Genomic DNA, 144179 nt, shown 5'->3' with positions numbered 1-144179 from the left:
TAAATTTGGATTCCAAAATGCATTTGATAAGGTGCTATATAAAAGGTTACCATGCAGGAGCTCATGGTTTTGAGGTTAATGTATTATCATGGATAGAGGATTGGCTAACAGGAAACAGAGTTGGGATAAATGGGTCATTTTCAGGTCAGCAAACTGTTAACTAGTGGAATGCCATAGGGATCAGCGCTGGTGCCTCCGACTACTTACAATCTCTATTAATGACTAATATGAAGGGAAGTATTATAACCAAATTTGCTGACAATACAAAGTTAGGTAGGAAGGCAAACACAAAAATCTCTCTATCTCTTTGCAGACTAAATGAGTTGGCAAAAAATTGGTAGTTGGAATATAATATGGGAAAATGTGAGGTTGTCCTCTTTGGTGGGAAGAATAGAAAAGCAGAATATCATTTAAATAGAGAATGACTACAGAGTGCTACCACACAGAGGGATCTGAGTGTACTCATACATGAAACACAAAAAGTTATCATGCAGGTACAGCAAGTAATTAGGAAGGCAAATGGAATGTTGGCCTTTATTGCAAGGGGGATGAAGTATAAAAGTAGGGAAATCTTGTTACAATGTACAAGGCATTGGTGAGACCACATCTGGAGTACTGCGTACTGTTCTGGTCTCCTTATTTAAGAAGGGATATACTTCCATTAAAATCAGTTCAGAGAAGATTCACCAGATTGATTCCTGTGATGAAGGTTGAGCCTATATTCATAGGAGTTTAGAAGAATGAAAGGTGATCTTATTGAAACAGAACCAGAAGTACAGGGGGCAGTTTCAAAATAAAGGGTCTCCCTTTTAAGATGGAGGTGAGGAGGAATTTCTTCTCTCTGAGGCTGGGACAGTGAATATATTCGAGGTTGAGTTAGACAGTTTTTTGACCGATGGTGGGGGGGGGGGGTGTCAAGGGTCATGGGCAGTGGCCAAGAAAGTGGAGTTAAGGCCACAGTCAGATCAGCCATGATCCTATCGAATGGTGAAGCAGACTGAGGGACCAAATTGCTTACTCCTGCTTCTATTTCTTATGTTCTTCTGCTCTTAAGCACAGCCTCCCGACAGGGTATCTAGGACCTCTGTGAACAGGGCAAGCAACTATTTATCCTTAACCAGATTGAAGAATCAATCATTAATGAGAAACACAGGTAAAATAGTGAATTCAAAATCAGATCAGACACAAAAAACAAAAGAGGGGGAAAGGAAGAGTGGATTGGGAGAGAGAAATAAGGCAGCAAAGAAAAAATAATATATATTTTTTTAAATCTCCAACTATAATTAAAAGCTTACAACACGAGACTCCACACTTATGGAAGTTAATTTTCAGTGCCGAACAGGTTGTTTGGCAGTAATTAAGACTCACCACGTCATTAAAATAGTACTTGGACAGGGATAGACAATCCACAACTCTTTCTGGGCGATTTTAGCTTGAAACCAGTACAGGAACTTCACACCATTCAATAAATTTGAATAGAGAATGAACATGAGATGCACCATTTTTGGGAAGCTTATGGTACAACTTCACATCTTGGATAGCATCTAAAAGTATATAGGTGCTTATCAGAAATATGTACATAATGCAGTTAATTATTTTCACAGTAAAATCCAGACCCTTCACTCAAATACATTTGCTAATGTGAAATTGGATGTGGTAGATGGTATCCAGCATGCTAAATTGATTGAAATGCATTATTAGAAGCAGAACAAAAACATATTTCTCTTTCCATTTTCTTGCCTAAAGGGTCAAGACATCCATCTGTCATTCCATGCAACAGAGGAGGTATTGGTTGAAGCGTGAGTCAAGAGTTCAGGTTTAGATTGCTGAACAGCTCCTGAATCAATAAATCAATATAATACACCTTGATTTCAAGACAGCTACAATAATCTCAACATTTGAAACTTGAAGATTTGAGTGTTTTACAGGAACAACAGGAATGAAGAAAGTAAAAATGCTAACCAAAAAAAGACAAATTATATACATTATATTTTAGGTATTCAGGCAAATTAGTGGAGCTATTATTATAAGCATATGATTTCTAATTCTAGCTGACTATAGGAACCTGTGCAAGGTCTTTGGAATCAGCAACATACCGAGCTAATGAAAATTCTATGTTACCACCAGTGAGAAGTGAGGGGAAAAAATGAAGAGAGTATAATAAATGAGGATGATCAATGCTTTAAATGAAGCAGACTGAGGGACCAAGTAAAATATATTTATTGTGAAAAATAGAGTTATGAGAGCTGTTTTTAAAAATGGTTAACAGATACAATGGCAAAAGCCCTTTACCTGGAAACACTGGCAGAATATCTGTTTTCATTGAATGGGGAAGTGTCAGTATGGAGAATGCAGACCCAGACATAAGGAGGTAAAGAGATGAGGTAGATCAGAGAGCAATGATTAGGTGATGCCAAGCTTAGGCTTTAAAAACTTAAGGAGGGAAAGATTGAGAGAAACCAGAACAGAAATTCCAGCCTGATACAATTTTAAAGGGAGTGCAAATCTGGGGGTTGTTCGTGCTCACATATTCAAAAGGTGTCAGGACAGGTCAATGAAGCAGCTAGTAACGTATATATAAGTGTATATAAGGTCCCATAAAGGACTATAAATGATTTTAGCTTTATTTGAATATAAACAAACAGATAAATTTACTGATAATAAGGGTAGTAGCAGCAGCAGTTATGGAGACAGCAGAAATGTAAGCCTTCAGCAGGGTTTGATACTGATTTAGAATGGTACCATTGCGTATTTTGTGAAAAATTATGTATTGTAACTGGGAAAGAAGCATAAATAGCCCCAGAGAAGGAAACTGTGGCAATCTTAAGAAAATAGCTAGAGTGTGCAGAGGACCAAACTAGACATGATTCGATTGTTCTTGGAAAATACTGTATTCTTTCCCAATTATGATTCACTATTTTCTCAATCTTCTGCTTTTGATCTATTTTTTAACCAAATATTATACACACTTGATATAAGGTCACTGACTTAAATAAATATTAATGAAGTTCGAATGGTTATTAGAGTACACTCAGTATAACTCAAAATTAATATTTTTTTCACCAGTCTACATAATGTCAAAGCATCTGAAGGCAAAATAAATGTCTACTGCAATGCACAAAACCGAGATGTTTGATGCTCACACTCACTGGAATTACTGGTTTTAGTCATGTTGCCATTGGAGGCATCAAGTACATGTCAGACATTTCTCCGACGAGTGGAGAGAGGAGAGATAGGATGTAAAGTCTCCTCTACATTATTCTTGCACAATTTCCAGAAGTCAGAAAGAGCAACTGGCTCCTGAAGAACAAGGTAGAACGGAGGTTACCCCTGGACAAGCCTGATCCCAGAATGGAACCCAGCTTAATAGATCCTAACTTTTAATTTGTTTGTTTAGATATGTGGAGAGTGGCTACTAAACAGAGTTACTGGAGTCAGCTAATAAACTTTTAACAAAAGAATAAACATTTATTAAACAAGAAAAATGAACTATATCACAATACTCCTTCACTCACACCTATACCTTTATAGATATATACAATTTGTAAGGATAACACAAGTTACAAAAGCTGTCTCATACCCTAATGTTCGCAGTAAGTACATTGTCCATGTAAACCAATAGGCACCATGTGAAACCACACTCTGAAACCAAGAGACAGATGTCTCCTCAACCAGATGCTATGGATCTCTCCTCAACTCCCCCCAGACGCATGTCACACTGTAAGCCAACCAGTCTCACTGCACTCCATCTTTCACACAAGGGTTTCCAATCTCCAATCTCCAAGACCTCACCTTGGAATCTTCTCTCAAACCAACACTTTCTCAGATGCCTTCCACAAGGGTTCACCTCCAGGGTTTTGAACTCTCTTTCCCATGTTCCTCTTCCCTGGGTCACCACATACATTCAAGCTGTCTTCCATGCACTCTCTCTCACCAACTCAGTCATCAATAGTACCACTGCTTCACCTGCCCATAGCACAGTCACAGTCCTTCAGCTGTCTCTTGGGACCTTCTTGCCTCTTGCAAGCTGTTCTCACTTTAAATCTGTTTTCTGCAGCTTTTGTTTCTTTAAATCTGAAGTTTGGAGCCTTTCTCTCTGCCCCATACTCTTAATTTCACTTAACAGGAGCTTTTCCAGGTTCCTGTCCTTCCATTGACTAGAAAGTCTGCTTGACACTTTCCCCTGAATTTTGAGGTCTTTTCTTTAGTGAAGGCTAGCTACCTGTCCCCTTTGCTCCAGTCTCTTTCTGGCAGCTACTTTCAACCAACTTTAGCTTAGAGCTGGCTATCTGCCCCTTCTAGGTGGCACCTGTTTGGCAGCTATCTTCCAACCCAGCTGAACGCCAACAGCTTCCAAAACAAACTGCTGTTTGTAGCTTTTGTGTGTGTGTCTGTGGGAGGGACCTGCTTCTCTGGACCCCAGTGGCTAGGCAACAGCCCAATTCTTTTACTCTTATTTGTTTAACCTAGCTGCAACAGTCGTAAAAAAGAAATGTAGGCACCTTTTTAAAATGAAATTAAAACTCAATTTGACCTTTCTTAATGCACAGATACAGAAATACAAATAGAACTTAAGCTTTAAAGCTAAAACTCATTCCCAACACCCACATTTACTAATATAACTTTACTAATATAACTTACTTAAACTATCTCTATTTCCTAACAGGGTTTCTTATGAGGAAAAATTGTTGTATGCCCTCATCGGAAGGTGCTTATCCTCAATCCAATTTTCATTACTCAAACACAAAACATTAGATTTTTCTCTCATTTTTGAAATTTTCTATTAACTGGCATAATCAGATCCTTCATATTTGGATTTTCTGCCTGGATTGGTTTTCATTTCCCAGTACTTTGCTTGATTTTCCTTCCTGACTGTCTGCCATTACCCCCATCTGTCTCTTGCATCTAAGTGCAATAGGAATTTTTTTTTGTAGTTAATGAAATGCTGAGAAAAACACTGTACAGATCAACTTCTTCAATTGCCATTTTTCACATCTAGTTTGAGACCGAGGAGGATTAAAGTATAGGAGTTCACAACACGGGTGGCAGGAATCAATTGAAAAAATGGTTTTGGCAGCTGGAATTAAATAGAAAATAAACAAAGTAATTTAAGAAGAAATATTCTACTGCTCAGGGTCACAATATAATAGAGGCAAGGAAATCTGACCTATAAATGGCATTTCCTTTAATGTCCTAGGCTCTCCTCTCCCAGCCACTAGATCCTCAGAATATTCTCCACCACCTAACCCCACCCCCAACAGCGTAACCTGCAGCTTGCAGCTTTCTCCTGGCACCAGTAGGTGGCCACCAAACCACTGGATCTTTTTCCTTTGTCACTAGCCAATCACTCTTTCCAGCTGAAACAGGTGAGCCGTTGATCAGCAACATTCAAATAGTAAACTTCTGGTTGCAGATAGCATTCCCACCCAACAGTTTAAAATCGGCCCTATTAATTCTTGCATTCAAGTGGAACTCAAAATGCCCATCAAATTTATCTACCCCTACACCCGCCCAAGCAAGATCAAGAATGAAACTACTTGTGTGATTAGTATCAAATATTAACCGTTAACCCCCAATAACTTCATTAAAATGGCAAAGGAACAGAGACATTGGCTGTTAATGTCACAAAACATTACTTCAATCTGCATAACTGCATTATTTTTTGCCTGAATTGCTACAAAAATGGTACAGGCTTTCTATCAGTTCTTAATACAATTTAACAGCTGAGAAGGTAGACAATTGCCTTGTTCCCTTGCAACTGTTGATGCAGCAGTTAAGTCTGATCATAAGAATGTTTACAATTTCAAAATAAATTTTAAAGAAGTATTCATCTTTATGATAATTTTGTGTACTGTATATGGGAATAGGCTATTATCAGTTAATGAAAAGGTACCTCCGTTTAAAGCGCTTTCTTGTTTTTAACACCATTTGTAAATAATGGAACTTATCCGAACAGTGCTGCCTTCATTTTCATTTTAGCACAGTTACTGCACAAGCGCCAAGAACCATATAGTAACTGCACATGCGCAGTCTGTTGTTTTTTTTTTAAACACAACACAGCTTCACTCACTGCTTCTTCCAGTCCCTTGTCAATTCCCTCTCCCTATCCCCTCACTCCCTCCTGCTTCCCAATCCTGATCCTCTCACTCCCTCCTGCTCGCCCTTCCCTCTCCCTCCAGCTTGTCACCTCTCTCCCTACCACACGCCACTCCCCTCTCCTGACCGTTTCACTCCCTCTTGTTCATCGCCATTGAGCAAGGATTCAAGAGAAGGGCAGCGGGAGGATCAGAAGAGGGATGTGGCAAGCAGGAGTGAGGGGGTCAGGTGAGTGAAACAGCGAGCGGGAAGCAGAGGGGTGGGGAAGCAACAAGCAGAGTGGTGAGCGGGAGGGAGCAAGAGGGACAGGAAGCGGCAAGCATGAGAAAGTGAGAGGGGTGGGAAATGGTGATCAGGTTGGCAAGTGAGAGGGGCGAGAAGCAGCAAGCGGGGTTGAAGGAGAAGAGGAAAGTGGGTGGTGGGAAGCAGCAAGAGGGAGGGGAGTAGGAGGAATAGGAAACAGGTTTGAGTAGTAGGCTGAAAGGATTTTTAGGCCAGTTAGGTTCAAGACAGCAACATAAACCACCCTTATTCACATGGCTTCTTATGGATATGGATTTTCATTTAGCTGTAATGTGCAGAAAATAGTCTTGTTATGACACAGCAGATGGTAGTGCAAAGCTGTTCAAACCCCAGAGGGAAACTTGAAACAACTGTCACAACCAATTTTCAATTTGTATAAATTTCGAGATGCGGGCCTTGAATTGAGTAGTAAAGACCACCAAGTCTAATAGGCTTTTATAAAAGTAGATTAAACATTTATTAATAAGAGAAATGATTTTAAATACATACATAGATCTACCCATTACTACTATGATAACTTCTAAATCCCCTAATCAATCTAACTCCTAGTTACACTTTCGATAAAGCAACTGTAAGACACAGATTTTAAAAGACCCTGGCAAAGAAACATGATACCCTGAACAAGTGGCTTTCCAAGTGAGTTTTCTTAACTTCAGTTCTTTAAAGACAGCAGCTTGAGGCATAGAGGCTGAAGGCTTTTTCACATACTTGTAAGATCTTAAAAATGCTTTCCCTTACAAAACAGTCTCCTCTTCTTTATACATACCTTCCTCTTTGAATGCAAATACCCATTGTTTCACTATGACTTTGATCACAAAAACCCTCTCATAGCACCAAGCTTTACCAGTAATCTTTGGGAAAAATAAACACACAGTTTCTAAACTTCACCTGGCTAGTGACACATTTCACTCCTCCTTTGAAAACAATCTAATCTGGTTTATTTCAAAATGCCAAATGTTCCCTTGACACCTATGTTTCTAAACTTCCCCATGTTATCCAATTAACATTTCAACCCGAACCTCCCTACTTAGATCAAAGCACTCAGGCTAGCTGCCTCTAATTAAATTAAATCTCACACACACACACCCACCCCACTATTACTCTATTTTACAATAAATTCCAGTAACATTATGAGAATTATTATATTTTCTTGACAGTCTTGTGTTTTAAAGTGCTTTTTTAAAAATATCTGTTCCTGGGATATGGATGTTGCTGACAAGGCCAGCATTTTCTGCCCACCGCTAACTGCCCGAGGTGGTGATGGCGAGTTGCCTTCTTGAACCACTGCAGTCCACCTGATGTAGGTACACCCACGGTGCTGTTAAAGGAGGAGTTCCGGGATTTTGACCTGACAGTGAAGGAACAGTGATAAAGTCCAAGTTAGTCTGGTGTATGGCTTGGAGGAGTGGCGTTCCCATGTGTCTGCCTTGTCTTTCTAGGTGGTAGAGGTCACAGGTTTGGAAGGTGCTGTCAATGATGCCTTGGTGAATTGCTGCAGCGCATCTTGTAGATGGTACACATTCTGCCACTGTGTGCCAGTAATGCAGGGAGCGAAAGGTTAAGGTGCTGGATGGGGGTGTCAATCAAGCAGGATGCTTCGTCCTAGATGATGTTGAGCTTCTTTGTCAGAGCTGCCCTCACCCAGGCAGTGGAGAATATCCCATCACACTCTTGACTCGTGCTTTGTAGATGTTGGACAGGCCTTAGGGAATCAGGACGCAAGCACTCGTCACAGAATTCCCAGTCTCTGACCTGCTCTTGTGGTCACAATATTTGTATGGCTGGTCCAATTCAGTTTCTAGTCAATGGTAAACCCCAGGATGTCAATGGTAGGGGATTCAGCAATCATATTGCCATTGAATATCATGGGGAGACAGTTTCTCTCATGTTGGAAATGGTCATTGCCATTATCAACCCAAGGCTGAATTTGTCCAGGTCTTGCTGCATGCAGGCACATCAAGTTTCAAAATCTGAGGTGTTGCGAATGGTATTGGACTGCTTAGGCTGTCCCTTGGGGTTGTGGATGGTCTTGCTTCCACATTAAAAAAAAAGAGTTCTCAGGTGACTGAACAGTCCAATACACAACCTACAATCTCTGTCACAGGTGGGGCAGACAGTGGTAGGGGGAACAGGTGGGGGGGGTGCCTGGGTTGTCACGTGCTTCTTTCGCTGTTGGCGCTTGGCTTCAACTAGCCCTTGATGATGAGACTCAAGGTGTTCAACTCCTTCCCGGATGCTTTCCCTCCACTTCACGTGGTCTTGGGCCAGGGATTCCCAAATGTCAGTGAGGGTGTTGCACTTTTTCAAGGGGGCTTTGAGGGGGTCCTTGAAGCATTTCTCTCTCTTGCCTTGCCAAAGCTCAGAGTACAGTGCTTGTTTTGGGAGTCTCATGACAGGCATGCGGATAATGTAGCCCGTCCAGCGGAGCTGATCGAGTGTGGTCAATACTTCGATGCTGGGGATGTTGGCCTGAGCGAGAACATTGAAGTTGAAGTTGGTGCACCTGTCCTGCCAGTGGATTTGCAGGATCTTGCGGAGGCAGCGCTGGTAGTACTTCTCCAGAATTTTGAGGTGCCTGCTGTACATGGTCCACAGGTCTGAGCCATATAGGAGGATGGGTATCACTACTACTCTGTGGTGAGCTTGGTGCCAGGTTGGAGGACCTGGTCTTCAAACATTCTCTTCCTCAGGTGGCCGAAGTTTGCGCTGGCACGCTGAAAGTGGTGTTGAACCTCTTCGTCGATGTCTGCCCTTGTTGACAGTCGGCTTCCAAGGTATGGAAATCGCTCCATCAACATCAATGTAGCTCCAAAGCAGCGACGGCAATGGATATAATGCCGCAGGAAAATCGACACTGAGGCACTCAAGGATCCTGATAAGAGAGCCCTATTCAGTCAATGCCTCACTACGAACCTGGCAACTCCAGGTGACTCAGAGACGCAGTGTCTATAGCGCCTGGTTGGCCCTCAAGGCCTCGATCATCAGCATCTGCGAAGAGACATTTGGTCACTCGACCAGGAAACAGCAAGACTGGTTTGAATGAGAACGACCAGGAGATCGAGGAGCTGATAAGCCACAAGTGCATGGCATTTCTGAACCTGAAATAGCAACCCAACTTGAGAGCAAATAAGCAGCTCTACAGATGGCAGAAGGCTGCTGCCCAGCAAAAAACCCGCAACCAAAAGAACAGATGGTAAGTGAGAAAGCATAGGAGATTCAACAGTTAGCTAACAACCATGATGTGCGGGGTTTCTTTAGCACAGTAAAGACCATCTACGGCCCAAGCATAAAAGGCCCCACTCCACTGCTGGCCATGAACAGAGGAGTGCTCTTCAAGGGCAGAGAGGCAATCAGCACCCGCTGGAAGGAGCACTTCAAAGATCTTCTTAACAGAGACCATCTTAAACGTGAGAGTCCTTGATTCCATCCCACAGCATTCTACCCGCCACCATCTCAGCACAACCCCAGCCCGGTACCAAACACTGTGCAATTATCAGCGAGCATCCCACTTCTGGCCTTATGTTGGACAGATGATCATTGATGAAGCAGCTCAAGATGGTTGGGCCTAGGTCGCTACCCAGAGAAACTCCTGCAATGATGTCCAGGGGTTGGGATAATTCACATATCCAACAACCATAACCATCTTCCTTTGTGCTAGGTATGAGTCTAACCAGTGGAGATTCCCCAGTTCCCACTTGTCAAGGAATTATCATATTTTCCTAACTTATTGTGGAATACTTTAAAACAGGCTTATGCCGGGACCTGAGTGGCTAATTTAATTAAAGATGATTAGACTGCAAGGTTAAATTATCAAAGAAGTTAGGTGTAAGACTGGCATTTGAAATGGAGATGAGTATACTAGGGTGAGGTCTCAGCAGAGACAGGGTGATTGAAATTAGCATTTTTTAGATAAGTGGAGAAGTGTTTGATTTTCATAGAAACATGGAAAATGTTTACAACTGGCAAGGTAAATAAGGCAAGGTCATTACATTAATTTTTCGCAAAAGTGCTGGCCATATTGATAACATGAAAGATTTTTATATTCTGGGAAAAGTAACTTCTAAAGGCAAGTTGAAACAATGGGATTTACAGATCAAAAAGGGAGAAATATATTTAAAGAAGGATGGAAGGCTGGGTGAGGTGTAGCCGTTTGAGATCTTGAAAGGTTACCCCAGATTTGTTGGATAGCTTTTTAAATTTGGAATCTATTTGGACTGTTGCCTTAAAAGGGAATGTGTAGTTGGGTGTCTGGTAAAATGGGAATTTTGGTAACTGTTATAACTGTGTGACTGCAATCTTGTATGTGCTTAAGCTTTTTCTTCTTTTGTTAATAAATGTTTTAATTTAATATTTAAAATCTCTAAAGGTGGTACTCATTACTTCTGATTTCAGTGCACAAGCCTTCTCGTAATAAATACAAACTACAAAATCAATGTGAAAGTGTGGCCAAGTTTCCCTTGTGGATTTGCATAGCCTGGCAAATACCACCTGCTATATTATAACACACTGACTTCAGCTAGGGCTCCTTAATAACACTCTGTCAAATGCTGCCTTGATGTCAAAGGTGATCATTCTTACCTCAACTCTGGAATTCAGCTCTTTTGTCCATTTTAAGACCAGGGCTATATGGCCATGGGGAATCAAAACTGAGCATTGAGCAGGTTCCTGTTGTGCAAGTGCCCTTGATGGTACTGTCAATGACACATTTCATTAGGTTGCTGATGACTGAAAGTGGTAATTAGCCAGATTGGATTTGTCCTGCTTTCTGTGCATTGGACATAGCTGGGCACTTTTCCACATTGTCAGGTAGATGCCAGCATTGTAGCCATAGAATAGCTTGGCTAAGGGCATGGCTAGCTCCGAGGTGCATATTACAGCGGGGGTGTTGTTCAGACCAATATCTTTTGCTGTATCCAGTGCGCTTTCAGCTGTTTCTTGATATCATGTGGACTGAAGCAAATTGTCTGAACAGTAGCATCTATGACAGTTGGGACCTCAAGAAGAGGCAGAGATGGATCTTGGCACGTCCAGCTGAAGAGTATTGCAAATGCTTCAGCCTGGTCTTTTGCACTGACAATATTAATAAATATATCTATCAACAGCAATAGAAAAATGTACATTTATTACACACTTGGAAGCATTATCTAAACATTTGCACTGGCCCCCAACTTTCACATCCTCAGTTCACTCAGTATTGGGTTGCTGAGCCAGAACTACCACCCACAGACTAATTCTGATGCTGACCCAGTGGTCATGAAGTCCACTCATAACATCTTTGAGGAAAGTGTAGGCTGAGAATAAAGGAGGATATTTTATAAGTATTGGATGTACAAGTGGAGTAACTCAATGGAGATATGATGGAGATAGAAAAACTGAGAAATAGGATTGTGTTGTTACATGAAGCACAGCAAGAAGAAATCAGATAATTTTGGGAATCACTGGGTTTCCAATGCCTTTGCAAAGTCTGTGGCTGGAAATCGAGTAGGGCCGGTTAGCTCAGTTGGCTAGAACGTGGTGCTTTACAATACCAACGCGGGTTCAATCCCTGTATCAGAGGAGGTAGTTCTGGGGCTTACCCTTCAACTTGCCCCAAGATATCATGGTATCATTGAGTCATGATTAACAACCCTCGGACAATGAGGATGCGACATGAAGGGAGAGAGTAAATAGGGATAGACCATGCAAAGATGAGGGATGGGGTGAAAGCAGATGGATAGTTAAGAAATTCTTCTGACCAGAGCAAAAGCAGGAACCACTGTTTCTAACATAAAAAGAGGTCAGGGTGGTGTCTGAGTAGGATTAGAGCTAAAAGTGTTCCGCGTATAGAATATGTTTGGCTCTGACCCATGCAAGTTCTCATAGTGACACTTTTCTTCAGAGGGACTTTTTTTCAATATGATTTGTTCCTGGGATATGAGGGTCACTGGCAAAGCCAACATTTATTGCACATCCCTAATTGCCCTTGAGAAGGTGGTGGTGAGCTGCCTACAACTGAGTGGCTCAGTAAGCCACTTCAGGGAGCGGTTAAAAGTCAACCACATTGCTGTGGGTCTGGAGTCACATGTAGGCCAGATTAGGTAAGGATGGCAGATTTCCTCCCCTGAAGGACAGTAGCAAACCAGATAGGTTTTTGCTACAATCCAGTAATTTCTTAATCATTATTAATGAGACTAGCATTTTATTCCAGATTTCTTAATTGTGTATAAAACACTGGTTCGGCCTCAACTGGAATATTACGCCCAGTTCCGGGTGCCCCAATTTAGGAAGGATGTGAAGGCATTAGAGTGCAGAAAAGATTCAAAAGAATGGTTCCAGGGATGAGGAACTTCAGTTACTTTGATAGATTGGAAAAGTTGGAACTGTTCTCCTTGGAGAAGGAAAGGTCTTGTGGAGATTTGATAAAGATATTCAGAATCATGAGGGGTCTGAACAGAGTAGACACGGAGAAACTCTTCCCATTGGTGAAAGGATCAAGAACCAAAACACACCAATTAAGGTGGTTGGCAAAAGAAGCAATGGCGATGTGAGGAAAGCTTTTTTACACAGGAAGTGGTGAGGATATGTAATGCACTGCCTGAGAGTGTGGTGGAAGTATATTCAATCGTGGCTTTAAAAAAAGTGCATCATTATCCGAAGAGGAAACATTTGCAGGGCTATAGAGGATAAGGCAAGGGGGTGGAATGAGGTGAATTGCTCTTGCAGGGAGATGGCACAGGCCCAATAAGTCAAATGGTCTCCTTCTCTGCTGTAACTGTTCTATGATTCTATGATTTGCAAATCACCTAACCTCAAGTGAACACAATTTCAATTAACACGAGTGATGTCCTGGTGACCAAGGGCATTTAAATTACAAACTTTAAATGCAGGGAAAAATAAAGAAATTGGAGTGGTGGCAAAGGGGAACTATTAAATGGAAGAAAGCACTTCATTATAGCCATCACTGAGGAATGCTCTAAATGACAGTCATCCTGATTGCTATGTGCTCCTCTGCCTCAAGCAGCTGGAGATAGTTTCTCGGGAACCTCCATGTATTGGGTTTTTTTAGACAGCAAACTTGTAAACAGTATTGCAATTATGTGGCATAAATACTTCGGAGTGTTCTGTAGGCCCTTCGTCATGGAAGGGAGTCTGGCACCCATTATCTGGTCTGCATTACATGTGGCTCTAAGTCATGCTATGTGGTTGATGTTACTACCCTGTAAAATGGCCCATGAATCCTGTCAGTTGCCAGGGAAACAAAAGGTGGACAATAAATAGAGCCCTACCCACATCCCAAGAACAAATATCTAAAAGCTTTAAGATAAAAGCAAAAACTGTGGATGCTGGAAATCCAAAACAAAAACAAAAATACCTGGAAAAACTCAGCAGGTCTGGCAGCATCTGTGGAGAGGAACACAGTTAATGTTTTGAGTCTGAATGACCCTTCAACAGAACTAAGGAAAAATAGAAAAGAGGTAAAATATAAGCTGGTTTAAGGGGGGGTGGGACAGGTAGAGCTGGATAGAGGGCCAGTGATAGGTGGAGATAAACCAAAAGATGTCATAGACAAAAGGACAAAGAGGTGTTGAAGGTGGTGATATTATCTAAGGAATGTGATAATAGGTGACATTAGGGGTAGAAAGCAGGACGAGCAAGGTTCAGATAGCCCTAGTGGGGATGGGGTGGGGGGAAGTGATCGAAGAAAGCTAAAAGGTAGAGATAAAACAATGGATGGAAATACATTTAAAAATAATAGAAATAGATGGGAAAAGAAAAATCAATATAAGTTATTGGAAAAAAGCAGGATCGGAAAGGGGGTGGGGATGGAGGAGAGAGCTCATGATCTAAAATTGTTGAACTCAATATTCAGTCTGGAAGGCTGTAAAGTGCCTAGTTGGAAGTTGAGGTGTTGTTCCTCCAGTTTGCATTGAGCTTCACTGGAACAATGCAGCAGGCCAAGGACAGACATGTGGGCATGAGAGCAGGGTGGAGTGTTGAAATGGCAAGTGACAGGGAGGTCTGGGTCATGCTTGCGACAGACTGAAGGTGTTCCGCAAAGCGGTCACCCAGTCTGCGTTTGGTCTCTCCAATGTAGAGAGAGACCGCATTGGGAGCAGCGAATGCAATAGACTAAATTGAGGGAAGTGCAAGTGAAATGCTGCTTCACTTGAAAGGAGTGTTTAGGCCCTTGGACAGTGAGGAGAGGGGAAGTAAAGGGGCAAGTGTTGCACCTTCTGCGGTTGCATGGGCAGGTGCCGTGGGAGGGGGTTGAGGTGTAGGGGGTGATGGAGGAGTGGACCAAGGTGTCCTGGAGGGAATGTTCCCTGCGGAAAGCCGCCAGGGAGGTGAAGGGAAGATGTGTTTGGTGGTGGCATCATGCTGGAGTTGGCAGAAATGGCGGAGGATGATCCTTTGAATGCGGAGGCTGGTGGGGTGATAATTGAGGACAAGGGAGACCCTATCATGGTTCTGGGAGGGAGAGGAAGGTGTGAGGGTGGATGCGCGGGAGATGGGCCGGACACGGTTGAGGGCCCTGTCAACCACCGTGGGTGGAAAACCTTGATGAAGGAAGAAGGAAGACATGTCAGAGGAACTGTTTTTGAAAGTGGCATCATCAGAACAGATGCGACGGAGGCAAAGGAACTGGGAGAATGGGATGGAGTCTTTACAGGAAGTGGGGTGTGAAGAGCTGTAGTCGAGGTAGCTGTGGGAGTCGGTAGGCTTGTAATGAATATTGGTAGACAGCCTATCACCAGAAATTGAGACAGAGAGGTCAAGGAAGGGAAGGGAAGTGTCAGGAATGGACCATGTGAAAATGATGGAGGGGTGGAAATTGGAAGCAAAATTAATAAATTTTTCCAGGTCCAGACGAGAGCATGAAGCAACACCGAAGCAATCATCGATGTACCAGATAAAGTTGTGGGAGGGGGCCAGAGTAGGACTGGAACAAGGAATGTTCCACATACCCCATAAAGCGACAGGCATAACTGGGGCCCATGCGGTACCCATAGCCACACCTTTTATTTGGAGGAAGTGAGAGGAGTTTAAGGAGAAATTGTTTAGTGAGAGAACAAGTTCAGCCAGACACAAGAGATCACTGGTGGATGGGGATTGTTCAGGCCTCTGTTCGAGCAAGAAGTGGAGAGCCATCAGACCATCCCGGTGGGGGATGGAGGTGTAGAGGGATTGGACGTCCATGGCGAAGAGGAGGCGAGTGGGGCCAGGGAACTGGAAATTGTTAATATGACGTAGGATGTCAGAGGAATCATGGATGTAGGTGGGAAGGGACTGGACAATGGGAGAGAATGGAGTCAAGATAGCAAGAAATGAGTTCCGTGGGGCAGGAACAGGCTGACACGCTCGGTCTGCCAGTACAGTCCTGTTTGTGGATTTTGGGTAGGAGGTAGAAGCGGGCTGTCCGAGGTAGAAGCGGGCCGTCCGAGGTTGGGAGACTATCAGGTTGGAAGCTGTGGAAGGAAGATCTCCAGAGGAGATGAGGTCAGTAACATCCCTGGACCCTTCACCCCTGCCTGTCCCTCTGTCCCATCCCATCTTCCAATCCCAGCCCTGGCCATGTATTCACCATATCCCCTGACATTCCCCTCTCCAATGCTGAACGTTCAGTACTGAGCAAAGGACTTAGTTTTATACCCTTGCGCCCTCATCTCAATGAATTTCGGGCTCGGCATGATGCTGAACTCTTCTTTCGCCGCCTTCAGCTCCGTGCTCACTTCTTTGGGCAGGAGTCCTCTCCCCGTTCAACGGATCCTTTTACCCGCCTTCAATATTCTCCCTCCACCTGGACCCCTCCCTCTGGATTCTTACCTTCTCTTGATCTTTTCATTGAGAACTGTCAGTGTGACATTGGTTGTCTCAATTTCTCTGCTCCTCTCACCCACTCTAACATGTCTCTCTCTGAACTTGCTGCACTCCGTTCTCTCAGGTCCAACCCATTGTCATCAAACCCGCTGACAAGGGTGGTGCTGTTGTTGTCTGGTGCACTGACCTATACCTCGCCAAGGCTGAGCGTCAACTCACAGACACTTCCTCCTACCTCTCCCTGGACCATGACCCCACCACTGAACATCAAGCCATTGTTTCCAGCACTGTTACTGACCTCATCTCCTCTGGAGATCTTCCTTCCACAGCTTCCAAACTGATAGTCTCCCAACCTCGGACGGCCCGCTTCTACCTCCTACCCAAAATCCACAAACAGGACTGTCCTGGCAGACCGATCGTGTCAGCCTGCTCCTGCCCCACGGAACTCTTTTCTTGCTATCTTGACTCCTTTCTCCCTCCCCTTGTCCAGTCCCTTCCCACCTACATCCGTGATTCCTCTGACACCCCACGTCATATTAACAATTTCCAGTTCCCTGGCCCCAAACACCTCGTCTTCACCATGGACGTCCAATCCCTCTACACCTCCATCCCCCACTGGGATGGTCTGATGGCTCTCCGCTTCTTGCTCGAACAGAGGCCCAAACAATCCCCATCCACCAGTACTCTCCTGCGTCTGGCTGAACTTGTTCTCTCACCAAAACAATTTCTCCTTAAACTCCTCTCACTTCCTCCAAATAAAAGGTGCGGCTATGGGTACCGCATGGGCCCCAGTTATGCCTTTCTCTTTATGGGGTATGTGGAATATTCCTTGTTCCAGTCCTACTCTGGCCCCCTCCCACAACTCTTTCTCCGGTACATCGATGATTGCTTCGGTGTTGCTTCATGCTCTCGTCTGGACCTGGAAAAATTTATTAATTTTGCTTCTAATTTCCACCCCTCCATCATTTTCACATGGTCCATCTCTGACAATTCCCTTCCCTTCCTTGACCTCTCTGTCTCAATCTCTGGTGATAGACTGTCCACCAATATTCATTACAAGCCTACCGACTCCCACAGCTACCTCGATGCAGCTCCTCACACCCCACTTCCTGTAAAGACTCCATCCCATTCTCTCAGTTCCTTTGCCTCCGTCGCATCTGTTCTGATGATGCCATTTTCAAAAACAGTTCCGCTGACATGTCTTCCTTCTTCCTTAACCGAGGTTTTCCACCCACGGTATTTGACAGGGTCCTCAACCGCGTCCGGCCCATCTCCCGTGCATCCATCTTCACACCTTCCTCTCCCTCCCAGTATCATGATTGGATCCCCCTTGTCCTCACTTATCACCCACCAGCCTCCGCATTCAAAGGATCCATCATCCGCCATTTCTGCCAACTCCAGCATGATGCCACCACCAAACACATCTTCCCTTCACCCCCCTGGTGGCTTTCCGCAGGGATCATTCCCTCCAGGACACCCTGGTCCACTCCTCCATCACCCCCTACACCTCAACCCCCTCCCACGGCACCTTCCCATGCAACCACAGAAAGTGAAACACCTGCCCCTTTACTTCCCTTCTCCTCACTGTCCAAGGGCCTAAACACACCTTTCAAGTGAAGCAGCATTTCACTTGCACTTCCCTCAATTTAGTCTATTGCATTCGCTGCTCCCAGCGTGGTTTCCTCTACATTGGAGAGACCAAATGCAGACTGGGTGACCGCTTTGCGGAACACCTTCAGTCTGTCCGCAAGCATGACCCAGACCACCCTGTCACTCGCCATTTCAACACTCCACCCTACTCTCATTCCCATCCTTGGCCTGCTGCATTGTTCCAGTGAAGCTCAACGCAAACTGGAGGAACAGCACCTCATTTTCTGACTAGGCACTTTACAGCCTTCCAGACTGAATATTGAGTTCAACAATTTTAGATCATGAGCTCTCTCCTCCATCCCCACCCCCTTTCCAATCCCGCTTTTTTCCAATAATTTATATCGATTTTTCTTTTCCCACCTATTTCCATTATTTTTAAATGTATTTCCATCCATTGTTTTATCTCTAACTTTTAGCTTTCTTCGATCACTTCCCCCCACCCCATCCCCACTAGGGCTATCTGAACCTTGCTCGTCCTGCTTTCTACCCTTAATGTCACCTATTATCACATTCCTTAAATAATATCACCACCTTCAACACCTCTTTGTCCTTTTATCTATGACATCTTTTAGTAATCTCCACCTATCACTGGCCCTCTATCCAGCTCTACCTGTCCCACCCTCCCCTACCAGCCCTCCCCGAAACCAGCTTATATTTCACCTCGTTTCCATTTTTCCTTAGTTCTGTTGAAGAGTCATACAGACTCAAAACGTTAACTGTGTTCCTCTCCATAGATGCTGCCAGACCTGCTGAGTTTTTCCAGGTATTTTTGTTTTTGTTTTTAAACTAAAACCTTTGTTTAACTCTTGCTTATCTGAAAAATATATGAATTAACAGGAAACTGAAAGTGTTTGAATAGGGTAGCACTGGCTGTAACTGCTAACTGAAATGGCCAACATCAAATTAATCACAAAGCAATAAACCGCAGATACTGAATATTTGAAGCAAATTCAGAAAACGCTGGAAACACTCAGCAGATCATGTCAGCATCAGCTCAGAAAAGATTAATGTTTCAGGTTTGGTCCCTTTTCTGTTTTTGAGAAGTGTCCAGAACTGAAACACTAACTTATCAATTCTCTCTAGAGATGAAAGTCAAATTAATAATGCAAATATTTTGCTGAGATATTCTGGCACATCAGAAGGTAAAGAGGTTTTCAGAGAACTTAATGATTAAAGGTGAGGCAACGTGCTCTCTGGTTCTCGAGTCAAGATTTATTGCTAGTTAAATTCATTTTTAAAATTCTGATCTTTGTTTCAAATCCCTCTATTGCCTCGCCCCTTCCTATTCCTGTAATCTTCTCCAGCACCAGAACCCTTTTGAGATATCTGCATTCATCTAATTCTGGCCTCTTGAGTATTCCAGATTTTAATTGCTCCACCACTGACAACCACACCTTCAGTTGTCTAGGCCCTAAGCTCCAGAATTCCCTCACTACACCATTCCATGTCTTTATCTCCATCTGACTTAATATTCCTTATGTGGCTCGTTGTCATATTTTGTTTTATAAAGCTCCTGTGAAGGCCTTGGGATGTTTTACTATGTTAAAGGTACTATATAAATGTAGGTTTGCTTGTTAAAGCAATTTTTTGCAAGAATTTTGAAGCAGATGCAAAGACTCCAAAAATTTACATGTTTATAATACTGCGGCAATATTTCAGTCAGGACAGATAAAATTATATCACTGCCTTTAATAGAGGTGTTACACAACATTAGTTTCTCAGGTGTGAAAACAATTTACTCAGTGAATGGATCATACAGTCTTCATTCTATATAAATGTGTTCATGCAGAAAATTATGGCTCAAAACAAAAATATTATGTATGTATAACAAATAAAATCTGCAGAAAGTGTAGAAGGGGCTGGCAATTGAGCAATAGCACTAATGGTGACCCAAAACTTTTATTACACATCTAGAAATATCAGAGTGTCAAACATTTAACTTGTCTGTGAAAATATAACTGATAGTATGTGCAAAATATTAATTACAGAGCCTTATGTGGAGAGGATTGAGTGTGATGTTTTTTATGTGTATTATACTTTTTTGACTGGTGTAAAACCAATGTCAAGGACTTTGATTATAATGCTAACAGATGAATATTAAAAGTTTCTGTTGCTGAGATAGCATTTACTTTTGCAGTCATATGATGGATAGATATTGGAAGTATGCCCATTTTCTAATCGAACTCCAATGTGCGATGAAAGGATGCCCTTATTTAAGAATGGATATCCTTCTATATTTTTATCCACTTATTTTTATTTATTTTCATTTTTCTTCATTTATTCATCATTTTATCCCCACCTTTTATCCTATTTTTGATTTTTTCCCCCCCATCACCATCCCCTCCCCCACCCCACCCCGACAAGGGTCGTCTGTCACTTGTTCATGCTGTTCTTTTCAGAGTGTGTCAGAATATCTCAGCAAAATATTTGCATTATTAATTTGACTTCCATCTCTAGAGAGAATTGATAAGTTAGGAGAATTGATAACAGGAGGCTGCTCAGTAAGATAACAGCCCATGGTGTTAGAGGCAAGGTACTAGCATGGATAGAAGATTGGCTGTCTGGCAGGAGGCAGAGAATGGGGATAAGGGGGTGCTTCTCAGGATGGTGGCCGGTGACTAGTGGAGTTTTGCAGGGGTCAGTGTTGGGACCACAACTTTTCACTTCATACATTAATGATCTAGATGAAGGAACTGAGGGCATCCTGGCTAAGTTTGCAGATGATGCAAAGATAGGTGGAGGGACCTATATCAATTTTGGGCCCTATATCTCAGGAAGGATGTTCCGGCCCTGGAGAGGGTCCAGAGGAGGTTCATGAGAACGATCCCAGCAATGAAAGGCTTAACATATGAGGAACGTTTGAGGACTATAATCGATGGAGTTTAGAAGGATGAGGGGGGATCTGATTGAAACTTACAGAATATGAAAGGCCTGGATGGAGTGGACGTGGGGAAGATGTTTCTATTAGTAGGAGAGACTAGGACCGGAGGGCACAGCCTCAGAGTAAAGGGAAGACCTTTTAGAACAGAGATATGGGGAAACTTCTTTAGTCAGAGAGTGGCGAATCTATGGAATTCATCGCCACAGAAGGCTGTGGAAGCCAGGTCTTTGAGTGTATTTAAGACCGAGATAGATAGTTTTTTGATTGGTATGGGGATCAAAGGTTACAGGGAGAAGGCGGAAGAATGGGGTTGAGAAACATATCAGCCATGATTGAATAGCGGAGCAGACTCGATGGGCTGAATGGCCTAATTTCTACTCCTATGTCTTATGGTTCGTGTTTCAGTTCTGGACACTTTTCAAAAACAGAAAAACGACCAAACCTGAAACATTAAACTTTTCTGATCTGATGCTGACATAATCTGCTGAGTGTTTCCAGGATTTTCTGTATTTGCTTCAAATATTCAGTATCTGCAGTTTTTTGCTCTGTGATTAATTTGATGTTGGCCATTTCAATTAGCAGTTACAGCTAATTCTACCCTATTCAAACACTTTCAGTTTCCTGTTAATTCATATATTTTTCAGATAAACAAGTGTTAAACAAAATTTTAGTTAAAAACAAAAACAAAAATACCTGGAAAAACTCAGCAGGCCTGACAGCGTCTGCGGAAAGAAACACAGTTAACACTTACCCTTGTCCTGCTATTATCACATTCTGCTTTCTTGCCTTAATGCCACCATCAGCACATCCTTTAGCCCTTACCACTACCATTAACACCCCCTTTGTCCTTTTGTTCACGACATCTTTGTCAATCTCTCCTTTTCCTGGCCTTCTATCCAACTTCACCTGCTCCACCCTCCTTAAACGGTATAAATTTCATCACATTTTTACTTCTCTTTAGCTCTGAAGAAGAGTCATCTGGACTTGAAATGTTAACTCTGTCTTTCTCTCCACAGGTGCTATTAGACCTGCTGAGATTTTCCAGCATTTTCTGTTTATGTTTCAGATTTCCAGCATCCGCAGTATTTTGCTTTTGTCCTTCTATATGAAGTTTCAATTAAATTTAATGAAGAAACTTAAGTCACTGAAATAGCAAGCATAAGAATAGAGAGAGAGAGATATATATTATGAGTAAACATAATTTGGTACTCAAAGGAATTTCAATAAGTTAACTCATTAAAAAATGTTGCTTAATAATATAATTGGTTTACTAGGGGGTTATGACGCATTAAGACTAGAAATTAATGTTAGTAATAATAGTAGATGAACGCTATCCACAGTTCTAACAGGTATTACCTGTTCAGTTAAATTAAAGGACAGGGAATGTTGAGCATTTGTCCACTATTATCGCTAACTGCAATTTCTAAGCTAATGATGAAACAAGTCCAGATGACAAGGTCTCATGCATATTTATTCACTCTAAATTTTGTAATGTATCAAGGATACTTGATTTGTCCAACCTTTGATTTTTTCACAAGTGAACATGTCCAAACTTTTATGCAAATACATTTATGGGTGAAAATTCTGCCCATTAGTAATTTTATCCAAAGAGTCAGCACAAATACAACATTTATTCTAGATGTTTTAGCAAGAAACCTGAGAAGAGTGACCAGTTTAAGTTCAAACTTTAAAAGGATTATGCAAAAACACTGAGTAAAGATTTGAAGATGATATTTAGGATAATGGAAAGTATGAACAAGATTGAAGTAAGCAACATATATAACTTGTAAAATGTGCAAAGGAATTAAAAATGTCCAAAATTCACAAACGCTAGCAAGATCAGAGATTAGGAAAAATAATTGCCTCATATAGCAGTCACATGTAATAGAATCCCAGAGAAGTAATCAATTCAGGCTTAAAAGATATTTTCAAATGAAGTTGTATCTATAGCCTTCATGCTCTTTGTTGAAAAAAGATATTGAAACAAACAAGGGGCGGAAGCTGGTCAGGCGCATTGTTAAAATCATCCAAAGAACACCAACAGCTGATGTCTCACACTGATTCCAATTTTAACCAGCTCTTCTGAGCAAGTGTGAGGCACACTTACCAGCAACCAGGATTGAGGGTTTTTTTTTTTAGAAATCCTTTTCCCTAGCTGCAAAGTCTACAATTAGGAGTGATAACTTCACAATTAGGGATAAGACATTTAGGATTAATATATCAGGAGAAATTTCATCACTCAGAATTCTGAACCTTTGGAACGCTATATTCCAGGGGGCCGTGGAAGCTCATGAATAGATTCAAGACTGAGATCGAAGGGTTTCTGAGATCTGGGGATAGAGTGGTAAAGTGGAATTGATATAAAAGTTCAGCCATGAGCATGCTGTATGGCACAGCAGGTGTGTGGAGCCATATAACCTACTCCTATTTTTTATATTTTTATGTTCAAATGGTCCTTTTAAATATGTGGATTGGGCTCCAATTATGTTATTGAGGCTTGACGGCTATATTAATCAGAGACCTGTATGCAGGAGCACTGTGGCTTTCCTACCAAGCCAACATAGTGGAAGGAGGAGGAGTCACGGCTAGCGGAGGTCCAAAAAGGTAAAACTTTTTACTTTTCCTTATGGGGATAGAAGGAACACCTGCCTGAACTAAGTTGCAATCAGGCTGCAGAATTACCAATGGACTTTTCATACATTGTCCAAAAAAGCTGGGATCTGCAGGTAGCATGGGAGGGGCATCTATGATGGAGTAATTACATATTGACTGCGGATAAAGCAAGATAAATGCGAATGAAAATAGTGTTAAGTTCCTAAAATAGAAATCCTGTTTTGTATTCAACCTAACTCTTTTATTGAAACTATCAATGAGAAATTTCACCCTTTGATCTCTCTTTTTCTCCCACTTTGCTTTAAAATCTATTCTCTATTTGTCATCCCACAAGAAGTTGTGACAGCCAGCGGAACATACATGACCAATATATTAACTCTCCACTACTGGATAATGTGACTCAAATAAGCAAGTAGTGAGTCACCAAAGACAGAAGAACTGTGCATCACCTCTACATGATTGCTACGTTACTAGATTTCAGTGTCAAAGGAATGTTACATATACATATAATAAAAGATTCCCTAGAACAATTGTAGCAAATCAAAAAGCATAAACTATTATGGATGCTGGAATACAAAGGTAGCTTAACCAACAGCAGTATTTTAAAAATAAAAAGCATTTCCATTCTTCAAGGGGAGCAACGGCTGCAATTTTACTGGGTACTAACTTTGTTAGAAAATTTTCAGACCGTGAAAGCAACTGACACACCATTTCAGTACTGCAGCTTCTTTGCTCGTTGTTGAGTCTATTCATGTACTCCAACATAAAGCCATAAAAATATTTTCTAAAATTATCATACCAATCATGAATTGCATTTATTTATCATGCAATTCTATTCAAATATAAAGCAGCATAATTAAAGAATATGTGTACATTGACAACAAAAATGGATGCAAGGTATTTCACAGCAAAAACAAAACAGCCAGGTTGTTAGTGTGAGATTTTATCCACTCACCTACAGAGAATAATCATCCAGATTAAAGGTTGTCCAACAGTATAGGAGGAATGTATTCCGAGGAGTGAATGAATAATTTCATTGATGGATGTACAATATGCCAGCATCCGCAGGTCAGAAAATTCATTCCAAGGTGGAGGCAAAAAGAACAAGGTTCAAATCAGACATGATTCCACAGAAATTGCAAAGGATTTTGAGAAAGTGAAAAAAAAACTTTTATTTTCACCCACAATGATGAAAAAAATGTTTCTTTTCTCCAAAAGAGTAGACTTTATAACAAAGAGTTATGAATCTTGGTCAGTATAGGAGGCATAGCATACAATTCAAGCAGCAAGTTGTTTGTCCAACAATAATGATTATTCCCCAGGGATTTACTATCTCAATGACTGAACAAGAATCTCTTCTTGAAATTAATAATGTATGCTGAATGACAATAATTTGTTTTATTCATTGGGCAACAGATAATGATAGATACATGGTCACAGATTTTCCATATAAGTACAAGTCTGCATTTATTACTGACTCATATCTTACTGCACTGACTTTGGAGACAGCAGTGTTGTAGTTCTGGTATTCATTATTTCAATTTCAAAAGAAGGACAGCATAACAATGTTTAGCCAGTCAGTAAATATATATGCATTTTGTTAACCCAATGTTTGAGTTTCAACCACAGAATTGGACTATTATTTATTTTGCAGCAGTATATATTAATACCAACTATAACTTGATTGTCAATTTCAAATCAATATTTTATTTCCACACCAAGTCACTCTGAATTAAATCCAGTTTAAAATTGGGACTATCGGAATACAAGTAATTCAACAAAATAGACATCATAATAAAACATTTCTAAGCTGAACTGTATCAATAGACATAGATGGATAAAATCTATAGATTTACTTATTCTGCAGGTGCATTCAACAACCTTGTAACATGCTGACAATAACATTTTTGGTTAAACATTTTTCTGTCACATTCTCAAGTATAAATGAGTGTAAACAGACCAGACCAACAGCTGCTGTAGATTTTGTGCACCCAAAAGGCAAATTATAAGATGTTACATTAGTAAGAGCTGGCTTGAATAAACTGTTAACAAAATGTAGCATAATCAGAGTTTAGGTGCTTTTGCACCCACTAAAGTTTTACTTGCGCAATTTAATTCCATAATTATATAATAACCTTGTATGCATTACAGATCTGTTATTGCTCATTAATCTGTATATAGGTCTATTAAAAATCCTTTGGTATGTTCATTCATCATTAAAAATTATCAATTGCAACATATTGGACTGGATTTTGCTGTGATGAAATGATGGTGAAACAGTCAGCGTTTGCCATCATTACTCCACTAAACTGACAGTAACTTCTGGAGTTTGGACATATGCAGCATAACATGGAAATCCAGAAGTTACTGTCAGTGAAGCTACATTCCTCCATAGCATGCGTGGTAGATATTTCCACAGACTGCATGCTCCCTTACAATCATGATTTAACAAAAATCTCTTGCTGTTAACAACCCTAGAACAAGTTACATTTTGTTGATTGAGGTATATGCAACTGGGTTTTTAAACAGCATCCTAACTTCATGACTATTGTAAAACACCCTTACTGGCCTGGAAAAGCTGATTTTACATTTGTGGAATGTCAAATTGCTCCACAATTTATTAAAATTCTGCAATTTTTAAAAACATTTTTAAAAATCCTTTTTTAGAAATCGGTTTATCTTTATTTTAGCTTCTATCAGAATACAGTCATACATTTTTTTGCTCCCTGAAAAAAATCCAACACATTTATTTTAAATGTTTTAACTTCCTGGTTTGCTGTGTATGAATATTTCAGTTTGATCGGTTGCCCCCCTACTTGCTGACATGACCACTATGCCGCTGACTGCAAAATCCTAATCATTAAGCCACTGCATTCAAATAACCTTGTGAAATATTCGGATGCCTGGGTTTAATCAAAGCTTTATATCATAAGATAGCATGCACCATATATTGTACTTCAAAGAATGACAAGAAAACATCACATTGGATGATCAGCAATTTGTGAAATTTTGAGCCAGAATCTTTCATATATTTTTTGCAATGATAGCAAGCTGTTCAGATTGGCGACAACCCTCAAATGCTGTTTTATTATGTTTTTGTAACAATTGCAGTAGTTTTGTGCCAGAATCAAGTGATATTTCGAATCCATAATTTAAAGGGCCAGACCAAGTTACTATAGAAAATAAAAGTAAATAAACTATCTTAAGGACCACAAACCAAGAACACATTTTGGACAAATGAGCTAACAGCATATTTGCAGCACAACTCCAAAAATTCCAACAAAAAGTGGTTCCATTCCCAGATAGTAATGAATATTTAAATCTCTAGCACCTTGGATTTCAGTCCAGTTTAAGCAAGGAACCCAAATTTATGCTCCACCAATCACACGAGCCAAATACCAGTCAGATGAACAACTTTCTTCTGGCCTCCAGAGTTATTAAGATAACTTCTTTTTCATTTTTACAACCATAGAATTGTTTAGAACCACGTAAAATAGATTAGAATTAAAATGTTGACACTACTTAATAGAAAGCATTAACTACTTACTAGTTAATACTAGTAACTAATTTATTAACAATAATTTATATAAAATAGAACAATATTTGTAGTGTTGATAGCCATGGGGTGATGTTAGATTATCATATACTTAAAGGGGAACAATCTGTAGGTTGAACAGACTAAGTGCTATCTCCCACATTGTTTTTGTTTAAAAACAAAGGTTCTTTATTCTTCTTCCCTTGTGACTTTGCAAATTGTAATCATGTGCTGGCAGCTATGTCTGGTTTCACAGCCAGATTACCAACTCTGAAATATTTAAACAGCAATTATTCAAACCACAGCAACTCTATGAACATTAAGATAACTGAATTAACATTATGAAATATATTTTCACTTGTTTTATATCATGTTCCTGAACTGCAAACACAAGTCACAATTACAGCAGTTTAATTCAACTACAGAGCTGACTGCACAACATCAAATACTTTATTTTCATTGATTGCAAGTTATCAATAAAATCATTAGATTACTCCAACATTGCTGTGCCACATTTCAATGACAGGAAAATGCTATGATTAAGCTACAGAAAAAAATGGTTCATACACACAAGAGCTAATTCCTGCATTAGTTACACCTTCTTGTTTACTGATTTTCTTTCTGGCTTAAATATAAAGAAGAACCCACTAAATTTTTAGACCTTGAAATCTATCTCTATTTTCTTTATCCATTCTATAGTTTATATTAGCTTTGTGTCCGCTACATCAAGCAAAATAATCCTACATGCTATTCGCATCTTAGAATTGACAACTCTCAATTTAATTCATGAAATGTGCAGAGTCTGATGAGAAATGACTGACAATAAAATACATGTCATAATAAATTCAAACAGAATTGAATTTTAACTTGTCTTGATAGGGAAATTAGTTGTTTACTGGGTGAGATATCTTTATCTAAAGAAGCGATTCAAAATCATCAGCAGCTAAAAGCTATCCCCAAGGCATTCACTGCCTTATGCACATGAACAGTAGTTACTTGAAAAATTCACATACCCTGCTGGGCATAATCGGCTGAGAAATGCCACATCTCTGCAATTCGTGGCAGATAGTTAGTGCTGGATAATCCTCTAAAGAGTGCTCTGAATGCCAGTCACTCAACTATTTTAAAATTAATTTCACAGCAGGGTAATATGTGTATTTTAAATATCATAATAATAACCAAACTAACTTTACCCAACAAACCATCCAATATTACAAAAATCAACTAATGACCTGCGTGCCCATCTGGCCTATAGTGCTCCAACTCAGGGCTGCCTAACTAGCTGCAGCCTGGCAGATGGAAGGCTGCTGAGCTTCAATGGAGAATTGCAGATGATTTTGGATATATATATATGGAAGGCACCTTTGAGCAGCTCCGGTCCCAGAAGACCCAGCCTGGACTCCACGACCTCAGCAAGAGTGGCATCAGTCTGAGCTGGCTGGTTAACAGGTAAGAGCAACTGACAGGCTGGCAGTGATGCTAGCGTGAATGCTACACCATCAAAATCAGTGTTACACACTGACTGATGTCACGATCTGCCTAATCTGCATACTTCTGGTGCACACTTCTAACACCCATGCTAACATTCTCAAACAAGATGGCATTCATTGCAAACCATACCAGAAGCGTTTGCGTGCAGCACAGAAGATATTTTGGCACCAAAACAATACAATGAATGTCAAAACTATGGCCACTAGACAGCCCAATTTTTCAACCAATAAATCTAAAAGGATGAAAGACTTGGATTTATTTAGTGCTTTTCACAACCTCGAGATGCCCAAAATGCTTTTGAAGTGCAGTCACTGTTGTAATACAGAAAAGGCTGTAGGTAATTTGCACAGAGCAAGCCCTCACTATCAAGTAATATGTTAATGACAATATCACTTTTTTAAAAGAAGTGATATTGATTGCAAGATAAGTATTTTCCAGGTCACCAAGGAGAACTGCCCTGCTCTTTCTTGTGTTCTGTGACCTTTTATATCTACCTGAGGTAGGAGATGGGGCACTCAGTTAACATCTCATCTGAAAGACAGCACCTCCAACATTAAAGCACTCCCTCAGTACTGCACTAGAGTGCCAGCCTGGATTTGTGTGCTCTGCAATGGTATTTGAATGAGCAATCTTCTGACTCAGAGGCGAGAGTGCTGCCAGCTGACACAAATGAAACTGGTTTAAATTAACCTACTTCAAATTAAGTATACAGAATGGCTAATTACTGGATATTTACAATTTGCTTATTCCTTCTATCTTCCACTGCTTTCAAACTATTTCCAATAATTTAACTGTGTTAATTGTCAGCAATACTGTCTGCACATATAACAGAGTAGGCTATAAGCCTTCTAAAACCTCGAAGTTCAGATGTCAAGATAGAAATCTGAACTGCAGTTTCAGGCAAACCTCATGCACACAGTTGGAAATAATGCTATTTTATAAAAAAGATTAATCCCAATTGGACCAAACTCTGGACTTTTCAATTCTTCCACTAACACAGACTCACAAAACATTCCCACTGCATTCTAATACCAAACAACAGATTCCACTGAACTGCTCGTTAAAAACGGTGAAATACATAAGTATGCTTTTGTTCTCACAACTGTGAAATGTAAAGGCAGCATTTCACATTTTCTGGAAAACTTTTTTAAAAATTCTTTCACAGGACATGGGCGTCACTGACTACGCCAGCACTTTTATTGCTCATCCCTAATTGCCCTCAAGAAGATGGTGGTGAGCTGCCTTCTTGAACCACTGCAGTTCATGTAGTGTACGTACACCCACAGTGATGTTAGGGAGGGAGGTACAGAATTTTGACCCAGTGACAATGAAAGAACAGCGATATAATTCCAAGTCAAGCTGGTGTGTGATTTGGAGGGGAACTTGCAGGTGGTGGTGTTCCCATACATTTGCTGCCCTAGTCCTTCTAGATGGTAGAGGTCGCAGGTTTGGAAGACGCTGTCGAAGGAGCCTCGGTGAGTTGCTGCAGAGCATCTTGTATATGGTGTACACTCCTGCCACTCTGCAGTGGTGGAGGGAGTGGATATTGAAGGTGGTGGATGAGGTGCCAATCAAGCGAGCTGCTTTGGCCTGGATGGTGTCAAGCTTCTTGAGTGTTGTTGGAGCTGCACTCATCTAGGCAAGTGGAAAGTATTCCATCACACTCCTGATTTGCATCTCGTAGATGGTGGACAGGCTTTGGGAGTTGGAAGGTGAGTTACCCTGTAAAATTCCCAGCCTCAGGTCTGTTCTTGTAACCACAGTTTTTAAATGGCCAGTCCAGTTCAGTTTCTGGTCAATGGTAACCCCCAGGATGTTGATAGAGAGCAATTCAAAGATGGTAATGCCATTGAATGTCAAGGGGAAATAGCTGGATTCTCTCATGTTGGAGATGGTCATTGCCTGGCACTTGTGTGACATGAACGTTACTTGCCACTTATCAGCCCAAGCCTGAATATTGTCCAGGTCTTGCTGCATATGGGCACGGACTGCTTCAGTATCTGAGGAGTCACGAATGGTGAACGTTGTGCAATCATCAGCGAACATTCTCACTTCTGACCTTATGACGTAGGGAAGGTCATTGATGAAGCAGCTGGATATGGTTGGGATAGGACACTACCGTGAGGAATTTCTGCAGTGATGTCCTGGAACTGAGATGATTGAACTCCAAAATCCACAATCATCTTCCTTTGTGCTAGGTATGAGTACAGCCAGTGCAGCGTTTTCCCCTGATTCCCATTGACTTCAGTTTAGCCAGGGCTCTTTGATGTCATACTCGTTCAAATGTTGCCTTGATGTCAGGGGCCGTCACTTTCACCTCATCTCGGATTCAGCACTTTTGTCCATGTTTGGAAGGTCAGGAGGTGAGTGGTCCTGGTGGAATCAAAACTGAGCATCAGCGAGCAGGTTATTGCAGAGTAAAGGCCACTTGATAGCATTGTTGATGATCACTTTGCTGATGATCAAGAATAGGCTGATGGGGTGGTAACTGGCTGGTTGGATTTATCCTGCTTTCTGCAGACAGGACATACCTGCACAATTATTCACATTGCCGAGTAGATGCCAGTGTTGTAGCTGTACTGGAACTGCTTGGCTAAGGGCACAATTAGTTCTGGAGCACGTCTTCAGTATTATTGCCGGAATGTTGTCAGGGCCCAAAGCCCTCAGCCGTTTCTTGATATCGCATTGTAAGGGGAGACTGACGAATGGGGATCATGGGATACTTGGCGTAAAACCTAGGTTGCTAAAACTTGAGAGAAGCTTGACTGTGAGACAGAATCATATAAAAGACTTAATCAAGAGGAGATGGGATCAGGGGAGGAAGAGACAAAGAGACATATGACAATCTGATTAAGGAAAGATGAGATCAGGGGAATAAGCTGGAAAGATCTAATTAATGACAAAGCAGCTGGTCAAATGAATTTTTTGTAACTGTATAAACTGACTGCTCAAACATTGTACTGTAGTAGAGTGGGGCTTCTCCTTGTATGCTCATAATAAAGATCACTCGCTTGAACAAGACATCCAACTCGCAAGGCACTTTTGGGTACTGGGGCAAGCCCTCACCCTTTCAGCATGGACTGAATCTAACTGGCTGAGGACTGGCATCTGTGATATTGGGGATCTCAGAGGGAGGCAGAGATGCATCATCCACTCTTGCACTTCTGGATGAAGGTTGCTGCAAATGCTTCAGCTTTGTCTTTTGCACGGATGTGCTGGGCTCCCCCATCATTGAGGATGGGGATATTTGTGGAGCCTCCTCCTCCAGTTAGTTGCTTAATTGTCCACCACCATTCACAACTGGGTGTGGCAGGACAGCAGAACTTAGATCTGATGCGTTGGTTGTGGGATGGCTTAGCTCTATCTATTGCATGCTGCTTTCTGTGTTTGGCATGCAAGCAGTCCCGTGTTCTATCTTCACCATGTTGACACCTCATTTTTAGGTATGCCTGGTGCTGTTTCTGGCATGCCCTCCTCACTAAAAAAATGGTCCCAACCTTTTGTGTATTGAAGCACAACGTTTAAGCTTCAGTTTATTGGGCCTTCAACTGGCTCAAGACCTACCTTCTACAATCAAGAAATAACAGACAACATATGGAGATCAAAGAAAAGGCAAAAGATGCCTTAAAAAGATGAACTTTTGGTTAGGATTTATCTGCAAGGTTAAGTTAAAAATGCACCCCCTTTAAAAGAATAGCATCTATGGTAAACAAATTGCAGTAACTCGAACAGGAATCTAATGAAAATCTGAAGCAATGAATGCTTAAATCGTTCGCTGTTCTCAACTACAAAGCTACGACTTAAACCCCCTTCCCCCATCCCCTCCACCCTCATCTCCAACAATAAGTGCGAGAAGATTATGGCCACTTTTGCCACTAAAATCGAGACCATCCAATCAGCTGCCTCTGCTGCATTCTTCCCTTCCACTAACACATCAGGACAAACTTCCTCTAATGCTCCCACAAATTTGCATCTTTCTCAAGTTCCTCTCCTATCTCCCCTCTGAGCTAATCTTGTCAATGAGATATACCTCCTGCTCCCTTGACTCTATTCCCACTAAACCTCATCAACTCAACTTCCGTCCTGGTTCCAATGTCAGCCGATAATGGTTCAGGCTTTTCAGGCGTTGTCCCTTTCTCTTTTAAATCGGCTGTCGTCACCGATCTCCTCAAAAAAAAACAACCCTCGACTCTCTGACCTTGCAAAGTTTTGTCCTATTTCCAACTTCCCTTTCCAAAGTCACACCCCAAATCCATCCCATCTTTCCTGGAATTCCATATTTGAATCCCTCTAATCAGTTTTCTACTCTGCCACAGTACCGAAACAACTCTTACAAAAGTCACAAATGACATCTTATGTGATTGTGACAAACGTAAACCTTCCCTCCTCGCCCTTCGCAACCTGTCCACAGCATTTGACACAGTTGACCACAACATTCTCCTCCAATGCCTCTCCACTGTTGTCTGGCTGTGTAGGACTGCAGTCACCTGGTTCCATTTATACCTAATCATATCCAAAGTATCACTTGTTCCTGCACCACTATCTTTGATGTCCCGCAAAGATCTATCCTTGGCTCTCCTATTTGTCATCTACATGCTGCCCCTTGGCAACATCATCCGAAAACACAGCATTAGTTTTCACATGTACGCTGAAGGAGCAGTCCGCTCCGCCTCACCACAACCTCTCTCAACTCCTCCACTGTGATAAAGTACCAGACTGCTTATCTGACAGCCAGTACTGGTTCAGCAGAAATTTCCTCCAATCAAATATTGAGAAGATGGAAGCCACCATTTTCGGTCCCCACTCCAAACTCTGTTCCTTACCTATTAGCTCCATTCCTCTCCCTGGCAACAGTCTGAGATGACATCAGTACGTTCACAACATTGACATCACATTTAAATCAGAAATGAACTTCCGGCCACATATTCCTGAAATTGCTAAGACTCCTATTTCCACCTCCTAACACCAACCCACTTCGCCTGTTTCAACTCATCTACTGCTGAAACTCTCATTCATACCCTAGTGACTTCCAGACTCCAATATTCCAATGCATTCCTGGTGGTTGTTGTAAGGTATTTGGCAAAGTTAGTTAGGTCTTATTAAGGTATTCATAGTGTTAGGTAGTTCAACAGTAGTTATTTATTAACTACTCGAAACAATATACATAGGTACAGTAAAGGTCCAAGCTGGAGCGGCTCCATGCTTGCTTCTACACACGGCTCTGTCGAACACCACCCTGACCTGACACCTAGATGCAGGTCATGTGCTCTTTAATCACCGTGTAGGCGGTACTGCACTCAGTCCCATGTTAATCCTTTTATGTGCCAGACCATTCTGCTAGTGGTCTCCCATATTCCACCCTCCATAAACTTGATGTCATCCAAAACGCTACTGCCTGTGTCTTAACCCAAACACAGTCCCATTTACTGATCACTGTGCTTGCTGATCTTCTCTGGCTTCCATTCAAGCAATGTCTTGACCAATCCCACAAGCCTCTGAGATATCTGTGCTTCTCTAATTCTGGTCTCTTGAGCATCTTGGATTTTAAATTGCACCATTATTGATGCTGGGTGTCTTCAGTTGTTTAGGCCTAAGCTCTGGAATTCCCTCCTTACATCTCCCCACTTTTCTACCTCACTTTCCACCTTTATGACATTCCTTGAAGCCTACCTCTCATGACCAAAATCTTGGTCAAGGACCTAATATCGCACTAATGGCTCAATGTCATATTTTGCTTTATAATGATCCTGTGACATGCCTTGGGATATTTGATTACATTAAAGACACTACAAATATCCCTGAACTATCTCTGACTTTCTCTTTTGCTCCTCCTGCCCCTCCTCCCTATTTCAACAGCATTAAACCCATCACATCCCTACCTCTCGTCAGTTCCAAAAAGGAGTCACATTAGACTCAAAATGTTAGCTCCATTTCTCTCTCCATATATGCTGGCAGGTCTGCTGAGTTTTTCCAGCATTTTGTTTTTATTTCAGGTCTCCAGCATCCACAATATTTTGCATTTTATATTACTATACAAATATATGTTGTAAAGTTGTTGTTTTTTGTTCCTCCAGACACAGTGATAATGTTGAGATAACAGTAAGTACTGGTTGATCAAATAATGTTCCTGCGTATAATGATACTAAATACAGAATAACGTGGTCAATGTGAGAAGGAAAAAAATCATAATTCATTTGTGAAATAACTGTATGAAAAGTCATCTGATAGGTCTAACGAACATTTTACTGGAAGACTATTGATTAAAATCTACAGTTCAACACTAGACAAAGACAAAGCATAAGTAATTGCCCCTTCCACTAGCGTGATTTATATTTTTGCATTTTAGTTCCAATCTTACTGATGTTTATTGCTTCAAATGAATTGTTTTTTGCAGCACTAAATTTCCTGTGCTCCCTTCTATGTTAGAAGACTTGAATAACACCCTCAAGGTGTTGGAGTATCTCATTCAGTTACAATGAAAACATCACAACCTTGTTAAGCAAATTCTGGCAGTTTGCCTGCATTTATTTGTGCATAATTCTGATCTTTGTTTCTGTTACAATAAAAACTACAAAGCAGGGGCAATAAATTCAGCCCTTTAATCAACAGCTGCCTTAATTAAATTATGCTGTACAAAGTAGAGTCCTGTCTATGCTCATCTAAAAATGACAGGTTGCCTCATGGCCTATCAAAAGCATTCCTTTATCAGAAATCCTTCAGTTACTTTTAAAGCTATCCTTTCTCCTACAGTTTACCAAGTATACAGACATAATCCATAGAATTTAAAAAATGGAACCAAGCCTTGTGGGATTTGTTCCTGAAACCTCTAAATAAGGTTGAATAGTTCTGTTGAAGGGTCATGAGGACTCGAAACGTCAACTTTGCTCTTCTCCACCAATGCTGCCAGACCTGCTGAGTTTTTCCAGGTATTTCTGTTTTTGTTTTGAATATAACTTTCCCCAGGTTATATGATGGTAAGAGGCAAATGGCTAATTTTAGCTTTAGTTTTCTGCCCTACCATTTTTGCAGCAAAATTACTTTTTTTAACATTTCCATCCTTTAAGTAGAGAAACAAAAATCACAGACCACTAACCCTAATTATGGGCTTTAGCTTTAGTTCCATTACTATGTGGGCTGATTCCAATTAGCTGTGGTCGGCTTAACCTTCAATCAAAAAGTATTGCTATGGTAGAAAAAACAGAGCAATGGCAAAAACAGATTCTGAATAAAAGAGATGACCCCAACCGCCTCAGGCATCTGGTTTGTCATCCACCTTTCCATTTTTTTGAATATTCTACCCTTGGGTTTACTGAAAGTTCAATCAGTTCCACATGACACTTGCCTATCTTGATGTGCACCACAGTGATACATCAGTCCAAACAATGGTATGTACAACCTAATTATCTGTAATATGTTAAAACAATGTCATTTTGACTGGTATCTAGAAAAAGCATGATACTGTGATCCCCTTGAGATCAAACAGAGCTTGAAGCCAGTCCACCATCTACAAGGCACAAGTCAGGAGTGTGATGGAATACTCCCCACTTGCCTGGATGAGTGCAGCTCCCACAGCACTCAAGAAACTTGACACTATACCGGGCAAGGCAGCCCACTTAATTGGCACCACATCCACAAACATACACTCCCTCCACCACCAACGCACAGTAGCAGCAGTTTGTACCATCTACAAGATGCACTGCAGGAATTCACCAAGGCTTCTTCAACAGCACCTTCCAAACCCACGACCACTACCAACTAGAAGGACAAGAGCAGCAGATAGACGGGAACACCCGCCTGGAAATTCCCCTCCAAGTCACTCACCATCCTGACTTGGAAATATATCCCCGTTCCTTCACTGTCGCTGGGTCAAACTCTTGGACCTCCCTTCCTAACAGCACTATGGGTGTACCTACACCACATGGACCACCACCTTCTCAAGGGCAAACAGGGATGGGCAATAAATGCTGGATACAGAATAGTTTCACACAAGATATGCAGTGTAACTGGCAATTTTCTCCAATCCTCCATTGTGAATGTTACACAGAGATTGGCTTACAGCATTGGGTCTTAGTATAAACATGGCACAAGATGTGAGCTGTCCTGCTTTAAGACAATCACTGCAAGACAGGCCAGCTGAAAATAGTGCATTATCTGGAATACGTGTAAGGGTCTTTAAGGTCACAAGATTGTTGTAACTGTTGGGCATAGTTCAGTAGGTCTTAAGATATTTGTAGTCTTGGGTAGTTAACACTATTTATTAACTATTAGAAACTCTACACATAGGTGTAGTAAAGGTCCAAGCTAGGAACTGACTTCATGCTGCTTCTACATACAGTTCTGTCCAACACTACAAGGACCCCTAGCTGTGGGTCATGTTTCTCTTGCATCACTGTGTGGGTAGTATTGTACTCATTCCCATGTTAACCCTTTATGTGCCAAATCCTTATACTACACACCCCCACCCCCTGACTCTTAATCCAATATATTTCCAAGTTGTCCCAGTTTACGCCATGTATTTACATTGTTATTACTACCTCACCTCCCCCCTCAAATCTCTGAGTTCATAGCTTCAGGCGGTCTGGAGGCCTTATAATCCTTTCATTTCTTGTTCTCACCACTGTCGGAGGAGCTCTGTCGCACAGTTAAGCTTTGTTGAAATAGAGGTTGTTCTGGTATCTGGGTGTCTTTTCATCCTCTTTTTTTGTTCTTTAGCACCGAATCACTCATTATCGATTCCCCAATTCTAATGATAGATGGTGGTTGGTTTATCCCGCTCTTTACGGGGCAGATGAACTCTGGGCTTGTCCCTACAGTGTTTTTTCCCTCTTCTTCCTTCGTGCGGCTGTCCCTTACACATGCTAGGATGGAAGATGTCTCTTCCTGTTGTAAGGGTGTCACCTTTGCGTTTGGCTGTGTGATGTGCTGCCATCAATGGGTGGCTGCTTCTCGGTTCCAGCAGCATCATCTGTGGCACTGTCATGCTGACTGGTGATTGCAGCATCTGCTCTGTGGTCTCAGGCTTTATCTCTCCAACTGGCACTGAAGCCAGAGGTTGACACTCTTCTCATTGCTGATTCCTCTCGAGGTGTCATGGTAACCATCTGAGTGGTTGGCTGGTCTGACCAATGAGGGGCTTCTGGCACCTGTAACAAAAGTGGACAGCCCTGCTCTGCAAAGAAAGAAGACAATTCAGAGCCGAAGTCCCAGTCAAGAGAATCTTGCTTATTGGAGCTCTCAGGAATGCACAGTTCTGTATAATTTAATGACATCTTCGGCCATTGAGGAGATTCAGGGTTCCACAGGCATCTCTGGTCAAGAGAGAAAAAGGTTTGTTACAGATGACGTACATCAGCTTGAAGATTTGCTTGTCACCGTACATTAATGGTTCCAAGATCATGCCTATGATAGGAAGTTGGATTCCTCCATGAAGTGGTGCATCTGTTATTTATAGCCAGGGGTGTCCCAGCCACTGTTCTTTATCCTAAATGACCATAACACTGGCTCCCATGTCCAACATAAATTTTGAGAGATGGCCACTAACCAAAATGTCCGCATCCCAGAACGAAAATCCAGGATCTTTGACCCCACTCAAGAAGCATGGTTGTGTGCTCTCAGTGTGCTGTCTCAATCGTGTGAATCCTCTTGGGATCATCTGTGCGTTTTAATGTTTTGGCTTTGGATAGCTTCCCAAAATATTCTATTTAGTTACACTGAAAGCTTTGGGCTGGAATCGCCAGACATTGATCACGCCTGTGGGGGTGCTTTGCTCTATAGCGCTGGCATGGTTGCTCTACTGGTCAGTTAGGATATTGCTTCCCTTGGCCTGGAGTGTCCCTGTTTCACTGACTAGATGGTGGTATTTATTTTGTACCACGGTTTGCATTCTCCCCTTAATATGGATCTGTGTTGCAAACAGATATCAGATTGCCTGACAATCTGGATAGCTTTCTCAAGGGTTAGATTAGCTTAAAAGGATGTCTGAGTGTGCGTCACCCGCCACTATTACAATTATTCTGTCCCTGATTAGCAGAAAGTACAAGTCACTGTAATCACCGTAATGATTTGTGGATTCCTTGTCTAGCTATTATATCATTGGCTATCAGGCCTACTGAATAAAGCAGCACGTTAACTTGTTCAACTTCTGTCTCTATATCCAGACCTGAGCAATCATGTATCTAAGGAGTCTCTTTCTTCAAAGTCCTCAATTTTATGATTGATCTGGGCCTTGGATAAATCCAAATTGATCTGAAAGAGTGGATTTCTGATCCATGGTTAATATTTTTAAATTGCAGGTCCAGCTTTAAAAGGTTTCTCAAAATTCAAGATGACACTGCCATACACTTTTACACAAAAGGTTTTCCCACACTTGCTGGTTTTGGCAGGAAATGGCATTTGTAATCTCAGCATTTAAGTTTTTTTAACAATGCCTGCCTGGATTGATTGGTTAGACCTTGCCCACTTTAATGTAATGTTCTTGGGTCTTGGAAGCATCTAATCCCAGCTTTTGCAGGGTTTTTTATGCTGTCTACTCAGTAGCGATTATTTTTAATTAATTTGTTTTCTTTGTTCAGAGCAAGCTTGGCCGCCACGTGACTCAGGAATCCGGTTTCTCCTCTTGCGATTTAAACAGCGATTTCTGACTACTACTTTTTCAAGGATTGAGTTGTTCAGGAATTTAAAATGTCTATCTCACCCCTAAGTCTGCTGACTCTGCACACTCTGGACGTTGAAGCTGGGCTTCCACAGGATTCAATGGAGTCTTCTGTTGCAGTGAGGTATTTCCTTTCTGCCTTCAGCTTCCAAGCATTTCTTTTGTAGCTTTTCTCTGGCGATTTCCTGCTGTACACTCACTTTGCACCTAATGCATTTAGGGAAGGCAAACAAAACAAGAGAATACTGAGGAAATGAGAGGATATTGAGAGGGGCTGAGGAAATGAGTGTCCATGTGCACAGGTCCCTGAAGGTGGTAGGACAGGTGGGTAAGATGGTAAAGATGGTACAGAATGCTTTCCTTTATTGGACAAGGTATTGAATACAAAAGCAGAGATGTAATGCTGGAACTTTATAAAACTCTGCTTAGGCCACAGCTGGAATTTTGTGTACAGTTCTGGTCACCACATTACAGGAAGGACATAATTGCTCTGGAGAGAATTCAGAGGAGATTTATAAGAATGTTGCCAAGGCTTGAAAATTGCAGCTATGAGGAAAGATTGGATAGGCTAAGGTTGTTTTTCTTAGAACAGAGCAGGCTGAGGGGTGACCTAATTGAGGTGCATAAAATTATGAGGGTAGACAGGGAAGATCTGTTTCCCTTAGCTGAGGGGTCAGTTACCAGGGGCATAGATTTAAGGTGTTTAGTAGAAGAATGGAGAAGACATGAAGAGAAACCTTTTCTCCCAGAGGGTGGTGGGCATCTGGAATTCATTGCCTGAATTGGTGGTTAAGGCTGAAATGCTGAACTCATTTAAAAAAGGTACTTGGATCTGCACACAAAATGCTGTAACTTACAAAGCTACGAACCAGGTGCTGAAAAGTGGGATTAAAATGGGCGGCTAGTTTCTTTTTTTTTCTCTTTTTGGCCGGCACAGACATGATGGGCTGAATGGCCTTTTTCTGCACTGTAATTTTTCATGGTTCATGAGCTTTTCTTCAAGTCAGAATGCTTCTTAGATTTTTTCTTCAGTTTTCCAGAATTTTAAATTTTCTTCTGCAGTCTCTGCAAAGTTTTGAATTGCTCCATTCACTACCACCATGTTGTAAAGTATTGGGCATAGTTCAGTAGGTCATAAGATATTTGTAGTCTTAGGTAGTTCAACAGTAAGTATTTATTAACTATGAGAAAATATATACATAGGTATATTAAAAGGTCCAAGCTAGGAGCTGTCTTTATGCTTGCTTCTACACAGAGCTCTGTCTAAAACTACACCGACTCCTAGGTGCAGGTCATGTATTCTCTTACATCACTGTGTGGACAGGACTGTACTCAGTCCCATGTTAACCCTTTATAGCCAGACTCTTATGCCACAAGAATGAGGGTATCTGTGGTGTCATATTAGGCTTCAATGTCAGAATTTAAATGCATAGTTACTGAGCAACAATGCAACGGCTACAAATATTTGAATATTACAATCAGTAGCTCTATATGCTGCCTTCAATTTGGATTAAAATCACCAAATCCAGTGAATCCAGCTTGTCTCGGTGAGTTTTTGATTTTAATTTAAGCTTATTCAAGAATAACACCTCCTTTGTGATCAAGGTTAATAGCTGGTTCACTTATAATAATAACATACATCTACTTTATACCACTTAGATAATAGATGTTCACACCAACCGATGAAGGTAAAATTCCATGAGAGGTAAAATTATAAATTGGAGTTACAGTAATGTGAGATTCAAGCACACAAACTGAAAGAAGATTATAAAACAGGGATTCTTTATTCCAATGGCATCCGATCTTTATACACATTAATGGAAAAGCTTAGTTCAGAGAAATGAACTATTTATCATGGACATTAATGGCCAAAGCACCAGGTCCATCAACATACCATTGAGAGGTTAACTCCAGATCTCTCAACAGCCAGGTAACAGAGCTCAGTTGGTGGAGCTTTGGCTAATTTCCTGTGACCATATGGCCCAGATTACTTGTCTTCCAGACATGAGGATCTTCCTTGCCTTGTGGCCTCTCAAACTCAGGGGTGCTGTCCAGGCAGTCCGCAAAAATCTCCAGCAACTAATCGCCCAAACCATTGCTGCTTCCAATCTCTCTAGCCACTGTCAGAGACTTAAGTCTTCCCTATTTGTGGCTTTGGCTCCACCACGCTGCAACTCACCAATCTCAAACATCTGCACCAGCTCCTTGTTATTGCCCTTAACTTCTATTTCTTCACTAGCTTCCTGGTTTCTGCTCCTTATTCAGCCTGCACTCCGGGCTCAGGCTCTATCCCCAGCCTGCCAAAGACTTTGTCTCTTGTCAAGAGGGAGTCCCCAAGGCCGACTGATTCCCTGGCCCGGTGTCCTCCTAGGCTGATGACCTCCGCTGGTGGGGACCTATTACCCCGTAGGGAATGACCCACAGTGGATGAGGCCCAGCATCCGGCCCCACTCCAAAGTCAGGACACCGAGCTTCTGCTCATCTCCCTCGCTATTACCATACGTTATGGTTTTGAAGTATAATAGAGACTGATCAAACATTGGATTAATTAACTTGGAAGCCTGATCAAACATTAGATTAATTACCATTGCAGGTAACAAAGGAGGTGTTATTCTTAAATAAATATTTAATTACAGTGGACAAACTCATGTCTGGGTGAGTGCAGCTCCAACAACACTCAAGAAGATCAACACTAATCAGAAAAAAAACAACCCACTCTTGAACAGCACAATGTGGCAGCGGTCAATGTCAAGTCGAAGATGCAACTTACCAAGGCATCTTCAACAGCACCTCCCAAATCTGCAATCTCTATTACCTAAAAGAACAAGGGCAGCAAGTGCATGGGATCACTACCACCTCCAAGTTACCCTCAAAGTCACATACCACACACAACTGGAAGCATATTGCCATTTTTCAGCATCATTCGCTCAAAATCCTGGAACTCCCTATCTAACAGCAGTTTGGAAGCACATGTGCACTGGTTACGATCTGGTTAGAGACCGTTAACATTCAAAGAGAAATCCGAACACCTCTTTTTAACCAATAGAACTACTCCACAAGATTTCAGTTTTTTTTTAATATAAACAAAGGACAAACTTTATTGAATAAAGAACAAACTCAACAAACAAATACGATTAAGTTAACACGCTAGCTTATAACCACATACACTAGGCCCTTAGGTTTACTTCCCCCAAGAATTCTCTTATACATTACAATATCTTAAATTTATTAATTTGTACAGGGAACAACCTGGCGAATACTTTAATTCTCCTCAGCTGCGGCTATTCTCAGAGGTAAAATTTTCATTTACCATCTCTTGACTCTGGATGCCCCAGTCCCTTGTCTGATTACTTTTCCAACACTTCCAAGCTAATCTGCTAGCTGCTTTCTTTGACAAGACTCTGTGAAGACTACTGCAGAATCTTGCACTAGCTTAAAACTTGGCAATCTTCCTGCTTCTATTCCCTCACAAATTTCAAACTAAGATTAAGCCTTTCCCACATTCCACATAGTGAATGTTGTTGTTTTTTGCTCTGCTTACAGCATAGGCCTAGCTAACTATCATTTACTTCGGCTATCTCTTCGTGAGCTGCAAGCCACACCAGGTCCAAACTGCATCTAATTCTTTCAGCAAACATCTACATAAATTGAAACCAGTGAACCTCCCTAAAATCCACCCATTTCCATGACAATGTAGCATCCTCTGGGACATCCTTGAATAGACCTTTAGATTAAGTATCCCTCGTTTAAAATTTCTTCTTTGATCTGATGAAAGAAATGGGTTATACAACCTTTCATGGTTTACTGAATACTTTAAATTAATTTAGCTTTAACTTGCAAGACAAAAACATCTTTCTGGACTGCCCTTACTGAAATAATTGCAGGGATCATGTCCCCTCCAAAGGGTCCACAGATAGGTCAAGCATTGTTTAAGTTGCCCCACCTGTTGTTTTAAGATCTTACCTTTCTAGATGTTAACCTCTTAGGTCAACATGGCCCCAATCTTTTAAGTGTAATCGGCTCCAAGCTTGTTTTAATTGCATATACCCCATTTTCAACAGTTAAAATTTTAATTCCTAAAACTAAAAATTATATACTAAAACACATGAACCATGAACATACACAACACAACAGAGGTTCAAGAAGGCAGATCACCACCACCTTCTCAAGGACGTTGAGATGAGCAATAAATGCCCACAGCCGATGAATACATGAAGAAAAAAAATCTGCAGCAGTACTGCTCTATACTGATAATACAGGAACAAAGCTGCAGGGCCATTATAATACTTCAACAGCCTTGACCAAAATATGCTAAGATAAGCTCAATTTTACTTTAGTCTTCGATAATTTTGCAGCTGTAGTAGAAGCAAAATAAAAATATTTATTGTGGAAATAGTCACTCTAGCCAGTTTTAAAAGTCTGCAATCACTAATAAAACTGAAATTACCCTTTGGTAAAGTAATATTACAAAGGGTAGTTTATATTTCTGACAAATCAAGTCTCAATCCAATACTTTATCAATCTGACATTAAGGGCAGAATTTTCCAGTTGTCATGTGGAGGCAGGCCCTGCACATCTGCGTGTAAAATGATGCGCGGTGATGTCGGGCAAGCGTCCCGATGTCACCACGCGCCATTGTGATATTTGGCTGGTTGGGTGGGCACACGCCATTAATTAACGAGCCACTTAAGGCCCTTAAGTGTTCAATCGACACCGATTTTTCGGCACCCGTGCAATCTTCGTGTTGGCGCCCATGCAATCTTCGGGTCAGCGCAACGGTCAGGCAGGTAGGTCACATTTGTATTAACCTCATCCACGGGCGGGTTAAGAGGGCTCACTGGGGTCGTGAATGTGCAGAGTCAAGTGTTTATTTTCGAAAGTTTTACAAACTTGCCTGTGTGATCTGCAGTACTTCAGAACACATATCAGCTGCTTTTTCTAGGCCCTTAACCTTCAGGTCAGCACTCTGCTGTAAGGAATCTTTTCTGGGCCTGCAGGTTTCAGGAAGCCTTCCCTTAGCCTGGGAATGGGAGCTGAACTGTCCATTGGAGACAGCTCCTCTGAGGAGGAAGGGAAGGCTAGAAGGGGGAGGAGGCCAGGATTGCACATTCACCCTCCAGGGGAGCCACCTTTGGGAGGACAAGCACAGGCACAAAGGGTGCAGGGTCAACAGGAAGTCCAAGGTGGAAGGGGCTGCAGAAGGCACCACTATCCTGCTGCCAGGATATACAGGCGGCAAAACAGTTACCACAATAAGTCTGAGGTGCAGTGCCAAACGAGGCTCCATCTCTCAAGGGAGACAGTCAACTATATCTGTCAGATGATTGGGCCTGAGATCTCCTCTGTGTGGGTGGACACCCCCTGCCTGTGGCTCTGAAGGTCACAGCTGCCCTCAACTTCTATGCCTCTGGTTCCTTCCAGGGCTCAGTGGATGATCTTTGTGGTGTCTCCCAATCAGCTGTCCACACTTGTGTCAAGCAGGTTACAGACACTCTGTTCAGGTGTGCATTGACCTTCACCCGCTACCGTTGGGATCAGGCAAGCCAGACACAGCGAGCCAGAGGCTTCGTGGCGATTGCTGGCTTCCCCCACGTCCAGGGTGCTATAGACTGTACACATGTGGCCATCAAGGTGCCAGCAGGTGAGCCCGGTGCCTTCGTCAACAGGAAGAGCTTCCACTCCATGAACGTGCAGATAGTGTGAGATCATAGGATGCAGATTTTACAAGTCTGTGCAAGGTATCCAGGCAGCTCCCACAACGCCTACATCCCCAGACATTCCCAGGTGCCGGGGCTCTTCAGTGCTCCAGCCCAGCTGGATGGATGGCTGCTGGGTGACAAGGGCTATCCCCTCAGAAGGTGGCTCATGACGCCTCTCTGCCATCCAAGAACAGAAGTTGAGCAGCGGTACAATAGGAGCCACGCCTCCACAAAGGCTGTGGCAGAGAGAAGCATCGGTCTTCTCAAGATGCACTTCCAATGCCTGGACCACTCAGGGGGCTCACCCCCAGTACCCCCCAGATCATGTCTTGGTGATGGTGGTTGCATGCTGCACTCTCCACAACCGTGCACTGGAAAGGGGGGATGCAGTGGGCAATGAAGACGTCGACACAGTGGCTGCGGCTGCACATGATGAGTCCAGCAGTGAGTCAGAGGATAAGCATGCACAGGGAAATGCTGAGGGGGTAGACACAGACCCCGGCATACTCCAGGGAGGCAGGGACACCCGGGAGGCTTTAATCCAATGAACCTTTAGCAAGCATATCACAGATGGTCCACCAGGACAAGCATGGGCTGTCGGCTTGACATTCGACACCTAAGTGAAAAATCTGCCAGGTTAGCAACAGTAACTAAGGGCATTGTTAATAAAGCTGAATGTCCAAAAAAAGCACTCATTACAGTTTTGGAAACCGTACACATGCAGAAGAAAAGAGGCAGCCTCAGCCATGGTGACACATCTGAATTTAATGTGTGAAACAAAGCAGATTACAAAAAAAAGACAAGAGTGTTACAAATCAAATAAAATCACAAAAGGCCTCATCTCGGGCCAACAGAAAACCATCAGTGAAAAACCCTTGGTGTGTCTAAGGTGCTTTATGCTTTTGTTTCCGGGCACTATGTCTTGGTGCTGCCCCATCGCTCGGAGTGACACCTGAGACAGCCTGCTGACTCTGCTGTCCTGTTGGCCTTGACCTTGGCAGTCATCCTCTGGCCCCTGGAGCCTGTACTGGCCCCGCCTGGGAGGGAGCTGCCAGCTCCACAGCTGGAATCTCCCCAGTCGTCGCATTCTCACCGGATGATTAGGTCACTGGGAGAGGGATGAAGTAGCTGCCGCCCTTATCCGGAGCGCCCTGAGAGGAACTCACAGAGGCAACAGGCAGCTGCTGCGCCAACATGAGGTTGCTTCAGACCTCCCTGCTTGCTGTGGATGGATGGGCAATGAACTGGGAAACTTGATGCCCACACCATCTCCCACACTGGCACTGGCCATCTGAGGTCAAAGCTGATGTGAGGGCTTGCTGGTCAGAACACATCCCCAGGAAGCCCTGATGGGTCTTCCTGGAGTAGGCTCTCCAGAAGAGTCGCCACTCTCTCCATGGGACACATGGTGCTCAGAAATGTGGCTCATTGCTTCGGTGAGCATCCATGTAGACTCCTCCACCATGGAACCCAAGCCAAGCACAGCTTCAAGTATCTCCCCCAGATGCTCTCGCACAACCGGCCGCATTTCCTGCACCTGCTGCGTTGCGGACGACTCCAGAGGCACATCATCAGGCACTGACTGAGCATGTGCCTGGTCCCCTGCAGTGCTCCGACTGCTGGTGCCATGGGCAGTCTCTGTCAGCTCCTCTAGCGACTGTGAAGTGCCCTCACCACTGTGCTCCGGGACACTAGCCGTTGTTCGAGTTCCCACCGAGGTGCAAGAATCTGCGCTGGTGCCTGCCTCGCAGAAATGGTGTGACACTGGTGAGACTTCAGGCCCCTCAGGTGTGAGAGGGGGCCTCTGCTGCTCCGCCTCCCGGCCCTGCTCCAATGATGCTGAAAGGAAAAACAAAGACAGTGGATCGCTTAGCATGGAGACAATGACAAGTCCATCCTTGTCCCCCGGATCACTATGCGCTCATCCTTCCGTAACCAGTGGTCAAGCCATGTTGCAAAATTAAATCATTTAACATTCAGCAGTGCTATGGCTGTCGGGAGAACAATGCTGACCTCACTGTTGGGCATAAATACCTGGCCGTGGCACCCCAGCCTCACGGGCACCATTGGACCTGGGTGCATGGCGCATCCGCAGATCCAGGGCCTCCTGCTTGAAACGGCTTAGAATGGCTAACTGCGCCTGGCCGCCGTCAGTCCTCATACGCTCTGCCGTGTTATGAGCATTCTTCTCCTGAAAATGAAAGAAGTTCATTGATTTGTGCAAATTGCACATGGACTCTGTTCGTAAACAGCCCACCCCAACCAGAGGGGGACATATCAGAGCTCTAGTGCCTCCTAACCCTGCCACTGCCGAGCACTCACACAAAGATGCTGGGCCTGCTCTGGGGGGTGGGGGGTGGGGGGGGGGGGGGGGGGGGGCGGGGGGGGGCTCCTTCTCCCAACCCCCAACCTGGGGGACCAGCACCTCCCACTGTGCTGCCACCTCCTCAAGGGGGGCAGCAAGGCAATTATCTGAAAAATACGGGGCACATTGCACTCCACCCCCAATGTCTTACCCTCCAGCCTGGCCTGTCTCCTCCGCCCTACCCTCCAGCCTGGCCTGTCCCGCTGGCCTACCCTTCGGACTGGCCTGCTCACCAGAAGCCCTCTGCTGTGGCCTTGCATTTTCCAGTGTGAGCAGCCTAGCAAAGGCTGCCAGGCCTTCACCTAAACAGGCTGCCAAGTCACCATTGGACCCGGCGGTCTGTCCACGCCCACCACCCATCCACTCCCGCTATCCTTGGGAATCGGGAAATACGCTGGGCGGGCCTTAATTGGCTCGCCTGCGTAAAATGGTAGCGTGGACTGATCACAGGTGGTGATCAGGACCGTGCCCATTTCTGCTCCTCCCACCCCCAGCCAAAGCCACACAGTGTTAAAGAATGGTAACCACAATTTGAAGTTTTACATATCTGTTCTTCTGATATTATTAATGGCCTGGACTTGGGTATAGATGGCATAATTTCAAAATTTGCAGATAATACGAAACTCAAATGTAGTAAACAGGGAGAAGGATAGAAACAGATTTTAGTTGGACAAAGACAGATGGGTGAATTGGGCAGGCACATGGCAAATGAAATTTAACGTGAGAAGTGTGAAGTGATTCATTTTGGTAGGAAGAATGAGGAGAAGCAATTAATACCAGGTTATTATTTTTTAAAAGAAGAACAGATAAACCTGGGGGGGGGGGGAGCGTACATGCTTTAAACATGGCAGAAGTAGTTGAGAAGGCTATATAAAAAGATATATGGGACCATTGGCTTTATAAATAGAAGCAGAGAGTACAAATGCAAGAAAGTTTTGCACAACCATTATAAATCACTATCTAGGTATTTATCCAATTCCCCTTTGAATGTTACTTCTGAATCTTCCTTCACTATTTGCATTCCAGATCATCATAACTCACTGCAAATTGTCTATGATTCCAAAAGTGATCAAAGTTAACATAAAAAACTTAAGTTCAACAATGATTTGGTCACCCCTCCTAACATCACTTTTTGGCTCCATGTTCAATTTTGCTTAATTGTACATCTGTGAAGCACCTGGATGTTTTCTATGTTAAAAATGCCATACAGATGCAATTATTTGTAAGATGATTTCATGCTATATTGGAAGGCCAGCTTATTTATATAATTTCTCAACATGTCTGCTGTATAGTGCATCACGTGCTGAAAGTAGCTAGCACTCAAACAATGGGTTGTTGATCTACCACTGAAAATTTATCTCCATTACAGTGCATTACAAACAGGAAATAAACCCTGGCAATAAGAGAGAAAACTCAGCAAGTATCACATGGTCAAATGCAACATTAAGCATTACTATCGTGGAAGAGTTATTTCTGAGTATGCAGCGTTTACGAAACTGGATTTAGTTAGTGTGCAAGTAAGTATTCTTTCCCATTAGTCATTTTCCCCCAAAAAAACTTGTGCTTCTTTTACATGCAAATAATTACTAATAATAATTATAACAGTTAATAGACCAATGTTTGAAAATTTAGATATGTAGCCTGCCATCTGCACTGTGCAGACATTAGTGCACAGTCTACCACTGGATCAATATAATTGATGTACTGAATCATTTTAATAAAAATGAACTTCCTAAAATAAAATCATAAGAAATGTTAATGTAAAATAATCAACTAAAGTCTTTCAGGGTAATTGCAAAGTATAGTTCTAAAAAGATGACGATTATGTGCAATTAGTTTTAAGCACTATAATAGACCAGCACTGCTATAGGAATGAAGAACAAATATATTTCTCCTCTCCATTCTGGTAGAAGAACGTGGCAAGGTTTAAGTACTCATCGCAAATTCAGGCTCAAACTGGGTTGGCTTCTTGTTCTTTACTCTGGCTCCATGAGGTTTCACTCACTCTATGAGTGACTTGGAGTTAGTCAGTATTTAGCGTTCCTCGAAACTATTTATTTAGAACTATTTACATCCAAGACCTCATAGCAAGTACATTATCCTCTAGACAGTGTTCTGTGTCTTGTTCCCTTGGAGTCTCTTGGTCATCCGACCCTAATATTATGCTTACATCATCATGAATATCATTGTCTAATTAACATAACCATTAATCCTTTAGTCTCATAATTTTCCATCCTGGTGCTGAACAAGAAAATCTGTCCCATACAGTCTCAGCGTTTTTTATTACATCCTTGAGTTTCAACTATCAAAGTGTCAATTAACAAGAAATAACTGTCAACAAGACATGACGGGGCCATTGATATGATCCCGGTGCAACAACAGAAAGACTGCAGCTTTTTGGACAATGTACCTTGCAATGCTTTAAGATGATTTCATGCTATGTTGCAAGGTCAGCTTATTTAGATAATCTCAATGTGCTAGATGCAGGGGGGCTTAAACAGTGGGTCACCTAATATCAACAACTCATAAAAGACTACTGATTACGATTATGCTCTTTTCAGAGAGCCAGCACAGGCATGATGGGGCGAATAGCCTCCTTTGGTGCTATAACCATCCCATGACTATGATTAAAGCTGTCCTGCTATTGAGAGGAAGAAACAACTACAATATGGCAACATAAAAAAACTACTCACCTTAAGAAAACTATAATTAGTAGCATTAACATGGCAAAGGTATTTTACAGAGCAGAAACAATAAATAAATGAAAAATAACAGATGTTGACCCATGCTGGATGAGTTACAAGAAGTGACCAAAAGCTTATTTAAAAAGATGGATATTAAGAAGGATTGTAAAGATAGAATGTGCAACACAGAAACAGACCATTTCACCCAACAGATCTATGCTGGTGATTATGCTCCACACAAGACTCCCCCCATCCTACTTAATCTAATCCTATCAGCACAACCTTCTATTCCTTTCTCCCTCATGCATTTAGCTAGTTGCCACTTAAATGCATCTATGCTATTTGCCTCAACTGCTCCTTATACTTAGAAAGTTCTATATTCTAATTGCTCTCTAGATAAAGAATTTTCTCCTGAATTTTCCATTCAAAGTATTAGTAACCATTTGATCTGTTTTACATGAGGAAGTTGAATCATTTAAGGACAGTTCAATGGAGTGTGTCAACAGTAGAGAGGTAATGGAGAAAGATATTGTTTTGTATAAGATCCTAAATTCTGGCATAGCCTCCATACCAACAGTTCTGACTGTGCTCTACAGCCCTTGGACTCCTTAGATTCTCTGACTTGTTTGCCATTATGTTACGTAAAAGAACCCTAGAAAAACGCTGAGATTTTCCTGGAGTATCTGTAGCTCTTCTGAAGTTAAATTTACGAATCCAGAGAACCTGCATGTAAACTCAATCCACTGTGTTCAGTATATTCCCATGACAACTGATCAGAACAATGCAATCGGAGAGATCTGCAATTGATTTATATGACTTTAACAAAAAATGGCAAAACACCAAACACACATGTTCCAAGATTAGATCATTATTATAACAAAACAAACCTGAAATAAAGTCAGACAATGCAGGTCAGACAGCATCTGTGGAGGGAGAAACAGATTTAATGTTCTAATGAGAAGTCACCAACCTGAAACATTACTTGTTTCTTTCTCTCCACAGATTCTGTGTGATCTGCTGAGTGCTTCTAGCAGATTTTTGTTTTTATTGCATTATGATAATTGAACATTTGTATTTGGTAAACCAATTATGAAAACATTCACTGTCAAAATGATTAGTTGTTACAGCCACAACAAGTTTGCAGTAGAATTATAGCAATGGTGCATCCATTCATATAAAAGTAGCACTGAAGTAAACAATACCAGCATTATGTACAATTGCTATGTCAATGTATAATTTTGTCATTTTCTGTGTGCCCAGGACTGAAAAATTTTTTATGGTACTGTATCCAGTTCTTTGGTACTCTACTCTTGACACTAATCTCATAACATAAGAACATAACATATGAACCAGGAGCAGGGGTAGGCAATTCAGTCCCTCGAGCCTGCTCCGCCATTCAATACGATCATGGCTAATCTCATTTCGGCCTCAACTCTAATTTCCTACCCTCTCCCCATAACCTTTCAACCTGTTACTATTAAAAATCTGTCCATCTCCTCAAATTTATTCAGCATCCCGGCATCCACTGCACTCTGCAGTAGTGAATTCCATGGATTCACGACCCTTTGAGAAAAGTAATTCCGTGGCTAAATGTTCCAAGTGTCTTCTCATCATGCGTCTGGAGTGCCTCCTGCATCCCTGAGGATATGGGACAGGTCTCCTCTCCATCTCCTCCGCTAAGACCTTCAAGCACTATCTGAAAACTTGGATGCTTGTACTCTCCCACTGTCAGCCAATCTTCACTCTTCCCCAGATCAGATTCACTTGCAGTATGACACTCAGCACCTGCTCCAACCACAATGCCCCTCTCTTTTAAAAGTGCAGGCTAGCTTTAAGTAGCGTAGGTTAACAAATAGTGCACACTAGTAATCCTAATGGGTCCCCTGTTGATGTGTGCAACCAACAAACAGCACAGGTAGTATTGGTTGCATGTAGAAACATTATAATTAGCAGGTAGCACAGTTAGCATGCTGTCTGTGTTCCACTAAATGGGCACTGGTTAATTGCGCTTGTTTCAGGGGACAATCAATTCAATTCCACTACCTCGTATAGTGAAGCATTTCTTCCATGCTACATTGGTGTGGGCTTAGATTCTGTGCTCAAGTTGCTAGAGTTCACTTGAATCTATGACCTTCTGACTCAAATGCAAATGCTACCACTGAGCTTACATGCACTTTTAACTTCTTATGAATGAGGAACAATAGCACTGGGTTGTAAAAGGGGTAATTATTTTGGGTGGGGTAGGGGAAAACCTAAAGAAAGAGACCAAAATGATAAGCTAAATTAATCGCTCCATTTTGTGCATCCAAATATGTTGAAATATACTGCAATGGCATTTGGTTTGCCAACACATGCTGAAAGCCACAAGCTCAGCTCCTCTCAAACCATGGTGTTAGCTTCTAAGTGTTGGCATAGATCAGCAGATGAATATTCTTCAGCCACTGTCAAAAGTACAGAAATCGTTAGATTATCAGATATCATTAGATTAGCACTAACAATACAAAATGCTTAAATGGGTTTTCACAGTGATAATTTCACATCCAAATACTGACTCAGCTTAAAAAACAGAAAATATTGGAAATACAGGTTGATCAACACTTGAAAGGAATGATGCTTTCTAATGAAAAGATGCACTCAAAACCTATTCTTCTATTGGTGCTCACTTCTCAGAGATTCTGATTTTTATCAGACTTCTAATGCTTGCAACTTTCTTATATACTCATTCAGAACATTTGTTATAAATTTCAGGTGTTCTTTTCTCTACATGCCCTTCCTCCTGCTGCTAGTACAACTATTTTTAGCCTGTAATGCAAGTTTCACAGTTGGATGAAGGTCCACTACTTGCTTGCCTCAGGTTTGTTAAATGATAGGTCACCAATCATATGTTTCATTCCCCTATACAGACTTGGTGATTACTGGAAACTTTGATCATTTATGCAGAAGAAACAAACTCACCATGGTCACGTTAAATAGAAACATGCTGCTGCTGTCAGTACAAGTTTTCCTACTTCTAAAATGAGCTTCATTTGGAAATTCATTTTTGAAATTATATAATCCGCTGATAACAGCTCCTTAATATCAGGTGGCAGGTGTTAATTGATTTTGACAACAGATTTTGACAAGTGCTGGCAAACAAGATATTAGTTACCTGTTACTTGGTCCCTAGCTGCATTACCTGATTCAGCAAAAAGTAACACAGTTAGGTGTTAAGTAGCAGCCATTACTGGAAATATCTGATAAAGTGTAAGTAAATTCTAAGCATGCGTAATAGCACCCTCTTATGGCCATTTGTGTATGTATGTATATAAGCAAACCGTAATAAAACCAGTGTCAGTTGGGTACTTGAACTCAATATGCATGCACCAGTCTCTCTATCCTGCAAGATATCAAGTCTGGCAATCAAGTGGGATTGTGGTTCTTCCCTAGCCAAACACATTTTGGTTGGAGAAGCTTCCAACAAACCAGCAGAGGAACTGAATTCTTTTTTCACTGAGAAAAGTTATTTGTACACGTGGGTGGACAGACCTTCAAAGATACCTGCATCAACAGGTCGTCTGGGAGAGTACAGCTGTAACTGAGAGACTATGTGGAATAGCTTGAGATGTTATTCACTGCTAATATTATCCTCGAAGATCCTGATAATCCAGCTGTTAGTTAGGCATTGAGTTAATGGAAAAGGGTGATCTTTTTGACAGAAAGAGGCCCAGAAGTGTATGAAACGCTCAAGAATTTGCTCACCCCTGTTAAACCCAAAGATACACCACAGTCTGACATTCTCAAGTCATTGAAGATTGCTGAAAGCCATCGGCTTGGAACAAGGGATCAGTTGCCCAAGGAGGAAATTGGAGAATTTATCGTGGCTTAGAAAAAGCTGTCCATTCATTCGAATTTTAAGGGAGCATCGTAGGACAGATTAGTGTGTGGTTTAAAAAGTGAATGCATTTGCAGTTAGTTGTTGACATCGCAAAGTTAACTTTTGACATAGCTTGCCAAACAGCATTGTCCACGGACGTGGCAGAACGATACTTGAGAGAAGTCAGAATCAACAACCGTCAGTCATCGGCTGAAGTAAATAAACTGCCACTGAGTAAGGGGAAGGCTCCAACAGTAGTTAGTAGTATCAACGGTACTTACCAGTGTTTAGGCCAACATTGGGCACAGAATTATTTTTCTGAAGACAGAGTGCTACAGCTACAAGAAAAAGTCATCTGCCAAGGCATGTCAAAAGAAATGCATATAAGAGAAAATGCTGGATGGAGAAAATGGCAGTCACTGCACACAGTTGTCGAACAGCACTAGGTCAATGAGGGGTCAGTTGAGATCCGCACCATTGAAAGCACAAGGATTTCCAGTAGAAACCCACAGGGTATCTTAGCAGAGTTAGATGGAGCTGTGGTAAACATGAAGGTCAACATGGGTGCATTAGTTAGTGTGATTTCTGAATCGCCATACCGTCAAAAGTTGAGTTAGCACCAGCTGGGGAAGTAGATGAATTACGAAGCTATGGAGGAGAGAAAATCCCCATAATGGGAAGTGTCAGTTCCAGTCACATGCAGAGAGTAATGTGCAAAATTGCCCATCATTGCAGTGAAGGGTAAAAAACCATTCTTGTTAGGAAGAAACTAGATAGCAGCACATAAGTTAAACTGGAAGGAGCTTTTTTTTTTACATCGATGCAAAATTCACAACGCAAGACAACATGATCGCAAAGTGCCGTCAGGTGTTTAGTGAAACCAGCAAATCTATTCAAGGATATAAAGGCCAACTTACCAATTCAGAGGAATGCAAGACTAGTTTACTGCAGCCTCATCCAGTGCCCTATACTCTAAGGGAGAAAGTAGAGCAAGAGCTTAAGACTGAGAACATTAAGGTAGAACAGAGTAGTTTGGTACTATCACTATGGGAATAGCTTAAGACAGATAGTAGTGTAAGAATATTTTGGGGATTATAAGGTAACTGTAAATCAGGTTCTGGAATGTAATCGACCCAATATTTTGCCAAATGTGGAGGGTGTGGTCCGTTCACAATGCTGTCAGGAGGCCAGGTTTTTTCAAAATTACATCAGACAAATGCCTATCTGCAACTTGAATTAGATGATGATCATGAGGGCAGAATTTGCTGTGCCTCCTGGTGTCAGGCATGCTTGGTGGCATCAATGGACAATATGGCAAGAAGGCCAAAAATCAGTTTCACAACATCGTGAAACTAGTTTGCAATCATCTGCTTCACCCGTCAATGGCAGCCTGCGTTTCCCGCCGGCAAGCATCAGGAACCTCATTGTAATATATCTGCATATCATTATAAGGCCAGCTCGCCAGAATCATCCCCCCGAGCTGGATCATCCAAGCACGTCAGTGTGTTTCACAACAGCAAACATAAGGTAAGCACTTGGCAGGCTCCACTTCGAGGGAAGCTCGGAGATGACACACAGTAATGTTGCGCAGCGCTCGCCAGGTTCACCTGTTGGGCTTCAAGGTTAAGGCGTCGCATATTCCAGCGAGGGCACAGGCAAGTCTCTTTTTCCTGGCTGGCAGGCAATGCGATGCCGGGGCAAGGGCTGCGGTTGATGGTGGTGCACAAGCACATGCGGGGTTGGGGAAAGGGAAGCAGCCACGCATTAGGGAAGCCTTGTATAAAGTGACAATTTCTCTGCAGCTGAGACAGTTCAGAGGCAGTCATATTGACATAATTGGAGTCGGGCTCTAGCTTACCTGCCCACTCAACCAACACAGAGGTGTGAAATTGCCACCAAATGCTCCTGAATTTTTCACCCCTGAGGCACAGACTGCAAACTAATGAGCATTTTACAGGACTGCAGAACAAGTGAATTACTGGGCATATTGTACAATCTCCTTGCTAAAGTTGACCATGGAGCACTTATTGGTGGAGGTGCTCACAGCCCCTTGCAATGTCATCATTCAGGTTTGGACCACTTTCCCCCATGGTTCAAGCTAACAGTGCAACCTTGCAGTGCAGGTCAGAAGAATGCCTGCACCTGAGCTGAGCACAGCATGCAGTCCCAGTGGGCGAAGCTGCCACCAGTCAGTCAGGTATGGTGGGGGGTGGGGGGGGGGTTGGTTTCAGGCAACCACGCAGAGCACTAAACTCTGGCCATTCAAGTGGTGGCCAGCACTCTCCAGGATATAGTAAGGGGCCTTCAGACTTAACCAAGAAAGGGTCTTAGAACACCCAAGCTAACCCACACATCTCTTCCTTTCATCTTGCAGGAGTACAATTTCAGGAACATGGAGCCTGGTGACCTAGCTATATGCCTCATGGCATATATGGAGTGAAGATGAAGGAGGAGAGAGCGACAGAGGCCCTTGGCTGGGCAAAAGGAGCAGCACCCTCAGCAAGGTGGGGCGGCTAGGGCTCCTGCACACGCCGCTGAATAGCCACAGCAAGCCATTGCTGTTCGCGCCAAGCTAGACCCAGGGTCTATAGATGCCGCCTTTCATTCCTGCAGATGACCGAGAACCAGTGTCGCCGAAGACTGGGCATGTCTAGGGAGCTGGTTGCATCAGCATTTGGCACCACGGGGACATGGAAGGTATCCACTGCCAGTGGCTGTGAAATTGAGTGCGACGCTCAATTTTTAGGCCAGTGGTCTGATGGATGTTGCAATGCTGGATCCTCACTTGGTAGAGCACCGCTGACCTCACCATCAGCACAGAAACAGTCCAGATCCTTGCTGGCCAGCTGAATGGCTCTATTTTCAAAGTCGTGAGGATCTTGATTTCAGGCATTCCTCCACTGGTCTTGCAGCCTCTTCCTGTTGTTGTATGCCAGCTTGTTCTGCATGAATAGAAATGGAGAGAGTGTATGCACAATGTTCAGCACCATTCGCGACTCCTCAGATACCAAAGCAGTCCATGTCCAAATGCGGCAAGACCTGGACAATATCTAGACTTGGGCTGACAAGTGGCAAGTAATACTCATGCCCCACAAGTGACCATCTACAATAAGAGAGAATCTAACCATCGCCCCTTGTTCAAGGTGAGGGGCAGAAGGTTATGGGGGGATGTGAGGAAAATCTTTTTTACACTGAGGGTGGTGACGGTCTGGAATGCACTGCCTGGGAGGGTTGTGGAGGCGGGTTGCCTCACATCCTTTAAAAAGTACCTGGATGAGCACTTGGTACGTCATAACATTCAAGGCTATGGGCCAAGTGCTGGTAAATGGGATTAGGTAGGTAGGTAGGTCAGGTGTTTCTCACGTGTTGGTGCAGACTCGATAGGCCAAAGGACCTCTTCTGCACTGTGAGATTCTGTGATTACCATCACTGAATCTCCCACTATCAACATCCTGGGGGTTACCATTGACCAGAAACTGAACTGGACTAGCCATATAACTACTGTAGCTACAGGAGCAGGTCAGAGACTAGGAATCCTGCGGCAAGTAACTCACCTCCTGACGCCCCAAAGCCTATCCACCAGCTACAAAGCACAAGTCAGGAGTGCGATGGAATGCTTTCCACTTGCCTGGATGAGTGCAGCTCCGACAGCACTCAAGAAGCTTGACACCATCCAGGACAAAGCAGCCAGTTTGATTGGCACCTCTTCCACAAACATTCACTCCCTCCACCACTGATGAACAGTGGCAGCAGTGTCCACCATCTACAAGATGCACTGCAGAAACTCACCAAGGCTCTTAGGCAGCACCTTCCAAACCCACAACCGCTACCATCTAGAAGAACAAGGGCGGCAGGTACATGGGGACACCGTCACCCAGAATTTCCCCTCCATGCCACTCACCATCCTGACCTGAAAATATATCACTGTTCCTTCACTGTTGCTGGGTAAAAATCCTGGAACTCCTTCCCTAACAGCACAGTGAGTGTACCTACACCACAGGGACTGTAGCGGTTCAGGGAGGCAGCTCACCACCACCTTCTCAAGTGCAATAATTGCTGGCCTAGCTAGCAACACCCACGCCTATAAAAAAAAACATTTTGTTAATTTTCACCAAGTAGAGGGGAAACCAGTTTAAATCGACAGATCGTCAGGGGCAAAGGAAGTTCCTGTCAGCAGAGGGATTGGTACTGAAGCACTTGGGCCCAGGGACAGAGGCAAAATTCCTGTCAGCGTGTGCCCTGAATAGTGCAGGTTCCTTTGGAGACAGAGGCTAATACCTGTCGGCACGAAGAGCTGAAATTGTTCTCTAATTCTTTTGGACTGGTCATCTATTTGAAGGCTTGAAATCTGTGGTGTTTGGCTGAGAAGAATAGTTTTGTTTTATTTTTATAAGTTAATTATTAAGTCTTTAGTTAACTGATAAGTGCATTGTTGTAATGTTTTGCTTATCTTCAATAAACTTTGGTATTATTTGTTAATTCAGTGTCTTGAGTCTTAGCCAGGTGGCTATGTCTCTGTCAAACTAAATCAGTTTAAAGGGTCAATTTGGGATCCAGTAAGTAGGCTGCCTGAAACTAAAATAACTCAAGTCGAAATTTATCAAAACACGCATTTAAAAAAAAACTACACCTATAATCCCTTATTCCTGAAACTATTCTAGTAAATGCTGGACATCCCTAGCTAACTTTTTTCGTGATACTCAAGATTGGGCTCAGGTCTAGAACAGGTTCCTTTGCAAAGCATCACAATGTTGCCATGTATGTCTTCAGTTAGTCATATAAAATACACAAACTCATTACCAAGCCAGATAAACTTCAAATCAAGCTTCTAGTAAATTCCTACAGATAGCATTTCAGTTTACTTATTTAGTTTAGTGTATTATAGAATCACAGTATGGTGTTTAGCTGCTGGTGATTTTAGCTTGTTTGTTACAGTATCAGTCTTAAAATATGAAATCTAGTGTGATTCTTGCTTTGGTCACTAGGAAACGCACATCTTTTTAAAAGTTATCAGTCTCTACAGGGATTGTAACATTATCTTGTTTTTGTCCTTAAATGGAAATCCACTCAGTTAAGGGAAATTAAGGATGGGTAATAAATGCTGAGCTTGCCACTGAAGCCCACATCCATGAATGGGTAAAACAAAAAAAAACCATTGAGCTGTCTTTCATTTCTTTAATGAAAGCATTAAAAGTTTTTACTTAGTAGCTCAGTTATACTTTAATGCAGTGATAATAATCATGAAATTTTAAATCCATACAAATGTACAAATTGAGGTATTTTGACTAAAGGTTGATTCCTTCAACCATTAGAATATATCTGAAGCCTGAAGGACCAGGTAATTGGTAAATTGCACTCCATGGTACCCAGTTTTGCAAAGGATCAAATTGTGAAGTAAAGTGGAGGTTAAAATGGCTAGCAATAAACCATCAAATATGGAGAGACTCATAAGCAATTTATGTTGACTATATCCCAAGAGTTTTTCTTTAAGATATTCTCTTTGTTTTATACAACTAGCAGATCATCCCACTGCATGTTCACAGTAAGCCAGAGAATTTGTTTAAAAAAAAAATTGGGTGCACTTATGCCACAAAATGAAGAACAATAGGGCCACTGATTCACAGTAGTTGAGTAAGTGAAATTCTTCTTTTACTGAAACGGGCAGGGGCATGAGTCTGACAGCATTGGTAGGGGATAGGAATTCCATGTCTAGTATCGAAGATTTGTGACTTTTAAGGCATATCTGTAAACATTGAAATTGATGTTTTACTACCTTTGTCTCTCACTATACTATATGAAGGATAGCTTTGACTTTGGACAATAGTGTAAAATGCAAAATATTGGCTTGGCTAATTGTTAAACACACCTCTCCTGATTTCCATTTCAAATAAAATCAAGGAGGTATTTAAAGGCTGGTAGAGTGTGTTTTGAGCTATTGTTCAAAGTCAGAATTATTCTTATAGCCTGTTTACATTCTGAACATAAACAATTATTATTAAATAGTAACAAAACACAGTTAGTAATTACAGATTTCAATATTGAACTCTGACAGCTGTTGGTGACTAAAATGCTTATATTTTCTGACTGTCAGCAAAATTGGCAGTAATCAGAAGAGATAATTAAAGGCTTGTGCTTCAATTCATCTAATCTTTTATCAAAAATGAACACAATTACAAAGAGGAAAACATGCCCTCTCTTTCCAAGCTTAATGCACTTTCTAGGTTTATGGAACACATTAAAGCCACAATAGGTGTGTAATTGATAGGTTGACTTTTAAAGAAAAATGCACACTGCTTTTTAGCTTACGAATGAAAAATGTATACGTAATCAAATAATTTTGAAAAATGTTTGAACAGAACCTGTTAGAGTATTCCATTAGTACAACTGATCAAACAGTAGTGACGCAAATCGGGAATTAGGTATATTGGACATGTTCAGGCCACACAGCCCAAATTTAGTTCACAGAGTAACAGCTTTGAGCAAAAATATCTTGTCTAATCCCCAGCTTTTGGGAGAAGCTAAAGCCTCTAAGTAGAGACTTTTAATGCTTTCATTAAAGAAATGAAAGACAATTCACTGCTTTTTTTTGTTTTGCTCATTCATGGATAGAGGCATCAGTGGCAAGGTCAGCATTTATTACTCATCCCTAATATCTCTTAACTGAGTGGACTGCCATTCGAGGACAGTTGAGAATCAATCACATTGCTGTGGGTTCAGAGTCACATACACATTAGACTGGCTAAGGACATCAGATTTTCTTCATTAAAAGGGCATCAGTCAACCAGATAGGATTTTACAATGATCCAGTAGGAATATGGTCATCACTCCTGATAATAAATAAATCTGGAATAAAAAGTCAGTAAAAGAATTTAAATTCCCAGCTGCCGTGGTATGATTTGAACTCATATATCCACATTAGTCCAGGCCTCTAAATTATTAGTCCAGTATGCTACCATGCCCTAGAGAGAAATATAAACTTTTGATTTTGTTTAAACCCTTAGCTTGGATATGAGGTATTTCAGCTACTAAATTGAGAGAAAAGAATGGCAAATGAAAAAATTCAGGAAGTATTGTGCATGACTTGTGAACACCAGATAGTCAGATTGCTGAATTATAATAACAAATGCACACAGGCAAAACTTGCTACAGGAATTTAAAATGAGAAATATGGACACAAAATGTATGCCACAAAATCTGACGTGTGTATGTAGACAAGTAATGAATCCAGGCAATATTCTTAATATAACAAGACTTCTAAACAGTGCAAGCACCATTACTGAGCTGATGCCACTTGTGTTGCAGCCATTTTCCAAGTCAGTAGCTATAAAACCCAACCTAGGATTAATAGCATCATCCCTTTGCTTTGGAGAACTATGTAAAATCAATGAAATGCAAGTGGAAAGGAGTCATTCCTAAAAAGTTACATAGAAAATCAAGAATGTGAGATAGCCATAAATGGCACAAGGGCAAAAAACTTGAGATGGAGGTACAGTGAGTATTAAGCTATACAATGAATGAGAGATGGGAAGACAGTGAGTGTCCAGCAATAGACCAAAGGAAGTGATGGAAAAATGGGGTTGGGCAAATAAACTGTTGCAAAGTTATTGAATCAAAGCCAAAAGAATGTACACGAAGGTGGATTTCAAATTCATCCAACAGCCTATACTTACCCTAAGTTACAAAACTGGGCACTCCTTTTGTCTTGATAAGATGACTCAATGGGTGCCCTGGAGGATCAGGTTCAATCCTTAGCCCATACTAGGTTTGTTAATCTTAACCACAGTAATAGTAAAGGCTAAAAAAGGAGGGAGAAATTAGCCATGGTACACACTTATGATTGCTATCCAATGCCAAAACTGAAATTGTCATTTTGTTCTCTCTCAGCACTCAAAAAAATGAAGAGTAATCACTTCTGGATGTGTTTGGCCAGTAACTTTTCTCAATTAGGAAGCACATCATTATCAGATAAAATCAAATTTAATATTTATGTCAATTTATGTCACTAAAATCTGTCGTCACCAAAATTAGTAGCTCCAGCATAAACTGCACCTTATTTTTGGTACTAAAATGCAGTGAATTTGAAAAAAATTATAGATATTTCCATGTTGCTCAAACTGCACGTAAGATAGATTTAAACCCCTCCTCCCCATCAAGCTGGCATGATCACCCAATAATTCTGAAAGCAGGTCTTGTGGTTTTGTCAGTATTGGGCCAAAGAAATGTGGGACATAAACAACCACTCTGTAAAAGACAGTCAGCTCTGGGCCTCCCAATATTATAGTTCTAAATAGAAAGGTAGTAGGTCTCAGAATATTGGTGTCCATTGTGGCAGCAGGCCAGGTCACTTTCATTGAGCTTATTCCTCCCAGCCTCATAAAACTGATGAAAAAATTACTGGGCTCTTCTTTGACTGGACCTGCCAGCTTATCCTGGGCGGAGTGTGCATAATCTTTGCCTAGTGCTGTTCTAAAATGGCAATCAGAATCCCATGTACATCAGGGGTCTTCAATTTGCATCTTGAAAGAGCCTTTTCAGCTGAGCATTACAACAGCCCATAGCTGGCTCTGCAGAAAATAGGGTCAGTTATACCATTGGTGCTATCAAACCATTTCTGCTAGGCAGTCTGAAAATGTTCCTCACTGTGTTAATGTTTTCAGTCACTGTTTTCAATATAGTTTTCGATATTCAGTGATAGTTTTATCAATTAAAGAGCCACATATAGAAACAAAAAGGTAATAATCTCCGGATTACTACCTGAGCCACGAGCTAATTGGCATAGAGTCAATAAGATTAAAGAGGTAAATGCGTGGCTCAAAAATTATTGGGGGAGAAATGGGTTTGAATTCATGGGACATTGGCACCAGTACTGGGGAAAGAGGGAGCTATTCCCTTCGGATGGGGTCTACTTGAATCATGTTGGGACCAGTGTCCTGGTGAATCGCATGACTAGAGTTGTAGATAGGGCTTTAAACTAAATTGTTTGGGGGGGGAGTGGCGGGTTCAGTTGCATGGAAATATAAAAAATCAAAGTTTAAGGAAAGGGTAAGAGTGCAGGTTAGCAACGAGGTGGATTGTTACCAAAACGTTAAAGGAAGGGACAGAGTGCATGAATGCCATATTATACCAAAGAATCATATAAGAGTAGGGAAAATTGACAATAGGGCAAACTTAAAGGCTTTTAATATGAATGCAAAAGGAAAAGTAGGCTGATGTAGCTTTGTTAGTAAAGGAAGAGATCAGTGCTATAGTGAGGAATGATATAGGCACTGGAGAGCATGACAGAGTCAGTCTGGGTAGAAATAAGAAATAGCAAGGGAAAGAAGTCCCTGATGGGAGTAATCTATAGGTCCCCAAACAGTAGTTTAACAGTAAGGCACAGTATAAACCAGGAAATACTGGGAGCATGTAAAAAAGGCACAGCAATAATCATGGGTGATTTTAATATGCATATAGACTGGACTAATCAAATTGGTTAGGGTAGCCTCTAGGGATAGTTCATAGAGTGTATTAGAGATCGTTTCTTGGAGCAATATGTTGTGGAACCAGCCAGGGAGCAGGCTATTCTGGATTTGGTTTTGTGTAATGAGAAGGGATTGATTAATGATCTCATAGTAAAGGATCCTCGAGGGAAAAGTATTCATAGCATGCTAGAATTTCAAGTTCAGTTTGAGTGTGAGAAACTTGAGTCCCACACTAGTGTTCTGGAGTTAAACAAAGGTAACTACATAGGCATGAGGGCATATTTGGCCCTAGTGGACTGGGCAGGAAGAGTACAAGGTAGGGAAGTTGATGATCAGCAGCAGATATTTAAGGAGATATTCAATTCCTCCCAAGTAAAATATATTCCAAAGAGGAAGAAAGATGGTAAGAGGGGGAAAAGGCATCCATTGCTAGGCAAGAAAGTTAAAGATAACATAAAGGCAAAAACTAAGGCATACCAAATTGCAAAGATCAGTGGCAGGCTAGAAGATTGGGAAACTTTTAAAGATCAACAAAGGGTTACTAAAAAAATAATAAAAAGAGCAAAGGTAAATTATGAAAGAAAACTTGAGCAAGATGTAAAAACTGAAAGCAAAAGCTTCTACAAGTATATTAAAGGAAAGAGAGTAGCTAAAGTGAATGTTGGTCCCTTGGAGGATGAGACTGGGGAGTTAGTAGTGGGGAATGCAGAAATGGCAGAGATGCTTAATCAATATTTTGCCTCAGTTTTCATGGTGGAGGACACCAGTACCACCCTAATAGTAATAGGTAGTGCAGAGGGTATGGAGGAGGAGGAACTTAGAACAATCACTATCACTAGAGAAAAAGTACTGAGCAAACTATTGGGATTAAAGGGTGATGGCCTACATCCCAGGGTCTTAAAGGAAGTGGCAGTGGAGATAGTGGATGCATTGGCTATAATATTCCAAAATTCCCTGGATTCTGGAAAGGTTCTAGTGGATTGGAAAAATGCTAATATGACGTCCTTATTCAAAAAGGGGGGGGGAGGCAGAAAGTAGGAAACTATAGACCAGTTAGTTTAACGTCTGTCATTGGGAAATTGTTGGAATCCATTATTAAGGAAGTAGTAATGGGGCATTTGGAAAGTCAAAATGCAATCCATCAGAGTCAGCATGGTTTTGTGAAGAGTGAATCGTGTTTGACTAATTTGCTAGAGTTCTTTGAAGATGTGACAAGCAAAGTGGATCATGGGGATCCTGTACATGTAGTATATCTGGACTTCCTGAAGGCCTTTGATAAGGTGCCGCACAAAAGATTAATACACAAGATAAGATCACACGGAATTAAGGGTAATATATTAGCTTGGATAGAGGATTGGCTAACCAACAGAAAGCAGAGAGTCAGGATAAATGGGTCTTTTCCTGGATGGCAAACTGTAACTAGTGGGGTGCCACAGGGTTCAGTCCTTGGGCCCCAACTATTTATAATCTATATTAATGACTTGGATTCAGGAATAGAAGGTACTATAGCTAAATTTGCAGATGACACCAAAATAGATGGGAAAGTAAGTTGCAATGAAGAAATAAGAAATTTACAAATGGATATGGACAGGTTAGGTGGATGGGCCAAAATTTGGCAGATGGAGTTTAACTTGGATAAGTGTGAAGTTAGCCATTTTGGTCGGAAGAATAAAAAGGCGACTTATTATTTAAATGGAGAGAAACTTCAGAATGCTTCAGTGCAGAGGGATCTGGGTGTCCTCGTGCATGAATCGCTGAAAGCTAGTATGTAGGTACAGCAGGTAATAAGGAAGGCAAATGGAATTTTGGCATTTATTAATAAAGGAATGGAGTATAAAAATAGGGAAGTGTTGTTGCAACTGTACTAGGCATTGGTGAGACCTGGAATACAGTGTGCAGTTTTGGTCCCCTTACTTGAGGAAGGATGTAGTTGCATTGGAGGCGGTTCAGAGGAGGTTCACTAGATTGATTCCAAAGATGCGGGACTTGTCTTATGAGAAGAGATTAAGTAGTTTAGGCCGATACTCACTCGAGTTTAGAAGGATGAGAGGAGATCTAATTGAGGTATATAAGATGCTAAAGGGGATAGACAAAGTAGATGTGGAGTGGGTGTTACCCCTTGTGGGGCAGTCTAGAACGAGAGGCCATAGTTTTAGGCTAAGGGGTGGTAGATTCAAATCAGAGATGAGGAGAAATTACTTTTCTCAAAGGGTCTTGAATCTGTGGAATTCACCACCTCAGAGTGCAGTGGATGCCGGGACGCTGAATAAATTTGAGGAGATAGATTTTTAATTAGCTACGGGTTTAAAAGTTATGGGGAGAGGGCGGGAAATTGGAGTTGAGGCCAAAATGAGATTGGCCATGATCATATCGAATGGCGAGGCAAGCTCGAGGGGCTGAATTGCCTACTTCTGCTCCGAGTTCTTATGTATAATTACTCTATAGATCTCTACATAGAAACACAGATGATCTTGGGCAGAATTTTCCATTTGCCGTGTGAGCATGTGCCCAACACGCCAGAACGTTAAATGACGCACAATGATGCTGGGCGTGCATCCAGATGTCATCGCGAAGTTGCACGATATTTCGTTTGGCGGGTGCGCACTGGCCGATAATTGATAGGCCTATTAAGGCCATTAACCAGGTAATTAACCTGAAGTTTACACTGCCCGTCCAACCTTACGGTTGGCGGGTAGGTGCAAAGGCCAAGTGGCCTTTATGTTTTTTAGGAAACCTCATCCACGAGTGGGATGAGATTTCCTAAAACTTTTACAAATTAAATAAAAACTTGCTTTGAAAAATAAAAACGTCTCATCTCATGTGACACAGTCACGAGGGGGTGTTTCATTTAATTTTTGTTTTATTTATTTAAAAAGCGCTTCAATCTCTCTGAGGCAGCTCCGGGCCTTGGAGATTGAAGCGTTTTTTTCGCGCGCATGTGGGAAAGAGCGCTGGACCTGACTCTCCCTCCTCCCCCCGCCCGCACAGGTAGCGCTACCACTCACGATCCACGCAGGGCAGGCCTTAATTGACCCGCCCACATGAAATCGTGGTGTGGAGCCGATCATGGGCAGCTCCGCAACCACCCATGCCCGCTACCACCGACGAATGGAAAATCCTGGCCCTTATTTCCAGTAAATTGCTTAAATATTAAATGTCAAAAGTTTTCTTTCAGAAATGAATGCTTTGAGATATAATATATTTGTGAACATTTATAGGCAGACCATCATTTTATACTGAAACCTGGGATGATTATTAGTTTTTTTGTAAATCATATTTTGTTTTTAAAACATTTAAATTATGCATTTTGCTGTACTACACAGCAACATAAATTAGCTTTTTGCTACAGTGAATTCAAACTGTGCTAATCATCTGTTTTGTAAGGCTCATTTAATTGGTACTTATTCTATACAACTATTCTTCGAATCCAAATTGGATCAGTCAATTGCAGTACTCCATTACGATCCTGCTCTCACCCAACATCTGCCTATACTAAAAACATTGGGATTAGCTGAAATTTTCTCCCTTTTTCCAACATTGTCCAGGCCAAATATTGTACATCTACAATCATCCTGACTGAAGCCAGTTATGTCAGCTCAGGCCAAGGATACAACCTGACACATTCTTGGTCTGTACTGTTCCGTACTACACAATGGGGATTGTTGCTTACATAATATTAACTTTATCTCATTTCAAGAAGTTAAAATAGATGGATCTGGCTGAGAATTGAAAAATTAACTCAAACAAGCTTGAGCAGCATACAAACTTGAAATTTATCCTGTAACTGTTGGGAGGATGAGGGTTTTCCCTTTTCTCAATTTTACATCTAGTTCAGATTTTGGTGGGGGAGCAGTTGGCTAGCACGTGAATCAGATTATCAGATGCCTATAAACATTCACAAATATAATACTTTTACCACAATTCCACCTGAGGTAGACTCTGGTCTGCCTCCTTGTCCTACCTATAATAAAAATAAAAATCGCAATATTTAGCAGTAGTTCTGTGAATGATCATGAAGGACCTGCCTTCGAGCAGAGAACTCAAGACCTAGTTCAGATAGACTCACTAAATGATACAGCATTGGGGCAGGTATTAAGGTCCACTTTATCTGTGCTGGCTCTTTGAAAGAGCTATTCCAATTAGTCCCGCCCTTGTTTTATTTCCCGTAGCCCTGCAAATTTTTGCTCTTCCAAATATTTTGCTTCTCAACATAACAATCTTCAAAATATGGTTATACTTCTTAAATGGCAAAATGCTACTACTAAGTCACTGATTCAGCTGAACTACAGACTACTTTCTAAATGAAGTTAAAACAGTCTCAGACAAATCATTCAACATTTTTTGAATACCCACTGAAACATTAGACAAGTTTATCTTTCATAACTGCGTTAGATCAACAATCATTCAAAAATATTTGTCCGCAGTGCCATTGCAGTAAAGTTCAGAAGAATCTCTCCAACTGCCTGTCACAGGAGTGTCAAGCTGGCCATACTGAACGGAATATACGATTTAATCAAGAACTAAAAAGACATGAAAAATGCTGTAAACACTCAGTAGTTCAGTTAGTACCTGTGGAGAGAACAAATGAGTTAATATTTTGGTTGAGGATCTGTCATCAGGACAGACTAAGCAGCAAAGAACAGATTTTCAATGGCTCCACCAGGAAAGAATGGGGCAGATGAGGCCAGAAAATCCTTGTGGCAAAACTACCATCCCATTCCCAATCTGACCATGGTTTCTTAAAGGGACCTCCCACTGGGGTATCCAAGTGTTCATCTGTATCAGGTGGTTGGACCTCTTCAATGTGCAACTCATACACATGATCTTGATTGCCATGTTGGGAGACAAGTAGGCAAAATTTGCATCATGCACTGGCTGCCCTGTTTTACCTAGCAATACAGGTGAAAAGGACCAACATTTGTAAGTTTAAGAATATTTTTGCAGTCGCAAAGTGAGAGGAATACTGATGACAGATATGTTTAACATATCTGTAATAATACACAGCAGATCAATGTTAATGGCAGAGAAAACTAATGCAACAGCTGTATAAAGTGTACTTACTGTCAAATACAACAGACTGAAATAATACTGTGAGATTTGGTGTCTTCAACACAATTCTGTAAATAATATCTAACAACATTTTAGTGGCAGCCCGGTGATAGACAAGATGCATTATTATAGCACTGTGCTTTGCTTAGGGATGTGAAGGTCAGAGTTCAGAGTTTTGACTCTTTTCAATCTCTTGTTTTTAAATTTTTTAATGTCAGGGTGACTGCTAATTAAGGGTGCAGTATTTCTCATGGGAATGAAGGAGGAAACAGCATAGCGTAATTAAATTCAAGCTTAGAGTCACAGCATTGGCCGTGCTGGAGAATGCTTTAATTGTATGCACTCTCAACTACATAGTGGTACAACAGGAAGCAGTGCAAGAGAAACAAAAACTAATTGAGAGTGAGGGGAATGAACCAAAACCTGCTCATGTGTTTGCCTTTAATCAGTTATGTTCTCATGAAAAAGTAGCTTGTTGCTAAGTAACAGGTATTAGCTGGTACAGATCACAATCCAGTATTAAAACACAGTAAAACCTTCAAACAAATTTTTGTTGTAAATAATAGCCGGAACATTGCTAAAAATCCTCATCAACATAAATTTCTGGGCACATTTTCAGTTTAATTAGCTGTTGGGACCAGTTAATAGATAGATAACTTCAAAGCATTTCAGTTAACTTCTACATTAACTGTAAAAATAATTGTCAATAGGTTATCACCAGCTAACCTATTTGTACCATGATGATTCTACTGAATACCTGGTCTTCCTGCAGGGTGAAATTGTGTAAGTCACAGTAGCTAACAACAGTTTAGGAAGTCTATTCTTGGAACATACTGCAGGGGACCCCGATCAACTTAGCCACCTGAAAAATCCCTTCAATTGTTTGTACAATCCAGATTCTTGTTCTAATATGAGCCTTGTTGCATTGCTCCCCTGCAGCCATTGTAGTCCTAAGTACAGAAACAATAAACCAAGGAGGCACAGGTAGCCTTTATCATTCAGAAGGCATCTCTGAACTTACCCTTACTGCTGCAATAGAACTGTGATGCGAGATTACCACAGTATGAATACATCCTATTACTTCTCAGTGTTACACACTTTAACATGCAAGAAGCAGGGCTAATGATCACATATATTGAGGGTGCCACATCTGCACAATCTGAGCGCCTGGAAAATTTAGTGACTCAATAAAAGTTAATCATCTTCTCACTCATCTGAGATCACTGTTAAATTGGATAAATTATGCAACCTTGGCAAAAAAGGCATTTGTCCTTGAAGTCTTCAGGGGTTTTTTTGCAGGAGCCAATTGCATATTGTAGCTAAAAAAACATTTGTTTACCTTCAAGGGACTGACCAAGGAGATGTGACCATGTTGTCTCATAGAATAACTCTTACAAATTTCTTTCCAATTTATTTCAGTGATATGCCCCCTTTTCCCACAGCTGCATGTCAGCCTTCCTCTTAATGGGAACCTGTGCCTCACTATAACTGTGGACTATCTGTCTGAGATTCTTTGCAAGTGTGCAAAGTCTACTGAAAGGAATCAACTTGATGAGCTAAAAAGCCTTTTCAAATTCTTTGGGGAGAATTTTCTGGGTGCGGGGTGGGGGCAGACGCGCAGCTGATCGGCTGGGCGCCATTTTATATGGGTGGGCCAATTAAGGCCCCCCCAGCATGATGCACACCTGGAAGCGTTGTGCACTCTCTGTGCAGGCGAGGGCTGTTGCCTGAGTTGGGGGTGCACATATGCACGAAAGAGCGCAGAAATCTCCCTGAGGCACCCATCAGTTTTAAGTTTAAACAGTTTAATGAAGTGTTAAAAAAATGTTTATGACATGTCCCCTCATGTAAAGCTGTCGCATGAGCTGGGACATGTGCATTAAATTTTATAGTTAAAAAAATTTCTGAAAATTTTAAATCATTCTTGAAACCTCATCCTGCCGGTGGATGAGGTTCCATGAAAAATGCGAAGGTGACCTGGGCTCTTCACCTGCCCGTCAACCTTAAGGATGGACGGACAACTCAGCTGATTGCCTTAATTGCCTTTTAACTGGCCTTAATAGACTTTGACAGTTTGGTGGACATGCAGCTGACTCGGCCACACGCCCGTCGAACTTAAAATCTAAATGACGCGCACGCCCGACGTCACCCCACGTCATTTTACACCTCGGCGAGCAGGCCTCACCCCCACTCGCCAAGCTGAAGACTCTGCCCTTTATCTTGTATCTCCATCTCATTTGCAGGTGATAAATTTCCACTGTGAATATACCCTCAAGGCAAAAGTAATTCTTCAGAAATTCTGCCTCACTTACACTGCAATTTAATACTTCATGATTATCCAGTATAGTTTGACATGGTGTATGATTAACTTCATAAAGGCTACTTGTTACCTGATTAATTCAAAATGTCTGCACTTAAAAGGAATGCCAGTCATACTTTCTTTTCCCCGTGATTATTTCAATACATAGAGCTATTTCAGCCTAAAAGAGCCCGGCATTGGTACAAAGCTTATGAAGTAAAGGATTCAAGAAATTTGCATGACACTATTAAGAATCTCATAATGCTGGCAGGAATGTAAGCATTAGGTTAAAAGGTTGAGATTATTGTGGTAAAATTATTTCTTGGTGTGTATGTCCAAAGTATACTATGTAATCTACACCACCAATGATGCCAAGACTCAGGGCTCCAGCGAAGCTCAACTAAGATTAAGGAGCAATGATTCTCCAAACTGAATCCAACAGCCTTTTGTCCAGACTAGTCTCAAATATGCAAGTGGCAATGAAATTACACTCCTTTTAGGTGAGCAACTGAAAGGGAGAAATCTACCTCCTGTATCCTACAAGTTTATCCTGAATGGAAACTCAACCATCATTTCAGATGCAGATTTGATAAAAGAAACAAATGCAATAAAAAGAACATCTCACGGCAAACAGTATAAATACAATAGTGAACACCACCTTAGGAGATTGGATGCAATGGGCAGAATTTATATGCCTGCCTCAGAGGCAAGTTCCAAGAAGTGGGGAGGGAGGAGTGGAAGCCATTGATCATGCAGGATGGTCCAGGATGGGGAGCATGCTGCCTCCTCCGATTAAATCCGAGGCAGGAAGGCTTGCAGGTGGCGACTGATGCTCACTTAAGGGCCACATCCTGCTGCTACTGGATTTCAACCGGCGGCGATCAGGGAGCTTGCAATGTGGGGAAAAGCACCTAACAAACACAAAACATCTAATAAATATCCCCAAAACAAACATCAGTTCTGCTCAGTGACAGAAGAAAGCCTATCCAAAACAAGATTATTGACTCCATTTTTATTCAATACCCTAATATGTGTAAGACATTTTTTTATAAAATAATTTCTGCCTCAGTTATTGTTCTGCCTTGCTCATAATATATTGTCATTTACAGATTGAAAGGTTAAAACCACAACTTTCACAATATCTTTCCCTCAAATCTTTTTAAATGGTTGAATGCTCTTGGGCTTTTCTATGTGGTTGCTGTTAAGAGTTGGCTTGGTGCAATATTTGTTATTGTGAACATTCTCATGATGCATTCTCCTACACTAACCAAAGAAGTTAACAACAGGGATTTTCAGCCCTCTGGCCCAGGTGAGTATTTCAACTTAAGTCTCAGGCTCCTGAAAGAAAGACAGGCCTAAGACATCACCTAACAAATGCTGCATGCCTTACTTTGGTAATCACCTTTGTAGTCTAAAAGCCCAGTGACCTGAATTACAATTCCAACCTGTGACACAAGTGTGCGCATTGGACAGTGATAATGTAAACAGTTCTGCAAATCTCTCTCAAAAATTTACTATTAAATTCTGTTACAGTTATGTTAATCCACTTCATCCACAAAGTGAACAATTAACAAATACAAACCGTGGCCTGGCTGTGTGGATTGTGAACATCACTTGTTATTATTCAATTAGGGTAATGGCTGAAAGGGTATTTCAAAACTTTGGACATTCGGACCAGATAAATCAACGTTTCCATTGTTTTGCTTTGTTGTGTGTGTTGGAGTAGTTGAAGGAGGAAAAGTCACGTTATTTCTTTTGATCATCTTGAATTTGAGCAATTCAGTGAAAGATTAAATGCCTGCAATGTCAGCAAAAATGAAGGTGATGCTTGAGGCATTAGGGAGATAAAGTAATGATAAAGAAAACAAAAACTGCAATCTAATTTGAAATATATCAGCTCAGTTAATTTGTTATCACAGCATGAAGCAATGCCCTGAATAAATAAAGAACAGAGAATGAAAACAGATAAACCACCCTCTTAGGTTACTGCCAATTCAACTAAATTAAGCACACAGATAGGTATTGTTGCTTTTCTTTTCTCCCCTTTCTTTTCCATTGATCTCTCTTAATGATCATTACATAATGCTATTCGAAAACAAAATAGTCTTTGTAAGGGTTTTAAAGTTGTTTTTGAAAGGTTTAGTTTCAACAAACCTTCCTTGGTTTGGTTGAGAAGAAAAGCAAAAAACGTTGATGTAGTTTGAGCAATCTGCATTCTGAATTAATTCTTTCCAGACAAAAAAAAACAAATGTTAATGCTATTCTTTCCTGTATCATATTCTTTTAAGTATATCTAGCTCATAATAAATATGTACTTTTTCAGATGATTACTACTTTTGGTGATATTTCTATTAGATTACATTGTCAGGCTGAATGGATTATTACTCAGAGCTATTTGGGCATGATAGCCTCATTCTATGGTTTAAAATTCTCTCATTCTAAGTGGAAGAGGGTTCCTTTAACATATAAATCCTTGCTATTTAAGCAATGAATCAGAAATGTATTCCCCTAGTGATTAACAAAAAAACTCTGACACTGCTGAAGAAGGCGAGTTTGCAGCTTGTAGGATAAATACGCTATTTAATTCTACATTTAAATTATAAATGACTATCTCGGAAGTATCGTAAAAATTATTTTACAATAAACCAATCCTGAAATCCCTGTGAAGGATACATTTTTAAAAAATTAACTACAGACTCCAAAAATACATCACTTTAATAATTGCTCAAAGCTGGATAGAAAATCTGGCTCCATAACTCACTAGGGTATAAAATGAATCAATGCTGGCTTACCTCAATGTACCACTAACAATGCCTTTTCAGGCATTACCACTGTGGAGCTAAAGCAGATGCATCCCCCAGTAAAATCACAACACTAAAATACATTTATACTTTCAAATGAAAAACAATCCTAATAGACCAAGAAATTTTGGACTATCCCAGAGAAAGATGGTCAAAACATATTTTGCAGCTCCGAGAAATTCCAGGGTCTGGAATGTCTGATAGGAAAGTAGATCAAGTCCCAGTCTCTGAATAAATTATGTAAAAGCCAAAATGTAGAGCAAAGAAAATCCCAAACCTTGTGTCCATACTTGAGGAACAACCAAATAAGTGTTGGCAAAATTTGTAAACAAATGGTTGTCACATAATGCTTAGCTACTTAGCAGATATTCTTCACATTTAAAAGTTCAGTAAGACTGTCATCAATTTTCAGGCTCTGCTGCAAGATTCTATGTTTTGGAGTAATTATTGATTACAGGTTGAATTCCATTTCATGTACATCATAGAAAAAATGTTTATCCTACCTTTATGTGACATGCATGTTGGAGCACACTCTTACTACTCACAACCCGATAGTTTTACTTTATACACTTAACTCAAATAACATCATCCGTACTCAGTTTTAAATGACATTTCAACTTTGACAGCACCTTCCAAACCCAGTACCATCTAGAAGGACAAGGGCAGCAGATACATGGGAACACCACCACCTGGAAGTTCCCATCCAAGACACTCACCATCCTGACTTGGAAATATATCGCTGTTCCTGCACTGTCGCTGGGTCAAAATCCTGGAACTCACTCTCTAACAGCACTGTGGGTGCACCGACACCACAGGGACTGCAGCGGTTCAAGAAGGAAGCTCATCACCCCTTCTCAAGGGCAATTAGGGATGGGCGACAAATGCTGGCCTAGCCAGAAATGCCCACATCCCATAAATGAATTAAAAAAATTAACTTCCAAGAACAGATGTGTTTGAGTCAGAAGGAAAGTTAAAAATGAAAAAGTTTCAAACCCAAACCTAACCAACCTCAAACCTATCCCCTTCTAATTTTATCAAGACGTGGGCAGAACAACCAACTCTATGGGGACAGATTCCTCATCTAAATATTTCAATGCAGCTGCATTCTGAAGATTTTTTCTCTTTTCCAGTTTTAACATTGGGCACGTCTTGGGAAACTTGACAGCTAAAGGGAGGGAGGATTACTGCTGGAACAGCTAATTTTTTTTCCAGCACTGATTGCTGACCAGGAGGTGTAGAATTACTTACCTCACCTCCCCTCAACCCACCCCATTAGCCTCCCCAGCAATCAAAATCCCCTCATGATCTTCTTCCCAAACCCTATCCCCTCTGCCCTGCACAGTTATCTCCAAGCCACCACCTTGCCAATATTCTCCCCAGCCAGGTCTCTCCATTTCCCCCTCCCAAAACAAATGTTCCACCTCCTCCCTCTAAACTATTCAGTGGCAGCCTGATCTCACAGACCTACCTCACAGCAGCCAGCTTCTCAGTCTGGCTGGTTTTGGCCAGAAAACAGATTCCAAAATGGTTATTGACTCTTCATGTTAAATTCAGCAGAAGCCGAGGGAAATACGTACCTTCTAGCTTCCGGCCACTAAACTGTGTCTGCCTATTCCCTATCCCATAAAGCAGGGCCAATGTCAGTGAAGCACCAGTGGGACGTAATCATCAAATCATCTTCTGGTTTAAGACCTATCAATTTGAACTTGGCAAGTCTCTTGTTCCAAACTACTACACTGGCCTTGATTTGTAACTTGAGGCAGGAATTGAGGTGGTGGTGCCGGGGCGGTGGGGGGAGGTACTGAGGAGCAGAAGAAACCAGCCAGGATCAGAAGAAGGGAAAATTCAGTAAAACCTGGAAATGAAGGGTGCTAGTAAATATTGTTCAAACTGGGGAGAGTGCCTGGAGCAGGGGAGGCCCAAGATATCCTTCTGGGGACAGGACGAGCACTCCTGTTCCTCCCACTCCACAAGGACTCTAATAATTTTTTTAAAACTTAGCTGGGCCTCCTGTGGCCTAGACCTGCCACCAACTTCTGCTTATGGGGAGGCGATGGTTTAGCGGTATTGTCGCTGGACTAGTAATCCAGAGTCCCAGGGTAATACTCTGGGGACCTGGGTTCGAATCCCGCCACGAGGATGTGGAAAATTGCCTAGGTACGTCCTGTACACAAAAAGCATGGTGGAATTTGAATTCAATAAAAATCTGGAGTTCAAAGTCTGATGATGAAACCATTCTCGATTGTTGTAAAAACCCATCTGATTCACTAATACCTTGTCCTTACCTGGTCTGGCCTACACATGACTCCAGACCCACAGCAATGACTCTTAAAATGCCCTCTGAAATACTCAGCTGTAACAAACTGCTACAAAGTCACAAAAAAAAGGAATTAAATCGGTGGGACCACCGGACCACTTGGCATCAACATAAGCACCGGAAACGACAACAGTAATCTTGGCCTGTTGAATCTGCTAAACGGGATAGATTTTGAGCAGACCGAGCAACTCATCCATGAGGCTCTGTGGGCCATCAGCAGCAGCAAAATTGTACTCGAACACAATCTGTAACCTCTTGGCACGACATATCCCCCACTCTATCATCACGATCAAGCCAGGGGATCAACCCTGATTCAATGCAGGAGGGCATGCCAAGAGCAGCATCAGGCATGTAGTGTCAACCTGGTGAAGCTATAACACAGCACTACTTGCATGCCAAACAGCATAAGCAGCAAGTAACAGGCAGGGCTCAGTGGTCCATAACCAAAAGATTAGAACTAAGCTCAGCAGTCCTGCCACATCCAGTCATGAATGGTGGTGGACAATTAAACAACTCACTGGAGGAGGTGGCTCCATAAATATTCCCCATCCTCAATGATGAGGGAGCCCAGCATGCCAGTGCAAAAGATAAAGCTGAAGCATTTGCTACGATCTTCAGTCAGAAGTGCTGAGTGGCCTCGTCTAGAGATCCCCAGCATCACAGATGCCAGTCTTCAGCCAATTTGATTCACTCCGTGTGATATCAAGAAATGGCCGAAGGCACTGGATACTGCAAAGGCTATGGGCCCTGACAAAACTCCGGCAATAATACTGAAGACTTCTTCTCTAGGACTTGCCGCGTCCCTAGGCAAGCTGTTCCAGTACAGCTACAACACAGGCATCTATCCGGCTATGCGGAAACGACCAAGTATGATTTGTACATAAAAAGGACAAATCTAACCAGGCCAATTACCGCCCCATCAGTCTACTCTCAATCATCATGAAAGTAATGGAAAAGGTAATCAACAGTGCTTTCAAATGGTTCTTGCTTAGCAATAACCTGCTCACTGATGCCCAGTTTGGGTTCTGCCAGGGCCACTCAGCCTAACTTCATTACAGCCTTGGTTCAAACATGCACAAAAGAGCTGAACTCCCAAGGTGAGGTGATTGTGACTGCCCTTGACATCAAGGCAACATTTGGTAGAGTGTGGCAACAAGGAGCCCCAGCAAAATTGGAGTCAATGGGAATCGGGGGAAAACCCTCTCCGCTGGTTGGAGTCATACCTAGCACAAAGGAAGATGATTGTGGTTGTTGGAGGTCATTCATCTCAGCTCCAGGACATCAATGTAGGAGTACCTCTGGGTAGTGTCCTCAGCCCAACCATCTTCAGCTGCTTCATCAGTAACCTTCCTTCCATCATAATGGTCAAAAGTGGGGATATTCGCTGATGATTCCATGATGTTCAGCCCCATTCGTAGCTCCTCAGATAATGAAGCAGGCCATGTCCAAACGCAGCAAGACCTGGACAATATCCAGGCTTGGGCTGATAAGTGGCAGGTAACATTGTGCCACACAAGTGTCAGGCAATGATCATCTCCAACAAGAGAGAATCCAACCATCACCACTTGATGTTCAATTGTATTCCCATCACTGAATCCCCCACTATCAACATCCTGGAGGTTACCATTGACCAGAAACAGAACTGGACTAGCCATATAAATACTGTGGCTACAAGAGCAGGTCAGATGCTAGGAATCGTGCAACAAGTAGCTCACCTCCTGGCTCCCCAAAGCCTGTCCACCATCTACAAACCAAAGTCAGGAGTGTGATGGAATACTCCCCACTTGCCTGGATGAGCGCAGGTCCCACAACACTCAAGAAGCTTGACGCCATCCAGGACAAAGCAGCCTGCTTGATTGGCACCACATCCACAAACATTCACTCCCTCCCACCACCGAAGTACAGTAGCAGCAGTGTGTACTAACTACAAGGTGCACTGCAGGAATTCACCAAAGTTCTTTCAATAGCACCTTCCAAACCCACGACCACTACCATTTAGAAGGACAAGGGCAGCAGATAGATGGGAACACCACTACCTGGAAGTTACCCTCCAAGTCACTCATCATCCTGACTTGGAAATATATCGCCATTCCTTCACTGTGGCTGGGTCAAAATCCTGGAACTCCCTTCTCAATAGCACTGTGGGTGTACATACATCACATGGACTGCAGCAGTTCAAGAAGGCAGCTCACCATCACCTTCTCAAGGGCAATTAAGGGTGGGCAATAAACGCTGGCCCAGCCAGTGAAGCCCACATCCCATGAATGAACAAAAAAAGAATCAAAGACAGTGCAGCCCTTAGTCAGCCCAGAGTTAAGATGTCTCAATATGCATGTCTGAATAATGTCATCAGGATTACAACTTTGCCATTTAAATTAGGCATCCATCCTTTGGGGTGGGTGGCCTTCCCATTCCTGAATTCTGGTAAGTAAGATGCTGGGCTGCAGGAACCTATTGGGAGGGTGACACGAAACCTTCTCAAACTCTCATCTGCACCATTCTCGACATGCAAGGGCTATTTAAAAAAGCAGCCCATCAACTGGGTGATAAAGACCAGGAAGGTCATAAGTCCAATCCTTATTCTGCAACTCAACAGATTAAAACTGGAAGTGTGGCAGACATATTACCATTGGCCTCTGCACCCTTGGGCAATGGATTTAGAAGAAAATATCAGCCAATATTCACATTGTGATCATTTATCAATAATGCGTTTGCATGAAAGCATGTGTTTGGACACCAGATGAGGACAGGGTCATGACAGGTTATGATGGCATCCATGATGGAATAACCTGCTGACACTCACTGTACAAGTTCAATCCTGAAGAACTGAACCAATGCTTCATTTCATCTGTAGAACTGTCTCCTAGTAATCCTGGCTTCAGATAAGAGGAGGGAATTGCAAGAATGAAAATGTTTAGCTGCCCTATTGTATGTTAATTGAGACAAAATAATTTTAGAAGCACATTAAAAAGACCTGCATTTAAATAGCCAACCTCTCACTCATTCAGGAAATCACAAGCTTTTCAAAGCCAGGAAAATACTTTTGAAGTGTAGTTACTGTGTGCAGGTATCTAATTTGTGCATGGCAAGGTATCATAAACAACAAGTTTGTTAACTTTATCTATTAATATGAACTGGAATGATAATATACACAGATCTTTCTCCTCCGTCTACACCTCCTTTGTCAAATCTGCTAACCAGAAATTTGAGTACATCTTTTTACTAAAAAATTAAATTGCTTAATTTTTACAAGTTAATTAGTTGGTATTTCATTAACATTGGCATCAACAGGAACTTTTCATTAATTCCCAACTTTGCTCTTAAAAAAACTGATGTGGCCTACTATAAAAGAAAAACTGAAAGGTACAGGCTTATTGGATCAAGCAGCTTTTGTCAGTTCACAGTTTTTCACGATCTATCATCTGTTTCATTCCACTGGAAATACACTGCCTGCCCTTTTGTCAATAAATTCTAGTGCAAGAATAGAATGCAAAACTATTGAGGCCAAGACCTGGTGAAGAATCTGTAAGCACATGAACCCTCACCCACTGTGGCCTCATATTGAAACAAACTGACAGAAGAAAACAGTGAAAGATTCCAAGACCAACAGGTCTTAGCAGGAGGAGATTATTTGCAGCAACTGCAATAAGTGGAACAGAGGAAAAAATAAATTGTGTTTTGGTGCAACAGGAACTCAGCTTTGAAAGGATCAAAAGTATTCAAGCCAGTTAGTGGTCTGCGAACATTTTTAACATAGAGCTCTTCAAGCACTTTTTTTTGTTGCTAAAGATAAACAAGATCAGAGCCTTATTCTTGGCCCTTTCAGCTGACTTCATTTATAAACAAATTAGGCCACCCAAATTTGCTTGAACTTTTTGATACACAATCTTGCACTTTATTTTCTTTACACCACAATTTTGAGTTTTGCAAGCAAGGCACTTGTCTTTTTTGCTGTAAGCTTGATAAGTGTGCAAGTTTTCCTTATATGGTAAAAGAAGCAGTTGTCAACTGCTTGCCATTAAATGAACATGTGTTTGGTGGGGAAAGCAAAGACTGGAAACATCTGGTTGTGCTTATGAGGTTATTTTTCAAACAAGACATTTTAAGCTGACAACAGTTTAACTAATTACTATTGTTCTTTACACAAAATATTTATTTCTAAAGTTTAACTTTTAAAAAGTTATTTCATGGGATGTAGGCATCACTGGCTCAGGTAGCATTTTTGCACATCCCTAATTGCCCTTGAGAAGGTGGTGGCGAGCTGCCTTCTTGAACCGCTGCAGTCGATGTGGTGTTGGTACAGCCACAGTTCTGTCAGGAAAGGAGTTATTAACGTGAAACCTACACAAATCAAAATTATTGTACCTCTGTCACACTTCAGGGTGCCACACACATAAACTGCTTATTCCACCTTCTCCTCCCATCTGGCTTATAGCTACTCCTACCAGGCAATCATGGTATGTTGCATAATAACCCCAATATTTACTGGGGTTGGAGCGGGGCAGGAGGGGTGCAGAGAATGATGATCCGGGTTATTCAGAACACCATGAAACACAGTCCTCACCTGGAAACCAACCTTATTAACAGGCTGCCTGCCTGCCAGGTGAGGAATGCTCCCAGAAAGACTGCAACCCATGAGCAGGTAGGTGTAGAGCTTGTTGCAGATGGAAATGGGGAGTGGGAGGTGGTCATGTTTGGGAGGATCAAGAGAAACTGGAAGGGCTGGGGATCAGAAGGAGGGTTGGAGATTGGTTGGGGAGGGTAACGGAACAGAGTTGGAATTTGGGGGAGGGGTCAGGGAAAGACTGGAGGGTGTTTGGAGATAATAGAGCAATGTCTGAACTCTGAGATGGCAAGTGAAATTTAAGGCTTTCTTTGTTGGTTGGAGGGGTGGTTGGTTGGGTGGTGGGGGGGGATTTCCAAAGTGCTCCATGCATGGTTCCACATCGCTGTATTATTGGTAGCCAGACCCCACCCCCATCCCCACTTTTTGAGAGACTCCCATATCCTTTCAATACAGCCATTCTATCTCTGATCACAATACAGTCTAAACCAATGTTGTTTTCCTCATTAATGTACTACCTGAAAATCAGGTACAATGATAAACAGGGAATGGAAAGCCCTTTACATCTTGTCCTGTATCCCACATTGTCCAGAAAATCAGGGCAAGCTGCCAATGTTCAAAATAGCATATCAGTAGTTCCCTCGGCCCACCGTTATCAAACATGCTGATTGAGAACAGTGAAAGTTTCAAGAAAACAGTACGGACAGTGATAATTAATGTTCTCATAATTATTCAGGCAGTATTTGTTAGATTACTAATGGTGAAATCTCAATATTAGTACATCTACTGCTAATAAATGCTGCCTTAAGGATATCAGATTTAAAAATGGTGGAAAAATTCTAGACATTGTGTCAAAATTCTTATGACCATTCTATAATTCTAAAGTATCAAGAGCTCTGTTCTTCAGAGAATTGCAAAGTAGGGAATTTATTCCACTCATGTTCAAGGCCTTTACAACCTCAGTTAAAAATTCTGGATTCCACTTTTTCATTGAATATCTTCCACACATTCCACCAGTAATTCAGACTGGCAGGTTAAACATGCAACCTCAGTCATAAATAAAAAATATTGGCAAATGTGTCAACATTGGCCTAACCGATAATGGATTTCTCCCACACATTAGTTTTTTTTTAAAAAAAGCAGAACTTTCCTTTAAATTCATGTACTCTAAACATCTTTTCCCCAATGATAGGGCACAGAAACAAACGTGTTTTATTTAAATAAATAAGCAAATGCTAAATTTGAACTGATCACAGGAAACTGCATTTTTTAAAAATGGGCAAATTCTTAATTGCTAGACTTCTATAATTAATTCATATTATGCCACTAAACACTGTAGATCAAGTCTACTGAAGTTCAACAAAGCAATATGCAGCTTATAAATGCAGACAGCAGTCTCTAAATCCAGTAAGAGGTCAGTCCTCCAAGGGCACAATTGCAGCTAGACTGTTATTTCCTGAATATTCCATTATTTCCAATCAAAGCTGTTCCTTTGGGAAGAGGACTGTAAACTGTGCATGTTCTGATCTTTTTCTTTTATTCATTTTGCTGAGTTTGAGTAATGTAAACATGTTTGTCAATAATTTCAACTGACGCTTTGTCCTCAATATGAATTAAATTGCAGCTTTGGAATCATCGAAAGAAAATCCGAGTTTTTTAAAACTTATAACATATTAATGTGTGCATGTCTAGATGCACTTTTTGTCATGGAGAATCATGGGTATAAAAAGCCAGTCAACAGTACAGCGTATTGAGATTTGTGTTTAGTATTTTAGCAGCAGAGTCTCATCTGCTGGAAAGGTCAAATATTTTAGCAGATTTTAACAAGTGTGTAGCTTTCCATTCAAGGAAAACTATGTACTTTTTCCATTGTACACTAGTTTTATAATGTATACACTAAATTTTATAGACTGTGTGCAAACCAATTCAAATTGGGAAATACATTAAAAGACAAGTATGTGAGATACATAGAAACATAGAAACTAGTAGCAGGAGGCAGCCATTCGGCCCTTCAAGCCTGCTCTGCCATTCAATACAATCATGGCTGATCCTCTATCTCAATGCCATATTCTCGCTTTCTCTCCATACCCCCTGATGTCCCTAATATCCAAAAAATTATAAAATTTCTTTCTTGAATACACTCAGTGACCCAGCCTCCACAGCTTTCTGTGGTAGAGAATTCCACAGGTTGACCACCCGCTGAGTGAAGAAATTTTTCCTCATCTTAGTCCTAAATGGCCTGTCCCATATCCTGAGACTGTGGCCCTTGGTTCTTGATTCCCCTACCAGGGGAAACATCCTCCCTGCATCTAGTCTGTCTAGCCCTGTTAGAATTTTATACGTTTCAATGAGATCCCCTCTCATTCTTCTAAACTCTAGTGAATACAGGTCCAGTTGAACTAATCTGCCCTTATATGATAATCCTGCCATCCCTGGTATCAGCCCACTGAACCTTGGCTGCACTCCCTCTATCACAAGTATATCCCTTAGTGAATAAGTATGCGCAATTCTGGTCACCACATTACCGGAAGGATATGGAGGCATTGGAGAGGGTGCAGAGGAGGTTTACCAGGATGCTGCCTGGTCTGGAGGTTATTAGCTATGAGGAGAGGTTGAAGAAACTCGGATTGTTCTCACTACAGCAACGGAGATTGAGGGGCGACTTGATAGAAGTTTACAAAATTATGAGTGGCATGGACAGAGTAGATAGTTAGAAGCTTCTTCCCAGGGTGGAAGAGTCAATTATTAGGGGACCTGGATTTAAGGTGAGAGGAGAAAACTATAGAGGAGGTTTGCGGGGCAAGTTTTTTTACGCAGAGGATAGTGAGTGTCTGGAATTCGCTGCCAGAGGAGGTGGTGGAAGCAGGTACGATAGTAGTGTTTAAGAGACAGCTTGACAAATACATGAATAGGATGGGAATAGAGGGATACGGACCCCGGAAGGGCAAAATGTTTTAGTTGACAGACAACATGATCAGCGCAGACCAAAACGGCATGCAATACTCTAGGTGTGGTCTCACCAAGGCCTTGTATAACTGCAGTAAGACATCCCTACTTCTGAACTCAAATCCTCTCGAAATGCACCATTTGCCTTCCTATTTGCTTGCTGCACCTGCCTGTTTACTTTCATTGACTGGTGAACAAGGACACCCAGATCCCTTTGTATATCCACATTTCCCAATAGATCACCATTTAAATAATACTCTGCCTTTCTGTTTTTCACACCGAAGCGTATAAAGAACAAATAACAACGAAAGGTACAGCACAGGAACAGGCCCTTCGGCCCTCCAAGTCTGCGCCGATCATATTGCCTGTCAATTAAAACATTTTGCACTTCCGGGGTCCATATCCCTCTATTCCCATCCTATTCATGTATTTGTCAAGCTGCCTCTTAAACACCACTATCGTACCTGCTTCCACCACCTCCTCTGGCAGCGAATTCCAGACACTCACTACTCTCTGCTAAAAAACTTGCCCCACACATCTCCTCCATAGTTTTCTCCTCTCACCTTAAATCAATGTTCCCTAATAATTGACTCTTCCACCCTGGGAAAAAGCTTCTAACTATCTACTCTGTCCATGCCACTCATAATTTTGTAAACTTCTATCAAGTCGCGCCTCAATTTCCATCGCTCTAGTGAGACCAATCCGAGTTTCTCCAACCTCTCCTCATAACTAATAACCTCCAGACCAGGCAGCATCCTGGTAAACCTTCTCTGCACCCTCTCCAACGCCTCCATATCCTTCTGGTAATGTGGTGACCAGAATTGCACACACTTATTTACTTATAACTTCACACTTATCCACATTATACTGCATCCGCCATGTGTTTGCCTACACACAGGTGTCTAAATCGCCCTGAAGCCTCCTTACTTAACAGAATTAAGAAAATAACAAAGAAGGATAAATACTTGTAGACTGGGGACTAAAAGCTGACAAACCCTGATGGCCTACATCCTAGGGTTCCAAGAGGGTTGGCTGCAGAGATAAAGGATGCATTAATTGTGATCTTCCAAAATTCCCTAGATTCTGTAGTGCTCCCAATTGGATTGGAAGGTAATAAACAGTAACACTTTTATTCGAGTGAGAGAGAGAGAGAGAGAAAATAGGAAATAACTGGCAAGTTAGCCTGACATTAGTTGTTGGAAATCAAAGTTATAGGCAGTGTCAACGGATTTGTGGTTTTATGAAAAGGGAATTGTGCCCAGCAAATCAATTATAGAGTATTTTTTGAGAATGGAACTAGCAGAGTAAAGGGGAACACATACATATAGCAGGCTGAATTTTATGGGATGCCGCTGTCGCTGCCATCAACCCCCGCCCAGCTAAAAAGTCCACAACCACGACAGCTGTCCTGCGGCAATTTAACACTGCGAGTGTAGAGGGGTTGGGGGCAGAGCTAAAGGTAAGGAGGACGATCCCGATGGGCCCATGGTACCATAAAGGAGGATCTTCTCCCCATCCTTGCCTGACACCAGACTGCACAGTTAGAGCTGACAGGCTTCCCGCATGGCATGGGCCTCCCCTGCCACCTTGCCCCGTCGCAGGTAAAATACCGGTTTCCGCAGGATGAGGCCCTTAAGTGGCCATTAATTGGTCACTTAAGATACTCAACTGACACAAGGGCAGTTGGGTAAGTGGCAGGAAGGTTACCTGCTGGATTTTACGTGCTCCCCTGCCTTCAAACTTGACAGGGGAAGGGGGAGTGCAAAATCCAGCCCAGTGTATCTGGATTTTCAGAAGCATTCAATAAGAAACCATACAAAAGTATGTTAAACAAGAGGTCAGGGGTAATATATTAGCATGGATAGAGGGTTGGTTAATGGACAGAAAAATGAGTAGAGATAAACGGGTCATTTTCAGGTTGGCTAGCTAGCTACTACTGTTGGATGCCTCAACAATCAGTTCTGGGGCCTCGCTGTTTACATCTAATATCAATGACTTAATGAAGGGATTGAATGCAATGTATCCACGTTTGCTAACGATACAAAGCTAGGTGGGAAAGTAAACAGAAGAGGACAAAGAGAGTCTGCAAAGAGATAAAGGCTGTTTAAGTGAGGGACAAGAAGTTGGTACATGGATATAAAACAAAAATAAGAATACCTGGAAAAACTCAGCAGGTCTGACAGCATCTGCAGAGAGGAACACAGTTAATGTTTCGAGTACGTATGACTCTTCAACAGAACTAAGGAAAAATAGAAGCAAGGTGAAATATAAGCTGGTGTAAAGGGGGGAGACAGGTAGAGCTGGCTAGAAGGCTAGATAGAGGCCAGCTTTACCTGTCCCACACCCCTTAAACCAGCTTATATTTTACCTCTCTTCTATTTTTCCTTAGTTCTGTTGAAGAGTCAAACGGACTCAAAACGTTAACTGTGTTCCTCTCCGCAGATGCTGTCAGACCTGCTGAGTTTTTCCAGGTATTTTTATTTTTGTTTTGGATTTCCAGCATCTACAGTTTTTTGCTTTCATCTTAGTTGGTACATGGAGTCTTTGCAAAGAAATCTGAGGTTATTTGCTTCTATAGGAAGAATAGAAAATCAGCATATTTTTGAAATGGTAAGAAACTGTTTAATGTTGGTACTCAAGAGGGTTTGGGTGTTCGTGTACAAGGAAGACAGAGTTAACATTCAGATATAGCAAGCTTTTAGGAAAGCAAATGGCATGTTGGCTTTTATTGCAAGGGAGTTGGACTACAAGAGTTAGGGAGCCTTGTTGCAATTGTGCAGGACTTTGATGAAACCACACCTGGAGTGGAATCGAGTATAGTGTTTTGGTCTCTGCACCTCAGGAAACATATACCTGTCTTAGCATGGATGCAACAAAACGTTCATTAGATTGATTCCTGGGATAAAGAGGGTTGTCCTAGGCAAGAGATTGAGTAGGATAGGCTCTGTCGTTTGGAGTTTAGAAGAATGAAAGGTGATTTAATTGAAACACACAAGATTCTGAAAGGGCTTGATGAGATAGACACAAAGGCATTTTCTACTGACTGGAGGCATAGTTTCAGGATAAAGGCTCAGCAATTTAGGACTCAGCCGAGGGGAAATTTTCTTCATTCATTGGGCTGATTGTCTTTAGAATTCTCTATCCAAGGGCTGCAGATGCTTTGTCGCTGAGATCAATAGATCATTAGACTCTAAGGGATTCAAGGACTACTGGGAACAGATGGGAAAGTGGAGTCAAAGGTCTGGGATCAGCCAAAATATTTTTGAATATTATTATTGAACCTCCAGCTTTTCTAAGAAATACTTGAGCAATTTTAAAAAGGTCTCAATCAGAAGGGAATTAAATTATATCTGACCGCTATATGTTGATACAAAGCAAGGACTTTGTTGCTCTTATTAAGCAGGGTTATGTGCAAATTCAAACTTTTTTTTATTGAATTCTCAATGCTAACAAATGAGATTTTCACTCATACTGTAGGAAAAAGATAGGAAGCCCTTCTGGACAACATAACAGAACTGAGAAGCTACTCCATTAGTTCATAAATAAAAGTACCACCAAATTTGAGACTGGGGCATAAACACAAGGAGAAATCACCAATCTGCTTGGTTGATCTCCACAAAGACAGAAACTGGGGAGTTAACAACTGGCCTCAATCTCCCTGGATTAGGAAGGTGAAAACTTAGCCAAGATTCCAGTTTCTGATCCAAAACATACAATTTTTCATCAGGCACACTGTCAAACTATGCCAGTCTGGTTTTTCTCGCTACTCTTCTCTTGGTTCATTACCAGATATGGCTGGTACACACAAAGCACGATAAAGCCTCATTCTCCTCTGCTGAAACCATATTCTACTATATGATCATCCTGGAGAGCAAAGATAACCACTAGCTTTATCACTCCACTATCTCCTTCCCTTCCATCCTTACCTTCCAAAGCGCAAGGAACATATGGACTGCTTTATTGCTCAAGTTCAGCTGCCTCTATTGTTTCTCCTCACTTACCCTTGCCCTGCAAGCTGGGCCTCTTCCCAGGCTTCCCATGAGCCAAGCACTGCATCCTTCTCTAGTATCTCCTCTCAAGTCTTATCCAAGCTCATCTTGTCCATAAGGACCCTTTCTGCTCCTTTGACCTCGTTCGCATTAAATGCTGATCACCCAACTTCTCTTCAGGGGCCAGGTGCTAGCTGACGTAAATGATTCCACTTCTTCTAGTGCTGATCCCCTCACTTTCAAAACTACCGTTATTTCTGTTTAAGACAGGAGGGGGTTTAATTTAGAACAGCTCTGATTTCTCCACTCAGTACCCACCCATGACAGAAAGATGTTTTGATGTTTAAACCTCTATTAGTAACCCCACAGCAAATGTGAGGTAAGGTAAAATAAGAGGTGTCGTTTATTTTACACACACACACACCCCCCCACACACACACATACACACACACACAAACAGTTTTGCAACATTGGCCCTTTTGCAGTCATACAATAAAAGAGGGATAAGGGACAAAGGGGGTTCAAGCAAAGACCATGATCAAATTAAGAATTATGGTTTCACATGAGTCCAGGAGTCCAGAATCAAAAAGTCCAATGGTTCATTCCTTCAGGGGTTAGTAGGCTGAAACTGTTACAGGGTGATCCACTTTTCCAGAAGCAATGGCTTCCACGCTGGAAGACGCATAGAGATGAATTAGTCTTCTAGGCAGAGATATAGAAGTTCAGATGTTCCAGTAGTACAGTGTAGACAAGGGCCAGGTAATTTAAAACCTGGACAGAGTCCTGGTTCTGTTGCTCCTCTGTTAGATGGCAAATGATAGACTCCAGAGTCTGGAGTCCTGTTCCTCTTGAGGTTATACAGCGACTGAAGATGAAGCCAAAAGCTGTTTAATTAAAGCAATTCAAACAGCTCAAGTCTCGGTCATATGACAAGGTGGTTTTGGATTGAGTTATTCAGCTGACGAGGCCCCTTGTTAAACCCCATTTGTGCTTTGAGCAGGTAACTGTAGAATCATTAGCACAGCATTGGAGAGGAGGAGTCACAAATAGCTCTGCCTTTGCCCATAGCTACCTGGTGCAGGTGTTTAGTCTACTATCCTTTGTACTGGCTTGGCACAAAGCAAGGAGTGTTACATTCCAGGCATTTGACGTGTTAGCCTTTGTCCATTTTTAAACTGCTCAGAAACTTCCAGAACTGCCATCCTGTGGTCAGCGACAGTTATTTTATCAATCCAGCCATTTGTAAATTTAATTTAAAAAAATGAAACAAGAGAATATAAAAGAGAAACAAATTTCTTTTAGATTATTTTCTTCTTTGTGCCTTCTCAGTGGGACATTACCCTTCCTCAAATATCCCTCCATGATCCCTTTGTCCTTGCAAACTTGCATACCATCTCCACCCTCAGTTTCCTCTCTGAAGTTCTTACATGTGTTAGCGCCTCCCGAATCTGTGCACATCTCTTGCACAGCTCCATATTTGAATCTCTTCAATATGGTTTGTGTCTCGGCAACCCTACTGAAAGGGCCCCAAAGTTAAAAATGACATCCTCTGTGACTTTGGGGCATCATCCTCTTGAACCCTCTGCTGCCTTTGACAGAGTCGACCACATGATCCTCAAGTTTTCGTCCTTTGTTCAGCTAAGTAGGATTCACATAATTTTTTTTTTGTTCTTTCATGGGATGTAGGTGTTACTAGTAAGGCCAGCATTTGTTACCCTAACTGCCTTTGAGAAGGTAGTGGTGAGCCCCTCCTTGAACCTCTGCAGTCCATTTGTTGCAGGTATACCCACAGTGCTGTTAGAAAGGGAGTTCCAGGATTTTGATCCTGTGATAAGGAAGGAATAGCAATATAGTTCCAAGTCAGGATGGTGTGTGGTTTGGGAGGAGAGTTTGCAGGTGGTGATGTTCTCATGTATCTGCTACCCTTGTTCTTCTAGGTGGTAGGGGTTGCAAGTTTGGAAGGTGCTGTTGAAAGAGCCTTGGAGAGTTGCTGCAGTGCATCTCGTAGATGGTACACATTGCTGACACTGTGTTCATGGTGGAGGGAATGAATCTTTAAGATGGTGGATGGGGGAGTCAATTAAGCTGGTTGTGCCTAGGGAACTAACCTGAGGAACTCCTGCAGTGATATCCTGGGGCTGAAATAACTGACCTCCCACTACCACAACCATTTTCCTTTGTGCTAGTTTATTTGACGAGTTCTCCCAATTTTAGCACAAGTTCCCTATATGTTAGTAAGGAGGATTTTCCAGGGCTGACAAGGCTGAGTGTGCCGTTGTCATTTCCAGTGGCTAAGTCAATGCCAGGTGGTCTGATTTTACTTCTTCTTGACTTTTATAACAGTTTGATATAACTGAGTGGCTTGCCAGGCCATTTCAGACAGCACTTAAGAATCAACCACATTGCTGTGGACCTGGAGCCAAATGTAGGCCAGACCAGATAAGGACAGCAGATTTCTTTCCCTAAAGGATATTCCTGGACCAGATAGGTTTTTACCGCAAATGATGATAGTAATGGAGCCAAGAAACTGAGATTTGCTTTCAATTCCATACTTTTAAAATTAATAAATTGAATTAATTAATTGAAATTAAATTTCACCAGTGCCTGCACTCTTGCCTGTCAAATCAACACCATAGTATCTTCAGCAATGGCTTCTCTTCCCAGCCAATATGTTCACTGACTTCCAACATCCCCCAAGAATTTTTGTCCTTGGCCTCCCCTTCATATTTCTCATACTACCACTTGACATCAGCATAAAAAGGTTTGAGGTCAATTTTCACATGGATGCCCCTTATCACACCCTTCACTGTATCAGTAGCTTTTGTCTGTTGTCATCAGACTGCTCATCTACAAGGTACAGTTTCTTCCAGGTAAGCATTAGGAAGACAGGAGCTACCATCGTGGACTACATGTAGCCAAATCAGAATAAGCTGGAGCATCATAGGATATGAAGAAGAAAGAGGGGAGTTCAGGGTAATAGGAAGAAGCAAGGTGGATAGTGAAGCGACAGGATTGAAGGGAAAGGCATGATAATAGGAAGCATGAAAGATGCAAGGATACAACATATATTTGGCCCAACCTAACCCATTCCTGGTTATTTGAAACAGTTATTTTTTTCTGCATTAATACTGTACTTGTCAATTGACTTAGAGATTAAAGTTGGTTAATGCAGTCAAAAATCAAAAACAGTTAAACAAAATTGTTTCTGGAAAGGCCTGAAAGGATAGGAACGGGTCAATGCAATAATTGTTGCTGCATCTAGTGCTAGCAGAAGCAGCACTGCTCCATTAGCACTACTAGATCTTAGAACTCAGATAGACTGATCATAGGGGAAATTAGGAAGACTCTATTGCACTGAATTATCAGTGTCTCTTCTGCTACCCTGCACCCCGAACCCTCCATGAGAATCTCTCCTTTCTAGGGAACTTGTGTGCACCTGCTGCAATTCCTACCAATGCTACCCTAGCAGACCTCAGGAGCCATGAAGTGCTGACAGATCCAGGATGCCCACCATGAAAATGCTGCATACTCAGGATTCTCCCCTCGTCCCTGACAGCACACTAAACCAAACTTCCACTGCCGTTAAAGGCCAAACTTCCTCCCTGATGTACAATCGTTTTTTCAGCAATACATCTCAGAACACCCATATTGCTGTCGAACCCACATACCTCTCCCAACCGAAAAGTAGACATCTACATTCAACATGTACATGCTTGCTACAACTTGATGAAAATGCCAGGCTTAAACTGTCAACAAGATGATAATTGACAGCAAAAAGGTAAAAGTACACATAATGTGCCATTATGCTGCTGATTTAGAATTTTCTTGGAAAATAAACAGAGTCATAGAGTTCTGTCTCCTAAAAATGATTTAAAAACATAGACAAACAAGGCACAATCTGTTAAATCATCATAGGTCAGTAACTCTAATAATTCTTGTGTATTAATAAATGACGCAACTTGCATTTATGGAGGCCCTTTCATGATCTCAGAATATCAAAGTATTTCAAAGACAGTGAATTACTTTCAAAGTGCAATCAATTGTAATGCAGGGGGAAAAAACCAGATTAGACACAAAGCTTCCAAAAATGGCAATGAGTTGAATGACCAGAAAATTTGTTTCTGTTTTAGATGAAAGATTGGTTGAGAGATTAATATTGACCAAGACACCAGGAGAACTCTACTGCTCTTCTTCAAGAAGTGTCATGAGATCTGGAATGTCAAGATGCAGTGAGCCTGTCATCGCTATCTCTACATGATGTATGTTAAAATCAGCTAAGAAGGGTTTTTTTTATTCGTTCATGGAGTGTGGGCGTTGCTGGCCCATCCCTAATTGCCCTTGTTCAGAGGGCATGGTGAACCACACTGCTGCAGGTCTGGAATCACATGTAGACCACACCAGGTAAGAACGGCAGATGTCCTTCCTTAAGGGACATTATTGAAGCAGATGGAATTTTACAAAAACCAGCAATGGTTTCACAGTCTTCACCAGATTTTTATTGGATTCAAATTTCACCATCTGCCATGGTGGGATTTGAGCCAGAGCATTACCCTGGATCTCTGAATACTAGCCCAGTGACAATGCAGCAATACCACCGTCTCCCCTCAATTCAACCTCCTCAGTTGGTCACCACAAAGGTTTAGGTTTCTTTTTCATGAGGATATGCCTTTTCCAAATCAGAATGTATTTAACTATTTAAGCTGTAAGCAATAAGGAGCCAATCAAACAAGGTTAGGGGTTAGGGTCAAAAAAAAGGAGCAGATTTATTAACCATTAAACCCAAGAAAAATAATAAAAACACAATGTCAAGCATTCAGTCATTTGGACACACATACACACTGGTGTCAGAAATAACAGGAGCTACTGTCCAATAAAAAAACGTAAAGAATATACAGTTAAGTGTCCTTTGATTGTCCTTGAGGAGTAGATTTTAAACGCTATGGCTGATTTGGGTTAGCTGGTTTCTTGGATGTGGTCAGATGTAGATGATACTGCAATTATTACAAGATCTCGGTTCGCTAGTAGGATTTCTGGTAGTTTTGGCTTCTTGAACTGAGCAACATCCTTATTCCAAAAGAGAGACAGGGAGAGAGAGCAGCCTTCAGCCTGTTTCCTCTGTTGAAGACTTTCTTGACACCGCTTGTGTCACCTACAAACTCTCTCGTGGCGGGGCAGCCTTGTTATGTTGGGTGTGTCTGTCTGTGGCAGTCACTGCTTCAATATCCAGGACTTGGCATTTTTTAATCTCCCTTCCTTAGATAGTTATAAGTTTCTATGGGTGTCTGGATTATAGGAAATGTCTCTCTCTTCACTCTCCCCTAGGGTGATTTGTTTGTTTCTCACCTTCACCTTGGAATATGGCCTTACATTTTTTATGCAATTTGCTCTGTCTCAGTTCCAGTCAGTGAAAATTGAAAGAAAAATCATATTTTCAAAAATAAAAAGGGCATAGCCTCATGACACATGCTACAAGAGATTCATAAATTCAAATTCTTCTTTCTTATAGACACAGATTTAGTGAACAATCAGGCAAAGCACGGGTGCTTCCTTTTTTTTACAAAAAAGTTAGCATGGTAGAAGCAAAGTTCTCCAATTTTCGTTTTGAATAGATTAGTTTAATTTATTTTTGTTATTATTTTTATTGATTGATACAAGTTACAAGCAAAGCTTCATCTTGGGACAAAACCTCTGTTCATTTTCTGTCTTTGTTATGCTGCTCATTTTCTTCTCAAGGGTTTTACAGGTCAGGCTTTAGCCTCTGAGGTCAGGAACTCGATCTCTGAACAATTCCAGATCCTGACCAAGCATTTGGTGGGGTGGGGGGAAATGTCACAACCCAGGATTTTCACCCATGTCAGCTAATTGGCTAGAGGGAAGGTTTAGCGTGGCAGGCGTGAGATGTAGACGGGACATGTAAAGTGCAGGCGTGATTTAAAGGTGTGGTGGCAGTCATTTTCTTTCACCATCCAAGCCTCCAACTTACCAGGTGGAGGGGCAGATACGTGGGATCCAGGTACAGCTGCTCCATACTTCATAGTTAGAGTCCCGGTAGTATTGCTGGAGTCAATGAAAGAGAAGAGGGAGGTCTTGTTTCCAGAGATTGGAAGGAAAAGGCCTCCCATCCAAACAAAGCAAGCCTGACTGAAGATGGCAGAAATAGCAAACAGCCTCACCTGAAGGAGCTGCATGCTGTCCGCAAAAGGTTTAACAACCTTCTCCACTCTTGCAAAGTGAGTGCAACATGAGACGCAAGCAACACACCTCCAGCTCTGCAATCTCCAGCAGACACAGCAGTTGAGCTGGCTGAGGGTCCATGGTACTCCTGAACACGTGAGAAAAGTGTGCCAGGGAAATTACTGAGCCATCAGCGATGCCCAGAGCCCTAGCACTGTTGAGGAACTGGCAGCATTGATGAACGTAGCTTATGTAAAAGAACCACTGGCATTGGTCAGAAAGGCTAGCAGTGCTTTCATCATCTCTTTTGTCATTTCAGGAGAGGAGAGCACATAATTCACAGGAGAGTTCATACAGAAGGAAGAGTGCCCAACTCAACATTCTCATAGCCATAAAGAAGTCAGCAATGAAAATTGCCATGGTGGCCCCACACGGCCAAGTATGCAATAGAAAGATAAAAAAGTACCTGATGGAGATGGTAAAAAGATATTGAGATCGTTAGATTAAGGGATGGAGTGCACTCCTGTCCAAAAGTATGCCAGGAACTCGAGTGCATTGGGAAGCCTCAATGCTGCTGTCACAGGTGAGTTCTCAGGATCTCATTATTTCTCCCACAGGGTCAGTAATAGAGGGGAAGCACAAAAATGTAGCAACATCAGCGGGGGCCTCTCAAATATCTGAGACAGTACACCTGGCACCGTCACATAATTTTAAGTGCGCCATCCACGAGCTCAGATACACTCACATTATGTGGGCTCTCACATGACATTAGAAAAGGTGGCACTGGGTGAAGAGCATGGCACTAAGTAGCAGGTGGTGACTGAGGTAAAGGCAGCTGGGTGCAGTCCGCATTTACTGTTAGCAATAAGTTACAAAGTGCATATTTACAAATGAAATAAACCCCCATGAACCACTCAGTGCTCTGAATGACATGATGGCATCCACTTATATAGGGTGCTCCCCTTGTGGCCTTGAATAAGATGGAGGCAGCCTCCTCATGTGTGTCTGCTTGTGGTTAAGATGCATGTGGCAGTTGTCATCATTGTGAATGATCCAATAGAGTACCTCCAGAGGCTGCTACACCAGTCTCAATGTAAGCGCAGCCACAATCACAGGGCCCTGCTGCATAAATGGTCCCTTAGTCAGATCAGCCAAGGAGAACAGATACAGCCATGCTCAGCTGGGTACAGATGCAGGGTCCCAGGAGTTACAAGCAAGGAGGCTTTGCAGCAAGAGAAATGTACCTATATGTCAGTGGTCCCTAAGTAAATGGGGAGAATTGGGTAATCCATTCAGCTCACGTGCTCAGGGTTTTGAATGGACAAGCTCCTTCACAAAGAATGGCCAACCATGTGGAGAGCTTTATGCAGCAACACTTGGAAGTGGATGCAGGAACAGTGCTCTGGCATGTACAGAATACATGCCACGCTCTGTAACATGGAGTGGTGAGTGGTATCGACACCACAAAAAGACATTGAATGCATGCCAGTTACACCCAGCTGGTGGTCCCTCCAATGATCCAGAGCATCATCCAAGGGCTAAGACAGTAACGAAAGAGGATGAGGGTAGCACCCAATATGAGACACCATCATCATCGGCCTCCTTGGCCCATCTGACTAAGGGCTATTTATGCAGCAGGGTCCTGTAACAGTGGCTGGCCGCACGTTGAAGCTGGTACAACAGCTCCTGGAGGTGCCCCCTCTAACACCTCCACAATGAGGACAATTGCCATGTGCATCTTAGCTGCAAGTAGGCACACGAGCAGGTTTCATCCACCTCGTCAGAGGCTAAGGGGAGCACCACATAGAAGTAGCCGAGAGTGGAGGCGGTCAAGGCACCGAGTAGCTTACTCGGGTTTTTTTCACTTGTAAATGTGCACTTTAACTTTTTTCCAATGCTGCAGTTGTTGACACAACCCCAGACATGTGAGCTTCCAAACTTTAATAGCAAAGCTGGAAAAGAGGAATGAAATTGTGATGGGGAGCAATGGTCCTTGAATGGGGACAGCAAGACCGCTGGACAGATGCCCAGTGACTTACTTAGTGCTCTAACCCCCTCCAATCTCGGCCAATTCTATGCGGTGCTCCCCTTGCTGGACAGATGTTCCCCATGTATTAGTAGGAGGATTGGATCAATTCAAGGCTGAGTTCTCCATGTGTGTCCTCAAAGCCAAATCAAAGTGAGCTCCAGAACATGCAATCCTGCTGGTTAAGAAGCACTCAGGTGAAACATGTCTGGATCAGATGCTCCCTGGTGATGATGCCATCCTAGCAAGAACTTAGATTCCTGGACCAGCCCCGGCCACCTCCCTGCTCAGCCTGGGCAATTCTCTGCTCTGCACACCTTCCTCTTCCTCAATGAGCTGTTGCTCTAGTGCCTCACCCTCACCTCTCTGCAGGGTCATATTATGGACTGTGCAGCAGGCCACCACAAGGCACAAGACCCTTGCAGGAGTGCTACCCAAACGGTCCAGGCACCTGGAACCGTTTCTTCATAAGCCCAATTGCCTGCTCAATGGTGGTCCTTGTGAGTAGGTGGCTTCAACTGTAGTGCCTCTGCGTTGCAGCACCCTGGACTGCCAGAGGATGAAGATGTCATGGTAGCTGCCAGGATAGCAAACACATGCATCTGTTTTGGTCACACACTATTGAACATTGAAGGAGTGAAAGTCCTTCCTACTGATGAATCTCATTGACTGTTCACTCAGCACCTTGATGGCCATGTGGGTACAGTCAATAATGCCCTGCACCTGTTGGAATCCAGTGATAGAAGCAAATTCCACTGCTTTTGTGCCTGCGAGGACCCATCTGTCTGAAATTGTATGTCATGTCCAACTCTCACAAATAGGGCGCCAGTGACCTGAGATGCAATGATGCTCTGCCACTTGAGAGATGCCATCAAGTTGCTGATCCTTAGAAAGAGCCAGAGGTAAATAAGTTCAAGGCTATAGTGAATTTAAGGGCAAGTGGCAGGGCACGCGAGCAGAACTGTGAGGTACAAGGTCTTCCTTAATAAGGGCACAAATCTCAGTGACCATCTGCCTAGATAGGTACAGTTTCCTGTGGCACCAATTCTCTGGCATGTCCAGGTAGCTTGTTCTTTGGTGGGACATTCGATGCTAAAAGTTTGTCCCCTCTGCCCTTCATTCCTCTTCTCTGCTCTCAACATGCCTGGGGCTCTGCACCTGCTCCTGAGAATGTTGATCCTCATCACTACTCAACCCTATCACTGAGTACCTTAATTCCGTGTCCAGCTGTTGCCCTGCTTGTGGTCAGCTGCACTCACCATGCTTACTGGAAACCTTCTCTGACGATTCCATGATCCCTCAAAGCTCACAAACCCCTCCACTTTCTGAGCGCACACAGACCACCGCTCCACTAACTCTGCTCACCAAATGGCACCTGTATGCCTTTTACAAATCCATCTAATTGCATGGCTCCCCCATGTTGTTGCCTCCTTCCACCTGCACTGTTCCTGATCCATCATGTAACACATGCACCTCCATCAAAATCCCAAACTGACAAAAACAAAAAAACTGCGGATGCTGGAAATCCAAAACAAAAACAGATTCTGTTGAAGGGTCATGAGGACTCGAAACGTTAACTCTTTTCTTCTCCCACGATGCTGCCAGACCTGCTGAGTTTTTCCAGGTAATTCTGTTTTTGTTTTGTTCCCAAACTGACAAGCTTGTTAATCAGATCAATTGGCCTGTTATCCGAATCAGACAGGTTGCCAGATCCTGCCTCCCAACCCAAGCAAAATCAGCAGAGGCGAGAATGGTGATGGCAAACTTGCACGCCGACCAGGCAACACTAATTTTCTTGCCCACCTACCTCCATGTTCACCTCATCACAGGCCGAATATTCTTCCCCGGTGTTGCCAGATGAAGAGTCTCAGCATTCAGCATTTACCATTCAAATTCTTTTACCATGGTAAGCCTGACAAATGATCATTGTGAAATACAGGTACCAAAATCCTCAATGACATAATAAGTAATGCTTTTCACACAAAGCATGCCCCCCAGTTAATTTGGCCTGGAAACATTTCGAAATGTCCTGCCACTTGATGTCTTGGCACTCATTTCCTACAAAGCACTGTGTTGGGAAAAGAAACAATATCAAAACTAAAACGAACTCGATATAGACAAAACATTCACTCCATCTGTCCCCAAGTTTATAAGAACCTGCAGAAAGGCATTTGGAGTAAATGAGAGCTGTTGACATCGTAATGTTACTGCTGCCAGAAGACAGGGGTTCTTCCGAGCCAGAAAAATTGTAATAAGAAATTTTTTTTGAAGTGCCCACTGGTGCAATCTTGCTCACCCTTAGTATGTATTATAAACAAACTGATGCTGTTTGAAGAAATCAATTTTAAACTTTTGAAGAAATAATGCAGTAAGCAACAACTGGACAAGGGCGTTCAGCCACAAAAAAAAAATTCTGCTTTGCTCCAGAATTACAACAGACTTATGAACCAGGGCATCAGACAGATGAAAGTTCAGAAATCACAAAAGCCAGTATGAGACTATATAACTCCTGGTGAGTCACTGATTTCCAAATACAATGTAAGCATCAAGTTGGGTTGAATTTTGTGAAATTTGTATCCTTTGTTTTCAAAACAGTTGCAGTTTGAAACTTCAGCATCATGTAGCATTATTCAATTTTATTTTTAAAGACAAAGTGACAGTTCCAATTGATTTGGAAAATATTATATTTTCCCATTTATCACTGAGTTCTGGGATAGATCACTGACTCACCGTGAGCCTTAAAAAGTGTGGCAATGTATTATTGATTAAACAAGTAAATAACTAACCAAACAGCCAACCAATGACACTCACCAATGACCAAGAAGTTTATTTTCCAAATTGCGCTCCCTTAGTCAAAAGAAAGTTCCTTGTATAGATGCAAACTAAAAAGTTGGTAAATTTGGTTTCCACTGCACTTCGAGCAAAATCAAGAGGCAGAGCAGGAGCATCTCCAAGAAAATTCCTAGCATTTATTATTGCAAAGCCCAACAAGGAATATTTGTGGAAAAAACTAATTCCTAAGTGTTCCTATGTGGGGGTCTTTAACCTCAACTCACAATCTGCCTTTGCTCCATGTCCATTAATAACTTTGCCTAAAAAAAATCTCAATAAGGCCAATCTTGTAGCACATGGGGCTGTAGAAATCCCAATGCATATATTGACCAGTGAAGATAGGCTTGCAGTAGACAGCAGTAGAGAATTCATTAGGGATTTCTCAACCAGCATGAATGATCCATTTCAAAGGTGAATTTGAACAAACCTCTCATCGACATATTGGAAATAAGCAAGGGGCAGGAGGTAGGGGATCATTCCATCGAAAACGCGTTTCTCATGGAAAGCAACAAAAACGTTAGAGCTGGCCCTTGAGGGGAACCCATGGCAATTCTGTCCATTTGGGTGTATATATCTATACATACACACACACACACACACACACATATATCCTATATTCAACTGCACGAGTTCCCAAGTTCATAAGTTCAATGAATACATATTCAGAATGTGGTATTATGGCACAGCCAATGGTAAATGCTGAGCTGTTCAAATCTCAGAGGGAAACTTGAAACAACTGTCATAACCTATTTTGCAATTTGTCTGTTTTGAGATACAGGCTTTGAATTCAGTAGTACTAAGACCACTGAGTCTCAAGAGGTTTTTATAAAACTAAAGTAAACATTTATTAATAAAAGATTGTAAGCACATACATATATTTACAAAATTACTGCTATAAGAACTACAAAAATCTCCGAATTAATCTGACTCCTAGTTACACCTCTGTTAAGGTAACAGTAAAAAAAAGAGATTTAAACAAGCCCCTGGCAAGCACACCCTGGACAGTCAAATTCAAATTGAGTTTATTTCAGTTCTGGATCCTTACAGACAGCAGCCTGAGGCTTCTAGGCTGGAAGCTTTTAGGTCTTAGAATCCCTCCTCCTTTACCCACAGCTTTTTCTTCCTTTGTACATATTTTCCTCTTTGAATGCAAATTCTCATTGTATCACTAGGTCTTTTGAAATTTGCCTCTTCTAATAGCACCAATTTTATTAGTAAGCTTTGGAAAAAAATAAACACATTATTTAGCTTCTTCTGGCTAGGTGTGATATTTCACCCATTCTTTTGAATGGTTTATTTAGAAATGCAAATTGCCCCTTTTCACTGCACCTTGTAACTTTCCTATGTTTACCTAATTACCATTTCAAACCTACTTCCCTTCTATACATCAAAGCCTCTAGCCTTTAATCCAATCCAATTAACACACACATACATGGACACAGACATCACTAAACTCTTATTTTAAAATAATTTCCAGTAACATTGTAGACATTATTATATCTTCTTGATAATGGTGGTCCATCTAGATTGCATGACATAGCAAATATCTATGGCTTCCTTGAGTGGCACACTGGTGAACAGGCTGACAATGTCAAAGGAACACACGACACTGTATTGCTGTAGATATGCAGAATGCGTAGTCTTCGCAAAAGTGAAGGAATCCTTTACCGTGTATGTGAAATACTCAGACCCGGCTGTAGCAACTTGCTCAACCATTTGGCCATTTTCTGTGGTGCAAGACCAGCTGTACATAAGGTACAGCATAATGGGACGTCACTGAGTGTGTCTTGGGCAGCCCATCAAAATGTAGATGTAGTGAACCATAAGGACAAATCCTTCATATACACCACAAGGCTGCTTGTTACTCTTATGCAAGTCTAACAAATGTTTTTGTAACTTGATTTTCAGCAGGTCTGTGCTTTCAGGCAGGTACAGCGGATACAAATTTGTTCTGTCATTAGGAATGGTGTACATTTTGTCAATATAGTCATGCTTAAGGATGACTATTTCAGTAGTACTTCTGTCCAGCTTGTAAATACATATATAAAATCAAAAAAACTGCGGATGCTGGAAATCCAAAACAAAAACAGAATTACCTGGAAAAACTCAGCAGGTCTGGCAGCATCGGCGGAGAAGAAAAGAAAAGAGTTGACGTTTCGAGTCCTCATGACCCTTCGACAGAACTTGAGTTCGAGTCCAGGAAAGAGCTGAAATATAAACTGGTTTAAGGTGTGTGTGTGGGGGGGCGGAGAGATAGAGAGACAGAGAGGTGGGGGGGGGGGGGGGGGGGGGGGGGGGGGTGGTTGTAGGGACAAACAAGCAGTGATAGAAGCAGATCATCAAAAGATGTCAACGACAATAGTACAATAGAACACATAGGTGTTAAAGTTAAAGTTGGTGATATTATCTAAACGAATGTGCTAATTAAGAATGGATGGTAGGGCACTCAAGGTATAGCTCTAGTGGGGTTTTTTTTATAATGGAAATAGGTGGGAAAAGGAAAATCTTTATAATTTATTGGAAAAAAAAAGGAAGGGGGAAACAGAAAGGGGGTGGGGATGGGGGAGGGAGCTCACGACCTAAAGTTGTTGAATTCAATATTCAGTCCGGAAGGCTGTAAAGTCCCTAGTCGGAAGATGAGGTGTTGTTCCTCCAGTTTGCGTTGGGCTTCACTGGAACAATGCAACAAGCCAAGGACAAACATGTGGGCAAGAGAGCAGGGTGAAGTGTTAAAATGGCAAGCGACAGGGAGGTTTGGGTCATTCTTGCGGACAGACCGCAGGTGTTCTGCAAAGCGGTCGCCCAGTTTACGTTTGGTCTCTCCAATGTAGAGGAGACCACATTGGGAGCAACGAATGCAGTAGACTAAGTTGGGGGAAATGCAAGTGAAATGCTGCTTCACTTGAAAGGAGTGTTTGGGTCCTTGGACGGTGAGGAGAGAGGAAGTGAAGGGGCAGGTGTTGCATCTTTTGCGTGGGCATGGGGTTGTGCCATAGGAGGGGGTTGAGGAGTAGGGGGTGATGAAGGAGTGGACCAGGGTGTCCCGGAGGGAGCGATCCCTACGGAATGCCGATAAGGGGGGTGAAGGGAAGATGCGTTTGGTGGTGGCATCATGCTGGAGTTGGCGGAAATGGCGGAGGATGATCCTTTGAATGCGGAGGCTGGTGGGGTGATAATTGAGGACAAGGGGGACCCTATCATGTTTCTGGGAGGGAGGAGAAGGCGTGAGGGCGGATGCGCGGGAGATGGGCCGGACACGGTTGAGGGCCCTGTCAACGACCGTGGGTGAAAAACCTCGGTTAAGGAAGAAGGAGGACATGTCAGAGGAACTGTTTTTGAATGTAGCATCATCGGAACAGATGCAACGGAGGCGAAGGATCTGAGAGAATGGGATGGAGTCCTTACAGGAAGCGGGGTGTGAGGAGCTGTAGTCGAGATAGCTGTGGGAGTCGGTGGGTTTGTAATGGATATTGGTGGACAGTCTATCACCAGAGATTGAGACAGAGAGGTCAAGGAAGGGAAGGGAAGTGTCAGAGATGGACCACGTGAAAATGATGGATGGGGTGGAGATTGGAAGCAAAATTAATAAATTTTTCCAAGTCCTGACGAGAGCATGAAGCGGCACCGAAGTAATCATCGATGTACCGGAGAAAGAGTTGTGGAAGGGGGCCGGAGCAGGACTGCAACAAGGAATGTTCCACATACCCCATAAAGAGACAGGCATAGCTGGGGCCCATGAGGGTACCCATAGCCACACCTTTTATTTGGAGGAAGTGAGAGGAGTTGAAGGAGAAATTGTTCAGCGTGAGAACAAGTTCAGCCAGACGGAGGAGAGTAGTGGTGGATGGGGATTGTTCAGGCCTCTGTTCGAGGAAGAAGCTAAGGGCCCTCAGACCATCCTGGTGGGGGATGGAGGTGTAGAGGGATTGGACGTCCATGGTGAAGAGGAAGCGGTAGGGGCCAGGGAACTGGAAATTGTTGATGTGACGTAAGGTGTCAGAGGAATCACGGATGTAGGTGGGAAGGGACTGGACAAGGGGAGAGAGAAGGGAGTCAAGATAACGAGAAATGAGTTCTGTGGGGCAGGAGCAAGCTGAGACGATCGGTCTACCGGGGCAGTTCTGTTTGTGGATTTTGGGTAGGAAATAGAAGCGGGCCGTCCGAGGTTGGGCGACTATCAGGTTGGAAGCTGTGGGAGGGAGATCCCCAGAGGAGATGAGGTCAGTGACAGTCCTGGAAACAGTGGCTTGATGTTCAGTGGTGGGGTCATGGTCCAGGGAGAGGTAGGAGGAAGTGTCTGCGAGTTGACGCTCAGCCTCCGCAAGGTAGAGGTCAGTGCGCCAGACAACAACAGCACCACCCTTGTCAGCGGGTTTGATGACAATGTCAGGGTTGGACCTGAGAGAATGGAGTGCAGTAAGTTCAGAGAGAGACAGGTTAGAATGGGTGAGAGGAGCAGAGAAATTGAGACGACTAATGTCGCGCCGACCGTTCTCAATGAAAAGATCGAGAGAAGGTAAGAATCCAGAGGGAGGGGTCCAGGTGGAGGGAGAATATTGGAGATGGGTAAAAGGATCCGTTGAACTGGGAGAGGACTTCTGCCCAAAGAAGTGAGCCCGGAGACGAAGACGGCGGAAGAAGAGTTCAGTATCATGCCGAGCCCAAAATTCATTGAGGTGAGGGCGTAAGGGTATGAAACTAAGTCCTTTGCTGAGCACTGAACGTTCAGCATCTGAGAGGGGAAGGTCAGGGGGTATAGTGAATACACGGCTGGGGTTGAGACTGGAAGAAAGGGTGGGGACGGAGGGACAGGCAGGGGTGGAGGGTCCTAGATGGGTGTTGGTGTCGATGAGTTGTTGGAGCTGGCGTTCCTTAGCACTTGAGAGAAAGAGAAAAAGTTTCCTGTTGAGGCGTCGGATCAGCCGAAGGATAAAATGAAACTGGGGGCACGCGCAGCTTTGAAAAAGGGTACGGCGGTGCTGCTGGAGGGAGAGGTCGAGTGTGTTCATATGGCGGCGCATGGCACTGAGAGTGGATTTCAGAATGTGACGGGAACAGCAGTCCGAGAAACGTTTTATGTCCCGGAGATACCTGTAATCCTGGGTGGGTTTGAAACATGAGGGGTGGAATTTCAGTTGAAATCCACGTGGGGTAAGTCGGAGACGGAGACAGTCACTGAGAAAGGAGATATGGCTGTGAAAGCGGGTTTTAGTAAACACCTTGTCAAACACTAGGAGGGAAATGGAAAGCAATGAAGGTGAACAAGGCAATAGAGAGATACGGAAATCTTGTCGCAGAGAGGAACAGAACTTCTTCAAGGAGGTAGGCATTTCTTGAAGAGCAGTGGCAGTCAATTAAACACAGAGATAAAAACAAAAAAACTGCGGATGCTGGAAATCCAAAACAAAAACAGAATTACCTGGAAAAACTCAGCAGGTCTGGCAGCATCGGCGGAGAAGAAAAGAGTTGACGTTTCGAGTCCTCATGACCCTTCGACAGAACTTGAGTTCGAGTCCAGGAAAGAGCTGAAATATAAGCTGGTTTAAGGTGTGTGTGTGGGGGGGCGGAGAGATAGAGAGACAGAGAGGTGGAGGGGGGGGGTGTGGTTGTAGGGACAAACAAGCAGTGATAGAAGCAGATCATCAAAAGATGTCAACGACAATAGTACAATAGAACACATAGGTGTTAAAGTTAAAGTTGGTGATATTATCGAAATGAATGTGCTAATTAAGAATGGATGGGATCTCCCTCCCACAGCTTCCAACCTGATAGTCGCCCAATCTCGGACGGCCCGCTCCTATCTCCTACCCAAAATCCACAAACAGAACTGCCCCGGTAGACCGATCGTCTCAGCTTGCTCCTGCCCCACAGAACTCATTTCTCGTTATCTTGACTCCCTTCTCTCTCCCCTTGTCCAGTCCCTTCCCACCTACATCCGTGATTCCTCTGACACCTTACGTCACATCAACAATTTCCAGTTCCCTGGCCCCTACCGCTTCCTCTTCACCATGGACGTCCAATCCCTCTACACCTCCATCCCCCACCAGGATGGTCTGAGGGCCCTTAGCTTCTTCCTCGAACAGAGGCCTGAACAATCCCCATCCACCACTACTCTCCTCCGTCTGGCTGAACTTGTTCTCACGCTGAACAATTTCTCCTTCAACTCCTCTCACTTCCTCCAAATAAAAGGTGTGGCTATGGGTACCCGCATGGGCCCCAGCTATGCCTGTCTCTTTATGGGGTATGTGGAACATTCCTTGTTGCAGTCCTGCTCCGGCCCCCTTCCACAACTCTTTCTCCGGTACATCGATGATTACTTCGGTGCCGCTTCATGCTCTCGTCAGGACTTGGAAAAATTTATTAATTTTGCTTCCAATCTCCACCCCATCCATCATTTTCACGTGGTCCATCTCTGACACTTCCCTTCCTTGACCTCTCTGTCTCAATCTCTGGTGATAGACTGTCCACCAATATCCATTACAAACCCACCGACTCCCACAGCTATCTCGACTACAGCTCCTCACACCCCGCTTCCTGTAAGGACTCCATCCCATTCTCTCAGTTCCTTCGCCTCCGTCGCATCTGTTCCGATGATGCTACATTCAAAAACAGTTCCTCTGACATGTCCTCCTTCTTCCTTAACCGAGGTTTTCCACCCACGGTCGTTGACAGGGCCCTCAACCGTGTCCGGCCCATCTCCCGCGCATCCGCCCTCACGCCTTCTCCTCCCTCCCAGAAACATGATAGGGTCCCCCTTGTCCTCACTTATCACCCCACCAGCCTCCACATTCAAAGGATCATCCTCCGCCATTTCCGCCAACTCCAGCATGATGCCACCACCAAATGCATCTTCCCTTCACCCCCCTTATCGGCATTCCGTAGGGATCGCTCCCTCCAGGACACCCTGGTCCACTCCTCCATCACCCCCTACTCCTCAACCCCCTCCTATGGCACAGCCCCATGCCCACGCAAAAGATGCAACACCTGCCCCTTCACTTCCTCTCTCCTCACCGTCCAAGGACCCAAACACTCCTTTCAAGTGAAGCAGCATTTCACTTGCATTTCCCCCAACTTAGTCTACTGCATTCGTTGCTCCCAATGTGGTCTCCTCTACATTGGAGAGACCAAACGTAAACTGGGCGACCACTTTGCAGAACACCTGCGGTCTGTCCGCAAGAATGACCCAAACCTCCCTGTCGCTTGCCATTTTAACACTTCACCCTGCTCTCTTGCCCACATGTTTGTCCTTGGCTTGTTGCATTGTTCCAGTGAAGCCCAACGCAAACTGGAGGAACAACACCTCATCTTCCGACTAGGGACTTTACAGCCTTCCGGACTGAATATTGAATTCAACAACTTTAGGTCGTGAGCTCCCTCCCCCATCCCCACCCCCTTTCTGTTTCCCCCCTTCCTTTTTTTTTCCAATAAATTATAAAGATTTTCCTTTTCCCACCTATTTCCATTATAAAAAAACCCCACTAGAGCTATACCTTGAGTGCCCTACCATCCATTCTTAATTAGCACATTCGTTTAGATAATATCACCAACTTTAACTTTAACACCTATGTGTTCTATTGTACTATTGTCGTTGACATCTTTTGATGATCTGCTTCTATCACTGCTTTTTTGTCCCTACAACCACCCCACCCCCCCCCCCCCCACCCCTCCACCTCTCTGTCTCTCTATCTCTCCGCCCCCCACACACACACCTTAAACCAGTTTATATTTCAGCTCTTTCCTGGACTCGAACTCAAGTTCTGTCGAAGGGTCATGAGGACTCGAAACGTCAACTCTTTTCTTCTCCGCCGATGCTGCCAGACCTGCTGAGTTTTTCCAGGTAATTCTGTTTTTGTTTTGTAAATACATATGTCTGGGTTGGCCTTGAGGCTTTGCGACACCGTCTGAAGTTCATGCTGCATGCGAAAATCAAACAAGCCATTGGGCATCCCGCAATATGCATCAGCAAGGCACATTTTCAAGGACCCGGTGTTTTTATTTGACACTGGGTTGTGACAGGAAAGTTGAGAATAAAGAAGTTCAAACTCTAAATACCTCTTCCCATCTGATGTGGGATGTAGGAACACCAAAATTAAAGCCATGCACAAGGACAAATTCCTATGAATTTCTATGAATCTGCGGTCTGTCCGCAAGAATGACCCAAACCTTCCTGTCACTTGCCATTTTAACACCCCACCCTGCTCTCTTGCCCACATGTCTGTCCTTGGCTTGCTGCATTGTTCCAGTGAAGCCCAACGCAAACCGGAGGAGCAGCACCTCATCTTCCAACTAGGCACTTTACAGCCTTCCGGACTGAATATTGAATTCAACAACTTTAGATCTTGAACTCCGTCCTCCATCCCCACCCCCTTTCTGTTTCTTCCCCCTTCCTTTTGTTTGTCCCAATAATTTATATAGATTTTTCTTTTCTCTACTATTTCTATTATTTTTAAATCTTTTAAGCCCTGCTAGCCTTTCCACCCCACCCCCACTAGAGCTGTACCTTGAGTGCCCTACCATCCATTCTTAATTAGCACATTCGTTTAGATATCACCACCTTCAACGCCTCTGTGTTCTTTTGTCTGTGACATCTTTTGATTATCTGCTCCTATCACTGCTTGTTTGTCCCTACAACCACACCACCCACCCCCCACTTCTCTCCACCACCACCACCACCTCCCCCCTCCCAACCCCCACCTTAAACCAGCTTATATTTCACCCCTTTCCTAAGATTCACTCCGTTCTGTTGAAGGGTCATGAGGACTCGAAACGTCAACTCTTTTCTTCTCCGCCGATGCTGCCAGACCTGCTGAGCTTTTCCAGGTAATTCTGTTTTTGTTTTGGATTTCCAGCATCCGCAGTTTTTTGTTTTTATCAAATTCCTATGCTACCTGTTTGGCGACACCGTTAATTGCACTGCCAAAATGACTCTGTTTGAATGAGTATACGATGCAGGCATGTTCCAAGTAGGTATTACTTAGGGTGCGGTCATCTATTGATGTAATCTTGCAGTACAAATAGATTAAATCAAAAAATGAAAGAAACTTGCACACCCCAGACCAAACAGAATAGATTATTAATCTTACAGCCAATTTGTTCAATCTCAACCTCCATGAACACTCATTTGATCATGGGACTGTCTCACTTTAGCATTATCAATAAGTTTGGAAATGAGCACTGGCACAACCATCCTTAACAAGCACAACTAAATTAACAAAATGTACACTATTCTTAATGACAGATCAAAATTTGTATCGAATTTCTCAAAAGCAAGTTACAAATACTCTTACAGAAGTCTGACAATTGTAACGAGCTGCCTTGTGGAGTATATAATAGTATTTGTCCTCATAGTTCACTTAGTCCACACATGTACAGGCTGCCTGAGACACACAAAAGTGATGCCCCTTTACTTATGTATGATTAGATCCGTAAAACATGAATTTGCCAAATGGGTGAGCAAGCTGCAACAACCAGTTCTGAGTGAGTGTTCCACATACACAGTGAAGGGTTCCTTCACTTTCGTGAAGACTATATGCAACCTGCACATTAACAGCAATGCCATGTATATGTGCTTGTGTGACATTGCAAGTCTATTCACTAATTTACCACTCAAGGAAGCCACAGGCATTTACACCGCTTCACTATATCATGGCAATCTAGATGCACTGCCATGTTCTGAATATGTATTCACTGAACTTGTGCAGTTGAATTCAGCTTAAATGACACGATATATGCCTAAATAGATGGTGTTGCCATAGGTTCCCCTCTAGGGACAGTTCTCACTAACATTACTGTCGGTTTCCACACGAAATGCATTTTCAATGGAATGACCCCCTAACCTTGGTACATTTGAATCTGCAGCTGCATGTAAGAATTTCCTTATACACCTTAATGGGCTCCAATTCACCTTTGAAATGAAGCAAACTCCCTTTCCTCAATGGGCTAGTTGAGAAAACTACTAATGGGTTCACTGTCTACTGCAAGCCTACCTTCACTGGTCAATATACGCATTGTGATTCCTATAGCCTCACATGCTACAAGATTGGCCTTATCAGCAATCTCTTAAATAGGGCCCAAGCCATTTGCTCACTGTGCAAGCTTGATGCTGAAATGGGGTGCATCAAAGCTATCCTACGGCATAATGGCTATCCCAATTAGATCATCGCTCATTATGTATCGCACGAATGGGCCTAACCTTTGGACCTGAAAAGTACCCAAACCAAGTGTCTAGTACCTCAAAAATTTGATTAACAGCTGAAGCCAACTGTTTCACGCTGCTACTGTGCAGTAGCAAATGAGGGATGTTTTCCATTAACAGCATGCTGTTGTCAAGCCAAAGAGACATTCTGCCTACCACACAAATGAGTAATGCAGCGTACGAATTTCAGCACCGGTGCGTGGCCAGATATGTAGGCTGCAAGTCCCAACAACAGGTGGATTATCTCAAACAGCACATCTCTCTAGCTATTCAGAATAAGCACAGTACCGACAGTACTCAGCCAGCCCATGCTTGCAAAACTCAAAACAATGTCTAACATTAGGTGTGATAATGCAAATGGGCAGCATTCACTGAACAATCGTGAGTGTGTTAATTAAGATTAATTGTTCAGCACTCGATGTATTCACTTACACTTGCTAGAAGCTACATATATTCACATGCTGGGACCTGTCATCTACAGGCCAAAGGAATATATCTAGATATTGTACCTTTCTTGAACAAACAAAAGCATGGGGACCAATAGCTCCCTGTTGTATTCGCCATGGCAATGTCCTGAACAATCGAACACAAAATGTCAACCAATCAGCACCTCTTTTCTCAAGCAGTGTAAATTGCTGTTCCCTTTGAAATTTGGCAATCTTGCATCTGTTCTGACGAATGCAAGACAAAAGTCTTCGACAGCATGTCTCTTTCTTCAGCAATATTTCCACTGCCCTTTGTGTAAAGAAGTGCTCCCTGATCGCCCCTGAACAGCCTAACTCTAATTTTAGTATTATGCCTCTTTGTTCCAGGCTCTCCTACCAGTGGAACCAAGATGATTTATTTAATACAATCATTAAGCTTCTGATAAGGATCACAAAATACGTAATCCATGTACAAGAAATGTTCAGGTGTGTTTATGCAACCTTCATCTAGAAACCTATATGGCAGACAATTAGCTGTCATTTTCCTAGTAATCCTGAGGTATGACTATAATTCTATAATTATATGCAGGGCATAAGAAAATATCCCGTATGGTTTTGTTGATTTAACTGAGTTTAGTTCAATCTGAGGACAAAGACAAGATGCACATTATGTTGGAATAATAAGCAAATTGAATTGCTATTTTTAAATAATATGAAGTAATACAAACGGAACTATTTAATGTTTATGAATGGGCATTAAAAATGTGCATATTACTCATTTGGATGATACACATCACCCAGATCCAGGCTGTTGTCTTTGTCCTTTACCTACAGGTTTAGCCTGATGGTTTAGAAAGTAAACACATTCACATCAGGCAATGACTCAGGTGAAGCATCAGAAAGAACACCAGATTGGAGATCTGGTCTCAGTTGAGTGAGCCCATGTCAATACAACTGACTTCAGTGTCTGGGGCTAGTGAGGGTGGTAACAAACAGGGCTCCAGCTCTCAATCTCAATCATCATTCAGTGCCTCACTGAAATGCACTTCTGGATTCTGGATGTAGACAGGATTAGGCATCATTATAATTACATGGTCAAACAGTTCACAAACTCTTTCTCACTGTCCAAATTCAAATGAAAAATGACCATTTGGACCCACCAAAGAACAATGATCCTGCATAAAACGTCATCTTTGAGAGTTGATGGTTAAGGGGAAAAAATTGAATGGGGGTCTGGGAGACAAGAGAAAAGGTGCTCAAATCCAAGAGAATTGATTTAGACCTTCAATAGTTAGGTCAGACCACTGATTTGAGACACTAAAAGAATTGCTGACTTTGTCAGCCATGGTTCACTTGGTAGACTCCTGCCTGAGTAAGAACTCCAGAACTTAAACACAAAAACATAAGCTGACACGCTTAAGCAATACTGAGGGAGTGTTGCACTGTCGGAAGCACCGTCTTTTGGAGGAGACGTTAAACCATTAAAACCGTTAAACCACCTTTTAGGTAGGTGAAAAGAATTACATGGCACCATTTTGAAGAACAGATGTTCTTCTAGCCCTGGAGTCTTAGCCAGTAATTATCCCTCAGTCAACATCACAAAGGGCAGATTATCTGGACGTTACCACACTGATGTTTGTTTGTGGAAGCTTGCTATGTGCAAATTAGCTGCTGTGCTTCCTATGTGACCACACTGGCTACATTTCAAAAGTACTTCATTGGCTATAAAGCGATTTGGGGCATCCCATGGTTGTGAAAGGTTTTATCATTTTTTTTTATTTATTCATGGGATGTGGGCTTCACTGGCTGGGCTGAGCCAGCATTTATTGCCCATCCCTAGTTGCCCTTGAGAAGTTGTTGGTGACCTGCCTTCTTGGACCGCTGCAGTCCATGTGGTGTAAGTACATTCACAGCGCTGTTAGAAAGGGAATTCCAGGATTTTGACCCAGCTACAGTGAAGGAACGGCAATATCTTTCCAAGTCAGGATGGTGAGCAACTTGGTGGGGAACTTCCAGTTGGTGGCATTCCCATCCATCTGCTGCCCTTGTCCTTCCAGATGGTAGGGATCGTGGGTTTGGAAGGTGCTGTCGAAGGAGCCTTGGTGAATTCCTGCAAAGCATCTTGTAGATGGTACACACTGCTGCGACTGTGCATCGGTGATGGAAGGAGCAAATGTTTATGGATGTGGTGCCATTCAAGTGGGCTGCTTTACCCTGAATGATGTCAAGCTTCTTGAGTGTTGTGGGAGCTGCACCCATCCACGCAAGTGGGAAGCATTCAATCACATTCCTGACTCGTGCCTTGCAGATGCTGGACAGGCTTTGGGAAATTAGGAGGTGAGTTATTCATCACAGGATTCCTAGCCTCTGACCTGCTCTTGTAGTCACAGTATTTATATGGCTAGTCCAGTTCCGTTTCTGGTCAAAGGTAACCCCCAGGATGCTGATAGTGGGGGATTCAGTGATGGTAATGCCATTGAACATCAAGGGGCAATGGTTGGATTCTCTCTTGTTGGAGATGGCCATTGCCTGACACTTGCATGGCACGAATGTCACTTGCCACTTGTCAGTCTAAACCTGGATATTGTCCAGATCTTAATGCATTTGGACATGGACTGCTTCAGTATCTGAGGAGTCAGAAATGGTGCTGAACATTGCACAATCAGCAGCGAACATCCCCACTTCTGAACTTATGATGGAAGGAAGGTCAGTGACAAAACAGCTGAAGACAGTTGGGCTGAGGACACTACCCTGAGGAACTCCTGCAGTGATGTCCTGCAGTTGAGGTGACTGACCTCCAACAACCACAAGCATCTTCCTTTGTGCTAGGTATGACTCCAGTCAGTGGAGAGCTTACCCCCCACCCACCCCCAACCAGTTCCTATTGACTTCAGTTTTGCTAGGAATCCTTGATGCCACACTCGGTCAAATGCGGTCTTGATGTCAAGGGCAGTCACTCTAACCTCACCTCGGATGTTCAGCTCTTTTGTCCATGTTTGAACCAAGGCTGTAATGAGATCAGGAGCTGAGTGGCCCTGGCAGAACCCAAACAGGGCGTCAGTGAGCAGGTTATTGCTAAGCAAGTGCCACTTGATACACTGTTGATTACTCCTTCCATTACTTTACTGGTGATCGAGAGGAGACTGATGGGGTGGTAATTGGCTGGGTTGGATTTGTCCTACTTTTAGTGTACAAGGCACACCTGGGCAATTTTCCACATAGCCTGGTAGATGCAAATCCTTTTTTATATGAAGCATTAATTTAAAACAATGTACAGTGACGGCAAATATTTGTTGCCTTCTTTCAAGGATCTATAAATAAAATTTCTACCTTAAATTTATTTGATAGTCAAAATCTGAAACAAAGTCTATCCTAACTGCTGATTTTCATGGGCAGAGGAAAGAGCCTGAACAAATTCAGAAAAATTCCAGTAGCTAAAATAATGAATAGAAATGTTTTATAGTGTGTCCCCTAAATATTAGGGCTACTGAAGATAACCTTCAGGTTGTAGAGAGTTCGGCTTGATCTCAGACAACAAAATATGGAAACCAAAAAACCTGAAGTTTAGAAAAAACCCAAAAGTGTAACAATTAGTTTTTGTTGAAAATTCTACAAATAATAACGTGTAAAATCTCACTGTAGACAACAAAAGGAATTCCACGTTGTTCTCTTGCTACAAATATCAAATAATAGTTGCCATTTTAAGGAATGAGATCAAGTTTAAAAATAATTTATACTGTATTTATATATAGCACTTTTATCACAACCTCCAGGGTGTCCCATCGTATCTCTAAGGACATCAATGTCCTTCGACCATATGGCACTTCTCAGAGATACCATGTGGTGCAATATTTAGAGCAAGTACTGTAATGAGCTTTATAATGTATACAAGTTATGTTTTCCAGTAGGAAAATGCAAATTTCATTTTCAATCAACTTGCACTGATTAGCCAACACTTATTGCTTTAATGTAGAAGTTGTTACTTTTTCATCAATGTGAAACTCATAAATCCATGAATAAAGATTCAGTATAAACTAAAATAATAAACCAGGAACTGATTATAAATCCGCACCCTAATCTCAAGGTTCACATGATTATAAACCATTTGAGTTTTTACTCTCAATGATGTCATCTGAACCCGTTAAGTAGATTACTACCTTGTAGTTACTCCCAACTATCCATTATTCTATATTTAACTTCACTTCGGTAAGAGCGGTATTTAACAGAAAAAATGTTTCACCAACTCAAAACATGCATCAAAATAAAGCACACCCTATTCAAACAGCTTTAATCTATATTCCTATGGAATAGTTAAATACGTATCAGCCTGATGTACCTCTGGAGTAATTTTAAGAAAACTAACTATATTTATCAATATTACAAAGCAATGACATATCAAGCTGTTCCCATGATGTCATTTACTTGGGCAAAGTCATTTGCACCCAATTTGACTTCAGTCTTGAAATACAGCCAGTGCCTTTTTGCAACAACAAAAAATTTAGTCATGTGTTATTTTATCTGAAATCTGCAGTAAACAGAATGATCCCATTTCAAAATGACAATAAACTCCAACAACTCAAAGTCAGTTGATAATGAACCTTGGAGTTCATACGGTTCTATTGTGTCACATGATTCATACGGCAATGACAGACTTTATTTCAGCGTGCTAAACTGAAGCCCCAGGCTGAATTTTACTGGCCCCCAGGGCAACAGAATTGGAGGCCGAATAGGGTGGACAGTGTCAATGGGGAGGCGGCTGGTAAAATGGCAGGGGAACGCTTCTGAATGGAAGCCCGTTGTGGTCCCACTGCAAGCCAATTTTTCCAGAAGCAGTCAGGCAGCAGGGTCGAGAGCACACATTGTGGCAGCAGGCAGGCAAATTAACTGGTAAGAAGCCAACTGACTGCTATTTTGAGGTGCTTTTTAAATTTTACTGGGACACATAGGATCCAGAGAGCTGCAGCAGCTTGCTTGCTATTGCTGGTGTCCTCACAGGGAACTGTATAACAACACATGTCATTTTAGTGTAATGGAGAAAAGAAAACTGAGGCAGGTCTTCGAAAAAGAGAGCATAACTTCTTTTCATGAATTGTGAAACACTGCGAGATAACTTGAAGTTGTTAGAGAACATCCTGGCAGATGTAGATGGGCTCCCCCATCATTTCACGATGGGGATATTTGTGGAGCCACCTCCTCCAGTGAGTTGTTTAACTGTCTGCCACCATTCACGACAGGACGTGGCACGACTGCAGAGATTAGATCTGAGTGGTATTTGTGAAATCACTTAACTCTGTCTATCACTTACTGCTTATGCTGTCACTTAGCTCTATCACTTGCTGCTTATGGTGTTCGGCATGCAAGTAATCCTGTGTTGCAGCTTCACCAGGTTGACACCTCATTTTTAGGTATGCCTGGTGCAGCTCCTGGCACGCCCTCCTGCACTCTTCACTGAACCAGGGTTGATCCCCTGGCTTGGTGGTAATGGTACAGTTGGGAATATGCCAGGCCATGAGGTTAAAAATTGTGGTCAAGTACAATTCCATTGCTGCTGATGGCCCACAGCACCTCATGTTGCCCCCACAATGCCTCATGCTGCCCAATCTCGAGTTGTTATATCTGTTCAAAATCTATCCTATTTAGCATGGTGGTAGTGCCACAATGTGAAGACAGGACTTCATCATCACTGAACTGTGGCTACAAAAGCAGGTCAGAGGCTAGGAATCCTGCAGTGAGTAACAAACCTCCTGACTCTCCAAAGCCTGTCCACCATCTACAACGTAAAAATCAGGAGTGGGATGGAATACTCTCCACTTGCCTGGATGAGTGCAGCTCCAACAACACTCAAGAAGCTTGACACCATCCAAGACAAAGCAGCCTGCTTAACTGGCACCACATCCACAAATACCGATGCACAATGGCAGCAGCATATACCATCTACAAGATGCACAGCAGGAACTCACCAGGCCTCCTCTGACAGCACCTTACAAACCCACAACCACCTAGAAGAACAGGGCAGCAAACACATGGGAACACCACCTCCTAAAAGTTCCCCTCCAAGCCACCCACCATCATGACTTGGAAATATATTGCCGTTCCTTCAGTGTCACTGGGTTGAAATCCTGGAACTTACTTCCTAACAGCACTGTGGGTGTACCTACATCACATGGACTGCAGCGGTTCAAGGCAGCAGCTCACCACCACCTTCTCAATGGCAATTAGGGATGGGCAATATATGCTGGCCTAGCCAACAACACCCACACATCCCATGAATGAATAAAAAAAGTGATAAATTGTGATATGAGTTCAAGTTCTCTCCTTTCTTTAAATAAGATTGTTATCCATTCTTTAAAACTACAATTAAAAACTTTTGGTAAAGTTCTGTCACTCAGCAATTGTTAGAACAGTTGATTATTTAAAAGGCTGCAGCCCTACTATAATATTTAAATGGTCAACCCACCTCCTGGGATCAGGTAGGCAACCCAGTTCTTGTCCTGCTTCTGTTAAACCTGGAAGTTGGCACATTGGATGAGGGTTGCAGTTGGGTTTGAGATTTTTTTTTAAAATTTAACATCTCACCCAACTCAACCCACTTGTTTTAGGGGTTAAAATCCAGAGTGATTGAGCTTTTGGGCAAGTGTCAGCATGGACGTGTGAAGAATAGGCCATGTCTAACTAATTTTGTCCAATTCTGAGGCGGGTCTAATGATACTGTTTATTATGGAGTTTTAGAAGGCATTTGAAAATGTTTATTAAAATTTCAGGTCTCCTATGTCTTTCCTTTTCTAAAGAAAAAAACCCAATATTACCCAATAGCTATAATCTCCCAGTTTGGGCACCAATTTGCACTTTTTCCAATGCTTTTTCTCACACAGTATGGGAGCCTGAAATGTGCACTACTTCAAGTCCAGTGTGACCAGGCTATTATACAGGTTTATCATAGCTTCACTACTTTTAAACTCTGATGCTAGAAATAAATTCAAGTGACTGGTTAGCAATTGAAATTGTGGCTGACCTATGATACTTTAATACTAAGATAAAAGCAAAATACTGCGGATGCTGAAAATCTAGAACAAAAACAGGAAAAACTCAGCAGGTCTGACAGCATCTGCGGAGAGGGATACAGTTGATGTTTCGAGTCCGTACTCGAAACGTCAACTGTATCACTCTCCGCAGATGCTGTCAGACCTGCTGAGTTTTTCCAAGTATTTTTGTTTTTGATACTGATTTTAATTATTTATTCACCTTTATCCCTTCATTCCTTTGCTCTTCTAACCCTTTCAATTTCTTTTTCTCTTCCAAAGTGCATCACCTCACATTATCTATGTTAAAGTTCATTTGCCACAACTGCCCAGTCTGCAATTTTTATAAAATAAAGGCAAAATACAGCAGATGGTAATCTGATGCAAAAACAAGTGCTGGAAAAACTCAACAGATCATGCAGCATCTGTGGAGAGGGAAATAGAGTTAAGGTTTAGAGTTGAAATGACTCTTCAAGAAGAAACCTTAAGTGTAATCATGTGACACAATCACATGAGCTGAGACATGTCAAAGAATAAAATTATAAATTTTTATTAGATTTTAAAACATTTCATGAAACCTCGTCCCACCCATGGACCTTATGGTTGGACGGACAGTTCATTAAATTGAATTAATTAGCTTTTAAATAGCCTTAATAGGCCTTTGACAGTGTGGCGGGCATGCAGTCCCGCAGTCGGCTGCGTGCCCGCCGAACTGAAAATCTAAATGACGCATGGTGTCATCAGGACGCCCGCCCGACATCACCTTGCTTCATTTTATGTGTCGGCGAGTGGGCCCTGCCCCGCTCACCGATGGGAAAATTCTTCCCTAAGAGTTGCACTGATGTTGCTCAAATGCCAATAATAATGAAAAACAAGAGAAACACACATTTATGGATTTCTATGCAAAATCATATTGGTGCTCATGAACAAACATATAGCCATTTCAATCCCCCTAATAATGCAATTTTTTTCAAATTAAATTAAAACATTAATCAGTTTATAAAATGTCTGTTGACCTTAATATTCCACAGTACTACTGATAAATGCTGCAAACTTCTGTTTCCTGCAATAAATAATAATTTTTGTAGCAAATCAACCTCAAAACAAAGGCCATAATTAGTTCCTTAATTGATGTACTCGAAGTCTGTGAGCGACTCACATGATCAGCTAGCAGACAATAAGTAAACCATTAATGCAATGGCACATAATGTTGTTCTTGGTTAAACAATATATCTATAACTTTTGATATGACTTTTGATCACAGCAAGTTTTTGCTAGAATTTCATAATTTTGTGATTAAATATTTCATAAGTTCTAGCAGGTACCTGTTAAAATATCCAGAAGAGATCCAAAGGAGATCTTCTTTTCAATTTAGAAACACATTTAGAAAGTTGCTTTCTAAAAATTGATAGAGAGAAAAAAAAAACAGGGTTGATAATCAAAGTCAGGGGCAGACCCCAACCCAAAACAATTGTTTTCGCCATTACCTATTCAAAGAATGCTATCAGGTTATTTAAGCATGTCTTAGCCATTCGGAATCAATGCTGACCACTTGTTACATTTTCTGTCAGTAGATGCTCTTCTAGCACTGTTTGTATAAATTTCAGTATGTTTCCTATCATGGACATTAGCCTGACTGGCCTACAGTTCCAAGCTTTATCACATTTTTTGCATATTGGAACAATATTAGCCGTCCACCAGTCCTCTGACATTATCCTCTCTTCTATGGAAATAATAACTAAATAAAATGTAAAGATAGTCAAGTACAGAACTTGAGTATTGCTGTATAAAGAAACATGCTTTCTAAGCTTTTCCTCTTGCGTAGAGAAAGGAAATGGAAGAACAATTTATGCTGCATAAGAGTAGTGTGCTGATTGGTAGATGTGAAGCTATGGAGAATGCAATCAGAGTCCACTTGCCAACCAATCAACACACTCTTCCCATGCAGCATAAATTGTTGTTCCTTTTACTCTTGCAATCTGTCCTGATGAGTGGAAGTTGAAAAACTTAGCCATCATGTCTCTTTTCTCAGCAAAATAAGATATAACTATAAACTAGTGCCTCCATAGTTTTCTTCAATGTATGTAGGCATTCTACCCTCTTAGTTTCATCCTCTTTTAGTTTTGGTAGCTTGTCAATTATTGCCACCGTTTCTATCCTAACAGTATTAGTATTCTTTTAACAAAGCAACATAGACAGCATAAGTGAACAGGAAAGACTATGTTCAATGTGGAAAACTGGGCCATCATCCATTCTGCATTGAAGATGGACAAACTGGAATATTTTCCCTAACAGTGAGTGACTGCTGCTCATTGTGGCTGCACAGCCTGCTGCTGCTGCTCTTCTTCTTCCTCCTCTTCCTACAACCAAACTAAGGTTTGACACTCATCTTGGCTCCTTTGATTATTGAAAAACAGAATAAAACTTTTGTGGAAATCCAAACAATGCAATAGCAAGGAGATACCAATGATTTGAATGCTTTACCTTTAAATACTGCTTTTGATTGCCACCTTAAAACCAATCCCACCCACAGCATCTTAAAATGGATTTGGAGTTGTCATGACAGCATAGATTTTCCAGGTATTTCTGTTTTTGTTTTTTTATCATAGAACCAAGATTTGAATACATTACTGAAGCTCCCATCTTAATAAATCTAAAACTGAGATTTTTTTTTACTCTCCTTCCTCATTTCTGCCAGGCAGGGGAAGTTAAAACTTGGTCTTGGCTAAATTTATTATTCTTAATTGGAACGCCAGTGAGGTGTTTTAATTGGTTACAGACTTCCCACTTCAAAATGTAAAAGAAAAACAGTGAACTGGTGCCAAACATGCATTCAGTATGGACAGCCTGCGCAGTCCAATTAACAGAAGTTTTATAAGTCATAAATACCCAGTGATCGCTATATCGCAAATCGAAGTTCTACACACTCACTGAGCTTTGCACAATTTTGGTGTAATCAATAAGAAACAAACATTGCTTTACTGGAAGCCATGTGAATGCATGCCTTGGAACATTTTTGTTGCTCAAAACAGTATACTGTTTGATAACTTAATAAATTTTATCAAAAGCCTTTGAGTACCCCAAGGGGATTTTTCTCATTCCAAAGAAAGATAAATCAAATTGCTTATTTAAACTGCCAGTTTTAAACAAGGGACACCATTAATGTTGGCAACCGGAGACAACATTGTTGTGAATACAATAAAATGGAGATGAAATGTATTTGCTAACAAAATCACACAGATCTGCAAGACCTGTTGCTGTTCAAGACAAACCGTCAGCCAGAAGTAAAAATAAGTAGTCATTGTTTAAATAAATGTTCCATTACAGAGGAAACTAAACAGCAACAGCCTCAGCACTCTTCTCATCATGTAATCATAACACACCATTTGGTACTACTATTAACCTTTCTCTGGAGCACGTGTCAAAATACAAGAAAAGTGGATCCCATCTTTCAAAAAAAGGGACAGGAGTTGCATTTTCCAATTACAAACCTGTGAGTCCTATCTCAATTGTGGGGAAAGTGATAGGGTTTCATTAATCTTAATTTTAGAAAGGTATCTGACACTGTCCTCAATAATAGACCGATTCAGAAGATGCGTGCCTGTAGGATAGATGGCAGTGTAAAAGGCTGAATTGATGCATCGTTCAATAATGGTGTGTGGGGAGTGTCAGAGTGGCAACTGGATGACAGTGGAGTCTCACGGGAGTCTGCGTTGGGATTCTTTTTTATAACATTGAAATAGAGAACTGGATATTGTCTATAGCATCTAAGTTTACAAATGACACAACATTGGCCAATAATACTAAGTAACATGCTGTTATATATAAGGATTCGAAAGGGTAGATCAGTGGGTAGGGAGATTGGAAATGGAACTTAACACAACTGGAAAGTCAGAAAATTAGGTAAAAGAGTATGCATGACAAATTATATGGCAATGCACTTAAGGTAACCGAGCAGGAAAGAGATTTGGGGATAAAAGCAGAAAATGCTGGAAATACTCAGCAGACCTGAGAGTCTGTTGCAAGAGAAACAGAGTTAATGGGCTGAATTTTCCCCCACGTTGGGGGGGGGGGGGAAAAAAGAGTTGATGGGCGGGCGCGTACAGGCTCGCTTCCAATCGGCGCCCCCGATCAGAGGAGCGGCAGCATTTTATGTGGGCGGGCCAACTAATGCCCGCCCAGCATGACGTCCCCACAGAAGCACTATGCGCTCCCTGTGCGGGCGGGAGGGGAATCCCAAAATCGAGAGTGCGATTTTTCGCGCATGCGCACAAAAGAGCGCACTCATCTCCCTTACATGCCCCCTTGTGTAACAATGTCACATGAGTTGGGACATGTCCATAATTTTTACAAAATCTTTATTAAAATTTTTTAAAGCCTACATGAAACCTCATCCCGCCCATGGATGAGGTTTCATGTTTTTTCAAGTTCCTGCCGGGGCTCCTGGTTAGACGGGCAGGTCCTCTAATTACCTAATTGATCCAGTCAATGGCCTCAATTGGCCATTGACAGGTCGGCGGGTGCGCAGCTGATTTTGCTGCGCTCCCGCCTTCCTGAAAATTTAAATCGGGTACAGTGATGTCGGGAGTTCCCCCCGACGTCACTGCGCGTCATTTTACGCGTTGGTAAGCGGGCCCCGCCCCCGCTCGCCACTCGTAAAATTCTGTCAAATGTTTCAGATCAATAATTTTTCACCAGAACCTGGGGGAGATCTAGTTGATAGCTCATTAATGCCATCAGTTCAGTGTTAATGGGTATTCATGAAAACAAATAAAATGTCGAGATGAGAGAATAAGTGTGACTCTAAGTCTAAAATGATAGATGTTGAAGTTTTATCAAGATCACATTTGTCGTTCTGAATTCAGTTTTGGCTGCAAAATTACAGGAAGGATATAAGTTACTGCAGAGTACAAAGGATAGTTGTGGGACTTACTCCTGTAATTAGAGGGATGAATTATGAGGAAAGATCATCTACCCTTCAACTCTTTGGTTGAGTGAGACAGGATGTCAGAAGTCTAAGAAGTTGATGATAGATTTGGATCCAGAAAGTTCTGTCAGGCAAAGGATTCAAGGACCGGACTCAAAGTTTAAAGTTAAAGCTGTTAAAAAAAATAGGAAACTTAGGTCAACAGTTTTTAGTACCAGAGTGATAGGACTGTGGAACAGGTCATCAACATAGGCGTTGAGACAGAAAGCTGTTGCAGGTTTTGAAAGCTGAATGAAATCCTATTGTGTCAGCTTCCTCACTGTCAAGGTGAGTTCACATCTCACTGTAAGCTTTGCACATATTCCAAACTGACACTTTAGTGAAGGAATGCTGCATTGTTAAAGATATAGGGGCAGATTTTTAATTTTCTACCCAGGCATTGGAAATTTTGCAGCCAATTATAGAAACTGTCCAATTTTAATTGCCTCAAATTCAATGGCTGGCAAGGTGCAAATACATTCCAGCATCCGCAGTATTTTCCTTTTATCTTATGCAAATACAATCTAGTCTTTCAAATGATGAATTGCAAAACTAAAGTCCTAACCTGCCTAGATAAATTCTATGGCACTATTCAAAAAGCAAAAATTTATCCTCATGTCCTGGCAGATTAACAGGTCATCTGGTCATTATTCATTTGCCATTGTGGAATCTTGTACACAAATTGGTTTCTGTGTTTTCCTGCACCAACACTATACCATTGGCTGTAAAGCACTTTGGGATGCCTTGAGGACATGAAAAGATGCTATTTAAATACAAGTTACTTTCTTGCTTCTTATTAATAAAGTGGATACAAGATTATTAATTCCAGAATCAAAACTTAAAAGAACAAGTAGATATACTTTCATGACCATCGGATGCCCCAAAGCACTTTACAGCCAATCAAGTACAATTGTCATTGTTGTACTGAAAGGAAACACAGCAACCAACTTGCACACAGAAAAATCCCACATACAACAAAGAAATTACAACCCAGTAACCTGTTTTAGTAGTGTTGGTTGGGGAATAAATATTGGCCAACTAGGACACCAGAGCAAACTCCCCTACTCTTTTCAAATTGTGCCATAGGTTCTTTTACATCCACCCAGGAGGGATCACAAGGTTTAATTTTAATGTTTCATTCAAACCATGCAGCACTCACAAATGACAGTACTGAAGCATCAGCCAAAATTATATGCCCAAGTTTCTAGGCCAGGACATGTGCCACAAATCTAGACAGTCAACTGCACTGCGCTTGTTTGAGGTTTGGTTCAGAGGTGAAATAGTAATTACTCTTGCTGCCACTCCCAACCAAGATGCTGTAGCATTGCTATTAACTGGAGGATGGCCCTCAACTGCACAAAGGACCATACTCCTTACAGGATTTCATCCAGCAAGACTTCCAAAGCTGTTTCAAGAAAGAAACACTTCTGAATTATACCCTAACAATTTTAACTCCTCTTCAGTAGGGCGACAGGTTTAGGGCAAACAGCAGTCTTTTAAGATGTCTGATTGCCAAGACTGAGCTTATCTGTAGCTGTGAGGTCATCAACCAATATATATCAAATGCCTGGCCACTCAATCTCTTAATCTTGTAATCTCTTAATATCTGCCCAACAACAACACTCAAGTCTAAAGCCATTCTGTTCAGACTCCAATAGAGACTGGGTTCCCTGGCCCATCACTGAATGCTCATTTCGCCGCTTAACCTTTGTGTACTTCAGGGGTGCAGATAAAATATTATAGTGAGCTGACCTTGCATTAGAATGCAATGTCAGCTGATTGTACTGCAGAATTGTGCAGTGCCCTGAAAATAGCCAACCCACCAGCGCAGTACTGAAATTATATTGGGTTGCAACTTGCAACTTGTGTTGGAAAGAAATGGCCCACAGGAATTAGAAAAAATAAGTACATACTTAACTGCACTTGAAAATTGCACTGACACTTCCATTTGCCGGAGCTGCTTGGGGTCTGCACCAAAAGACTCCTCACAGGCCCCAGAAAAGTGCAGCTCTGGCAGATTCAAGGAGGCTACGCCCCCTTTTCTTTTACAGCACTAGCTGCCATAAAGCAGGTAAGTTTGAAGGGCCAGTGAAACTGACAGGCCAGGGAGAAAGTAAGTGTCCAAGGTAAGTGGATGGGAGTTGGTTGGAGGTCAGGGGTGGGGGGGGGGGGTGGTTGTGTGTGTGTGTGTGTGTGTGTGTGTGTGTGTGTGTGTGTGTGCGCCAGATATCGGGGTTGGGCTTTTGGAAGTCAGATAAGCGAGGTGGGGTGGGGGCAGCGAAGGTTGGGTGTAGTGGGGGGGTTGGACATCGGGGTGGAAAAATTGGAGGGGGTCAGAAGTCCCAGGGCTTGGGTGGGGGGGGGGGAATGTGTCAGAGGTCAGAAGGTTGGCGGGGCGGTGGGGGGGGGTGGGTGTTCCATGGTAGTCAGTCTGGGAGTTTACAATAATTACCCAGAAGTTAGAAGGGGTTTTAATTCTTCTAACTTTTTCTGAGTAACTATTGGTGTAACCCTGGTGGGACCATAGGAAGTTTACAATTTAAACCGCATTTTCAGATGGTTTCCAATGCAGGGCAATTGTCCAAAGGAAGTGTGCATTTCTGGCAAATGGCATGCAAACCCTCACTGGGAACATCCGAGAAGGATTCACCAGCACATCTTTGGGGTACCCCCCAATCCAATGAAGGGGAGCTCGGAGTTTACGGCCCATTGTCAATCCCGTCATCCACTGAATAACTCTTGCTGAACCCAAATAGTGTATAACCTTGGCAATCTGCAAGATCCTAAGCAGTTTCAAACCCCACATTCTGTGCATGCCAAACAGTGGTGCAGTGCCAAATTTTGAAGTGCAGGAGTTCTAAGAAACTGTGTTGGCCATATCATTTCGAAATCTACCATTACATTGTTTTCCCACGTATTAATCATTTGAGTCACCAAATGTCAGTAAAACTATGCCTTGTAAGTAAAAAATGTCAGTGCCGGGAGGCATTTTATTTCAAGCCATGTGGTAGTTTGAATCATTAGTCTTTCACATAGCTAGAGTTTCATTATGCAACAGTTTAATTATTTAATTCAAGCCTAATAAAATCACGAATTACAGAAAACTTTACTTACTTCTGACTGGGGGATGGTATATAGAGGGGCCACTGCTTTTCTTGATTTATAATCTAGACCTACTGGGGATTGTTCATCTGTCGTCTAAAATGTGTTTAAAAGGACGAGCTGATTCTAAAAGTCTTCCACTTCAAGTCTTTACTGTGCACTCTTCCATCATTTAAAAAAAAATACTTTTGAAAAAATTACAGAAAACAATTAGTTTAGCTGTAACTTGGTTCATCGTAAAGTTGACATTTATGGAACCAAATAATGATTTCTATTCCCCCTTCCACCCCAACCCAACCCTCACAACTTACTTTTGTACTGTGTGCCCTTATTTATAAAACCCACTGGTTCAAACTCAATGGGAAGGATGTGAGGATTTTAGAAAGGGTGCAAAAAAGATTTATGAAAGACTTTGGTTAAGTGAATATATTGGCGAAGCTGGGGCAGTTCTCCTTGGAGAAGAGGGGGTGGAGAGGAGATTTGTTAGATGTGTTCAAAATCATGAAGGGTCTGGATAGCGTAAATGGGGAGAAACTGTTACCATTGGCAGAAGGTTGAGAACCCTAAGGTGATGAACAAAAGAACCAGAGGTCACATGAAGAACTTCTTTATGCAACAAGTGGTTTGGAACTGGAATGCACTACCTCAGCATGTGGTGGAGACAGATTCAATTGCAGTTTTCAAAAGGAAACTGGATAATTATCTGAAGAGAGAAGATTTTAAGGGCTGCAGGAAAAGGGTGGAGGAGTGGGACTAGCTGAATTGCTGTTGCAGAGAACTGACACAAGGGCCGGGATTTTCCATGACCACCTGCGTCAGGTGTGTTCAGTGGCGTGAGCGGACATGGATTGGTTTCACGACAGTGTGACACCAATTCGCAATCGTCCGCTCATCCTGCCGATGGCGGTCCGCATTCTCCACCATCGGACATCGGAATATCAGCATATCATTAGTAGGTCAGCCCTCTGGAATCGTTTATCCCCTCCCCCCCCACCCCGCTGGATCATCCGGCCACATCGGTGGGAAAACATGTCGATGTGTTTCACAACAGCACAAAAGCAACAAACACTTGGTGGGCTGCACTTTGCTTGGGGCTTCAAGGTCTGTTTGCCTAACTTGCTTCAGTCAACACTCGCAGTCATCAGCGTCAGGCTTCACAGACAGGCACCACATCACTTTTAGGGGGGCTTCTGGTATGTCTCCACCTACCAGCTCAGCCATACATGGGTGGCTTTTCAATGGCTGCAGGGCCTACTTGGCGAAGGGGGAGGAGTGGCCTTAGGGAAGGGAAGAGGCTGCAGGATGATGACTGTACTAGGGAAGGAGGGTAACGCAGGGTGTGTGTGAGGGCACATGTTGATCTGTGCAAGTGGCCTCAAGATAGTGATGCCTGACGTTGCAGTCTCCAGAGGAGATGAGACCGGCTGGACATGTGAGGGTATGTATGAGAGAATGGGTGGTGATGTCCCTTGAGCTGACAGTGAGTGAGATGCCAGTGAATGTGTGGAAGGGTTTGAATATGTGATTTGAGAATGCTGAGATGGTTGCCATACCCTGGCTGCACAGGTGAGATCATTCATCCTCTACTTGCATTAGATGGCCAACCTCCTCTGTGCAGCAGTTTCAATGATCACCACTGCCATCGCCTACCAAACCGGAGTGGTAATGTTGCTACCCCTCTTGTGACCAGAGCAGGGGTAGAAGACATCTCAGCGGGCCTCCATAGCGTCCAAAGGGCGCTTAAGGGCTGCAGTCTTCTTGTCTTTTGGGACTATGTCTTGTTTGCTGCAGTCCTGGGCTGGAAGCACTGAATGTGACTGTACTTTAAATGTGGTGCCTGGTGTAATGAAGCATCGAGGTGATGGTATGGCAGATGAATCGGAACCCACCCACCATGGAAACAGCGTGTTTATGTATTATAAATAATGTGGTGGGTTTGGGTCAATATGGCATGAAAACCTGCCATCACAGCTGGCAGGTAAAACGTCATTTTACGTGCCTACTACCCCACTTAGTGCAAATTTGGGATGATTCTGCCCAAAGACAAAGTTAATGTGCTGAATGGCCTCCTTCTGTGCTTTAATAGAATCATTCTATGATTCTAATATAGATACATTCAAGGAACTTGATTAATACATGAGAAAGAAAGAAGCTGAAGGTTACTTTGATAGTGTGATCAAGAAAGGTGGGGGAAGATTTTGAATGCAAGGAGAGTCATAGAAATGAAAGATGATCCCACTCCCCCATACAGAGTGAGTGCAGTTTATCTGCCTTAATACAGGACTCTGAACCCAGGAAACAAAGTGGTAAATTGTTGTTCCTGCTGCACAGCCTTACCCGAAAAAACTTTTCCTGTTAGTCACTCATTGCTTCGACGGCTGTATTAGGAGGGAAAGTGAAACAGTCCCATTGAACTATTATTATTCTTCATTAAACAGTCCAGTAAGTTTTTTTTTTAAATGCTTCCAATTAAGGATGCCCAGGAACTTCCTGAATTTGAAACATTGAAAAGTGGCGAGTGAGGTTCATTTTCTTTGCCCTGCTCAACTGACCCCGCACAGTGAAACTTTTTTTAACCAATCAGGATGCTTGCAAGAACTTTTGCTGGCCAATCCCAGAGCACATGTAACTTTCAGGCCAGGGTGTAAAATTGGCGAGGGAAGAGCGTGCAAAAAATATAAAGACATTGGTTTAAACATTAGGTTAGGTAGTCTGAAATATAATTAACTATTGAGGATTACTCATCTGTAGTTTAAAATGTGTTTAAAAGGCGTTTAAAAAGGTCGAGCTGATTCTAAAATACTTCCACTTCAAGTCTTGGCTGTGCACTCCATTGTTTAAAAAAGGTCTATCAATACTTTTGAGAAAATTACAGAAAACATTTAGCTTACCTGTGATTTGGTTCAATGTAAAGTTGACATTTACAGAACCAAATAACGATTACCACTCCCCCTTCACTCCAACATTCCCCAAACCACCCAGCCCATTCCCAAACACCACCCCTCCCTACTCAACCCCACCCCACAACCTTCCCAGCAGTAGAGCAACAATATGAGTGAAATTGACCTGATAGACCAGCTTCCAAAAAAAATTGAAGTTTTGATTTTCTTTAAGCTCAGACTGCTCAGCGTGGGGGACAAAAACTCCATTTAAAACACCAAGCCCGGGCCTCCCTAGCACCCAGGCCCCAGTGTCTGGAACTGTCTCCTCTCCTCTATTACTTCTATTTTTTAGTGTTTACAACAGGAATTAAAAGACACAGAGATGGAAAGTTTATAGTGCATGCTGCCTGAATAAAATATAATTCCAAATAAGAAAATTAAAATGACTACAATTAAATTGCTGAGTAGACACCATGGCTTGGGAGTTCAAATGGCTAAACACTTGATTCAGGGAATCTATATTTTACTGTTTCCACATTACAATTAATTTCTCCTGTATGCCACACGTTTTTATGGGATGCATTCCTTATAAAATCATAAGTGCAAATACCAAGACATCACATGGAAGCACTTAAACTATTTTCATACTTCTGGTATCTTTCTAGTTACATGCATATCTGAATTCTTAGAAAATGTAATTATGCCACACTACTAGATGATGTCCTGGAGAGCTTGTAACATTTACAAAGCATTATAATCCAAACCACAAGTACTGAGCTGATATTGTCATCATTTTTCATGAGGTTTTGAACTTTTTGTCATATAGGATTATAATTATACATATGATTAATAGCCTGCTGTTTTAATCACATTGCCTCTCTTCTCAGCCTCTTTCCCCTTTTGTATCTTTTTGTTGTGTTTCTGCCAGGTTGGCAGTCTGAAGTCTGAATTCTGAATTCCTCTCCTCAAATTTGGGAAGGTAGATTCATGTGGGCTGACAGACCACACAGTCAGCAAACAATACAGCGACACTGACAGCCAAGGAGAAGCTTGTGGTTCAGATGCCACCATTTCAGTTAAGAGCAATGCATAGTTAATGTTGTGAGTTGCAAGTTAAGGACTAAAGGCTGACAATCAGAGTTTCTTACTTCAATTGAACAGAGTTATTAGGTTTTGACCAAATTGCTGCAAAGGTTCCATGGAGAGACTTGCTATTCATCAAAGGAAAACAGACCCATTAAATCTTATTTCCCATTAATCAAGGGAATAGTAGCATAATGGTAGTGTCATTGGACTAGTGATCCAGAGACATGAGCTCAAATCCCACCACGGCAGCTGGGTGAACTTAAATTCAATTAATAAATCTAGAATAAAAAGATAGCCTATCAGAAACTACCAGGTTTTATCTGGTTCACTAATGCCCCTCAGGGGAAGAAAATGTGACATCCTTAGCAGGTCAGGCCTACATGTGATTCCAGACTCTCAGTAATGCGGTTGACTCTTACTGGCCTCTGAAAGGGCCTAGCAAGCCACTCAGCTTATCAAGGAAAGTTGAAGAATAAAACCGGAGACACCACTCAGCATCAACCTAGGCATGGAAACAACCCTATAATAATAATAATATAAAAACAAAAAACTGCAGATGCTGGAAATCCAAAACAAAAATAGAATTACCTGGAAAAACTTAGCAGGTCTGGCAGCATCGGCGGAGAAGAAAAGAGTTGACGTTTCGAGTCCTCATGATCCTTCGACAGAACTAAGTAGAAATAGAAATGGCCAAATCAAGTGTTTAGCCATTTGAACTCCCAAGCCATAGTGTCTACTCAGCAATTTAATTGTAGTCATTTTAATTTTCTTATTTGGAATTATATTTTATTCAGGCAGCATGCAGTATAAACTTTCCATCTCTGACTTTTAATTCCTGTTGTAAACACTAAAAAATGGCGAAACGTCAACTCTTCTTCTCCGCCGATGCTGCCAGACCTGCTGAGTTTTTCCAGGTGATTCTGTTTTTGTTATGGAAACAACCCTGTCCAGTTGACCTTGCAAAGTCCTCCTTACCAACATCTAAAGAAGTCTGCAAAAATTGGGAGAGCTATCCCACAGATAGTCAAACAACAGCCTGACATAGTCATACTCACCAAATCGTACTTTACAGCCAATGTCCCAGACTCCTCCATCACCAGGCCTGGGTATATCATGTCCCACCTGGAGGACAGATCCACCAGAGGTGGCAGCACAGTGGTATACAATCAGGAGGAAGTCATCCTGGCCCTCAACATTTACGCCAAACCCCAGGAAGTTTCATGGAATCAGGTCAAACGTGGTCAAGAAACCCTCCTGCTGATCGCACGTGCTTTCAACTGATGAATCAGCACTTCACCTTGTTGAACACCACTTGGAAGAAGCACTGAGGGTAGATAGCACATAAGGGCATGTAATGTAATCTGGGTGTGGGGCTTCATTGTCGATCTCTTATTTGTTAGATATTGGTTAGGTTCTCATATACCGATCACAGATGCATCTGTCCATGACTGTATTAGTAGAAGTGATCACTTCACAGTCCTTGTGGAGTCAAAGCCCCTTCTTCACAGATGATCCCCTTCACTGTGTTGTTTAGCACTACCACTGTGTCAAGGGGAATTGATTCAGAACAGATCTAGCAGCTCAAAACTGGGCATCCAGTTAAACAATTATCAACACAAACATCCCCATCCTCATTGATGGGTGATCCCAGCAAATCAGTGCAAAAAACTTGCAACCATATTCAGTCAGAAACGCCAAGAGGGTAATCCAAAACAAAAACAGAATTACCTGGAAAAACTCAGCAGGTCTGGCAGCATCGGCGGAGAAGAAAAGAGTTGACGTTTCGAGTCCTCATGACCCTTCGACAGAACTTGAGTTCGAGTCCAAGAAAGAATTGAAATATAAGCTGGTTTAAGGTGGGGGGGGGGGGGGGGGGGGAAGAGAGAGAGAGAGAGAGAGAGAGAGAGAGAGAGAGAGAGAGAAAGAGACAGACAGACAAGTGGAGGGGGGTAGTGTGGTTGTAGGCAAAAGCAGTGATGGAAGCAGATTATCAAAAGATGTCACAAACAACAGGACAAAAGAACACATAGGTGTTAAAGTTGGTGATATTATCTAAACGAATGTGCTAATTAAGAATGGATGGTAGGGCACTCAAGGTATAGCTCTAGTGGGGGTGGGGAGAGCATAAAAGATTTAAAATATTTAAAAATAATGGAAATAGGTGGGAAAAGAAAAATCTATATAATTTATTGGAAAAAACAAAAGGAAGGGGGAAACAGAAAGGGGGTGGGGATGGAGGGGGGAGCTCAAGACCTAAAGTTGTTGAATCAGCCTCCTCCTGAGGTCCTCAGCATCACAGATCTTAAGCCAATTAAATTCATCCTACATGATATCAAGAAATAGTTGAAGGCGTTGGGTACAGCAAAGGCTATGGGCCCATACAACATCCCAGCTGTTGTATTGGAGACTTCTACTACAGGACCAGTCGATCTCGAGCCTAGCATCTACCAGTGTGGAAAACTGCCAAGGTTTGATCCTATCTACTAAAAGGAGGACAAATCCAATCCAGCCAATCATCATCTCATCAGTCTAATCTCAACGATCAGAAAGGGCCTAGCAAGCCACTCAGCTGTATCAAGTTGAAGAATAAAACCAGGCAACCACTCAGCATCAACCTAGGCACAGAAACAACCCTGCCCAGTTGACCTTGAAAAGTCTTCCTCATAAACATCTAAAGACTTCTGCCAAAATTGGGAGAGCTGTCCCACAGGTAATCAAGCAACAGCCTGACATCAGCAAAGTTATGGAAGGCACCATCAACAATGCTATTGAGCGGCACTTACTCAGCAACAACCTATTTATCAATGCTCAGTTTGGGTTCCATCAGGGCTCCTCTATTCCAAACCTCATTACAACCTTGGTCCAAGCATGGGCAAAAGTGCTCAATTCCAGAGGTGAGGTGAGAGTGACTGCACTTAGCATCAAGGCAGCATTTGATCGAGTGTTGCATCAAGGAGTCCTAGCAAAATTGAAGTCAATGGGAATCAAGGGGAATACTTCCTACCAGTTGAATTTCATACCAGGCACAAAGGAAATTGTTGTGGCGTTGGGTGCCAATCATCGCTACAGGCATTCCTCAGGATACTATCCTAGGCTCATTCATCTTCAGCTGCTTCATCAATTACTTCTTTCCAACATAATGTCAGAAAGTGAGGATTGCAATGTTCAGTTCCATCTACAACTCCTCAGATATTGAAGCAGTCCATGCCCACAAGTGGCAAGACCTAGACAACATTCAGGCTTGAGCTAATAAGTAGAAATTAAAGGTGCCAGGCAATGACTATCCCCAACAAGACAGAATCTAACCATCTCCCCTTGGCATTCAACAGCATTACCATCACTGAATCCCCCCCTACCATCAATATCCTGGGTGACCAGAAACTTAACTGGACCAGCCATATAAACATTGTGGCTACAAGAGCAGGTCAGAGGCTGGGAATTCTCTGGCGAGTAATTCATCTGATTCCACAAAACCTGTTCACCACCTGTAAGGCACAAGTCAGCAGTGTGATATGCAATACTCTCCACTTGTCTGGATGAGTGCAGCTCCAACAACCCTCAAGAAGCTCAATGCCATCCAAGACATAAAATCCACTTGATTGGCACCCTATCCTCCACCTTAGACATTCACTTCCTCCACCACCTGCACAGAGTGGCAGCAGCGTAAACCACATACAAAATGCACTGCAGCAACTCACCAAGGCTCCTTCAACAGCAGCTTCCAAACCCGCAACCTCAGCCACCAAGAACAAGGACAGCAGGGGCAAGGAAACACCACCACTTGCAAGTTCCCTTCCAAGCCCCACAGCATCCTTGACTTGGGAATTATTTTAACGTTCCTTCACTGTCGCTGGGTCAAAGTCCTGGAGCTCCCTCCCTTACGGCACTGTGGATGCACCTGCACCAAATGGACTGCAGTGGTTCATGAAGGCGGCTCACCACCACCTTCTCAAAGGCAAATAGAGATGGGCAATAGCGCTTACCTCCCATGAATGAATTAAAAACCATTTAAAAATATTAATACCATACAAGAATCTTTCATGGTCATTGTTATTTCATTCTACCAACAAGGATGGAATCAAAAAACTCCTTAAGTAAAATGGATGAATAAACTGTGCAAGTCATACTAGCCAAACAGCATCTGCTTTTAGTTATCACTCAATGCTACGTAATTAAGAAAACTGAAGTGCTATACAGTAATTACAGTAACATACAGGGAATTGCAAGACAAAACTCGAAGCAGCCTATAAACATGAAATCTGCTACAGTTCACTTTCAATGTGTCAAGTCATTAAATAAAATGAGCAAGTGTGGAAACTGGGCAGGGGTGCAAGACTGTGCCTGGTTCTTTAGTCAAACGCCTGATGATACATACTGGGGCCATAATTACAATGTGTGAGATGTTGAATATTGTAGCTCCCAATACCTGGTTCAATAGTGTACCCTAGTATGAGTCACTGTCCTTGGGAATGTAAAGGAAAACTGGGAAGTGGAGAAAGTGGGTGTGGGAGGGGAATTGAGGCAAACAATGTCATATTAGTTTCTAATTTTCTGACAAGCAAATTGAATCAAAGTACGAGACTGACACAATCCATCAAAAGTATTATGGCTGACAATTATGACGAACGAACACGTTAGATTAGGTGGCAGGTAATGCGTTAGGATTTTTTTCCCCAGCAGCATTTTCCCAGCTTATATTTAATATACATGAAGATGTGTGCATTCTCTTGCTGCTTTTGATGCTCAGGGAATATCAATTTAAAACCACATGCATCTAAATTTGAAAGTCTCTCATTTCTTGTTTTTCTTCATACAATCCCTCAGCAAAGATATTCCAGTACTTTTATGAAAAAGGTACTCAAGTAAGACCAGTTATGCAAAGCAAATTATGTTGGCTATTGTACAAATTCTCAAGTTTAGAATCACTATATGAAAGCAAATTTGAAATGATTTGATTCATATCATTACAAGTATAAAAGTCACAAATGCACTGTATTCACTATAGGCATAGGTTTTGTTCCTCAATGAGTTAAAAGATCACAGTCTGTAAGGCCAGAAGGAAAGCACAACATAGTGGCAGGTTGTGTGTCTATGCAGTCAATTCTCATTGAGCTCCCAACTGCAGTTGGGTAGTCAAAGGAGGGAAATCTGGAGGTTATATTAATTTTGGCCACTCTTGTATTCCCAGTAAACTGGCACAAACATAGGCCTCATAGTATGTCTACCCACCCTTATGAATGGAGAACAATGGAAATAAACAAAATTGCAACATTAATGTGCAATCATTGCTGTCAATTTGCATCACCAATATATTTTGTATTTAACAATTAGAAATGTTTTTAAAATTAGTTTTTAACATTTGCAGCTAAATCAATATCCAAACTTGCCTCAGGTGCTGATACTAATCATTTCAAAATAGTTAAAATTACATCCCCCCACCCCCCCACTAGAAAGCTCACTTTGTATGTACATAATATTAAAACCATTTACATTCACAACTGTGAAGCCATCAAACATCCGACTGTCCATGGTCTGATAACTCAGCAAGTTTATCCAATAAATCATACAAATCAGGAAGGTTCCAGCTCAATTGCAGCTGTGCTGAATTAACCAGGGTGGCAGGGTTTGTAACCATTGGCTTCATCAACCCCAAGCTAGGTTTGGCAGGGGGAAAGGCAGCAGGGTTCTCGCATCTGATTGCTATCCAAGAACCTCTCTTGAAATTGCATTTGTGCATGCTGAGAATAGATTGGGGGAGGAGGGGGTGGTGGTTGAGAGAAATAAGTATGACTGCTCATCTCCTTGCAAATTATGCCATTGCCAATCAGAAATAAAAATTAATTAACATACTATAGTGCTTAGAGTGACAAGCAACATGTAGGCTACAATACAACAAAAACAAATTAATCAGAAAGGCTTTAATCCTGATTATGTATACATAGGGCTAGTAGCAGTTGTAGACAGTCACCAGTAGTTCCCAGTCAGGCTTGAACAGGATTTGCAAAAGAATTACACTGCGGAACTTAAAGAAATACAATGACGCACAGAAAATTATTCCACTGTTTGTTAGTAAAAAAGATATCTGAAATTATGCCAAACCTTATTAACCAAAATAAAAAAGAACTTCAAGGAAGTAAGGAGTCTCAAGGAACTAAAAGGAGTACATCTGTTTTACAAATCAGCAAACAAAGATTTGTTAGTGAAGCAGCAAGCACCCTCTCACATACTCTCAAAACATGAAAACTGTTCGTGTTTTATTTAAAGCTACTTATCTAGAACAAGACCCTACCTTTAACTGCTGATTAACTAGGCATGAACCGATGCCTAAAAGAATGTTGGATTTCCCTCTTCATATCAGAGGCCAAAGCAACAAGTTGCCATCCTTTTGTAATTTCCCTCTTTCAATTTCACTTGGGCATTAAAGAGAATTCCAACTAACAGCATGTAAACTGATCACAGCAAGCAGGAACGGTATTCAACAGGTAAAACTCAAGAAAAGGTGGGTAAAGTTTAGAAACTTGGAAGTTAAACCAGGAGTTGCTGCAGTCTTTTCAGCTGAAAGCCTGCAGAGCCAGCTGCACACTGGCTGCAACCCCCTACAGCAGATGGTGTTCACACATTCTCTACAAGCTGAATTCCTTCGTGACAGCCAATCACCAAGGACTTTTTAAGAGACTGCATTCAATAGCCTAGCGTCTTACAGACAACATTACAGCTTTCACCATAATAAGATGAATAAACTGTCGACAATGGGATAGCATACAGACTAACAGCTATTCCAGACAAAAGTGGGACGTGCTTTTAAAATGGAGAATACATAATAGAATAAGCACCTGTTTAAGGAATATTGCTACATACAAATACATTTGCCATTAGTATGTCAAAAGACTTCAAGCAAGCAATACACATCAAAAAAATTCTTGCTTTTCATTTTGCAGTAACGTTTTGTTTTAATGGACCTCTAAAATAAACTGGTAAAAATCCATGCTAACACAAATCAAATATGGCAATTCACACATAATTGTGCCACCAAGCAGAACATCTAGACTTTTTTTTGTACAAACCGGTCTGACAATCAACTTCAACTAAATATATTCCACACACATTTGCTGGTGTTAATTCCCTAAGAAGTTATTCCACTTAAAATCAAAATTTTAATTTTTATATTTGTAAAATAGATGAAAGTCTAAATTGAATTTGAAGCAATTGTGTTTTATCATCTGGGAATTTTGTAGTCTACTTGTTACTTGTAACATTCACTGCGTAGCATATAAGAGGATTGAAATGATCTTCAATTATGTTTTATATATGCTGAAGAGTATATGAAAACTAAAGCTCCTATGAACAAGCTAAACTTCCTTTTTTGCTCAAGCCTTTAGAAGTATCAATTCAGTGCTAATTCTAGCAATTAGCATATTTTCAATATTTAATGGTTTTAGCGGTGACGAGTTGATAGGAATCCTGCCTTAATGATGGTAAGACAGCTTTTATGCCCACCCAATGCTGCCTCAGTTAATTTTCCATGACCAGTCTTACGCATGTTTTTGGTGGGTTGCCACTTCGAGAGCCAGGCTGTGAGGGGATGTGAGGAGATGGTTGCTGTTTGCTTCAGACACCTGCATTCAATTAGGTATTTGGAATTTAAAACTCACTCCAGCTCCATATGTTCCTACTGTCCAACATTACTATGGTATCAATGATGGGGAATAGGGCATGCATCAGTTTACCGATTAGTAAAAAGTTAGTCAATGTAGGCTGTCACTTGCTGGAAGTTACAGCAGGTTTGGGAGCTGCCTACCCCATTTCCTGTTCTCACCGGTTGCCCTACAGCTTGAAATTGGGCAATGGAACACAAGAAAATTTCAACCAAGGATTATACAGCTATAATCAGCTAAATGAAACTGAAGTGCTCAGGCAGCTCAAAAAAAGACAAAAGTAACAGACCTAAATGGCTAAAGACCATATTCATATATTTTTCTTTGGTGCTCAGTACAAAGTTCTCTCTCTGCATGCCATCACTTCTTTCCTCCACTGTACTGTTACCACTCCCTCCATTCAAATTTTCAGGCACCCTCATCCTGAAATAATGACAATAAGTTAACATAAATTATATTTTCAATACAGAGGGTAACACGAGAGAACGAACTGATCATACTACATTCTAGACAATTAATTTCTGTTATGACTACTCCATTGAATCCAAGTCAAAAGAGTGGAGATGAGAATCAAATTCTTACCTCTTGTCTATTTCACATCAAAGCATATGCAACTTAACTCAGAATCACAGAGCAGAAGAGGCCTTTCGGCCTCCTTTATCTTTTTCAAATCGCATACTAATTTTTTCAATTTACTGCTCTGTAAATTACAGGGAACTGTCTTTCTAATATTTCAGAGGTCCTTAGATTATTAAAATGGATATATGGGAATCAGGGGGCCTGATAAGCTCAGTTGGCTAGACGGCCAGCATGTGGATCAGGTTAGCACCAACAGCATGGGTTCAATCCCCATTCTGGTTGAGGAAGACACAGGGACTACCTCCTCACCCTACCTATAGTTTAAAAAAAAAAATCACACTTCGCTGAGGCTCAGCAAATAATTGTCAAGGTAGTTGGTGGGGACTCGGAGGCAGACATGGACCCTGGTGGTGGGAACGGGGGTGGGATTCTTAGGGAGGTAGGGAACTTGCACGTTCACCTGGAAGGAAAAGGGTTTGGATTGATAGGTGGTGGTGGGGCAGTGGAAGGTGATATGCTTGGGGGGGGGGGGGGGGGGGGGGGTCAACATTGGGTAAATGACATGGGTGACTTGGGGGGGGGGGGGGGGGTGGGCAGTGGAGGGAGAGAGATAGGGGGGGACTACAACTATCATTGTCAAAACTGGAAGTGAGCAGAGCCTCGTGTTGGATGGGCACAGGTGCTCCCCCTGGCCTGACTCCTTGAGGGGAAGGAGCGCCTGGAGGGACATCAAGATGCCCAGTTTCCCTCTCGCGATGCCAAGGCAGAAACTCACCCATGGCTACCACGATGGAGTGCAGATCTGCATGCATCTCTACGTTGATAGGCCAGGATCTCCATGGCATCCGCCATCCTTCACATGGAGACCTCCATACATGCACATCTGTACCACTTCAGAGAGCAGGCGGACACACTGCTCCGACTCACTTGCCACTCTGTTGAGGGCTTCCAACAGCTCTGTATGATGCTTCCCCCACCTGCTGCTGGCTCTCCACAATGAGTTGGAAGGCTGGATCCAGAAGCTCGTCATCTGACTCAAACTGCACAGATACCTCTTACCTAGCAGTCCTCAGAGCGCAGGGAGCTTGGCTAAACCAGCCTCTTCTTGCTGCGGATATGAATCCATGCAGTGACCAGTAGGTTGTGAACCCAAGCCTGCTCTAGATCTAGCTGTCACCGAGGTGTGTCTCTCTGCACTGGTGGAGGTCTGGGTAAGCACTGCAACAGGTCTTCCAGGCTGCTTATTTCTAGCTCTTCAATGGAGGCGTCCTCTTGGCTGGAGGTGAGGACATGGATGGAGCTGTGTGACTTGCTGGCTGAGGGCATCAGTTGCTTGGGAGAGCTCCCTGTGAACCAAAGTAGAGATAATTAGTGCATGGCAGTCAAGTCAAAACCAGGAGAGAGCGCATTCAGTTGCGTTGAGAGAGGGATGATGTGGTGCAGGATCCTCACGTGGGTGTTCGTCGCCATCACCGCAGGCACGGTCCACGTCCTCACCAGTCTGTGCAATGGCATGCTCCTCAAAGTGAGCGAGTGGCCTAATGTGGGCCACTCCACCCCTGGTTTGGTACCTCTCCCTGCCATCGTGAGCTAGCTTCCCCCGCATGAAAACAGATGGACAGAATGTAGGCAGGACATATGGCACTGCATGGAGTGTTTAAATGGTGAGCAGAGCCATGGACCGGATGAGGATGTGAACTTCGGAGGATATGAGCCTGATGGAGATGAGAGTGTGTGAGACAGTGTTAGTGGTTTTGTCCCTTGAGGTGCGAGATCCTTGTGGATATGCGGTGGGTTTGACAGTGCAAGAGTTGAGAGTGATGAGGTGGTTGACTTGCCCTGGAGGAACGGATGAGAGCATTCATCCCCTTCCTGCACCGAATGACCTCCTGTGTGTTCCGGCGGCACTGACCGCAGCTTACACACACACACACACACAACTCTAGTTCTGTCGAAGGGTCATGAGGACTCAAAACGTCAACTCTTTTCTTCTCCGCCGATGCTGCCAGACCTGCTGAGTTTTTCCAGGTAATTCTGTTTTTGTTGTGTAAATTATTCAATTGTCTGCTAAGCTTGTAGACACATGGAAACATATACCTGTCTTTAAGACTAGTTTTGCAACAATAACCACTTGCATTTATATAGCACTCCTCACATAATAGAAGGACTACATCCCAGAGATTTATTCCCTTCAATCCAAAGCCCCCTTTAAAAGTGGACAGTGACAAATGTTACATTGGCCATAAAACCACTAGTGTGGTCCAACAATCTTAACACACCGTGGATGCAAAATTCAATCTAACAAAACTGCACTTGTGACTCAGCAACCATGTAATAGTATTTCATTATTTTACTTCCATAAAATTAGATTGTTATAACAGAACTGCAGTCAAAATCCAATCTTTTGTTTTCACAATATCCTTGGTAGGCTTAACTCGGACTTTTCTTCCAGCAGTCTTATTTTGTACTTTCAACTTCAACCATAATCTAAATTTATTCAATGCTTTACTATTCTGGCAAACACAATATTTGTGGGAGCGTGTGCCCTTTAATTCAATATGAAAAGTCATGTGATATAATTGTAGTTCAGCATGTTGGAAATGCTTTCCATAGTGGTTAAATATAGTTTGTTGACCAGCAAGAACTTTTGCGATTTCTACTCACTACAAAGTACATCTACATTAATGGAACATTTTCTAAAAAGCGAAAAATGTTTTTTAAAAATTTTCTAACTGCAAATGATGAACTGTGCAAGAACCTAGCTCAAAAGACGAGATTAAAAAATGTATCCTAAAACAAAAATGAATTAAACTTCATTGGGATGAGATACAAATGTATCACAAAGGTAGTTATGTCCAATTTAAAAAACTAATCAATAGCTGAATTAGAGAAACCAGTCAGCAAACTGCAAAGAAAGAAACTGCTGCAGCACAATATGAAAACTAAGGACCTGCTCTACAAGTATCATACACGGTTATAGGGAAATTGCAATAAATATTTTTTTTTCTTTACTCTGAACTGGTTAGTATTTCAGGTAAAGTGACAACACTGCCAGGTGACATTTGTTTTTGCAACCCAATTGCTCTAACTTCATTCATCAGCCCAGAATTATAAAAGTGAAAATTCTCTCATTTCAATCACATCATTTTCGAAATTGTGAAATTTATTTTCATATTTTGTAGCAAAAATGTACATGCCGCCAATTACTTTACACGCTAGGCTGTCCCCCTAATCTTCACCAATTCCTCAATGATTGGGACGTATCTCCACCAGTGAGAAAAGGGATTAGGATTCCCACCCATCAGGAAAATGCTCACTTGGCTGTCATTTGTATACTAATGTTAGTTCTGCAGGCTCCACCCAAGAGCCCTACTGATAAGTAAGCAAAATGCACCACAGTAGGCCCTGGTGGTCTGCTACAGCATTGAAATGCAGGCAATTGGGAAAGTGTGTTTGAAAAAAAACTCTTGCCCTCTTTCCCCTGTACAAGACCATGTCCTATGAGTATTTGCATAGGCTCTGGGTCCCACAAAAAAAATCTTCTACCAAGTGAATGTCTAGGCCAACAGGCAGCCCTTTCGTCTGGCGTTTCAGTGAAAGTGACAAGAAACAGCAGAGAGCACGATTCCCAAATTTCCATTAACATTTACTTCATTCGGCCCTATAAAAACCAGCCCCTGGTTAATGGGAGAAGAGGTGCAAGGAGGTGGGAAACATGGCATACAGCACCACTAATTGCTTGCACCTCTGTCCATCCCATTTTATTAAAAAGTCCAGAGTGCAAAAAGCCCAGGCCAATGTTTTAGAACTACATAATTCTGTAAGGGCACTGAATATTCTTGCATGGGACTATCCCAATTCTGGCATAAACTTACATCTTGAAACTTCAGTTAATCTTACAGGGGCACTGACTTTTGGATAAAAATACTACTTCTGCTCTCTAATGTTTACTAAAACCAAAAGCATGCTTGCCCGTGTTCACCGAATATATATTTCGGTTTGATCTGATATAATTATTTGAAATTTTCTTTTCAAAGTTGCTGCACGGACTGCATTAATTTTCTAACATCTATTTCCTGTGGGATTATTTTGGTGGGAATAAAATAACAGAAGTTTAATGGCTGTTCTTTCATTAGCCAGTTAAGAAAAATGCTAGTAAGTTTTCCAGATGACATGCACTTTACTTGACCTTTTTAAGACAAGACAGTATTGAATTTGAATAGAAACAGCCACTCTGAAGAACTTATTTTCTGCTGAAAAATGTGCTCAACAGTTTCATGCTGCTCACAAGTATTGTCGTCATCTTGTTCTGTCAATTTTCCCAATGTGTACTTCTGTAATAGCCTATTGAAGATAGGCAGAGAAACATTATCGCTCTTACATCTGAATTTTTTCACATGCTAGGGCCACTCCAACTTCAACCACTTCCAAGTTCAGTAAATGCAAAAGTAATCAATATATAAACTTTTAAGTGGGATTTACATAGATACAGACCTATAAAAAGTATTTTCAATTTCTACTTTCCAGCAGCCGCAATATTTTGCTTATCCTAATTAAATATGTCATTGGCCATATTTCTTCAGCAACACTAAGTGTACTTCATGTTGCTGAATGGAATAATTTGGACATTAGAACATTAAAAACAGAACATTAGCATGGACATATTATGTTGTATATTGCTTAACTCTTTGATGGCAGCTTTAAGGAATTCCAAGTACAGTGTTTAAAAAGCTGAGGTAAATTTTGAGCTCATTACTGTAAGGAACATGAGCACTGAAAACATTAACTGAATGGGGAAACAAAATAAAGAAATTGAAAAACAAGAAAATACTAGAAGGTATTCAAGTATTTTGGTGCAACCCATTATAGCAGGGTTATAAAGAACCATGAATGGGAACAGCAAAGATTTTGTGGATGATATCAAGACTGGGCACTCAAATAATTGTTTTTTTTTAAACTAGGAATGAGAAGATAAAGGAATATCTTTATTCAAATGAATTCAAATTTATGAAGGGTTTTCAAAGAGTAGCTAGTTAATAATTGTTTTCCACTGTTTGGTAAATCGATAGCAAGGAAGCATAAGGGGAAATTTTCACCTCCACCATCGATGGGATAGCATCAGGAGCAGCAAGGCAGAGGCAAATTCGGAAAATGTGACCACGGCCCACCATAAATACACCTGGTTTTGGATTAACCATTAAGGGTTTAGGGGTATCCAACATACTCAATCTGGAGAGACGGATTAGGTTTATATGTAAAATTCTAATATTTTGACAGCCACTTAAATTTAATGTTGGGTGGCTGGGCTTTCCAACCCTTGGGAAACCCAGCAGCTAAAGGGAAGCAACATCAGCTTTTTCCAACAGGACAAATACTTTTTACAGTATATTCTCTCTGGGTCAGGAGCAGGAGCGCTCAAGCAAATCTTTTGCTGCGATCTCTTCCGAACTCCTTACTGATTGCCGATCTGGCTTCCTTCCACCACACCATCTCCGCCCCCACCATCATCACCAACCAGTGATCATTACCAGTCCCACTCACTCCTTATTGCCAGTCAGAGCCTTCCCACCCTAATCCACCACCAACCCTGTGGTTGTTCCTGGTTTCCCCTCCCTCCCAAATCCCAGTACAACCCCCACCTTCCCAGTGATCACTACCAAACCCTCACACTCCCGACTGCTGACCCCACTGAACTCCTACCACACTCACCAAACCAGTGATCACACCCAGAGTACCCAGATTGGCAGTTCAATCCCTCCATGCCCACAAACCCCTTAATTTCTCCCAGACACACTGCTTCCATTTTGGTGATCTGACTTCACCAACACTGCAATCTCTCACCATGTCCCCTTGCTCCTGTTAGTCCATCCCCTCCCCTACCATAAACCTTGCTGTTACTCAATGTTCCCCCACCTCCCCTCCCTCACGACTGCCAGTCTGATCACTTCCCTCCCATCAACTGTATGTTCTTTCACAGTATCCCTCCCCCAACCCTGATTGCTACAACTCCACCCAGCCCCTCCCACCCCGCCATCAACCTATGATGTTTCCTGGTTGTCAGGGACTACCCAATGGTGCTTGGTTACGGCTTTCTACCATTTTCTTTCCTATCAATCTAGTTAGCAGTTGGGCATGAAACAGAGTTTAAAAAATTGATAATGGTTTAATAGATTATTATTGGTACTGTAGCTTTAAATTTAGTGCAAATGAAGAGGGTCATGTGAACTGTTCTGCAGAGTGCCTGACATAAGGGGGTTTGATTGTTAGAGATCAAAGGAAGGCTTAGATTTTTTAAACTGAGAAGGTGGTGCAAGGTATTTAACGCTGGGGACAATGGCAGCATTCTCTAGAGTTTACACCAAATAGACTCTGAGTTTCCCAAGATCCCAAGCAGTCAGTATCATGAAGTAAACAGTTGTGCTGTAAACTGTCCATTTACTTCAAAGATGAAAAAGGGTGTTGAGGCCAAGAATAGCTAATCAGCATTTCTACAAGGTGTTTTCCTGTGTAGTAGGGTTTAGGCAGGGTTTGGGGACTGTCTATTCTCCCAAAGATATGCAGCTCAGGTCCCTGGTCTTTTTAAACCAGAACTATTTACTTACAGCAATATTTACACATTTGGGCCTCCTTCTGCTCTCTTCAAGGTCTTGCTTATTTCTCAGTCATGTGACATGGCATCATTATTACATCAGTATAATGTATGCTTCTGATGTTAACTCTGTACACCTGGATGCAAGGTTAATGTGTTTCATGTTACTATGGGGAAGAGGGCAGAGGCCGCCATTTTTGAGATTAGATTACAATTTTCCCTGCAAATCACTGAATATCACAGACAGACAGCAGAGGTTGTGTGCAGTCAGCAGAGCGAAGAGGCTGCTTGGCTTTGTGAGATACCACAGCTGGATGTGGGTGGGAGACAGTATCTAGTTGAAGAAACACATTCTGCAGTCTTCTAAGGATTCCGAGAGATTTGACCTGGCATGGCCGGTGAAAGGAGATTCATCAGAACAGGACTTACTGCTGGTGGAGGAGTTAAGAAGCGCTCCGAAAACTGAGAAAAGTATCTGGAGACAGTCACTTGTAGCTATTGCTCGGCGAAACAGAAATACAGGAAATCATTAGAAGCTGGAGGCAACTGTGAATTGTTTGCTAAAAGGACTGTAATTTGTGCAGAATGCGATGTGTGACAAGTATAAAAGGAGAGTGTCACTTTCTGTAGCTTAAAGTATAAGTTGTCTACAAAGAGAAAATGGTGTGTAGTCAATAATGCTTTTAGTCATTTCTTACAGTAAAAGACATCTTGTCATGTCATTCTTTCAGCTAGTAACTGGAAGTTCAAATCTCTTTAAAAGTTATTGATCTCTACAGAGATGGTAACAGAGGTCCTGGTGTTGAATTTGGCAGGACCTCTGCACACTCCTCACATTTCAGGTTTCTCCCTCCCACAAACACTTGCCCCCAACCCTCCCAACTAACACTGGGGCCAAAGAATTTGGATCATAACTGAAAGAATAAGTCGGGTTGTTGCATTACAGTTTTTTTATACACCGGTTATTGAAACATTGAAGTGGCTATTCTGGTATGGTGGATTGGAAAAAAGCTAATTTTATAAAGTTAGAAAAACAGATCTAACCTAAAACGAAATAGGAAACAAAGTAAACAAACTTGTCGAGGAACTTCAGTGGAAATCTGCAGATCTGAGAAGAATAGATCTCAGAATAAATATAGATATGCAAGGCAAAATAGTGGGTGCATTATCGAGTTCTGTGGCTAAATAGAGATCAAAGGTAAATTGAAACTTAACTCAAAGGGACATACACATTTACTAAAGATAAACATGAGTGAATTAGAGTGATGGAGAGAGGGGCTAGAAGGCTAAAATAGAATATTAAAAACACATTAACATGCATCATAAAAGCAAACAGTAAATGCTTCTATAAGCAAATAAAAGTAAATGAAGCAAGGGTATAATGATTCAGTGATGGAAGAATGAGTCTAATTGGGCAGGACAAAAGAATTGCACAAAAATTTAAATATTGTGCATCAGTTTCACAAATTACATGGAAGAGAGAACACAGGTGTACTAGAGAAGGCTGTGGCATAATTGATAGAGATAACTGTAGGAGATGAATTGCTACAGAAAAGATTAGTAACATTTAGGGAGGATAACTCAGGCCCTAATGTAATGCACCT

Source organism: Carcharodon carcharias, chromosome 8, assembly GCF_017639515.1.
Source record: "Carcharodon carcharias isolate sCarCar2 chromosome 8, sCarCar2.pri, whole genome shotgun sequence".
Taxonomy (NCBI): domain Eukaryota; kingdom Metazoa; phylum Chordata; class Chondrichthyes; order Lamniformes; family Lamnidae; genus Carcharodon; species Carcharodon carcharias.
Note: the sequence above shows the minus strand (reverse complement) of the source record.